The sequence below is a fragment of the Liolophura sinensis genome, chromosome 10 (assembly GCF_032854445.1).
Source record: "Liolophura sinensis isolate JHLJ2023 chromosome 10, CUHK_Ljap_v2, whole genome shotgun sequence".
NCBI lineage: Eukaryota > Metazoa > Mollusca > Polyplacophora > Chitonida > Chitonidae > Liolophura > Liolophura sinensis.
The window spans coordinates 31,016,392-31,137,434 of NC_088304.1; the positions used below are offsets into that span (position 1 = coordinate 31,016,392).

Genomic DNA, 121,043 nt, shown 5'->3' on the forward strand with positions numbered 1-121,043 from the left:
CATAATGCGGACAAAAAGAACACAATTATGCCACCTGAAATCCATGCCAGTCACCATGGCAACCTCTAAAATCTAATTAATGTATATCCATCCACCAAATATTAAACCTATATTTATTTTATTTATTTGATTGGTGTTTTAGGCCGTACTCAAGAATATTTCACGTATGCGACAGCGGCCAGCATTATGGTGGGAGGAAACACAGCCCTGGGGAAACCCACGACCATCCACAGGTTTCTGCCAGACCTTCCCACTTACGGCCGGAGAGGAAGCCATCTTTAAACCTATAGCTGCAAAATTACACAAGGTGAATGAATGAAACTTAAAAATACTTGTAGTGTTTCCATTTCATGAAATTCTATACTAAAAACATATTCCGACATTTTGAGACCATTACTTTTGTCCAGACTAATAATAATAATAATTGTAAAACTCCTGAATATTCTCAATATTAACACCCATAATAAATGGCTCACAATGTATTACAATGTAAATCTATGCCTGGCATCCATTTTCAAACATCTAAAGCTTGGACATCCTCTGAGTTTTGCGGAGTTCCATCTTGGCCACGGTTCGTCTGTGAACTTCATCTGGTCCATCAGCCAATCGTAACACTCTCGCCCAGCTGTAAAACATGGCCAGAGGGAAGTCGTGGTTCAAACCTCCGCCTCCGTACGCCTGAAAATAAAAATAATGGGTTACCGTAACAATGAATTTATCCAGACTGAAACTCGCTTCAATCACTAGAGAGAACCTTGTAGACTGTAACTGTACAATGAAGTTTACAATTACACTTGATCACGTGAGTGTTACTTGTCAGGGATCATACAGCGATGGCCATAAATGACATAAAAAACGCAGCCCATCGCTATGACAACTGGTCTTCCGGTTGACTACCTGTTCACTCTTATCCTGCTGATTATTAACTACTGTGAGACATGTCCCACCAACCTACATATACATGTACATCCCACCTGTCACCTGTCTCGTTAACTCCAACTCACCTGTATGCACCTGTCCACAACCCTCTGGGCCATGTTAGGAGCTGCCACTTTGATCATTGCAATCTCTGGAGCTGCCACCTGATAACAAAAACAAACTCAACTGTCATGAAAAGTACTGCTATAATGTTAAAACTGAACACACGGCTGCTTGAGCAGATCTACATGTATTTGCAAAGGTATGGCATGAGATTCATCAGGCGAGCCAGACTGAATATCCATGAGGTGAGTAGCTTTGAGTACCAGTAACCTGGTTTGTTCTGTCTCAATCCTGGATTACAGTATTACCTATTGCCAGCAATATCCATGAGGTGAGTAGCTTTGAGTACCAGTAACCTGGTTTGTTCTGTCTCCATCCTGGATTACAGTATTACCTTATTGCCAGCAATGTTCATGAGGTGAGTAGCTTTGAGTACCAGTAACCTGGTTTGTTCTGTCTCTATCCTGGATTACAGTATTACCTATTGCCAGCAATGTTCATGAGGTGAGTAGCTTTGAGTACCAGTAACCTGGTTTGTTCTGTCTCTATCCTGGATTACAGTATTACCTATTGCCAGCAATGTTCATGAGGTGAGCAGCTTTGAGTACCAGTAACCTGGTTTGTTCTATCTCTATCCTGAATTACAGTATTACCTATTGCCAGCAATGTTCATGAGGTGAGTAGCTTTGAGTACCAGTAACCTGGTTTGTTCTGTCTCTATCCTGGATTACAGTATTACCTATTGCCAGCAATGTTCATGAGGTGAGCAGCTTTGAGTACCAGTAACCTGGTTTGTTCTATCTCTATCCTGGATTACAGTATTACCTATTGCCAGCAATGTCCATGAGGTGAGCAGCTTTGAGTACCAGTAACCTGGTTTGTTCTATCTCTATCCTGGATTACAGTATTACCTATTGCCAGCAATATCCATGAGGTGAGCAGCTTTGAGTACCAGTAACCTGGTTTGTTCTGTCTCCATCCTGAATTACAGTATTACCTATTGCCAGCAATGTCCATGAGGTGAGCAGCTTCGAGTACCAGTAACCTGGTTTGTTCTATCTCTATCCTGGATTACAGTATTACCTATTGCCAGCAATGTCAATGAGGTGAGCAGCTTTGAGTACCAGTAACCTGTTTGTTCTATCTCTATCCTGAATTACAGTGTTACCTATTTCCAGCAATTTTCATGAGGTGAGCAGCTTTGAGTACCAGTAACCTGGTTTGTTCTGTCTCTATCCTGGATTACAGTATTACCTATTGCCAGCAATGTTCATGAGGTGAGCAGCTTTGAGTACCAGTAACCTGGTTTGTTCTGTCTCTATCCTGGATTACAGTATTACCTATTGCCAGAAATGTTCATGAGGTGAGCAGCTTTGAGTACCAGTAACCTGGTTTGTTCTATCTCTCTTCTGGATTAAAGTATTACCTATTGCCAGAAATGTTCATGAGATGAGCAGCTTTGAGTACCAGTAACCTGGTTTGTTCTATCTCTATTCTGGATTACAGTATTACCTTATTGCTAGCTATGTCCATGAGACAGGCAGCTTTGAGCACAAGTAACCTGGTTTGTTCTGTCTCCATCTTGGATTACAGTATTACCTTATTGCTAGCTATGTCCATGAGACAGGCAGCTTTGAGCACAATTCACCTGGTTTGTTCTGTCTCCATCCTGGATTACAGTATTACCTTATTGCTAGCTATGTCTATGAGACCGGCAGCTTTGAGCACAAGTACCCTGCTTTGTTCTCTCTCTGTCCTGCATTACACTTTTACCTTATTGCCAGCAATGTCCATAAGGTGAGCAGCTTTGAGCACCAGTAACCTGGTTTGTTCTATCTCTATCCTCGATTGAGCAATGTCAGCCTGTATTGTTCCCTGCTCTGCTAGAGTTTTACCAAAGGCCACTCGACTCTGGACCTGAAAAAGAAAACATATTATGTAATGCACAATTTCTTTGTTCATTTACTTGGGTTTAAATTCACTTTTAATCTGAATTTAGTTTTCTTGCAGGTGACCAGTTCTATGGTCAAGATATTTCAAGTGCTCAAGATAGAGTTTTGACTTAAAATCAAAATTCAGACCTTCAATATTTTTATAGCTTAAGGCTCAAGGTGTTCAAAATGGGAAACACTTGTCTTCTATTACCGTCATAGAACATATTCCCATTTTAAATGCCCAGGGTTCGAACCTTAGCGTTCAAATAAAATTTCACTTTATTTAAAGCTGGCTTCAAGGAATTGGCAATGTGGCATTAAACCCTAATCACTCATTCGAGGAATCGGTCATGGCCACCAATGAATGAAATGCTGAAGATTTGTTTTGAAATTAAATCCTTCATGAATATCATGCGAAATCATTGGCCAAGGGCTTACATATTCCTCGGAAACAACATAGTTCATCAGGCTAGTGGATAATAAACTTCATGTCCTATGTTAAACACATGTCTTACTCTTTCCACCATGAGATCTAGCGCCCTCTCTGCATTTCCTATCAGCCTCATACAGTGATGGATACGTCCTGGGCCCAGTCTCCCCTGGGCAATCTCAAACCCACGTCCCTCCCCCAGTAACATGTTAGAGGACGGGATGCGTACATTCTCAAACAAGACTTCTGCATGACCACCTGAAAGAGAAACCAAATGGCACTCGTAACTTAAAATACAGGTGGCTTAAGAGAAAACAGGTGTCACATGTAACTTCAAAAACAGGTGCTGAGGAGAAACCAAATGTCACCTGTAACTTGTAATACAGGTGCTGAAGAGAACCCTAATGTCACCTGTAACTTAAAAAACAGGTGCTGAGGAGAAACCAAATGTCACCTGTAACTTAAAATACAGGTGCTGAGGAGAAACCAAATGTCATTTGTAACTTAAAATACAGGTGCTGAAGAGAACTCTAATGTCACCTGTACCTTAAAATACAGGTGCTGAAGAGAAACCAAATGTCACCTGTAACTTAAAATACAGGTGCTGAAGAGAACCCTAATGTCACCTGTAACTTAAAAAACAGGTGGCTGAAGAGGAAACAGGTGTCACATGTAACTTAAAATACAGGTGCTGAGGAGAAACCAAATGTCATCTGTAGCTTAAAATACAGGTGCTGAAGAGAACCCTAATGTCACCTGTAACTTAAAATACAGGTGCTGAAGAGAAACCAAATGTCATTTGTAACTTAAAATACAGGTGCTGAGGAGAAACCAAATGTCACCTGTAACTTAAAATACAGGTGCTGAAGAGAAACCTAATGTCACCTGTAACTTAAAATACAGGTGGCTGAAGAGAATCCAAATGTCACCTGTAACTTAAAATACAGGTGCTGAAGAGAAACCAAATGTCGCCTGTAACTTAAAATACAGGTGCTGAAGAGAACCCTAATGTCACCTGCAACTTAAAATACAGGTGGCTGAAGAGAATCCAAATGTCACCTGTAACTTAAAATACAGGTGCTGAAGAGAAACCAAATGTCACCTGTAACTTAAAATACAGGTGCTGAAGAGAAACCAAATGTCACATGGTATCCACTATACATGTACCTGGCAATTGTACTCCATAGAAACTCATGTTTCCTTAATTGTAATCTTAAATGCATTCTTCCCAAAGCATTACATGAACACGCAACAAAGAAAAACCAAGGTTTGCATACAAGTAACTTGCCACAAGTTTGTTTCAAAGTAATTATACAGAGTTTCCTGATTTTTAAATGTAATACAGAATGAACTCTTTTCACAGTTATACACATACCTTTAATATACATGTACCAAGTTTCATTAAACACAGACACATGGAACACTTTTGAAGCAATACATGTCCATGAGCTAAGAGATACTAATGATATTAATCTTACCCTTGTACATATCTTTGTAAGGTGGAAAGAGAACAGTTCAAAATGTACCTGGAGGGTCTTCATAGCCAAACACACTTAGGGGCCGTATAATCTTTACACCGAGAGCATCCATAGGTACCAGCACCATGCTCTGTTGTCTGTGGATGGCCCCTCCCTTTTGGGTTTTCCCCATGAAGATACACAATTTACAGCGGGGATCAAGTGCACCTGAAGTGAATCACAAGGTTTCTTGATTAATTTTACCTAATTTAACATATTCTCACACCATACGAAAAATTGGTGGTCATATGTTGGTACACATACACCTGTACTGTCGTTTTAACTCTCGACATTCTTTCAAATATTAGACAAAAGTCGGTGGGTTTGTACAAAATATGTGATTTCCACAATAAATTCATACTACCCTTATTGCTCAACCTATCTGCATATGAAAGAGCAACTTCCAGAGCAACTTATGCATACTTTTTTATTAGATTTTGGAGGGCAAAACTAATGGATTGGCCAGTTTCAAGGCTTCACAAAAAGTGTAATTTTTTCAACAAACACAGAATGATGCCTTTAGAATATGCTTCAATAAACACTTTGTAAACATGCATGGAATTACAGTACACATGTACATAAAATACAAAAAAAGATGAAAAGAAACCAGTTTAAATTACATAATTATGGACATAAAAGAAGAAGCAAACTTCGGTACCCTATCAGCACAAAGCTCAGCTCAGTGGAAAACAAGAAGAGGTCAAAGGACGTTACACACATACAGCCAAGGGTAAAGCACAGAATGATGAGGAGAAACAAGACATGCTGTATTTCACCTTAAGTTCAGCATATTTCAAGTGACAAGACATGCTGTATTTCACCTTTAGTTCAGCATATTTCAAGTGACAAGACATACTGTATTTAACCTTAAGTTCAGCATATTTCAAGTGACAAGACATGCTGTATTTCACCTTTAGTTCAGCATATTTCAAGTGACAAGACATACTATATTTAACCTTAAGTTCAGCATATTTCAAGTGACAAGACATGCCATATTTCACCTTAAGTTCAGCATATTTCAAGTGACAAGACATGCTGTATTTCACCTTAAGTTCAGCATATTTCAAGTGACAAGACATGCCGTATTTCACCTTAAGCATATTTCAAGTGACAAGATATGCTATATTTCACCTTAAGCATATTTCAAGTGACAAGATATGCTGTATTTCACCTTAAGTTCAGCATATTTCAAGTGACAAGACATGCTGTATTTCACCTTAAGTTCAGCATATTTCAAGTGACAAGACATGCTGTATTTCACCTGAAGTTCAGCATATTTCAAGTGACAAGACATGCTGTATTTCACCTTAAGCATATTTCAAGTGACAAGATATGCTATATTTCACCTTAAGCATATTACAAGTGACAAGACATGCCGTATTTCACCTTAAGTTCAGCATATTTCAAGTGACAAGACATGCTGTATTTCACCTTAAGTTCAGCATATTTCAAGTGACAAGACATGCTGTATTTCACCTTAAGCATATTTCAAGTGACAAGATATGCTGTATTTCACCTTAAGTTCAGCATATTCCAAGTGACAAGACATGCTATATTTCACCTTAAGCATATTTCAAGTGACAAGACATGCTGTATTTCACCTTAAGCATATTTCAAGTGACAAGACATGCTGTATTTCAACTAAAGCACATTTCAAGTGACACATTTTGTTTGATTCTCATTGGTCCATCAAACACATAGAGCCACTTGAAAGTTTTTTGTGAAGATTGATTACTTTCTCATCAGAAATACTGGAGTGAAGAGCATGAAAAGTATCACTTCAGGTTAGGTCTCTATGTGCTTCTGAAGGTGCATTTTTGCATACATGTACCAAACTGAAATACACTAGAATGATCAACAAATCAGTGGGAGCTTAGAAAAACACATACTGATACATAAATCAGAGTTGAGTACACAGGACTGAGAGATACCATGCAGAGCTCAACTCAGAGTGGAGTACACAGGACTGTGAGATACCACGCGGAGCTCAACTCAGAGTGGAGAACACAGGACTGTGAGATACCATGCAGAGCTCAACTCAGAGTGGAGTACACAGAACTGAGAGATACCGTGCAGAGCTCAACTCAGAGTGAAGTACACAGGACTGTGAGATACCAAGCAGAGCTCAACTCAGAGTGGAGTACACAGAACTGAGAGATACCATGCAGAGCTCAACTCAGAGTGGAGTACACAGGACTGTGAGATACCATGCAGAGCTCAACTCAGAGTGGAGTACACAGGACTGTGAGATACCATGCAGAGCTCAACTCAGAGTGGAGTACACAGGACTGTGATATACCATGCAGAGCTCAAATCAGAGTGGAGTACACAGAACTGAGAGATACCATGCAGAGCTCAACTCAGAGTGGAGTACACAGAACTGAGAGATACCATGCAGAGCTCAACTCAGAGTGGAGCACACAGGACTGTGAGATACCATGCAGAGCTCAACTCAGAGTGGAGTACACAGGACTGAGAGACACCATGCGGAGCTCAACTCAGCGTGGAGCACAAAGAACTGAGAGATACCATGCGGAACTCAAATCAGAGTAGAGTAGACAGAACTAAGACATACCACGCTGAGCTCAACTCAGAGTACACAGGACTGAGAGATACCATGCAGAGCTCAACTCAGCGTGGAGTACACAGAACTGAGAGATACCACGCGGAGCTCAAATCAGAGTGGAGTACACAGAACTGAGAGATACCATGCGGAGCTCAACTCAGAGTACACAGGACTGAGAGATACCATGCGGAGCTCAACTCAGAGTACACAGGACTGAGAGATACCATGCAGAGCTCAACTCAGAGTGGAGTACACAGAACTGAGAGATACCATGCAGAGCTCAACTCAGCGTGGAGTACAACTCAGCATGGAGTACAAAGAACTGAGAGATACCATGCAGAGCTCAACTCAGAGTGGAGTACACAAAACTGAGAGATACCAGGCGGAGCTCAACTCAGAGTGAAGTACACAGAACTGAGAGATACCATGCGGAGCTCAACTCAGAGTGGAGTACACACAACTGAGAGATACCACGCAGAGCTCAACTCAGAGAGGAGTACACAGAACTGAGAGAAACCATGCAGAGCTCAACTCAGACAAAGCTATACCAAACCACATCTGCCCATATAAACTTTCTGACATACTTTACCATGAAGTCTCTCCAGACTAACCTGATGTCCACCACTTCCTGCCGTTAATCACGTACTCATCTCCATCACGATCTATTGAGGCCTCAATATTTGTTGCATCAGATGAAGCCACCTAGTTGAGAACAAAAAATTTAACATGCATGTAATTAGTGCCACTGAACTAAGATGTTAATCTGTCCTCATAGAAAAGCGTTTGTCAACAGTTACAGTTACACCAGAGCATATTATACAGTAACCTTTTACATTAAAAAAAAAAATGTCAATACTGTGCTTTTCAGCCCAGGACAAGGTACAAAACCTTCATGTAGAGATTAACCAATACTAGTGTGGTATAAACTTATTACTTAGGCCTCAAGAAGCCTTTGGTTCCATGTATTTTCAAAGCTATGAAACCCTTTCAACAAAATTATAGTGCTTTCAAATCGGTCAGCCGAAACCATATTATAAATTTTGACATAAATTTAAAACCTGTGGCTCTGTCATCCCGAAGCAGGATCTTATCTGTCCATCCAAGAGCGGCCGTAGCCACCTTTGTTGTTGTTCGGGTGTCCCATACCTCACCAGTACCTCCATGTTACCTGTGTCTGGGGCACTACAGTTGAACACCTGAGGAACAGGTAAATGAATGAAGAATGACAAAGAAGCCTGTAGTACAGATTGCCACTTCTTGAAAGCCACGATTTAATAAAAATCTATTTATATGTTTGATAGGTGACACTTCATACACAAGAGCAAGTTTAGATAGAGATCAGACAAAAATTTCCAACAAGAATTGACGGACGTATTTAAGCCCAGTGGGCTGAACTGGGAAAATATTCAGGAAGGCACTCATATAAAGAAACGTATGAAGGGCTTAGTTCTGCTTGGTCAGTGTCTCACCTTAGTGACTTTGTCACTCACAGAGTGTACTCCAAGCAAACTGGAGTACCAAGAAAAAATCACTACTCGGGACCAGCTGCCAAACAAGCCTCTCTACTTAAAGCTGTAACTTGAGACAAAACAAACGAAAGTTGGAGTCTTACAGGCAAATGCTGTGGTTAGGTTCTGACTGTCCATACAGTATCTCACCTCAGAGGCTATATGCGACTTCCCCATCTCCTCGCAGATAAACGCGTACTCCAAGTTCGTCAATCCCGCTCCAAACTTACTGTCCGGGTCAGTTTCGAGTGGTAGGAATAAATTCCACAGGCCTTCAGCTTTGGCCATTGCCTAAAGACAATTGATATATTGATATATTTATTTGTGTGATACGTGTAAGTGTTAAGGCCATTCTAGAAGGGTTTAAAGTTATTGATGGAGGTAACCAGTCATGCCACTTTTGACAAAAAACCAATTCTGACACTCTCAGAGAAAGCAGTATCAAACCCCAGGCACTGCTATAAAAAAGGCAAACAAAAATCCCAACAAACCTTGAGCTCCTCCATCCTGGGATGGACAGTCCATCGCTTCTTTGGGTCACGATGATACTCCTGGAGCTCCTTCTCCAGTGGAAAGACGTGCGTCTCTATGAAGTCTCGAACCCGCCTGTGAAGGTCCTGTACTCTTGGGGATAACGACTTGACACTAATAGGCATGGCAGCTGCAACAGCCAGGGAGTAAGACACTTCACATTCTGAAGAGAATGCTTTAAAGGATACATGAAAAGATGCCAAAACAAAAAGAATGAATGAATGAATGCTTAATGTTATACTTAACAATTTTTCAGTCATATGACGGGGAGGAGCCATTAGGTGCATGTACATATACTGTGTCCTCTTGTGGCAGAGCGAGTCCATCCCACAAAAATGCTGGCCCCACAGAAGTATCATGCTGAAAACCTGTTTCTTTGCTCTAACCTCTGAGTGCTAAACGAGGCAGCAATAAGTACCATTTTTTGGTATGACCTGACCTAGATTTGATTCCAGGTCTCCAAACTCTGAGACGGACGCTCTAACCATTAGGCCACCAAAGCCATCCATAAAACAAAGAGTATGGTTTTCAGCAAAATGAACAAAGATATGCTCAAAAAATGGAAAAATTTCTTTCATTTTTTGAAGCATGTTTTGTAACCTCATTATACCCTCTCTATTTTATACATATTTTCCCTAAATGGTTGGAAATATTCGAAATGTTCACACTGAGAACGAGAGACCAGTTGCTATCCTCTAACCTGGCAGAAGGTCAGCAGTTTTCCATTTGTGTTACATTCCAAGTATTTCTATATGCATTCTTTAGTCGTAAAACCCACAAATTGTTTGCACGTTGGCCTACCCTGTTAAACAGAAACCCGAAGATAAACATCAAAACTCTGACTTCTTGTTTTCCCCCACAGCCAAGTTTGGCTCGTTTGGAGATTGTCACCTCTACTCCAGGTAAGCATCGATTTCGACAAATGTTTCAGATATATGGCACAAGTAAATGCCAGAAATCATCAGTCGTTACTTACGAATGGATGGACTGGACGTGGAGAATTTCCTGGTGGTGTGCTGAGGGGGTCTCGATGAGGACACTGTAGAGTACTGGCGTGTCCCTGCAGACCCAGACTTTGGTCTTGAGCCAGCAGCCATGGTTGGCTGGATCTTGCTCTTTGATGCAATTTCCCAGCCTGTATCTGCAACCTTCTCTGCAAACTTGCCCACGATCTCTGCATTTGGGGAACTGCCCTGGCCTGTGGGAATGGGGAAAAAAAATCTGTTGTATGAAAGCAAACCATATTATACGGTATAAAAAAAACATTTTAAGGTATCACAGAAACAATATATTTGGAGTCAAATTTGAATAAATATTTTAAGATGTCACAAATAAGCCATGTCACAACCCACAAGTTTAGAAATGGTAAACTATTAGTCAAGCCATAAAACATAATCAAGGTAATAAATGTTTCCACAAAAAAATGTAGATTTTGTCATATTATTAAAGTGCACAAATTCCTGAGGATTTAACTCCAATAAAATAAGAAAACCAATATTTATTCATCTGTCTGTGGTTTAACCCAGAATTAATATAAGAATTGCGTGTCATTTTATTGTGGAAGACTGGTGGTCTTGAAAAAAGCACGCTACTGACACCGAAGACTCACAAGAAATAAGAGAGAGGTTGTCAACAAAATAGACTCGGGACTGAACCTGCACAACCGTGCTCCTGGGGGGCATTGTCCAGATTACCACTAATTAGCTAAAATCCGCAAATTACAAGTCAATACAGTTCACATTGTTCCAGAAAATTTCGAATTCCTAAATCTATGCATCCAAAGATTTCATTGGTAAAGTAAAATATGTATATTTATGTGTGAGAACACTGTACTCAATGCAATACATTCACTTCACTAATTCCTTATTGTACATGTAAGACATCATATTGCTGGCCACCCTCAAATAAGTGAAATAGTCTTTAGTACAGCATAAAACACCGATCAAAGAAATGAACAAATTTTATGCAAAATAGATGTACGCCAACCTTTAATAAGATGATTATATAGGCTTACATTATAAGAGGAATTGGGGCCTCCGTGGCTCAGTCGGTTAAAGCGCTAGCGCAGCGTAATGACCCAGGAGTCTCTCACCAATGCGGTCGCTGTGAGTTCAAGTCCAGCTCATGCTGGCTTCCTCTCCGGCCGTACGTGGGAAGGTCTGCCAGCAACCTGCGGATGGTCGTGGGTTTCCCCCGGGCTCTGCCCGGTTTCCACCCACCATAATGCTGACCGCCGTCGTATAAGTGAAATATTCTTGAGTACGGCGTAAAACACCAATCAAAAAAAAAAAAAAAAAAAAAAATATAAGAGGAATATATAGACATTTTGAATGGTAAAATGTCCCGATGTGGTGACACTGGCAAATTTGCACAGCTGACAGAGCTGGGTATAGGTCCTTCGTCATGAAATATCCCGAAGTGGTGACACTGGTAAACTTGCACAGCTGACAGAACTGGGTATAGGTCCTTCGTCATGAAATGTCCCGAAGTGGCGACACTGGCAAACTTGCACAGCTGACAGAACTGGGTATAGGTACTTCGTCAATGGACTTTGGTCATGTGCTGTGCATGTAACAGTGGATCTCTCTTATCCACATAGACTAGTTTATAAATATAAATGTGCAGTAACCCAAAGGGCAACTATACGTTTCATTTTTCTCATTTAAAAATGAATTAATATGTACCTTTCAGTGTTTCTGTCATCCTGTCACACATACAACAACAACCCCAGTTACAAAGTCTTGTCCTACGTCAGCTTATCACACTACTGTAAACCTTAGTATTACATGTGTCAAGGTAGATCCATTCTGTGAGTGGGTGTCTCACTTTGGAAATAGTAAAAGGAAACTTATTTCTGCTTCACAAACTTTTACCAGGATGGCACTAAAAATTTTGCTGCATTGTATTTTATTTTTTTTTACATTTTCACACCACTTTAATTTTTAAAAAAGAGAACTTAACAAAGAAGAGTTCATAATATACAGGTATTTCACAACCCTGACACACCAATGAACAATGGAACAGGCCTCAGGTCAACCAGACCCTCAATATTCTGACCTTCATACTGGGTGAGGTCTATCTAAGTAGGTCACCAGCCAGTCTGAAGAAGATAACTAGGTGTACATCAATATGAAACACCATGGCTCAGGTGCCAGTTGTTCAAAACTGTGTAGCTCCATGTTCAGCTTAAATTCTTGACATTCAACACCATATCTGACAGCATCTATGGTGACGTTATCTAAAAGCTATTGTCGTGTATCATCAAATATATATTTCATACAATTCCTCAAACAATAATTTTTAAATTTTTCTAAAGTACTATACTTTAGCCTGGTCTGACATTGCAAAAAAGACTTTTACAAAAAGACTGGTATTACATGTAAGTTTTTTTTATGGTTTAACTTTAATACAATTTTAAACAACTGTGCCACACACACAGACTGGAAATTAAGCTGTTCTTTTTTTATTTATTTATTTACCTGATTGGTGTTTTACACCGAACTCAAGAATATTTCACTTATACGATGGTGGCCAACACCGGGCAAAAACCCATGATCATCCCGTGTTCATGACAGACCTTCTCATGTACAGTGATCTCTTTAGTCTCTCCACAGAATTATGCATGACACACATTAACTAAGCTATATGTATTACTTTAAAGGGTATTACATATACATGTAATGTAGATATGTTAATCAAATTCGGGCTACATCAGTACTTAGCTTATTATTCACAAACGTTACACATGAACAAATGTCCTCAGAGTCAGACGGATGTTCGAAATCCTTGCATTTGAAAGTTTAATTGTAAATTCTAAATACATAAATATACCTATGCCCCTCATGTCACCAACACAAAGAAACACTGTCTGACAAAATCCAACAGAAATATACCTATGCCCCTCGTGTCACCAACACAAAGAAACACTGTCTGACAAAATCAAACAGAATATACCTATGTCCCTCATGTCACCAACACAAAGAAACACTGTCTGACACAATCCAACAGAAATATACCTACGCCCCTCATGTCACCAACACAAAGAAACACTGTCTGACAAAATCCAACAGAAATATACCTATGCCCCTCGTGTCACCAACACAAAGAAACACTGTCTGACAAAATCAAACAGAAATATACCTATGCCCCTCGTGTCAACAACACAAAGAAACACTGTCTGACAAAATCAAACAGAAATTTACCTATGCCTCTCATGTCACCAACACAAAGAAACACTGTCTGACACAATCAAACAGAAATATACCTATGCCCCTCGTGTCACCAACACAAAGAAACACTGTCTGACAAAATAAAACAGAAATATACCTACACCCCTCATGTCACCAACACAAAGAAACACTGTCTGACAAAATCAAACAGAAATATACCTATGCCCCTCGTGTCACCAACACAAAGAAACACTGTCTGACAAAATCAAACAGAAATATACCTATGCCCCTCGTGTCACCAACACAAAGAAACACTGTCTGACAAAATCAAACAGAAATATACCTATGCCCCTCATGTCACCAACACAAAGAAACACTGTCTGACAAAATCAAACAGAAATATACCTATGCCCCTCGTGTCAACAACACAAAGAAACACTGTCTGACAAAATCAAACAGAAATATACCTACGCCCCTCATGTCACCAACACAAAGAAACACTGTCTGACAAAATCAAACAGAAATATACCTATGCCCCTCTTTTCACCAACACAAAGAAACACTATCTGACAAAATCAAACAGAAATATACCTATGCCCCTCGTGTCAACAACACAAAGAAACACTGTCTGACAAAATCAAACAGAAATATACCTATGCCCCTCGTGTCACCAACACAAAGAAACACTGTCTGACACAATCAAACAGAAATATACCTACGGCCCTCATGTCACCAACACAAAGAAACACTGTCTGACAAAATCAAACAGAAATATACCTATGCCCCTCTTTTCACCAACACAAAGAAACACTGTCTGACAAAATCAAACAGAAATATACCTATGCCCCTCATGTCACCAACACAAAGAAACACTGTCTGACAAAATCAAACAGATATATGCCTATGCCCCTCGTGTCACCAACACAAAGGAACACTGTCTGACAAAATCAAACAGAAATATACCTATGCCCCTCATGTCACCAACACAAAGAAACACTGTCTGACAAAATCCAACAGAAATATACCTATGCCCCTCATGTCACCAACACAAAGGAACACTGTCTGACAAAATCAAACAAGAAATATACCTATGCCCCTCATGTCACCAACACAAAGAAACACTGTCTGACAAAATCAAACAGAAATATACCTATGCCCCTCATGTCACCAACACAAAGAAACACTGTCTGACAAAATCAAACAGAAATATACCTATGCCCCTCATGTCACCAACACAAAGAAACACTGTCTGACAAAATCAAACAGAAATATACCTACGGCCCTCATGTCACCAACACAAAGAAACACTGTCTGACAAAATCAAACAGAAATATACCTATGCCCCTCATTTCACCAACACAAAGAAACACTGTCTGACAAAATCAAACAGAAATATACCTATGCCCCTCGTTTCACCAACACAAAGAAACACTGTCTGACAAAATCAAACAGAAATATACCTATGCCCCTCATGTCACCAACACAAAGAAACACTGTCTGACAAAATCAAACAGAAATATGCCTATGCCCCTCGTGTCACCAACACAAAGGAACACTGTCTGACAAAATCAAACAGAAATATACCTATGCCCCTCATGTCACCAACACAAAGAAACACTGTCTGACAAAATCAAACAGAAATATACCTATGCCCCTCATGTCACCAACACAAAGGAACACTGTCTGACAAAATCAAACAAGAAATATACCTATGCCCCTCATGTCACCAACACAAAGAAACACTGTCTGACAAAATCAAACAGAAATATACCTATGCCCCTCATGTCACCAACACAAAGAAACACTGTCTGACAAAATCAAACAGAAATATACCTATGCCCCTCATGTCACCAACACAAAGAAACACTGTCTGACAAAATCAAACAGAAATATACCTACGGCCCTCATGTCACCAACACAAAGAAACACTGTCTGACAAAATCAAACAGAAATATACCTATGCCCCTCATTTCACCAACACAAAGAAACACTGTCTGACAAAATCAAACAGAAATATACCTATGCCCCTCGTTTCACCAACACAAAGAAACACTGTCTGACAAAATCAAACAGAAATATGCCTATGCCCCTCGTGTCACCAACACAAAGGAACACTGTCTGACAAAATCAAACAGAAATATACCTATGCCCCTCATGTCACCAACACAAAGAAACACTGTCTGACAAAATCAAACAGAAATATACCTATGCCCCTCATGTCACCAACACAAAGGAACACTGTCTGACAAAATCAAACAAGAAATATACCTATGCCCCTCATGTCACCAACACAAAGGAACACTGTCTGACAAAATCAAACAGAAATATACCTACGCCCCTCGTGTCACCAACACAAAGAAACACTGTCTGACAAAATCAAACAGAAATATACCTATGCCCCTCATGTCACCAACACAAAGGAACACTGTCTGACAAAATCAAACAGAAATATACCTATGCTCCTCGTGTCAACAACACAAAGAAACACTGTCTGACAAAATCCAACAGAAATATACCTATGCCCCTCGTGTCACCAACAGAAAGAAACACTGTCTGACAAAATCAAACAGAAATATACCTATGCCCCTCATGTCACCAACACAAAGGAACACTGTCTGACAAAATCAAACAAGAAATATACCTATGCCCCTTATGTCACCAACACAAAGGAACACTGTCTGACAAAATCAAACAGAAATATACCTAAGCCCCTCGTGTCACCAACACAAAGAAACACTGTCTGACAAAATCAAACAGAAATATACCTATGCCCCTCGTGTCACCAACACAAAGAAACACTGTCTGACAAAATCCAACAGAAATATACCTATGCCCCTCATGTCACCAACACAAAGAAACACTGTCTGACAAAATCAAACAGAAATATGCCTATGCCCCTCGTGTCATCAACAGAAAGAAACACTGTCTGACAAAATCAAACAGAAATATGCCTATGCCCCTCGTGTCACCAACAGAAAGAAACACCATCTGACAAAATCAAACAGAAATATGCCTATGCCCCTCGTGTCACCAACACAAAGAAACACTGTCTGACAAAATCAAACAGAAATATGCCTATGCCCCTCGTGTCACCAACACAAAGAAACACTGTCTGACAAAATCAAACAGAAATATACCTATGCCCCTCGTGTCACCAACGTAAAGAAACACTGTCTGACAAAATCAAACAGAAATATACCTACACCCCTCATGTCACCAACACAAAGAAACACTGTCTGACAAAATCAAACAGAAATATACCTACACCCCTCATGTCACCAACACAAAGAAACACTGTCTGACAAAATCAAACAGAAATATACCTATGCCCCTCGTGTCACCAACACAAAGAAACACTGTCTGACAAAATCCAACAGAAATATACCTAAGCCCCTCGTGTCACCAACACAAAGAAACACTGTCTGACAAAATCAAACAGAAATATACCTATGCCCCTCGTGTCACCAACACAAAGAAACACTGTCTGACAAAATCCAACAGAAATATACCTATGCCCCTCATGTCACCAACACAAAGAAACACTGTCTGACAAAATCCAACAGAAATATACCTATGCCCCTCATGTCACCAACACAAAGAAACACTGTCTGACAAAATCAAACAGAAATATGCCTATGCCCCTCGTGTCACCAACAGAAAGAAACACTGTCTGACAAAATCAAACAGAAATATGCCTATGCCCCTCGTGTCACCAACAGAAAGAAACACCATCTGACAAAATCAAACAGAAATATGCCTATGCCCCTCGTGTCACCAACACAAAGAAACACTGTCTGACAAAATCAAACAGAAATATACCTATGCCCCTCGTGTCACCAACGTAAAGAAACACTGTCTGACAAAATCAAACAGAAATATACCTACACCCCTCATGTCACCAACACAAAGAAACACTGTCTGACAAAATCAAACAGAAATATACCTACACCCCTCATGTCACCAACACAAAGAAACACTGTCTGACAAAATCAAACAGAAATATACCTATGCCCCTCGTGTCACCAACACAAAGAAACACTGACAAAATCAAACAGAAATGCACCTCGATATTTGCCAAGAGAAACATGAAGGGGTCTGAGGCATAAAGATTTTATCTATTTATTTTCTTGGGTGATTTTTACGTTGTACTCGAGAATATTTCACTTATATGATGGTGACCGCATTATAGTGGGAGGAAAGCAGGCAGAGCATTGGGGAAAACCCATGACCATCTGCAGATTGCTGACAGACCATCCCAAGTACGAACAGAGAGGAAATCCTACATGACTTGCACTTGAACTCGCAGTGAATGCATCTTGATTGGTTCCTGGTCCATTTTGCTGTGCTAGCGTGCTTAACAACTCGGCCACAGAGGTTCCTCAGGGTATAATTACTAAATTTATCAGTTTAATTAAGGGCTATGTTAATATTTAACAGACAACCATTGCCTACACGAAGATGTATAAAGACTCACCTGATATTGCTCTTTTATAAACACCTTGTAGAATAGCTGCCAGTCGGAACAAGACAAAGGCCACGTAGAAGTCCCAGTTATCCAGGGTTGATATGTTCATGCGCCGACAGTACTCAGCCACAAACTCCTCCACCTTCGGCAGACCTGGGTATTTCTTTGGATCCCAATGTGCTGAAATTAAAACAATGTATTTTCCAATATGTTGGAGAAAAAGACATATACTTGGCACTTAGGGTTTTCTTTATCTATGAAAGGAATGAAAAATGAAAAAAATGGATGTGGACGCAATCTACTAATGTACGTACATGCCCCAAAAGGGGAGTCTGGAGGCAAATAATATCCCACGCAGCAAACGGCCAGATCTGTGAGAGGGTCCCCCAGTGTTGACAGTTCCCAGTCCAGTACAGCCCGTACCTCACTACTGTCTGGGGCATATATCAAATTGTCCAGTCTGTCAATGATAAACCACTGCAGAAAATCAAAACTGACAAAAAAATGTACGTACTACAATGGCAAATACTTGACAGAGTTCATCAGTGGTATAATGGTGATCAGATTCACTCCTGGAGAAAAGCTGAAACTTGGTCGTGGGTTTCCCCCGGGTTGTCTGGTTTCCTCCCTCCGTAATGCTGGCTGCCGTCATATAAGTGAAATGTTCTTGAGTATGACACTCACCAAATAAATAAATAAATAAATAAATAAAAATTGGATATAAATTTATTACAGTGGATTGTTTACAATGACAGAGTGAAATTTATCTGTTGTGTGCAGCTTCTAAATTCCTTTCTTCAAGGGTTCATTAAAATATTGAAAAAAAAACATATTGGTTAAAACACAACAATATATGGCTTCTCATCACTACATGTACATGTAAGTTATAGCCAGTCCATTATCAGCTTATCCAAGATTCCAGCACAATTACCAGTACACTGACGTCACGGAACCACACACTGACCAAAAGGATTATGGTTTGAAATCGACCAAAATCTGACTTGGCCAGTATTGAAAAGCCTTTTAAATTGTCAGTTATCTCAAAAACATGCCATTTCAGAGGCATGAATGAATGGAATCATGGGGTTTTATGTCATACTTAACAATTTTTCAGTCATATGACGACGAGGAGTCATTAGATGAGTGTACATATATTGTGTCTTCTTGTGGCAGGGCGAGTCCATGACGTCAAAATGCTGCCACCACCAAAGTATCATGTCAAAGGCACCAGACATGACACCCCAACCAGTCACATAATACTGACATCAGTTCAACCAGTCCTGTTTCCTTGCTCTAACCTTTCAGCGCTGAGCACCAAGTTCTACTGATTTTAGAAAGGGGTTTTGAGGTTTGTTTGGAACATGGGATGATATTTTACTGGAACATTGTAAATTTCAGCCCCAAAAGTAATATTTTGTGACATTTATTTGCCTCTAAAAAGGCACATTTGTGGGCGATATAAGTGGATCATTTCGGGTATATGAAAGGTGTTGATTGTAGTCTGGTTTATCAGTGGGCTAAACCAGTGCCTGGATTTACTCATTATCATTGACTAGAAACGTAGAGCTGGTGTTTGCGATTGCAAGCAACTGGGTTCAACGCAACAAAGTGTAATGCTTATGTCAAAAAGGTTAACAACAAACTTTGTGATTGTGAGCATCTCTGACCAACTGGTTGCAAGCATGCATATAACGACGGAACTGGATAAAACTGGATGTTTTGAGTCACAGCAAAGTGGAACACATTCAACTGTTGGAGATTGTATGCCCACGCTGATCAATTTAAACCAACGTTTGATCAGATGCTTCCAGATGTCAAGAACCCAGCTGCTCCTAACCGCAAGGATGATCTTCGCTCAGCTTTATAATAAACCTTCTAAATTTAAGTTACAGCCGAATCACAGGGAGATCAACTGGATCATCTTGGGCAATATTTTAATCAAGTAAGATGAGCTCTCAAAAATTCTGCCAGACTTAAGAGACATGAAATAAGGTTTAGTTACTGTACCTGAAGTCACCATGGATGACCGACATGCTCTCATGGGTTGGAAATCTCTCCGAAATCCAATCCATCAGTTTTGACATGGACGGAATATCATGAGTCTTGCTGGCTTCATATTGTTTTGCCCAGCGCGTAAAGTTCCTCTTCACATAATCGCCTTTAAGATAAAAAAGTTATACTGGCTGATGCCATTCTAACCATACAATTTTCAGTATTAACGTTCATACATGTATTTTTAAAAAGCATCTTAACAAAATATGCCCTAATATGTACAGATCAAATTTAAGATGGCTGCTACATTGGCCAAAAGGATGCTCCTTTATATTTCAGTAAACACCATAATAGTGTAGGTATTTTAGGATTTTCATGAAAAATGTTATCCAAATGTGACTAAAATCACAGATAACTACACACACTTTTACTCCAATCATACACAGCTAAGTTGTCTACTTACTACTTCTGTTGAATGGCTTCACAAATCTAATACAGATGGCTAATTAAAACTTCTCACCTTGCTTCCCATAACTCTCTAACCCAGCTGCCTTAATGTCCACTGAGTGTATTTTGGCCAGTACTTCGCACATGGCTGACACAATTTCCGATCTCCGAGCAGCGCTGGCACCTCCCATGTCCAGGTCTGTGTAGACATTACCTGGGACATGATCCATCACGTAGAATGGGGTTCCGATCACACTGAAATTGAACGTTGCAGAAGGAGAAAAACTAGTTTAGTGCCAGTAGGTATTACAAAGAAAAGCATATAAAAAGGAAAGAAGTACATGTATAATCACTTTGTGCATAGAGAACAGGTAGAACAGCAATTGTGACATATAAAACACAAACTCACAAACACAAGTTGTATGTTTGTTTGTTAATAAACCTGAGATTGTAGCTGTTTCGTGTGTCTTGGGGTGGCCAAATGTGCCTGTGTTTGTGCCACATTTGAGAAACCGAAAACACAGTCGCATCACTCAAACTCCAAAACATCTGGCTAAAATGTTTGGGTGATGTCAGCTGAAAAAGCTGAGTTCTTGGGTTATATAAATAACCTGCTCCTCATTAGCTGGAGGCACTTATAATTTTCTCAATGTGCAAGATTTTACTTACTTTGAACTGAGATATCTTGGTTAGGCCACATCGAAAAAAAAAAAAAAATAAAAAGTTGAACTTTTTAAACTTTATGCGGGATTCTTCATCGATGCATATATAGATTTGGTCTAGACTTGCCATTTCTTTTAAAGAATTACTCTGATACCTATCATGAAAGAAAGCATAAATGGCACACTTTCTCAAAGGGAAATCACAGGGAAAGGGCAGGCACAGGGAAACCACCAGACTTATGGCTTAGCTTATCTCAGATCTTCACAAAGGCTGAGCACTTCAGGCACAGGCAAATCACCAGAATTATGGCTTAGCTCACCTTGGATCTTCACAAAGGCTGAGCACTTCAGGTACAGGCAAATCACCACAATTACGGCTTAGCTTACCTTGGATCTTCACAAAGGCTGAGCACTTCAGGTACAGGCAAATCACCACAATTACGGCTTAGCTTACCTTGGATCTTCACAAAGGCTGAGCACTTCAGGTACAGGCAAATCACCACAATTACGGCTTAGCTTACCTTGGATCTTCACAAAGGCTGAGCACTTCAGGCACAGGCAAATCACCACAATTACGGTTTAGCTTACCTTGGATCATTGCAAAGGCTGAGCACTTCAGGCACAGGCAAATCACCAGAATTATGGCTTAGCTTACCTTGGATCACTGCAAAGGCTGAGCACTTCAGGTACAGGCAAATCACCAGAATTATGGCTTAGCTTACCTTGGATCTTCACAAAGGCTGAGCACTTCAGGCACAGGCAAATCACCAGAATTATGGCTTAGCTTACCTTGGATCTTCACAAAGGCTGAGCACTTCAGGCACAGGCAAATCACCAGAATTATGGCTTAGCTTACCTCAGATCTTCACAAAGGCTGAGCACTTCAGGCACAGGCAAATCACCAGAATTATGGCTTAGCTTACCTCAGATCTTCACAAAGGCTGAGCACTTCAGGCACAGGCAAATCACCAGAATTATGGCTTAGCTTACCTTGGATCTTCACAAAGGCTGAGCACTTCAGGCACAGGCAAATCACCAGAATTATGGCTTAGCTTACCTCAGATCTTCACAAAGGCTGAGCACTTCAGGCACAGGCAAATCACCACAAGTAGGGCTTAGCTTACCTTGGATCATTGCAAAGGCTGAGCACTTCAGGCACAGGCAAATCACCAGAATTATGGCTTAGCTTACCTCAGATCTTCACAAAGGCTGAGCACTTCAGGCACAGGCAAATCACCAGAATTATGGCTTAGCTTACCTTGGATCTTCACAAAGGCTGAGCACTTCAGGCACAGGCAAATCACCACAATTACGGGCTAGCTTACCTTGGATCTTCACAAAGGCTGAGCACTTCAGGCACAGGCAAATCACCACAATTACGGCTTAGCTTACCTCGGATCTTCACAAAGGCTGAGCACCTCAGGTACAGGCACACCCTGTTCCCCTAATGCCTTCATCACCAGGAATTCCCGTTCCACAGCATGAGCTGAGGGTAACAGTTTGCCAGGCTGAAATATGGATGACACTGCATGAGCTGAGGGTAACAGCTTACTTTGAGCTGCTATATCTCGGTTGTGCAATATCACTACGAAATAAAACGTTATGCCTCTAAGACTACCTGTGATATACTTTTTCAATACATGCCCTAATTCTGTGACCTTTTTGAACATGAAAGGGCAATTTATGCACATTTTAAATTTGATTTTTGGACACAAAACTACAATAGCTGGGTTGGCCAATTACAGGGCGTCACAAAAACTATAATTTTATCAGTCTACACAGAATAATGCCTTAAAAATATGCCTGAATAAACACACTGCAAACATGCGAAAAGACTGAAGGATTACAGTATATACATTTGGTCTAGTGTTGTCTTTTCCTTTAAACTAAAATACTTATAGTGTTATTTAAATGTCATGTTTGTGGATGGAGAAAATAAAATCGCTGTGAGGAGGGTGGGAAACCAATTCCATTCATACCTGTGCAGTAACATAACACGTCCTATCGTTACGCTCAAATAAGCCACCTCATGACTGGTCAATAGCTTTCTCTTATTTTGTAAGGTCATTTCATGTGTTTATATGATTGGGATTTACCTTAATTCCTAATTTGCATATAAAAAGAACACCTTTCAGTGCAATTTATGCACATTTGTAATTCGATTATGGAGACAAAACTACATTGGTTGAGTTGGCCAGTTTCAGGGCTTCACAAAAAGTATAATTTTATCAGCCAACACAGAAAAATGGCTTCAGAATTTGCTTAAATTAACACTTTGTAAATATGCGAAAAAGTTGAAGAATTACATTAATGCTGTACTCAGGAATATTTCATTTCTACAGCTGTGGTCTTCTCTACGCGTGGATGTAACAGAATTTTCCAAACCACACCACAGGCCTTAGGCAAGTAAATGAAGAACTTTCCCACAAGCAGACAAGTGGCCCACAAATTCTTACCAGCAGAGCAAAGCATAGTGCTCGATAGAAATGACCTCCAATGACCTTCATTTACAATGCAAGAGCCTGAAGGGCAGCACAACTGCTGCCAATGGCTTATTGCCATAGCAACTGAGAGGCAAACATCTCATCAACCACAAGTCAACCACCCTGATCACCCGGCTACAACCCACACTTGAATTTTCATATTAGAACAGGACGATAAATTGATAGTGTATATCTGTGTTAAGATCCTTTATGTCTTCCACCTGACCATTTAATTTACTCTATCACAAAATAGATAGCCATAGGTTTATAGCCTCAAAATAAGCTGAGTATACTAAGCCTATTTAAAATGGAAACAGTACAAACTGTAGATCTTCAACCTTTTCAAACACTAAAGCACTTTTAATCAGTGGAATTTATGCTTACAATTATTTATGAAAATGACACTAAAATGATACATTTTGTGTCACGAAAGATGCAACCTTCACAAAACTCTGCAAATTAGTTCTCTACACAACAGAATAATGCCTTCAGAATACTTTTGAATTAACACCTTGCAAACCTGGGAAAAGGTCGAAGATTTGCAGTACATCTAGTCACTCTGCTAGATTATTTTTTTTATCAGATAATCTTCTTGTGACAAATCAGGTGACACTTTTAATACATGTAAGTCATTTCAAGCCACAAAGAGAAACGTACAGGTTTTTTCCTCAGCACCAGATTTCTGCCCCCATACTGAACCAGATAGGTAGGGTTAGATTGTCCGTGTTTGTACGCTCTTAGCTGCACTGGTTCTGTAACAGAAAAAGGGGGTCATCAAAATTAACAGAATGTGCAACAAACCAGTAATACGAGGAATAAGTTAAATATTTCTGTTTTAAAATGTTCAGTTTCAACATGTATCATGCTCCTTTTAGCCTACTTGTATGGCACTTATATTTCATGTTATATTCAAGATTAAATATCAGAGTGGGGCTTTTGATGTTGAGTGAGTGAGCACTGACTGAGGTTTCATGTCACTTTTTAACAATATATCACAAAACTTTGATTGAATGAATGAATGATTGAATGCTTGGTGTTTAACATCATACGTGCTGCCATCACTGAAGTATCATGCCCATGACACTACACATGACACCCGATCCAGTCACATTATACCGACACCAGGCCAGTCCTGTTTCCTTGCTCTAACCTTTCGGTGCTGAACACCAAGCAAGGCAACAGTAAGTACCATTTTTGAAGTCTTTTGTATGACCCAGTCCAGGGTTGATCCCGGGTCTCCCAACTTCAAGACAGGCGTCCTACCATCAGGCCACCGAAGCAGTCCATTTCAGAAGAGTTTAATAGATTAACTTTGAGATATATAATATGTTTTTTCAATGTGATATGATGGTAGCCTAGCTTACAGTGTGTGGAAGTGGGCTCCAGCCTCTCTCTGCTAAGCACCAAGCAAGGCAGCATCAAGTGCAATTTTTAAAGCCTTTTTTATAATTCAACCCGGGTTTAATCCTGGGTCTTCAGACTTTGAATCACATGACAAAACTTTGAAGATTTGATTTGATTTGATTGGTGTTTTACGCCGTACTCAAGAATATTTCACTTATACGACGACGACCAGCATTATGGTGGGAGGAAAACAGGCAGAGCCTGGGAGAAACCCACGACCATCCGCACGTTGCTGGCAGGCCTTCCCACGTACGGCCGGAGAGGACGCCAGCATGAGCTGAACTCACAGCGACCGCATTGGTGAGAGACTCCTAGGTCATTACGCTGCGCTAGCGCGCTAACTGACTGAGTCATGGAGGCCCTCTAAAACTTTGAAGAACACCAGTGCTAATGGATGTATATTCAAGTACATGTACAGGGGTATATGGTGCTGCCTCACTGGAAAGCTATGCAGGGTGCATGAAAAAAGTGCATTAGGACTTAAGCCCGGTACCAATTTTCATCACAACTAAAGTATCATTTAGTTTGTATTAGGAAGAGACTGGTATTACGATTTAAACATTGCTTAATAAGTGGAGCTCCAGGTGCAAAATGCTTGCCACGATTGCCAAGGTTTAAGAATGGTCCAGTAAAATTACAGTACCTTTAGAGTATATCCCCAGTGTGTTGTTCAGATAGGAGGTGAGGTTTTCCTCTGGGATTTTCAACCTCTTTGGGACCTCCTCTGTACCTGTCAACACATTCGTAGTCTGGAGGGGAATCCCCAAAAATTCCCCCATCTCAGCCACCGCCTGGTCAGGACTAGACACCTGCAGAGTTGTCATAAAATTGGAAGTGAACTTTTGTTAATATTCATTTCAATGGAATATTCTACTTAGGCGTATACATATCTTATCCATAGAAAAAAGCACACATGTTTGTACGATCTCTCCAGAATACTGGGCAAGTTTGGTACAAATCCATCCCACGGCATTTTTATTTTATAAACACACCCACTTCTGGCAGTTTTAACACAAGAGGGACTATATGTACGATTTAGCAGGCCTTTGGTTCACATATGTGTTTTGATTTCATAATTTGCCATGCCATTAAAAAAAAAAACACACCTAACCACCAATAAAAAAACGCAAAACACCACTTCACAGTAGATTATACAAAATCAAAATCACCAATGATATTGATATGAATACACACAACACTGCGCTAAAATCTTCTTATATCCATTTTAAATATTTTTTTTTACATTGTAGCACATTTAAAAACATATATTCTCAATAAAGGGAGGCTGGTTAAACCCATGGGATTCGTAGCACTACATCGTACATATACTGACTTTGATAGTGTGGAGCCCTAGGTTTCGAGCAGGTTTCAGATTAACCCCAAGGTCATCCAGGAAAAGAGCCTGCTCGGGAGTGACCTTGAGACGCTCCAGACACAGCTCATAAATGCGAGGGTCCGGCTTCCTCATTCCTACCAGACAGGACTCCACAATCTGGAAGAGAAAAAGGGAAGTGAGGCTGAGGGTTTGGGTGGAGAGAAAACAGATAAGATCAGATCATCTCTGAACCTGTTGCATTCACTAGTGTTAAAAAGGATTCGTAATTGTGACCAGTTAGCTAGTGAAAGAGGTACGCAAGTCCAGGGGCTGGTTTCATGAACAACGCTTAGCTAAGTTAGCCCTTGAACTACATGACAATGTATATTGTAGAGATATGAAGTCTAATCAGATATTAAAGAGCTACTTAATACTATAAAAAAAAGGTCCACCTCATGAAACAGGGGTTAGGCTCAGCAGAATTTTAGGTAATGTACATTTATTCAGGTGTGACGGAGGATTCATGCTTATTTTTATGTTGTATATTTCAATCAAACCAATCACTCCTTTGTTTCACTTCTTTGTGGCTAGATTTTAATGCTAAACGCAAAAGCTATTTCTTCTGGTTATGCTCATTCATATTTCGGTCTGATATTATGTTTTCCGAAATTATTGCTTTCGTTTGATGAATTGGAGACTCAAGTGAGCTAATAACTTGTGACAGAGGTTAAGGGTCCAGTTGAGTGAAGTCCGATCACCTTCTAATAACCAGTGCTTCTACCTGCCAACCTCCTTAAATGTGCGTACTCAGCCTGGGACTTCGTAGATAATCAAAGGAATTCTATGACCATAGTGAAACTGATTGAGTAGTTAGGGTTTTGTGGGGAGGTAACCTGTGAGGATGGGGATGCAGACCGGGGGAGAAAAATGCAGATAATTTTTTTTTGTTCGTTCACGGTTTCTTTACTTCTGGTAGTTAATTTTTTAACTGGTGTTTTCTGTAATTTTCGTTAATCATTGACACTTTTTTGTTTAATCTCATGATCCTTGATGAACTTGGTCAGGGGCAGTTATTTACACAGCTGTTCAGTTACACAAACATGACCCTGGGTTTTAACCTAATAAATCCTATATCCACTGTCAACCATTCCGTCTTGATTCTGTGTACCTTTAAAGGATTAGTGAGCAGATTTAACAAATGGTCCTAATTATGAATATTGCAGCCTGTGTATAAAACACTATACTATTGGAAAGCCTTTGGAAAAACACAATAATGACTTTAAATACACTAAAACAATAGATTTACTGCCCTAGTGGGTTTTCAGCCGGCAACCTGGTGCCTCAGCTATGACAATGCAGCTGACCACCCACAAAGCTCATTTGGAACTTTGTCTGGTTTTATTTCTTTTCTATGACGTATAGTTTTCTTGTAAATTGCAATTTAAAAAATTGGAAAAATCTGCTTTTGCTACATTATTGTATGTCCCCTGACCATAAACTATTGCTCCTATGAAGCTGAAAGCTAGCCACTCACAAGACCTTACTTTGAGCTGAACATGGCACCGTTTGAGTTGTAAATTACAGTGGTCCAAAGCTGACAAAACAGTTGATTCCGCACATGTACTTTGTATAGCTTATAAGGCGCATATTATCTTTCTTATGCAAAGGAAAAATGTTTGCAGTTTTCTGCTACAATTACCGGTATTTGTTCAGCTAAGCATGGCAAACATTGCAATATGTGATGACATATTGGAAGCCCTAAAACTGCAGGCAGTTCGTCTGAAATTCAAACAGCATCCAATGAAATGCAGTTGGCAGACAGATTGTTATTTTGGAGGCCCTGAATATCCAGAGCTTTAAAATGAATGTGCCTAACATGTGGGTTTTAGATTCATCACACTCATGTCACATGGATTTCCAAATCTCACCACATCAAAAAGATCCCTGTCCACAGGTATGTTTGTTTCGTCCTGCATCTTCCAGTTGTTCGTCAGCAGTGCTGTTTTGTAGCCATGGCTTCGGATCTTTTCAATGGCTTGCACCATTTCTTGGTAAGGCTTAAAGAACCTGGCAGCATCAGGGCCGTCTGGGAGGAGCACAGACATGTTGACTTGCCGGCCCACCTGTCAATCAAAGAGATGAGTGACAGCAATCAGTTGAGAGATTGACAACAGGGAGAACACATTAGCTTTGTTTGCTTGGTGTCATTTAAACGCACTGTCACCTTGTATCAGGCTGGTTCCTTGCTTAAAAAGTGACAGTGCTGCCTCAATGAAACACCAAGCCAAGGACACCAGATATGCCTTCCAATGATACCATTGATGCCAACACTTAAGTTTTTCTGAGAAGAAATTAATCAAATGTCACAAAAAAATCTTAGGTGAAAATTAAGGTGGATGAATTAATCAGAACCAAGCAAGATGTGTCACGGGAAAAATGCTAAACTTTTGGCAAAAGACGCTACTTAATTTTTGTTTTTATCATTTACACTGTATTCCAGAATATGCCTATTTATAAGTCCACCAGTGATTTCATATTCTACGTAACAGCATAGCTGGAGTGGTCAATATGTTTGATATTTCTAGCTCTTCAGAAGGATAACCTCTGCAAAAACCAATATGTGAATATACAATGTGAAATATATTTAATAGATTTCATTCATAGACAATGTGAAATATCATGGAAGTAGTTAAAGTGTAACACACGGTCATTTATATATCTGATATTAGTAATTCTGATGGGAAAGAATTACATTTCTCTCCCAGTTTTTATTTTGAAAAAGTAAAGATATGAATATCTTGTTCATTAGATGAACTAAACATGTGAAAAAAGGAAACTAAATATTCCCGGTACAGTTACATGTATACTGGCTAAAAAGAGCAGACCAGGTGTCCCAAAAATTACAAGAATTAAGGTATTTACATATTCAAAAGTCCTGCAAAAATGATGACCTAGGTTCAATTTGAGATGGTTTTTATTTTGAGCTCTTAACGGCAAGTCAATGATCAAACATTTTGACCCCTGAATTGTGTAAACACACATATGATACTAAACTCCCACCTTATTAGAACACTCTTTGCTAAACTTCTCCCCAAACTGATGCAGGTTGTATTCTCCACACTCCAACTTCGACCAGCTGCCATCAGCTCCACCTTCACGAATCACATCAAGAATTGTCCCCCTTGGCAATCCATGTTGTTCTTCATAAACTATGGATAACATTTCAGTAGGAGTCAGTTTTAATTATTCAGGAAAGATCACAAAATCACCAAGTAAGCATTGCTCTTCACATTTATATACAAGTATATATACAGATATACATAAATGATTAGCTTCTTAAGGTGTAAAATAAATCTTGACACTTTTAGGAACCACTATTCCCATACATATTCTGTGGAAATTTTATTTACTTATTTATTTCCATATTGTCTAACATCATTCTCGCACAGTGATTGGCTTGCAGCTTTATGGGTGTAGGAGGCATTGCCTGGTTTTCAATATGGTAATGACAACATCAAAATTTTTTATAAATGTTTTTACATGTTTAAAACCAGTTAAGAAGAACGAAAACAGTTAAAAAATTGAAAACCACCATGTTTTCAAAACAGTTTACCTAGAAAGCTGTACATGTATATATCTTCCTATTTATGTTTTGATAATAATTAGAATTTACATTTAATGATATAGGCCAATGGCCCTTAGGTATGGCCAGCGATGTTGTCAAATAAATCACATACATGTATAGAGTTGACCGTGTAGAATCTTTGTGGCACATGGTCAAAGTCTACACAGTCAACCAGGATATATTTGATGCCATATTGAGAATCACATCCAACACACACTGGAGCACCGCTTCCATTGAGAATAAAATTGTGTGTTAACCGAGAATGCCCAAAAGTGCCAAGAAAAGTGGGCTGGAAATCACAGGAGCACAAATAACAACAAATTATCAAACTTCTCGATTTACAATATGTACTGTACCTTTGAAAAGTGGGCCAGGAGAAGGAACGACCACTCCACCCATGTCAAATATCACAGCTTTGATGTCATTCCTGCCCTCTGCTGCTGCCGCACTAGAGCAAGGGGAGATAATCTGGCCTCTTAAATGGTCTCTAAGTACACTAAGGCGCATTATTCTGGATCCAGCCCGAAGCATTGTCTACTACAACAAACAAGAGTCATCAATACTAGTGTACAACACTTTTCTTTGAGAAGAATATTCACTAGAGTTATGACTTTGACAAGTTGCCTAATATTTATTTATATATTTGCCATTTATTTATTTCACTGCTGTTTCACACTATACTCTAGAATATTTCGCTTACATGATGGTGGCAAGCATTATGAGGAAACAGAGCGGAAACAGTGGGGAACCCAAGACCATCCACATGTTAAATTTATCTAATAAAATTTACAAAAAAATAGCTCTTCAATTTATATTGTCTAATTAAATGCATTTGTAGTAAAACTTTGGTACTATGAAAGTAGTGTAGCATGAACAATAAATCTTGATTCTATATTTATCATACATGGCCAGAGCTTCTTCTGCTATTTTACAAAAAAGGATCCAGGTGAAGCTAATGACAATCTATGTGACAAGATATGATTTACTTATTTGATTGATTGTTTTTCTATGCCATACTCAAAAGTATTTTACTTCTACTACAACGGCCAGCATTATGGTGGGAATAGAAAAGATAGGAAGATTGACAAGAGGAAGTCATGTTTGCTGATGCGAGGAGGAAATGTTACAACATGGATCTGACTAACTTGACATGCTCCAGGAAATTGAAGTGTTTTTTGGGGGGCTGCAATTTTTCTTCACCTAGCAAACAAAAGGGCCTCTGACTAGAAGTTGAGCAGCCATGAAGATGGGATGTCCAAATATTACTGAACGTACTAGGCAGTTTTTCTAGTCTGAACTAACCTCAAGTTACTCAGGTTGCACGTAAAATTTAATCCGCTGGAAATACATAAGAAATTACAGGTACACGGACAAACTCTCATCTATGTTCAAATTTTATCTTTGAACAGCAATAACTTGCAAAGTAATTCACGTAATGCAACTATAGTGTATCTCCCATACCGGTATGTGAAAAGAGTATCCCATGTACAATGACTCTCTCATATGTATACATGTATCTCCACTACCATTGCCCTTGTCATGGCATGTTTACTAGATTAGTACATATGTTGTTGTTGTAATGTTGGACAGAGACAGGTCAAAGTCCGGAAAACTTGCAAACCAAATTCGATGCCTACAAAAAGGGTTGTCGGGGAAATAGTCAGCAGACGTTGCAGGGCGCTTCCACTCGTGTGTCGTCAGCTGTCATTCAAATCAAGTGCATTGTGAACGAGTTTAACTCTCAGATACACTTCTACCAGCCGCAAAATCACTCAAGCATGCAAATTATCTGCCCTTTGTAAACGGACGATTATCTCTCCCTGAATTTAAGCAACGTGGATCAGGGGGGACAACTGTTTCGCTTTCACAGTTGGGCGTACGTTGTCATTTGTTTTCACTCAGGCCGATTTCACGCTTAGCCAGGCTAGTTCCACGTGAGTGCATAAAGCAGGGTTGAAATAATATTTGCGTCGAAGTCTTGACGATATAAACGTAATGTTATTTTATAGCTTAGGCGCACGTTAAGCTGCCCAAATGTTAGTGACAAGATCGTTTGTTCATGACATTGTAATGTCATATAATTTACTCCTGTTTTTTTTAAATCGGCCCTGTTTTCCAGGTGGCTGTACGTGTAGGCCTACTATGTTATGTGCTTATAATTACCATGGCTGCCACTGTTGTGTGTAAAATATTGCTGCAGTTTGTCATGATTGCACAAAGATGTCAATTTTGTTGATGTAGGACTTCTTTGACAATGATGGTTTGACTGTATATGTGGTTATAAGCAACATGGAAAGGAGTTCTCATACAAGGACAGCGGTTTTAAAGGAAATTTCATTTATGAGGCATATTTTAGATCTCTTAATAAACACTCTGTGCTTGCATGTTTTCTGTGAATGGGTGCAAATTTTGGGAAATTGATGAAGTTACTGTACTGGAAATACAGCACCATCTTACCACCTCCACTCTGCCGATGACTTCCCACCACCCAGGTGTTTTCACAGCTATAACCTGTGACATCAGGACCACAGCCTACCTAACAACTGGTGTCACAGAAAATCTGTATATATTTTATATGTTAGTACACATTCTAAACTTCATAATGAGAACAAAAAAAAACAACAACAAACAATTGCTTGATGTATCTTTTAACCTGTGTTTACTTGAAAAATACAAAATAAATGAAGAAATAATTACTTACCAAAATCTCATGCCAGGAGAGTGGCTTATTAACTTGGTGTTTCTAGCTTACTGTCCATAGGAATATTTCTGCTGTATATTCACTGTCACATGTATGTGAACATGGGTGGAGAATGTGAGGCAGAACCTGCATTCACAGGGCAGTGTTGTTCCAATGTGGTAAATTTATACCTGGTATTAAATTTACTGTAAGGGGCCTCTGTGGCTCAGTTGGTTAGCACGCTAGCGCAGCGTAATGACCCAGGAGTCTCTCACCAATGGGGCTGCTGTGAGTTCAAGTCCAGCTCATGCCGTATGTAGGAAGGTCTTCCAGCAACCTGCGGATGGTTGTGGGTTCCCCCGGGCTCTGCCCGGTTTTCATCCACCATAATGAAGTGAAGTATTCTTGAGTACGGTGTAAAACACCAATCAAATAAATAAATCAAATAAATAAATTTAGTGTAGACTGAAACCCCATCATTTTTCATCATCAGAAAGAACAGGAGTACTCCAAATTAGGAGGTTTAAGTAGCAAAAGGCTCCCATCTTCATATTAAAAAAACTAGAAAATAGAAAAAAAAAAGTATTCTACTACTCACTGTTGATTGTATTTTGGAATCTTGTCTCCCTGTTGGTTTGCATGATGGAAAACTGCAACTGCTGTTTGATTCTAACATTAGATATCATCTTTGAAGTGTCATTTATCACAGTAAACTTTATATGCCATTTTAATTCTTTTTTTTATTTGTTTTCTTTGTTCAGTTTATTTTGCTGTCACCATGCCGTACTTTGCTGTCTACCTTAGCACAGAGGAGCAGTTACGCCTCAACAAAGTAGCCAATGAAATCGTGGCTCCTGGGCGAGGTCTCTTGGCAGCTGATGAAAAAGCAGGTAAATTCAAAATGTACATCTTTGTTGTTTTTCTAGGGAAGTGGTCTAAACTTTGTTTAACATCCTTTAATATGCTGGCCTATTGTTGTTTCGGGAGTAAGGACAGGTGAATTTCCACTCCTTCATTGTTGCCGTGGTCTTGTCAGCAATTAATGATAAACAGCACTCACATTTGTTAATAAAAGTGCCATTTATGCACATTTTTCTCTCTGTGGTTGAAACAGTTTCGGAATTGATGTCACTGATGAACATTTTAGCTCCCCCCGATTTGGACAATGCCCCCATACATTTGTTTTAACATCTAGATATCATCTATGGCATCATGGCTCAGAGGCTACCTAATTTCCAGATGGCCTAACCTTTTTTTTTCTTTTCAGATTGCTTGTCTTCTACCAATATACTATGCTCTGCGCTGTATAGTGTGAATGTTACATGTGGGATAGTTTGTGATTTATTTACTTTAGGCATTCCGGTTGAAAAAATCTTTATTACAACTCAGTGAAGCGTGACCAAGTGTATTGGTTTTGTCACTTGTGTGCACAATCCCATGAATATACTACCCAACCCTACCCCACCCCTGCCTCCCCAGGCCCGACTCTCAGCCGTGTCCAATTACCAAAAATCAAAACCAAGGAATCATGGGATACACTTTGCAAAAGTAATGTTTAGCAGTAATCGGCTGAACTATACATGAAATAAGTGTAGGATGAAATAAAAAAAATGGAATTTAAACTTGCCTTTCGTAACTGTAAAATAAAATTAAATCTAAACTTGCTTTTCATAACAGTATAATACATTTTTTTGCAGAAAGAAACAACATTTATTCTACCCTTCAGAGCTAGATTTTTTTGGTGATGAGTTTATATTTAGTGTTGAAGACTTTAGTTTTTATGTGCAGTCAGTATTGAAACAAAATCTTGTTGACTGCTGCTTTCAGAATCCATGGGACGCCGTTTTGCACCTATAGGAGTTGAGAACACGGAAGACAATCGGCGGCGTTATCGTGACATGTTATTTTCAGTGGATGGAGAAGTTTCAAAGTACATAGGCGGTATTATCCTTACCCATGAGGCATTTTACCAGAAGAACTCAGCGGGTGTCCCATTTCACAAGGTCATTAAGGACAAAGGGATCAAAGTTGGAGTCACACCAGATAAAGGAATGGTCCCTTTGGCTGGATTTGACGGGGAAACAACAACACAAGGTATGTGTGTTTCTTAGAAAGGACTGCAAACTATGAAACATAGTTTTCCACAACTTCATTTTTTGATTTTATCTTATATATTGATTCTTAATAATCTGCTTGACATATTTTGAAAGCACAAAATTTCTGCTTCTGTATACTTTATCCAGGAAACAAGTTTAAATTTAAAGGAGTGAGTTTACCATTTATTTTTTTGATTGTTGCTTAATGCCATACTCAAAAACTTTCACATATATGGTGGCAGTCAGTTTTATGGTGGGAGGAAACCAGAGTGTCTGGCATAAACCACTGGCCTTTGGTAATTTACTGACAAACTTTTGTATGTGACTTACAGATGTACACAACATGATTGGGAAAGACATGTTGTGCTCAATGATTGTTAGACTGCGCGAACTGCCCACGAGCACTTATTGTTACCTACTTGGGGGGCCTCAGTTAGCCATGTTAGCAGGCCAGTGCGGCGCAATGACCCAGGAGCCCTGTCAGTGGCACTGTGTGCAGAGTTCTGTCAGTGGCACTGTGTGATAAAGGTATTATCCATATTTGAGGCCTGGATGGTTTATCTGAGAGTCTGGAACAGTACCGTAAGGATGAGGCAGAGTTCTATCACTGTGTGATAAAGGTTTTATCCATATTTGAAGCCTGGATGGTTTATCTGAGGGTCTGGCACAGTACCTGAATGATGGGGCTGTGTTCTGTCATTGGCACTGTGTGATAAAGGTATTATCCATATTTGAGGCCTGGATGGTTTATCTGAGCGTCTGGCTCATAACCGGAAGGATGGGGCAGAGTTCTGTCATTGGCTTTGTGTGTTAAGGTATTATTCCTATTTGAGGCCTGTATGGTTTATCTGAGGGTCTGGCTCAGTACCGGAAGGATGGGGCTGTGTTCTGTCAGTGGCACTGTGTGATAAAGGTATTATCCATATTAGAGGCCTGGATGGTTTATCTGCAGGTCTGGCTCAGTACCAGAAGGATGGGGCAGAGTTCTGTAAGTGGTACTGTGTGATAAAGGTATTATCCATATTTCAGGCCTGGTTGGTTTGTCTGAGGGTCTGGCTCAGTAACAGAAGGATGGGGCAGAGTTCTGTCAGTGGTACTGTGTGATAAAGGTATTATCCTTATTTGAGGCCTGGATGGTTTATCTGAGAGTCTAGCTCAGTACTGGAAGGATGGGGCAGAGTTCTGTCAGTAGCACTGTGTAATAAAGGTATTATCCATATTTGAGGCCTGGATGATTTATCTGAGGGTCTGGGACAGTATCGGATGGAAGGGTCAGAGCTCTGTCATTGGCTTTGTATGTTAAGGTATTATTCCTATTTGAGGCCTGGATGGTTTATCTGAGGGTCTGGCTCAGTACCGGAAGGATGGGGCTGTGTTCTGTCAGTGGCACTGTGTGATAAAGGTATTATCCATATTAGAGGCCTGGATGGTTTATCTGCAGGTCTGGCTCAGTACCAGAAAGATGGGGCAGAGTTCTGTAAGTGGTACTGTGTGATAAAGGTATTATCCATATTTCAGGCTTGGATGGTTTATCTGAGCTTCTGGCTCAGTACTGGAAGGATGGTGCAGAGTTCTGTCATTGGTACTGTGTGATAAAGGTATTATCCTTATTTGAGGCCGGGATGGTTTATCTGAGCGTCTAGCTCTGTAACAGAAGGATGGGGCAGAGTTCTGTAAGTGGCACTGTGTGATAAAGGTATTATCCTTATTTGAGGCCTGGATGGTTTATCTGAGCGTCTAGCTCTGTAACAGAAGGATGGGGCAGAGTTCTGTAAGTGGTACTGTGTGATAAAGGTATTATTCTTATTTAAGGCCTGGATGGTTTATCTGAGCGTCTAGCTCTGTACTGGAAGGATGGTGCAGAGTTCTGCAAGTGGTACTGTGTGATAAAGGTATTATCCATATTTGAGGCCTGGATGGTTTATCTGAGCTTCTGGCTCAGTACTGGAAGGATGGTGCAGAGTTCTGTAAGTGGTACTGTGTGATAAAGGTATTATCCTTATTTGAGGCCTGGATGGTTTATCTGAGGGTCTGGCTCAGTACCTGAAGGATGGGGCAGAGTTCTGTCATTGGCACTGTGTGATCAAGGTATTATCCTTATTTGAGGCCTGGATGGTTTATCTGAGCTTCTAGCTCAGTATTGGAAGGATGGGGCAGAGCTCTGTAAGTGGCATTGTGTGATAAAGGTATTATCCTTATTTGAGGCCTGGATGGTTTATCTGAGCTTCTAGCTCAGTACTGGAAGGACGATGCAGAGTTCTGTAAGTGGCACTGTGTGATAAAGGTATTATCCTAATTTGAGGCCTGGATGGTTTATCTGAGCTTCTGGCTCAGTACTGGAAGGATGGTGCAGAGTTCTGTAAGTGGTACTGTGTGATAAAGGTATTGTCCTTTTTTGAGGCCTGGATGGTTTATCTGAGCTTCTGGCTCAGTACTGGAAGGATGGTGCAGAGTTCTGTCATTGGTACTGTGTGATAAAGGTATTATCCTTATTTGAGGCCTGGATGGTTTATCTGAGCATCTGGCTCTGTAACAGAAGAATGGGGCAGAGTTCTGTAATTGGTACTGTGTGATCAAGGTATTATCCATATTTCAGGCTTGGATGGTTTATCTGAGCTTCTGGCTCAGTACTGGAAGGATGGTGCAGAGTTCTGTCATTGGTACTGTGTGATAAAGGTATTATCCTTTTTTGAGGCCTGGATGGTTTATCTGAGCGTCTAGCTCTGTAACAGAAGGATGGGGCAGAGTCCTGTAAGTGGCACTGTGTGATAAAGGTATTATCCTTATTTGAGGCCTGGATGGTTTATCTGAGCGTCTAGCTCTGTAACAGAAGGATGGGGCAGAGTTCTGTAAGTGGCACTGTGTGATCAAGGTATTATCCTTATTTGAGGCCTGGATGGTTTATCTGAGCGTCTAGCTCTGTAACAGAAGGATGGGGCAGAGTTCTGTAAGTGGTACTGTGTGATGAAGGTATTATTCTTATTTAAGGCCTGGATGGTTTATCTGAGCGTCTAGCTCTGTAACAGAAGGATGGGGCAGAGTTCTGTAAGTGGTACTGTGTGATGAAGGTATTATTCTTATTTAAGGCCTGGATGGTTTATCTGAGCGTCTAGCTCTGTACTGGAAGGATGGTGCAGAGTTCTGCAAGTGGTACTGTGTGATAAAGGTATTATCCATATTTGAGACCTGGATGGTTTATCTGAGCTTCTGGCTCAGTACTGGAAGGATGGTGCAGAGTTCTGTAAGTGGTACTGTGTGATAAAGGTATTATCCTTATTTGAGGCCTGGATGGTTTATCTGAGGGTCTGGCTCAGTACCTGAAGGATGGGGCAGAGTTCTGTCATTGGCACTGTGTGATCAAGGTATTATCCTTTTTTGAGGCCTTAATGGTTTATCTGAGCTTCTAGCTCAGCACTGGAAGGATGGTGCAGAGTTCTGTAAGTGGTACTGTGTGATAAAGGTATTGTCCTTATTTGAGGCCTGGATGGTTTATCTGAGCTTCTGGCTCAGTACTGGAAGGATGGTGCAGAGTTCTGTAAGTGGTACTGTGTGATAAAGGTATTATCCTTATTTGAGGCCTGGATGGTTTATCTGAGGGTCTAGCTCAGTACTGGAAGGATGGTGCAGAGTTCTGTAAGTGGTACTGTGTGATAAAGGTATTATCCTTATTTGAGGCCTGGATGGTTTATCTGAGGGTCTAGCTCAGTACTGGAAGGATGGCGCAGACTTCTGTAAGTGGTACTGTGGCATAAAGATATTATCCATCTTTCAGGCCTGGATGGTTTATCTGAGCTTCTGGCTCAGTACCTGAAGGATGTGGCAGAGTTTTGTCAGTGGCACTGTGTGATAAAAGTATTATCCTTATTTGAGGCCTGGATGGTTTATCTGAGCTTCTGGCTCAGTACTGGAAGGATGGGGCAGAGTTCTGTAAGTGGTAAAGTGTGATAAAGGTATTATCCTTATTTGAGGCCTGGATGGTTTATCTGAGCTTCTGGCTCAGTACTGGAAGGATGGTGCAGAGTTCTGTAAGTGGTACTGTGGCGTAAAGATATTATCCATCTTTCAGGCCTGGATGGTTTATCTGAGGGTCTGGAACAGTACCAGAAGGATGTGGCAGAGTTCTGTAAGTGGTACTGTGTGATAAAGGTATTATCCATATTTGAGGCCTGGATGGTTTATCAGAGCTTCTAGCTCAGTATTGGAAGGATGGGGCAGAGTTCTGTAAGTGGTACTGTGTGATAAAGGTATTATCCATATTTGAGTCCTGGATGGTTTATCTGAGGGTCTGGCTCAGTAACAGAAGGATGGTGCAGAGTTCTGTAAGTGCTACTGTGTGATAAAGGTATTATCCATATTTGAGGAGCGGATGGTTTATCTGAGGGTCTGGCTCAGTAACAGAAGGATGGTGCAGAGTTGTGTAAGTGGTACTGTGTGATAAAGGTATTATCATTATTTGAGGCCTGGATGGTTTATCTGAGCTTCTGGCTCAGTACTGGAAGGATGGCGCAGAGTTCTGCAAGTGGTACTGTGTGATAAAGGTATTATCCTTATTTGAGGCCTGGATGGTTTATCAGAGCTTCTAGCTCAGTATTGGAAGGATGGGGCAGAGTTCTGTAAGTGGTACTGTGTGATAAAGGTATTATCCATATTTGAGGCCTGGATGGTTTATCTGAGGGCCTGGAACAGTACCAGAAGGATGGGGCAGAGTTCTGTAAGTGGTACTGTGTGATAAAGGTATTATCCATATTTGAGTCCTGGATGGTTTATCTGAGGGTTTGGCTCAGTAACAGAAGGATGGGGCAGAGTTCTGCAAGTGGTACTGTGTGATATAGGTATTATCCATATTTAAGGCCTGGATGGTTTATCTGAGAGTCTAGCTCAGTACTGGAAGGATGGTGCAGAGTTCTGTAAGTGGTACTGTGTGATAAAGGTATTATCCTTATTTGAGGCCTGGATGGTTTATCTGAGGGTCCTGGCTCAGTAATAGAAGGATGGGGCTGTGTTCTGTCAGTGGTACTGTGTGATAAAGGTATTATCCTTATTTGAGGCCTGGATGGTTTATCTGAGAGTCTGGCTCAGTACCAGAAGGATGGGGCAGAGTTCTGTAAGTTGTACTGTGTGATAAAGGTATTATCCATATTTGAGTCCTGGATGGTTTATCTGAGGGTCTGGCTCAGTACTGGAAGGATGGTGCAGAGTTCTGTAAGTGGTACTGTGTGATAAAGGTATTATCCTTATTTGAGGCCTGGATGGTTTATCTGAGGGTCTAGCTCAGTACTGGAAGGATGGCGCAGACTTCTGTAAGTGGTACTGTGGCATAAAGATATTATCCATCTTTCAGGCCTGGATGGTTTATCTGAGCTTCTGGCTCAGTACCTGAAGGATGTGGCAGAGTTTTGTCAGTGGCACTGTGTGATAAAAGTATTATCCTTATTTGAGGCCTGGATGGTTTATCTGAGCTTCTGGCTCAGTACTGGAAGGATGGGGCAGAGTTCTGTAAGTGGTAAAGTGTGATAAAGGTATTATCCTTATTTGAGGCCTGGATGGTTTATCTGAGCTTCTGGCTCAGTACTGGAAGGATGGTGCAGAGTTCTGTAAGTGGTACTGTGGCGTAAAGATATTATCCATCTTTCAGGCCTGGATGGTTTATCTGAGGGTCTGGAACAGTACCAGAAGGATGGGGCAGAGTTCTGTAAGTGGTACTGTGTGATAAAGGTATTATCCATATTTGAGGCCTGGATGGTTTATCAGAGCTTCTAGCTCAGTATTGGAAGGATGGGGCAGAGTTCTGTAAGTGGTACTGTGTGATAAAGGTATTATCCATATTTGAGTCCTGGATGGTTTATCTGAGGGTCTGGCTCAGTAACAGAAGGATGGTGCAGAGTTCTGTAAGTGCTACTGTGTGATAAAGGTATTATCCATATTTGAGGAGCGGATGGTTTATCTGAGGGTCTGGCTCAGTAACAGAAGGATGGGGCAGAGTTCTGTAAGTGGCACTGTGTGATAAAGGTATTATCCATATTTGAGGCCTGGATGGTTTATGTGAGCTTCTAGCTCAGTACTGGAAGGATGGGGCAGAGTTGTGTAAGTGGTACTGTGTGATAAAGGTATTATCATTATTTGAGGCCTGGATGGTTTATCTGAGCTTCTGGCTCAGTACTGGAAGGATGGCGCAGAGTTCTGCAAGTGGTACTGTGTGATAAAGGTATTATCCTTATTTGAGGCCTGGATGGTTTATCAGAGCTTCTAGCTCAGTATTGGAAGGATGGGGCAGAGTTCTGTAAGTGGTACTGTGTGATAAAGGTATTATCCATATTTGAGGCCTGGATGGTTTATCTGAGGGCCTGGAACAGTACCAGAAGGATGGGGCAGAGTTCTGTAAGTGGTACTGTGTGATAAAGGTATTATCCATATTTGAGTCCTGAATGGTTTATCTGAGGGTCTGGCTCAGTAACAGAAGGATGGGGCAGAGTTCTGCAAGTGGTACTGTGTGATATAGGTATTATCCATATTTGAGGCCTGGATGGTTTATCTGAGAGTCTAGCTCAGTACTGGAAGGATGGTGCAGAGTTCTGTAAGTGGTACTGTGTGATAAAGGTATTATCCTTATTTGAGGCCTGGATGGTTTATCTGAGGGTCTGGCTCAGTAATAGAAGGATGGGGCTGTGTTCTGTCAGTGGTACTGTGTGATAAAGGTATTATCCTTATTTGAGGCATGGATGGTTTATCTGAGAGTCTGGCTCAGTACCAGAAGGATGGGGCAGAGTTCTGTAAGTTGTACTGTGTGATAAAGGTATTATCCATATTTGAGTCCTGGATGGTTTATCTGAGGGTCTGGCTCAGTAACAGAAGGATGGGGCAGAGTTCTGTAAGTGGCACTGTGTGATAAAGGTATTATCCATATTTCAGGCCTGGATGGTTTGTCTGAGCGCCTGGCACAGTACCGTAAGGATGGGGCAGAGTTCTGTAAGTGGTACTGTGGCATAAAGATGGGTCCTAACACACCTACTGAGAAGGCCATCTGGGAAAATGCTAATGTTACAGCCAGATATGCCTCAATATGTCAGCAGGTAGGTGAATGTGTTCGACTACAAGGAATATAGTACATCAATTTATCACATTTACGCATGGTAAAATTTCATGCTTGATTTAAGTTGCTCGTTTCGTCTTAATCTGAGAATTCTGTTTTGAGGTTTGTTTGGAAGGTAGGATGATATAGCACTGGAAAAAATATAAGTTTCAGGATGAAATATGACCTTTTATGACACTGTGTTGCTCACTTTTGGTTTAAAATCTGTTATCTAAATGCACTTTTGGTGTAAAATTTTGCATTATTTCCAACATGTATTATGACTATATGTGTATGCACGGTGTTGGTTTATTTGCTTGATTTATTGATTTATTTGATTGGTGTTTTACTCCATGCTCAAGAATATTTCACTAATACGATGGCAGCCAGCATTATAGTGGGAGGAAACTGGGCACAGCCCAGGGGAAACCCACGACCATTCGCATGTTGCTGGCAGACCTTCCCACGCACGGCCGGAGAGGAAGCCAACATGAGCTGGACTTGAACTCAAAGCGACCGCATTGGTGAGCGGCTCCTGGGTTTTATTTGCTTGAGATGGGTACTGTTTGTAAAAGTACACTTTCAGAAAAACACATAAAATGAAGGCCTTAAAATGGCACTTTGTTGACAACTTGGATGTCTTTGAAATTAATCAGGCTTCACAAGAAACTCTTAAACGGACACAGAATTGATTCTGATTGGCTGGTGTGAGAGATAGGGATGTCCAAGCTATGCCTCCCCTCAGCTGCATTTTAGGTATAGTAGATTTGTTCATGCATGACCAAGGTTGCAGGGTTTACCCCAAAAAGCTGTGTCTCTACTGTCAGCCAATCAGTGTCGAGTCTGTATCCCTGTAAGTGACCTGAAAGGTGTCTGAATCAGAGTGAAGCAAAATATTTCACTTGAGGAATGCTAAATTTCAGGTGAAATACAGTAATTGCGGGAGTAGAGAGTCAGTAGGAAGCTGTCTATCTGAGCTTCTGGCTCAGTACTGGAAGCGTGGGTAGTCCTTTACCGTACAGTAGAGTTTATATACTCCAGGTTTATCACTGGGAGATGCTCCATGCAGGATAGGTGTACTGGGGACATGGGATCATTAAATAATGGAAATTTTCCTGGAAAATCGACCAATTTCACTCTATTATCTTCTACACCTGATGGGGACAATATCCTGTCAATATAATTATAGAATACCCCACACAGTATAGGGCTACTGACCAGTAGGATTGTTGTATGTTGTAGCCAGAATGGCAGGATTCTGTACACAGGCATGGCAGGATTTGATATATCCCACACAGTATAGGGCTACTAACCAGTAGAGTTGTTGTACGTTGTAGCCAGAATGGCAGGATTATGTATGCAGGCATGGCAGGATTTGATATATCCCACACAGTATAGGGCTACTAACCAGTAGAGTTGTTGTACGTTGTAGCCAGAATGGCAGGATTCTGTATGCAGGCATGGCAGGATTTGATATATCCCACACAGTATAGGGCTACTAACCAGTAGGATTGTTGTATGTTGTAGCCAGAATGGCAGGATTCTGTACACAGACATGGCAGGATTTGATATATCCCACACAGTATAGGGCTATTCACCAGTAGAATTGTTGTACGTTGTAGCCAGAATGGCAGGATTATGTATGCAGGCATGGCAGGATTTGATATATCCCACACAGTACAGGGCTACTAACCAGTAGGATTGTTGTACGTTGTAGCCAGAAAGGCAGGATTCTGTACACAGGCATGGCAGGATTTGATATACCCCACACAGTATAGGGCTACTAACCAGTAGGATTGTTGTACATTGTAGCCAGAATGGCAGGATTCTGTATGCAGGCATGGCAGGATTTGATATATCCCACACAGTATAGGGCTACTAACCAGTAGAATTGTTGTACGTTGTAGCCAGAATGGCAGGATTCTGTATGCAGGCATGGCAGGATTTGATATATCCCACACAGTACAGGGCTACTAACCAGTAGGATTGTTGTATGTTGTAGCGAGAATGGCAGGATTCTGTACACAGGCATGGCAGGATTTGATATATCCCACACAGTATAGGGCTATTCACCAGTAGGATTGTTGTACGTTGTAGCCAGAATGGCAGGATTCTGTATGCAGGCATGGCAGGATTTGATATATCCCACACAGTATAGGGCTATTCACCAGTAGAGTTGTTGTACGTTGTAGCCAGAATGGCAGGATTCTGTATGCAGGCATGGCAGGATTTGATATATCCCACACAGTATAGGGCTACTAACCAGTAGGATTGTTGTATGTTGTAACCAGAATGGCAGGATTCTGTACACAGGCATGGCAGGATTTGATATACCCCACACAATATAGGGCTACTGGCAGGATTTGAAATTCTGTAGGACTGTAGTGTCTTGGCAGGATTGATCAGAAAACAAATGATGGTAAGATTGTTTGCAACCATCAGCAAAGCTAGTCAGTAACTGAATACATGGCCTTGTTTTGATCATTCAGCGCCATCGGCAAATGAAACAGTTATTAAATATGTGTACTTTTTGTCTGTATTAGAACGGCCTTGTTCCTATTGTGGAGCCAGCAGTGGACTGTAATGGTGATCATGACCTGGAGACGGCCAGGCTGTTACAGAGCAGGTCAGACTGTTTTCCAATATTTTACTGACATGAAGTAATGATAATAAATGAATAATAGATGAATTGAACATAACTTAAAATGATCACTGTGATCGATCATATGAAACCCAATGATGTAACACGTCATGATAGCAAATGGTTAATGCTGCCTCACTGAACTGCCATGCAAAAGACATGGCACTTCAGCTAATGTCAGTAAAAGGATAAGTGTGATTTGAATCAAATTGTTCTATTTTTATTAACACATATCACAGATTTTCCATATTTTAAAGTCCTTTAACAAAATTGAGTTTGAAAACATCTGTGTCAATCCATGTTTTTCTATTCCTGGCATATGAATGAGTTTTTGATTGATTCATGGTGTCTGTGCTCACATTTATTTCACATTTATTTATATCAGGCACGTGGTGAAATATGTGTCGAGGTGTATTTGCTATGGTTTTCCGGGCTGTGCCCGTTTCCTCCTACCACAATGCTGGCCGCTGTCATATAAGTGAAATATTCTTGAGTACTGCGTCAAACACCAATCAAATAAATAAATAAATATATTAACTTTTGGACACATTGAAGTTACATTAGCTTTGTATAAGGGTAACACTGGTATTAGGATTCAAGATTCTAATGTTCTATCTTCTGTGTCTGACACAGGTCATGGCAACATTTTACAAAACTCTGAAGGACCACCATGTGTTTGTGGAGGGGACACTGCTGAAGCCCAGTATGGTGGTACCTGGGCTCTCCTGCCCTAAGAGTTACACCCCAGAGGATATCGGCAAGGCCACGGTCACGGCGTTTAGTCGCAGTGCTCCTGTGGCTGTACCAGGTGGGTAGTTCAGGTGGCTTCTGAATGGGGTATGTGACCATTAAGGTTGAGTGTTTGAAGGTAGATCCCTGATGCCTTAGTTGTGGCTGTAAAGAGCTACTTCATGTGTGAATACCTCTGTAAGAGCTGCTTCTTGTGTGAATACCTCTGTAAGAGCTGCTTCACGTGTGAGTACCTCTGTAAGAGCTACTTCGCGTGTGAGTACCTCTGTAAGAGCTACTTCGCGTGTGAGTACCTCTGTAAGAGCTGCTTCACGTGTGAATACCTCTGTAAGAGCTGCTTCACGTGTGAATACCTCTGTAAGAGCTGCTTCACGTGTGAGTACCTCTGTAAGAGCTACTTCGCGTGTGAGTACCTCTGTAAGAGCTGCTTCACGTGTGAATACCTCTGTAAGAGCTGCTTCACGTGTGAATACCTCTGTAAGAGCTGCTTCACGTGTGAATACCTCTGTAAGAGCTGCTTCATGTGTGAGTACCTCTGTAAGAGCTGCTTCTCGTGTGAATACCTCTGTAAGAGCTGCTTCACGTGTGAGTACCTCTGTAAGAGCTGCTTCACGTGTGAATACCTCTGTAAGAGCTACTTCACATGTGAGTACCTCTGTAAGAGCTACTTCACGTGTGAATACCTCTGTTATCTTGAAAGGAAGATGAAATACTAAAGATTGCGGTAGTCTGAGTAGCTTTAGTGTTTAAAATTGCATATTAAAACCAGTTTTGTATGTTTCAGAGAATAATACGTAAACAGTAATTTTTCTCTTAAGTATTCCTGTTTTCGTGAAGTGGTTAGCACGCCAGCAGGGCACAATGACCCAGGAGCTTTCCACCAATGTGGCCACTATAAGCTCAAGTCCATCTCATGCTGGCTTCCTTTCCGGCAGTATGTTGGAAGGTCTGCTAGCAACCAGTGGATGGTCTTAGGTTCCCCCCGGGCTAATATCCATCTAGAACAACAAATTTCTCTTCCACAGGAATTGCCTTTCTCTCTGGTGGACTTTCAGAGTCCATCTGCACTGTTTACCTAAACGCCATCAACAAGATACCCGGCAAACGACCTTGGCCTTTGACCTTTTGCTTTGGGCGTGCCCTTCAGGGGAGTGTTCTCACCCAGTGGCATGGTCAGGATGACAACAGACAACCTGCTCAGGCACAGTTCCTGAAGCTGGCAAAGGTGGGTGCTTTCTGCAACTGCTAATCACCAAGCCAGAATCCTACAAAACATAACTGTCTTTTCAAGTCTTTAGTGACTGGGGTCTCCGTGGCTGAGGAGGTTAGCACTCCAGAAACCACCAAGTCCAGTTCATGCTGGCTTCCTCTGCGGCCTTATGTGGGAAGGTCTGCCAGCAATCCTGCAGATCGTTGTAGGTTTCCCCCGGTTTCTGCCCAGTTTCCTCTCACCATAATGCTGGCCACCATCGTTAAATTGAAATATTCTTGAGTACAGCATAAAACACCAATTAAATTAATGAATCAAGTTGTAGTTATAGTTAAATTTTGGCTTGGTGCGACTGTCATGCCTTTGACCAATCAAGTTGCACATTCAAAGCCAGCTCTTGGAGTTTCAGCTGAACCAAATAAACAAACGGGTTTGTTATGTACATCTGTCAGTGGTTGACCCTGGGCATTTCCTCCAAACATTATTAGCTTCACTGCCATCATATAAATGAAAAAAATTTGAGCATGGTGTTAATACCAGTAAGTGAATTAATCAGCAGTTGTTGTTGTCGTTTCCTTGAATTGGTATCATGTTCATGGTTCCTGAAAGTTACGTCCAAGTTTTTGATTTCCTAAACTTATAAGAAACGTTGTAAACATATCAAAAATTCTTCCTCTTCTTCCTTGATCTTACATGTAGCTGTGGTATAAATCAGTCTGGCCGTATTCACGAAAATGTAACAGATGAAGTGACCAGACCTTTATTTCTTCAGGGTGATTGGTCAGGGTGTATTTTTTTTGTGTGTCTATTATCAGTATTTCATTAAACTGGTTGAAATTGGTGTTTCAAAATTGTTGAAGAGAATTGAGGAAAATGTTATGTTCACTTTGATTTAAACACAATTTGATAATGTGGATCGATATTCTGGGGTCAGTTGTTCAAAAGGGCATTAATTTGAAATTAATAAGCCAGGCTTACATCTTAATACCAGTCCTGTCATAATTTATGAAGTTGATGCTGAACTGGAGTTCTGATATACTGTAACATTTTAAACAACTACACCAGGGAGCTGGACCTATAATCTAATATTCCAGACACCATTGACCAGAAGGCTCATGTTATGAATGATGAGAGCAATGACTCTTTTGCACAATGGCGCCCAAAGTCAATACAGCAAAGAGGCAATGTCAGTAAATATTTGGACAAATTTCACATGATATCGCAAAGCATTATTCCTGGTATGCCAAATTTAATATTTCCATGCAGCTCATTTCTGCAAATAGTTTAGCAAAACTTTCAACTGTTTCTTGTATTTGACCTTTACTTTTGTCCATGACTAGGTAACTCATTTTGGCTAATTCTGAGAGTTTTATTAATCTGAGAATGGTGTTTTGAGGTTGATTTGTAAAGCAGGATAATATTGTACTGGCGAAATGTTTGTTTCATTGCCAAAATAAATATTTTACGACTTTTGTTTGCATTTTGTGAGGGCAAATTCATTATCTGTTTCTCCTAAACTCAAAACTGTTATTAGTTTCTTCAAATAGTTTATGATTAATCCAACTGTTTGTTGTTTATTTTATTTGTTTATTCTCAGGCAAACAGTGAAGCCTCTCTGGGAAAGTTTGAAGGTGATCAGTGATGCGCCAGTCATTACGATTACTTGTAAGAGAATAAAATAGCCAAATATGTGCAAAGTTTATATACAATCTATTAAATTGTGCGCCCAACAATCTGTGATATTCAGCGTGTCGATTGGAATATGTGATACAGGTGATCTGAAACTGGTGATACAATGTATATTTGCTGTTTCATATATTGGGTGACATATGACCAGTCACTGTTATTTTTCATTGAAGTGTCTCACCCTGGTTTTTGGAACCATATGTATGCATGAAGCAAGTGGCAACAAAGGTCTTCAGTTTTTTTTTGTTTTTTAAATTGGTTAATAACTGATGTAATTTCAGTATTACATGAAGATAAAGTTAAAACTTCATAACATTCCATTTTACTCCAAATTGCAAGGTTTGTAATTATGAAATATCAATGAAGAAATTTGGCTTTGCCAAATTGTCAGCTGTGTTTATGCATATTTTTTTTTTTAAATTATGGCTCTATGGTATCAGGGCTAATACTGAAGGTGACTGCACATTTACATACTTGTATACACTAGACTGAGCATTTAATGTAAAACCCATAAAACTGAAGGCCGTGCTGTCAATGAAAACTATGTTGCTTTACTTTACCAAAGGTGGCCTCCGTGGCTCAGTTGGCTAGCGCTCCAGCACAGCTTAATGACTCAGGAGCACCTCACCAATGCGGTCGTTGTGAGTTCAAGTCCAGCTCATGCTGGCTTCCTCTCCGGCCGTACGTGGGATGGTCATGAGTTTCCCCAGGGCTCTGCCAGGTTTCCTCCCACTATAATGCTGGCCGCCGTCGTATAAGTGAAATATTCTTGAGTACGGTATAAAACACCGATGAATTAGATAAATCAAATTAATCTACTAAAATTACATCAAAGAAATCATCCTTCGAACTGCAATTTTCAGATGCATATTGTCATGTCAATAAACAACTCAAAAGACATGGCTCAGGTTTGTACCCAAAATATTCTTTGAGAAAATATAACGTATCTTGCGTTAAAAAATTTCTACTAAATACTCTGAGGCTGTCGTTAACAGAGAAACTCACAGAATCAACACACATGCGAATGTCACGCTATTATCCAGTCAACTTAGAAATAGTCGGATGTGTGATCTTGCAGTTACTCCATGCTCAACTAGAACTTACTTGGTTCCTTAGGTTTGGATAACTCTTCAGTGACCCTACACCACATTGCTGTATGAGAGGTCACCTAATTCATAGAAATATATATAGGTAAGAAAAGAATTGAATTAAAGGATTTGGATAATCCTGTCAAAATTTATAGGTGCAACTATATAGTTTGTTGCCATTGTTTAAAAAGGGAAGGATATAATGATTCTGTAGTGCACATAGAATAACGACATAATGGACGATAATATTTTGGATAATATTTATTTGAATCAAATAAATTTATCATGAGAAATCTTAGTTGTTTTTGCCTTCCTTCTGTTTATACGTGCGTAATATATCAACGCTATTGACATGAGTTCAATTGAAGTGGAAAACCTTACAGTGAAGAGTTTACATTTCTGACTTAAATAAAAAAAACAGACATCTTGAATGAGACGCACTCCGCCATTAGGCCGTGGGGCGGTGAGGTCACGAGCTTGAATCCAGATCGTGCTGGCAAGGCTGCAGTTGGCGGTTTTTAGATAGCTGGCAGTATGCGGTGTATTTCTTCACCATAAGACTCAACCTGATCTTCCACTGAAGTATTCTTGTGTATGGATTGGCACCAAGGGAAAGGGCCATGGTCATGTAGATATTTTGTGCTTGCCTTTCAGCTGAAAGGACTTACAAGGTGCGTGTTCAAATTAAGGTATGTACAGGAAATTTGTACATTCCCCCACAACTCTTACTGTTAATGAGGCCTTGTGTGGTTTAACGTTCCTTGAAGGCCACCTGTTTTAGAGGAATATGGAGTAGATATCTCCAGTACACACGTGTGAACGTTCGTCAGCAACTTGACATTTTTGTGAGTACAACGTGAAAGAACAAACACATATTATGAATACCTCTCGAGTGAGCAATCCTGTAGAAAAAGACAAATATCAGTCGCAAGTTTTATACAGAAATATTTATTTATGTATTTGATTGGTGTTTTACGCCGTTCTCTAAAATATTTCACTTATCCGATGGCGGCCAACATTATGGTAGGAGGAAACCCACGACCATCCGCAGGGTGCTGATAGAACTTCCCACGTACGGCCGGAGAGGAAGCCAGCATGGGCTGGATATGAACTCACGGCGACTGCATTAGTGGGAGGCTCCTGGGTCATTGGGTATACAGAAATAAAACAAGAGCCCAAGACAAGTGTACATGTACCATGTATATATTACACAACTGTGATATCAAATGGCGTTCTTCAGAAAAGAGATTTAAGTTTATAATAGTAAGATGTGAGTGGTCTACTCCTGATGCAATATCAGTTTCACAATGGCACTTCATGTTTGAATAGGGACTTGTTTTCATGTCATCTTTGAACAACGTTTATTTTTACTTTCGTATAAAACACAGTAATACGTACTAAAAAGTTCTTACAAAACTGATGATTTTTGCGACAAAGTTCGATAATTTCCTTTCGGCGTACAACCTTTTATGTACATGGTAACTTTTTATGTCATTTGCAGAAATTTGTAGGCCACGTGTTAATTGATCTGTCCTTGACGTCCTGATGGTGACATCTGACCGTGCTGTCAACGAATTAAAACCTTCGACATATCAGCTGATCGTCATAAATTGTGGCTCAGTTGGCAGTAATGACCATGATACACGATGTTCAGCAATACAAAGGCGCTTAAGACTAACAGGGTGCGGAAGTAGCCTACGATGAAGTCCTGATTGACCATCTGGTTCCTGTCCAGTATTTGCAACATAGGCCTCTGTGTCATGTACAGGGATTACCTGTGTAAAGAAAAGTTAAAAAATGTTAATGAGTTCGGCATCATCCCTAGAGCACACATTAATATAAATTTTGTGGAAAATTCCATAGTGAGTGATCAGTACCATACCTGAATTAAACAAAATCTGCCCACAAAGACTTAACAGAATTTAAATAGTGATAAATCATTGAATATCACAGACAGTAGGCTTGTCACGTACTTGCCGCAGGCTGGCGTAAAAACACCAATTAAATAAATAAAAAATACTAATACCCAGCATATTTCACTGATGTGAACGACGATCAGTTCCATGTGTACATTCAGATACACGGCTTCATTAGCCAAGGTCTCTAATGGTCATATAAACTTGAACGAATTCCAACGCCGTGCGCGGACTCATACTTTTGCTGTGAGTAGAAAATTCATTACTTACCACATTTCATTCAGATTTTCCCCAAGGCTTCAACTGGTTCGAGGTCAAACCACACTAACTGTTTGAGCAGACGATGGGAAGTCAGCACGAGCGTGATGACGTAATTTGACAGGGCTCGTCTACGCGTGATCAGCCCGGCTGTGTCCATCTCGTCTCCAATACACCGGAGAGAAGAACCAATCTGTACCAGAGATAACCTATCCAAAGCCATGTGGACTGTCTGGCTCGAAACTTGAAACGTTGTCACGGAAAAATGAATGGGTCGATTTTAAGCCCTGGCTCGTCGTTTGTCGTTTTGATGCAATGAAATTTCAGTGACTGGAAAGCCTGAAACCACCTTGTCCAAATTTGCCAAGATATATTCCGTTGGTCTGATTATCTTTGTAACCAACGTCCACCAGCCGATTCCCCGTGCCTGAGCCACTTACTTGTAGAATTGTCCAGTGTTTACCTTATGCTTACAGGTGTTCAGGAACGATTTTAGCATTGCTTCCTTGAGATCTTGTCCAACCTGCTGATTCTTAATTTCCAACGCCAAGAGTTTCGGCTTAAAATCCATATATCATGTCATCCCTGGTGGCTTTAAAGGCATGTCTGTTCTCTTCTGTGCTGCAGTTCTGTCAGTTCCATCTGGTCACATACCCGCACAACAACATCCAATACAGATTGGCATTCCTCTTAACATGCAGTGCCGTAGCTATCTGTCTTGGAATCAGTCAAGAATGACCTGTTGTATGTCGTAGATCCAGGATACCGCTACCAGCCTTGACAATGTACCGAAGCCTTGACAATATACCGAAGCCGTCCTGGAAACTGTTTCATAGATTGTCTGCCCTTGAGCTTTTATACACGATCCATCTTCGTTGCTCACGATATTTCCCATACCCTTCTTTGCACTCGCTTTATACCTACGTGATGTCCAGCCCTGCCTTACCCACCTCTGACCCGGCTGACCGGAAACTCAGCGTTAATTGCATCTCCTGACCAACCGGCTCTTCACCGTGACTGGTGACCCGGTCATTCAGCGATAAATATGGAATGGTAACCTATAAGGGGAAAACGGTGCTGACATAACCCTATGTAATATGACAGTAGGTCTTAGCACTACTGACCCAGTGCCCGATGCGATACTAAACACCGTTCTGTTTGTTTCCAGCAAACAGTAGATATGACCGAAATGACCTGTACAGGGCAGGAGGGGGAGGGGGGATATCTCGAAGAGAAATTTGAGTTCACAATGCTATAAATCCGTACCTTTATGCGTGTAGTGTGTGTGTGGTGTATATTTTGTAGTTTTTAAAAAAGCCAATTGGAGTTTTTGCCTTGTTTGGAAGATATTCAGAAACGTAGGAAAAGGTATAATTGTGAGTTTCCGTAAAACGATTATGGCTTCCAACAATCAATGGATTCCAGCTTCTTGACAAAATTGCTGCCACAGTCCGGATCAGTGTCTCAGGTTTCCCTGGCTATTGTCAAAAGGTACGCGAAATCGTTTTTCAGCAAGGATGAGTTAGGAAAATTTGAATTTGAAGTAATGCATCAATGAAAACCTAAACTTGTTGACAGAAAGTCCTAAGTGTTCAATATATCTAATCCAGACAACAAATACCTTGTTTCAAAAAACAAAAAAAGAAACATCGGCAGGAAAAACTGAGAACAGATGCAGATTGCACTTAGATTGCACTTAATCGCACTAGACAAACACACTCCAGGTATAATTAATACTTTTGGTTAATTTGATTACAGGCCCACCATTTACGTTATTTTTTGGACCATACGTGGGAAGATATGCAGCAACCTGCGGATTGTCGTGAGTTTCCCCCAGGCTCCACCCGGGTTTCCCCCCACTGCAATGCTGGCCGCCATCGTATAGGTGAAATATTCTTGAGTACGGAGTAAAACAACAGTCGAATAAATAAACAAATGTTTGGGGACACCGCAATATGGTAGTTTACACCGGATATAACATGGCGGTGTCTGCGGAAAAGTAAAACTTCTGACAGGAAACTCACAAAAAATAACAACATGGAGGCATAGTCGTTTCCAGAGATGACCGTGCGATATACGTGAAATAATCGCCAGAAACATATTTCAATTGAGGAAAAATTCTTGAAATTTGATGGAATGATGGATTCTGTTGTGAGCCTAATAGAATGTTCACTGGTTCATCCAACAAAACCAGCAAAGCGGAAAATCCCGCGGCTAATTGTCATTCGATCGCAGCAATGACGAAGTGATTACGTAACATCTGACGTAACTGATCGATTTTCGCATCGTGCGAAAATCCTGTGTTTGACCGTTTCACCGACGCTGTGGTCTTCAGAAGCAAATAGTTCCCTCAGAAAGTTCTCGTCAATAACGGTAAATATTTGAGAATGCTAATTTCGGCATGGAATAAATCGATTTTTACCTATAAGGTCGAGTCTTTGTGATCAAGAACAACTGAACAATGCGTAGAACCTCAAAGTGACTCTGCCCATTAGACTGAGTAAACGCGGGCTGAGTTTGGCTGTATTCAGATTGAAACAAAAGCGGAAAGTGCCATCAATGGCGGTTTACTGTTTCATACAACTAATGGTACCATTATGAAATGGCATTAGTCTGTTAACCATTGTTCCGTCTAAATAAAAGCACGGAGTATTAAAATACCGTGATAATGGGATATATGTGCGTGGTACACTAAGAATGACCTGTTACATGTACTCTCAAATACTAATCTGTTAAATTTAACAGCAAGTCTCTTCTTTGAGCGATGCAAGATTGTGTGTTATTCCAGCAGATAATTCTGTTAAATATAGCACAAAGATTGCATTAGACCAACAGGATATTCTGTTGAAATGACACAGTATTATGTTATAATAACATTATACATTCTAACATCACTGAGACAACATTTTCTGCTAAAACTAACAAATGATTTTTTTCGAGTGTACACATGTACCCCCACCTATAGACGATGCCGTTCTTCAATCTTCTCTTATGTACATGCTATCGCATGGGTACTTTTGACGAAAATATTAGCTAAAACTTCTCATAACTCAACAAAATGCTTCCAGTCAAACTTGTGTTTTTCCTATTGGCTGAGTGATATAGTGCAATTTCGTAGATCTAATTAATCCGTTCCTGATTACAGATTAACGGATGGCATGTAAGAAAAGTAATAATTCGTGACCTGGAACGGATTAATCCGTTAGATCTACGAAAATGCAATCCGTCATCACTCGGGGAACGGTTTTTAACGGAAGATTTTTTTGAGGTCTCCTGTTTAATTTATTGCACCAAGTCATTTCATTTGTTGGTAAATATGCTTGTCTCTTTATGTCAACCTCAAGACCTTTAAACCGAATATTGTATATATAACCGAATATATTAACGGAATATTGTACACATTGTCGTTTTAGCTGTGATAATGATGAGTTATAAGATCAGTTCATGAAACCACACACTGAATGCGTGGATTAGCGTCATGAACCTCGAAAACTGGGGGTGGGGGGGGGGGGGGGGGGGGGGGGTGGGGGGGGCTCCGAGGCTCAGTCGGTTAGCGCGCTAGCGCAGCGTAGTGACCCAGAAGCCTCTCATCAGTGCGGTTGCTGCGAGTTCAAGTCCAGCTCATACTGGATTCCTCTCCGGCTGTATGTGGGAAGGTCTACCAGCAACCTGCGGATGGCCGTGGGATTCCCCCCGGGCTCTGCCCGCTTTCCACCCACCATAATACTGGCTGCCGTCCCTATAAGTGAAATATTCTTGAGTACGGCGTGAAACACCCAATCAGATAAATAAATACATAAATTGAAACTGGGATCTCGTACACTCATGCATGAGAAGCAGGAATCGTAGTATGACGGATTACCAGTGTGGGCCTATTATCCATATCTGCTATGCTTCCTAATGATACTACGCACGCTGACCATCATATGTCATGTCATAAAAATAGACATTCGTGTACCTACCGCCCACCAAAACGGACGTTCCAGGTCAATACTCGTAAGGCCAACTATAACTAAGAAAGTATATAAAGTACGGAATTAAGACGAATTCATACCAAGAAAGGCAGTCAAGAGATTTTAATGATGTTAGAATTGCCAAAGGAAATTACTAGGTTACATTTCTGAATGAAACCAGTATTCAAATCGTGACGAAATAACAAGCAGGTGATCTTCATCGTACACAAGAGTTTCTACTCTGGACAAAGTTCTCTGTCCAGAAAAATTGACATCTCACCATCCGTTTCGCAAACACGCAAGTATTCACTATGGTGTGAAGACAAAACCAAATGCTTTGATCCAAGTTGAAATTGGTCATTAATCTATCGTAATGCTTTATCACAAAGTTGTCAACGCAGCCTAGAATGCAGAAAAGAGTGCACAAAAGAATCCCCATTAAAATAGTATTGAAAGTATTAGAGACTATATTTGGCAATTTAAAAAGCAAAAAAGATTTGAATATTAATTGGATTAACGTCACTTTGGCAGTATTTCAGCCATTACCATTGCTACATGTATGTTATGTCATGGATTGTAACGGATTTCTGCTTAATCCAGGCGCTCTGACCGATAATCTGGTTAATATATTGATAACCAAAATGCAAGGTTTGCACTCACGTGGATTAAACATTGAAGCAATATCTGAAACCGTGTGGGTAGACAGTTTCTGCAAAATATTTTTTCTGTGGTGAGGTACTAACAGAGAGGTAATGTTACAAGGTTGGTTTTTTGTACATGCGTCGTGAGGGTCAATGGTCATGCAGTTGAGAAGATACTGAATAAAACAATCCTCTGTAGTCTGGTGGTTCTATTGGTTAGCGCAACAAAATGACCAACAAACATAACCCTCACCGGTGCTGTCTTCTCCTGTTATACGTGAGGAAGCTCTGCTAGCAACCTGCGGAAGACCGTGAGTTTCCCCCTTAGTCCGCTTTCCTCCTACCATAATGATGGCCGGCGTCATATGAGTGAAATATCCTAGAGTGCGACGTAAAACACCAATCAGATAAATAAATATAAAACATCTGAGACTTTGGATACCATGCCTTTCTATTGTCAAGTTAATAGATTCTATGCAAGAGGAGTGTGTCACAGCTTGATGTCTGGAAGTTTATCAGGACTTTTATTTTAATATTATATGTAATTAAATATGAAAGGATTAGTGTCAGGATTTAGCTACAGGTTCTAATTTTAGGATTACAACCTGTTTAAACAGTATCGTATCGCAGTGAAATTGAGCTGTATTCCTCTTGTAGCTTTCAGGTGTAAAATGACAAGAGCAGATAACGCTGTTTTTGGTGGGTACAAAATCCTTCCTTTTGCAGTAAACCCACACCTTCCTGTAGGGCCAAATCGACTGAAAACATGAAAAAACTGCCTCTAGGGTTTCATCGACTACTGTTTTTTACAACTGTATGCAGAACAGCGAACCATTTCGTGCAGAAATGCGATATGTTTGTTGAACTATATTTGGAACCTGCAGGTTCTGTCAAGTTTTCTCCCACCATAATGCTTGCCGCCGTCGTACAAGTGAAATGTTTTTGGATATCGCGTAAAATAGAATAAATAAATAAATAAATAAATATAAATTTGTAAGAGTACGTTATAGGGATTGATACTAAGTAAGACTTTAAGCCCCAAGCATGCATACACACAAGAGTAATAAAGTAAACACTATGTTCCTCTACTGACGTGGTTATTATCGCTCTGTAGGTCCCAGTTGATGTGATTTTTGGTCGGAAAGTGGGTGGGGGGGGGGGGAGGGGGGTCGGTAGAATTTCACTTATTTGACTCCAGTGACTCCTATTACGAAGATGTCGCAATGTACGGATGGTGGACATATAGAGAAGAGATACATGGACCATATTGATTGCGCGTGATGTACACTCAACAAAATTAATCTGTTACATTTAACAGAGAGTCAGTTGTCTGTGCGATGCTAGTAAGTATTCTGTTATTGTAACTGATTGTTCTGTTAAATATAACACACATACTCTATTTGTTTAACATAAAGACTCTATTAGACTAACATGACATTATGTTAAAATATGACAGAATATTATGTTATAATAACAGAATACATTCTAGCATCAACTCAGACGACAGACTTTCTGTTAAAATTAACAGATTAATTTTTAGGGTGTATTCTTGGGGGCTGCATAGTAAGACGGTCAAATTTGTAACTGCAGGCTATTGTACACGGCATATTTCACATTGATTCCCAAGGTCATCCCAAGTGTGGATATATCAATGTCGGCATCGGTAAACCGTATGTTACCAGTTATCCAGGCGTTTAAAACTTTTAAGTCAAACAAGTCAAACCAACATCCATCATGTTTTGAAATTGAACATCCGCTAGGTTTCAGCAAGTACGTACTGTGCTTGTCTTCTTTAAGGCGAGGGTGCTCTAGTTATTGGATTTCGTTGTCAAAATTTTATTCATTTATTTGTTTATTTATTTGGCGGCCAGCATAATGGTGAGAGGAAACGTGGCTGCGCTTTCGTGCTAATCCCCTCAGCCACGGTGGCCTCAGAGTGAAATATATGTGGGATATCGCGTGTGCAAGTGAGATAATTAAGTGGTAAGAGCTACAATTTACACCTGTTTTCCGGTGTAGGCATTATTCTGAAAGGGCTTATCGGACTCGCCCTGACTCACCCTGACACAAGAAGGCACAGAATATGTACACATACCTATACGAATCCTCGTGGTCATATGATGAAAAACTCCGCATGATCTGATTGGTCGATTCAAATGTGAACGTAACAAATGCTAGTATACATGTGTACGTTTTAGGACAGTGGTTTAACGCTGTATATGTAAGAATAGTTCACAAAGTTTTATGACGATGTACACTTTTTACGAGAACATTAACTAACAAATTATGTGACAATCCATGCAGTGTTCCAAACTGGAAAGGCAAGGTGAAAGGGGTTGGAATATTACAGCGAGAGCTAGAAACAAAGGCGAAGCGGTCAGATCCATAAGTGTGTATTAGGTAAGTGTCAGAGTGCATGCAAATAGCCGAGGGTTCGATATCAGTAACAATGTCCATTATTAAGCTGAAAACAGTGGACTTCAAAGGTACTTGTGATATGGACAGTGTTAGGGTGGGGGACACGGATTGAGTTGGAGTTCAAGTGATCGAGTGAGGGAGGGGAGTAAGTTATCACGAGAAGGGTACGGTTTTAGATGAAGGGCAGAAGACAGCGTGCACCTTAATCCAGGCCCTAAGTAGCCAAGTCAACTAAAACAGCACTTCATTTCACGCAAGACTGTAACGCAGTAAAGACACTTGTCTATACTGCTGTTAAAGATTTCAAGGAATTCTATCTCAGGTATGATTGTTTTTGTTCTTTATTCGAGTTTTACAATGTTTTTGTTTGATTTGTGCAGAAAATGGCGAAGTTTAAAGTCACAAACCAGCGATCAGTAGTAATTGCCAGGAAATTTCAATCTGAAGTAGAATCCTGTGTCATTTGTGTCAAAAATGTATGAAATATAATATTTATTTCATTGCATGATAACTATTTTGAACCAATACAGGACTATGTTGGCAAACTTCGGTCACGACGGTAAACAACTGAAATTTTCTGATGAACTTTCCAGCGTATTGCACGTAATAATACTTATGGATTTCAGCGACAAGACTGTGCAAAACATCACTTATCGTCACCAAAGTGCTGCAACGAGACGACTGTATTATTGCAAGTGTTAAGAAACTAAAATCTGAAACACTGGCTTGCGTGTCCCACAGCAGTCTTAGCAAGCCTGTGATCAATGTTTTTAACATTCACAACTGTAGAAATGGAGCAAAAAAAGAGCTAATTCATGAACCCTTGCTCTTTGTAAGAATTAAGAACAAAATTGCACACTTTCCAAACACAATATTATTTGTGTGTAGCAGGAAACGTGAAGGACATTAAGTTCCGCCTTTTAACATAGATATGTTGTCACACAAGCTAGACACTTAATACATGTGCAATGCTACAAATATTGATGATTTTCTCCTTTGCGCTGTTCCGTTTCTGTATAGAACACTTGAAAACTTTAACTGCTCTTATTAAGAGGGAGCTTGTGGTGCAATGGACAACACGCATGAACACGTATGAGGAATTTACATATTCGAATCCTGGCAAGTTCGTATTATTTTTCCTGCATTTCGGCCATCGGATATTCGCTTTGTGTGAATGTTTTATTTAATCCTATTTACTGCATGCCTACCCAGCCAAAATCACATGTTGATGTGGATTTATAGTTGAGATATTTTCGTATACATTCTTTCTTTATGTACTTGTTTGATGGATGTTTAACACTTCACTAAAGAACAGCAAATTTTATTAGTGTACTAAACCGAAGCAAACAGAAAAAACTCTCAAATCAGGAAAGTTACTGCTGAATTCTTCAACGTCCGAAATATATTTGTTGGCTTAATATTCCTTGTGTCTAGTAGAAAATGTGCAGGACATTATGTTCCGACTTTTAACCTATATATGTTGTCACACTCGCTCAACATTTAATATATGTGTAATGCTACAAACATCAAAGGTTTTTCTCCTTTGCGCTGTTCCATTTCTTTATCGAACACTTGAAAACTTTAGCGGCTTAATCGTTGTGGGCTTGTGGCGCAATGGATAACGCGCCTGACTACGGATCAGGAGATTCCAGGTTCGAATCCTGGCAAGCTCGTAGATTTTTTTGTCACATTTCAGCCATCGGATATTCGCTTTCTTTGAGTGTTGTATTTTTTTCCATTTACGGCATGCGTACACAGACAAAATCACATCTTGATGTGGACTTATAGTTGAGATATTTTCGTAAACTTCATTCTCTATATATTTGTTTGTTGGATGTTTAATACTTCGCTAAAAAACAGCAAATTTTATTAGTGTACTAAACCGGAGCACATATAAAAAAACTCCCACATCAGGAAACTTACTGCTCAGTACTTCAACAGCCCAAATATAATTTTGGAAAGCAAGTGGTATTTAGCTATCTTCATACAAGACCACACAAGGGAGCACTGCACACCACTGTCTAATATTTATTAAATACCATTACACCCATGGGAACAGGTAAATGCAGAAAATTCTTTGTCCTAATATTTGATATAACCATGGTGTGACCTAAAAATTTAGTACTTTAAAAATAATTTACATTGAACCCTTAAATTTTCGTTAAATTTGTCTTGTGTTAGTAGCAATTAAAAATTTGATTGATTGATAATTACCATGCTTTCTTTGCGTGACCTTCTGTCAGTCTGACGAGCGTATCTTGTGGCACACGATAAGATGACTCGTGCTTCTTTGTTGGTTAAATATTTCTTGTGTGTAGTAGGCAATGTGCAGGACATTATGTTCCGACTGTTAACCTATATATGTTGTCACACCCGCTCAACACTTAAAATATATGTAATGCTACGAATAATGATGGCTTTTCTCTTTGGCGCTGTTCCATTTCTTTATCGAACACTTGAAAACGTTAGCCGCTTGTATCCGTTGTGGGCTTGTGGCGCAATGGATAACGCTCCTGACTACGGATCAGGAGATTCCAGGTTCGAATCCTGGCAAGCTCGTAAGCTTTTGTCACATTTCGGCCATCGCATATTCGCTTTCTTTGAATGTTGCATTTCGTCCATCTACTGCATGTGCACACAGCCAAAGTCACATGTTCATGTGGATTTATAGTTGAGATATTTATGTATAACTTCATTTTTTATATATTTGTTTGATGAATGTTTAACACTTCACTAAAGAACAGCAAATTTTGTTAGTGCACTAAACCGGGGAGAGTGTGCTAGACGCCGAAGTGAACGGACGTGTCGGTTATTCTCTGCTGTTTACACATTTGTGCAACAACAACGCTTGTTTTTGAGACTGATTTTTTGGTGAACTGGGAGCCCACAGAGCTTGAGTTTGGCCAGTGGTTACTGTTTGGTGAAGGGCGTGTGCCCCGTTGGATCAGGTATGTCCAAGCCCGTGTCGTTTTCGCCTGTAAACAGGCCAAGCAGAACTTTGTCTGTGTCAATCTCTACACGAAGCAGCCCGGCATTTTCTACGGCTGTCCAGAGGGACTTTATTCCTTTTCTGTCAAGTGTGTTAAATATCAAGACAGAGCTAATAAGTTTTCAGAAGAATTATTTAAAGAAACACTTCTATCTCCGCGTGTCTACAGTGGCTGGGCATAATGCCCTAGTGAGTGTTTCGTCGCTTTGGGTGCTCCGGGAGTTGAATAATTGAACAGACTTCTGATAGTTCGAACAAGTCAGCTGTTTTACTGAAGATAACATCGGAACGCTACAGCAGGGTCCTGCAACGTCGGACCAGGGGAGTATGTAAAACTATACTTATTGGAAACGGACTTACGTTAGGCCAATTACGTGACATCCCCCTTTTCAACATGAAATAAGTAAAAGAACAACTGTGAAAGAAATTACAGTTCTTTGAAACACGACGACTTAAACCAATGTTCTGGATGTTCAACAGTCTCTGAATTGAAGATGTGGAAGAACCTCTGAAAAGAAACATTTAACAACATGATATAGTGAGTGAAAATTGAAATTAACTCTTCACGGGACTGTCCAGGGCATACACAACCGGTAGCAAAGTCACTGATACGATAAAGTCAAAAATACAACTTCTCACTGAGATATATAGTCCTGAAAACCTGCTGGCTTTCGCACCACTCGTCCATACGAAGTACGCGTGCTTGGAGTTTCTGGGTTTACTTCCTGACGCGGTGGACTGGTTGTCCTGGTATCCACGGGGCGATCTTCCTTTTCTGGTACTTAGGCTGGAGTATATATCTCGGGCATTCTTACCTCTGGGCAGTCTTCCTTTGTCGTTCTTAGATCACGGCTTTTTCTTCTGAACCGTCTTCCATCTTCAGTGTGAATTCTGTAGGAGCGTATGTCTACTTGTTTGTCAACAACTGCTTTCTGCCACTGTTTGTCTCTGTTGTGGGGCTTAAGTCTTACCACATCTCCAGGTTGCAGATCAGCGAGATCACGAGCGGAACGATTGTAGTATCGAGCTTGTTTCAGCTTTCTACTTGCCAGTTTATCGGTGACTCTGTCAACAGTTTTCGGCTTGAGAAGTTCGTTGGTTGCTGGTAGAAGAGTCCTTGTTCTTCGTCCAAACAATCTCTGTACTGATGAGCTACCAATTCCTTCTGCTGGTATGTTTCTCCATTCTAGCAAAGCAAGGAAGGGATCTGTTTTGGCACGTAGAGATTTGGCCATGAGCTGCTTCACGGTTTTAACTGCGCTTTCCACTTTTTGATTGACCATTTCCATTCAACCATTTGATTGCGGATAACGTGGCGAAGAAGTAATATGTTCAAACTCATACTTGTCGGCAAACTTCTTAAACTCGGTCGAATTATAGGGAGGGCCATTATCTGACATGAGCTGGACAGGAATTCCATGACGGGCAAACTGTGATTTCATCGTTTTTATCACTGTAGTAGCCGTTTTGTCATGTAGTCGATCAATCTCGAAGTAGTCAGAGTAATAGTCTGCCAGTATCATATAATCCTTGCCATCAAACTCAAATAGGTCACAACCCACTTTTTCCCATGGGCGACTGGGAATCTCATGGCTGATGAGAGTCTCTTTCGGCTGGTTGTTCTGTAAGGCATTGCACGTGTCACACTTAACAAATCGGTAATGTCCTTTATCATGTTCGGCCAGTATACTAGCTCTCTGGCTCGTCGAATGCATGACTGAAGACCAATGTGCGATGAGTGGAGTCGGTGCAAGATTTCTGGCCTGACACTAACAGGAACGATAACTCTCTCACCTTTAAACACTATTCCATTCTGAACGGAGAGTTCATCTCTGAATGGGAAGTATTGCTGTACTGTAAAGGGAGCATCTTCCTTTCTGTCTGGCCATCCATCCTGTATCACTCTCTTCAGTGTTGACATGGTTGGAGCCGATGACGTGGCTATTTGGATCAACTCTATCCGCTGGTCAGAGATAGCAAGATACTCAACCATATTGATGGATTCTGTCTCGATAGCTGTTGGACACCTGTCGTCAATTAGCATGACATCTCCATGTTCATTTGTAGCTGTCTTGGAATATGGTAAGTATGCGCGACTGAGTGCGTCGGCAAGATACATCTCTGTTCCTTTCTTGTAGGTCACTTCATAATCAAACTTCTGCAGCCTCAATAGCATGCGTTGTAGTCTCTTCGGGGCGCTGTGTAGGCTTTTGCGGACGATTGATTCCAGTGGTTTATGGTCGGATTCAATCCTGACTTTCCTTCCATAGACGTATTGTTCTAACCGTTCCATTCCAAAGACAATGGCGAGCATTTCTCGCTCAATCTGTGCATAATTCTTCTCTGCAGAAGACAAGGAACGCGATGCATAGGTCACCGGCTGGCCATTTTGCATGAGACATGCTCCCAGTCCATCTTGGGAAGCATCGCATTGAAGTACTGTTTCAGCTTTGTCGTCAAAATATCTCAAAACAGGAGGACTTGACAAGATATCCTTCACTTCCTGAAGACATTTTCCATGGACTTCTTCATCCCAGAGAAAGTGATTCTCATTTTTGAGAAGTTCTCTTAAAGGGGCAGTTGTCGATGATAGTTTTGGGGCAAATTTCTGGAGGAAGTTGACCATGCCTAACAGACGTTGTACACTTTTCTTATCCGTCGGGGCTGGCATATCCTTGATTGCCGTCACTTTAGATCCAGAAGAAGACAAGATGTGTCCAAGGTATGGAACCTCCCGGCACTTGAGTTGAAACTTACTCTGATTCAGTTTAATGTTCTTCTCACGACATCTGTCAATGAAGGCAATCACCTTTCTGTCGTGATCCTCGTCAGCTTCTTAGTCAGTGTCTCCAACACCAAAAACTAGAACATCATCGTGTACTACTTTCACACCATCTAGACCTTCCAGTGCTTCGTTGAGTCTACGCTGGAATTCTTCCGGTGCGGTAGAAATACCAAATGGCATACGGAGCCAGCGGTACCGTCCCCAAGGAGTTTCAAAAGTGGTCAGGTGGCTGCTCTCTTCATCGAGCTCAACGTGCCAGAATCCATTCTTCGCGTCAGCGTGGCTAAAGCATTTAGCATTGGCAAGATCAGGAAGGAGATCATCGATCGTGGGGGTTGGGTAATGGTTTCGTTTCAGAGCAGAGTTCAGAGGTTTTGGATCGATACACAGACGAAGTCGTCCATCGGGTTTAGAAACCACAACCATTGCTGAAATCCAGTCAGTAGGCACGGTGACTGGCTTAATTATACCTTTCTTGGTCAGAGTCTCTAACTCTTCTTTCAGTTTAGGCTGAAGAGCAACAGGAACTTTGCGACATGGCAACTTAACAGGTTGCACTTTGTCCTCGACTTCAAGATGTAGCAGTCCTTCCAGTTTTCCTTCTCCTTGAAAAACATCTCTATAGGAAGACTTGATTTCATTCATGGTAACACCAGGCTGTTTCCTTGACTTCACATCATCACTGTGCTGATGCGACAGCAGCATAATATTCTCAGTCTCTACGGTTATAAGATTCATCTGTTGAACCGCTCTGGCTCCCAACAGAGGTCTGTAGTCACCCTTCACGATGACAAATTCAACGCTGTATTTCCTCCCATTCTTAGGATTTTTCATTGAAATGCGGCGTTTCCCGACAGGTATAGTTTCTGTTCCATTGAACATAACAAGGGTTGTTGTGGATTTTTCCACTTTCTTCAGTTGTCTGTCATTGTAGATTTCAGCGTAGAGATTCTCAGGGAGAATATTGACCGTACCTCCACAGTCCAACTGGAAAACAATAGTTTTGCGATTTAGAATCATACGGGCAAAGATACGTTTTGGAAATCCTTTGCCATTGGTGTCAGTCTGTTTTCCTTTTGAACTTACGGATAGCACATATTCCTCTTCCCCATCTGATGATTCCTCATCAGTGTCCACTTGATGAACTTTATGCTGTCTCTGTTTGCCTTTACTTGGACATTTGGACGAAAAGTGATTGGGTTTATCACAGTGGGAGCAAACTTTACCCCAGGCAGGGCATTTTTCCTTAACAAAAGGATGACGTTTGCCACAGAATTTACATTCCAGCTCTGAATGGTTCTTCTGTTTCCCTTTATGTTGCTTCTGCGTTTTCTGTCTGTGTTGGGTTTTGTTCTTATGTTTGTCCCTTACCTGCTGAACTTCGTCAACAGAAGCCATAGATTTCATTTGCTGAGAAGCCGATTCATGTGCTCTGCACACATCAATGCAAGATTTTAAAGTCAGTCTCGCATCCTGCAACAACCTCTTTCGAGTATTGTTGTCACGAATTCCAACCACAATTCTGTCTCTTATTAAGCTATCTTCCAGCTGTCCATAATTGCACGTCTTTGCAAGTGTACGAAGCACTGCAACATACGAGTCAACAGCCTCTGATGTCTCCTGGTCTCGGCGATTAAAGCAGTATCTCTCGTAAGTTTCATTGGTCTCTCCGACACAAAATGTTTCAAACTTCTGCAGTACAATGTCTATATCCTGTTTATCCTCTTCCTGTGTGAAGGTTAAACCATCAAGAATATCCAATGCATCCACGCCTATACAAGTCAGTAGGGTAGCAGTCCTGTATTTACTTTCCAAATCACAAAGTCTAGTTGCGATTTCATAATTGTCCCACATCCGTCTGAATTTTTTCCAATTCGTCGCCAAGTTTCCTTTCAGATCCAGTTTGGTTGGCAGTGGAATGTTTGTAGGGACATGTACAACATTAGGAGCTTGTATATTGTTAGCTTGTTCTTCCGCCATTTTCCAGGAATTACAATAACACAAGTCAGTGTGTCACATACTGGGCTTCCGTAGAAAATGCAGCACATCTATATAGAGCACAAGTGTCATGCAGCTTCACCAGAGTAAACTCGATTGTCCTATACGCGACATCGTAGAAATCCAGCTTACAGTGCAAAGGCCAAAAGTCCGTAACGGGCTTCCATACTTTTTTGCTCCAGCGTTGGGGAGAACAGTCAATCACACTAAAAATCAAGCTAATGTTCACAGAGTTCACTGTTATTTCCGTTCGCAATGTTCAGAATCGATTATTTTCACAGTGTCCATTCACAAAAATCACAAGTTTTGGCAGATAATGCGAATCTCAGTTCAGAAAGTCACTCACTGTCTGTAAACAACACTCCCGCGCGAGTCGAGCCACTTGTACGATCAGCGCACAGAGAAGATACGCCAATGTCCGTTGGTACAGAGTTTCAAATTTACCACACGACTGGACGGGAATCTTATCCCAGTTCTGACACCATGTTTCGTCGCTTTGGGTGCTCCGGGAGTTGAATAACTGAACAGACTTCTGATAGTTCGAACAAGTCAACTGTTTTACTGAAGATAACATCGGAACGCTACAGCAGGGTCCTGCAACGTCGGACCAGGGGAGTATGTAAAACTATACTTATTGGAAACGGACTTACGTTAGGCCAATTACGTGACAGTGAGTAAATCCAATGTTGTTATAAATGGAACGACGTGGTCCATTATGCCCGCGTCGTCAGTTTACCTGAATCTGACGGCCCACTGGGCACCGGATGAAATGTCAGATGACACTATCGAGGCAGCTTTGAAACCCTATGGTGAATGCCTGGGTGTGACGAAACCCAGATTTTCAGACCCGGAGCTCTCACATGTTCGGACAGGTATTCGGATTTACAGATTTAGGTGTCACAAAGTTCGTTATGTACCAAATTGTATTAATTTCGGTGGTGACATTGTTATGTTTACCTACCCCGGGCAAACCTATGAATGTCGGGAGTGTGGCCAAAAATCACACAAGGCGGCAGAGTGTAGGGCACTGTGGTGTTCTAACTGCAACGGTTTTCTCCCCCCCCATGAGAATCCTCATACAGAGAAGGACTGTACAAATCCATGCCGAATGTGTGACTCAGGGTTTCATACGGTCAGTGACTGTTGTACGAGAGCAATGTCGTACGCGGGGCGAGTTAAGGGAAACCTACCGACTATGCGCCAGTATAATAAGGAAGACGCCGTAAAACAAGATGACATTGATGTTGACGTCAGCGACGATGAAGACCCATTCAACGCACCTGCTATGGAACTGGTTCAAGACAGCGAGGAGAACGAAGACGAAATCGACGGGAATGGTGACGACAGCGCCGATGAAGACGTCAGCGACGACAGCGAGTCTGATAAGGAGATGGACGTCCGGGAGAATACTGAAGAAGTGGATGTTGGTGATAATGAAACGTCATCAGCTATCCCGAGGGTGAAGAATGTGGTCGTGGCTGACGTGCACGCTCCCGACGTGCGTTCACCAGTCCCAGTCGAGTAAAAGCGAGCTAAGTTGGACAATGGCAGTACAGCCGAAGAGGCAGCGTCATCTATGCCGCCCAGTTCCCATCCTACTGATTATGATGGTGTTGATGCCGATCAGTCGTCAGACTGTATGACGCCGACTCCATCTCAGCAGGGGGACACCATGCTTCTGGAATACAGGAAAAGAAAATCGCTTGCTTCTCGTGCGAGGCAGCGAATGAAAAGAGACAAATGAGTTGTAGCGTAATTAGGACTCTCTTATTTGACCACAATGGGTATGTACGCTCTACCTTTACTTATTTGTATAATGAGCTTAAATAATATTCGTTTTGGGACTTTAAACATTAATGGTTTACGGGATCCGTCTAAACAAGAACATGTCAAGTAATTTGTTTTCGATAAAGAAATTGATGTACTATTCTTACAGGAAACACACTTCGAAAACTATAATGACACTAAATATTTGCAAATCCCGGGCGATGCACGGTGGGCGTATGGGTCAAATCGAAGTTGTGGAGTGGGAATAATTATTAGGTATACGGTAGACTGCTTTATACGGAAAATACAGAGGTGCCCTAACGGTCGCTACATAAGCCTTAGGGTTGAGCTCAACAACACTGCTTTAAACCTTGTTTGTGTATATGTCCCTAATAATCCAAAGGAAAGAAAAGAGTTTATTTCTAATCTAGATGTGATGCAGGGCAGTGAATTGGTTATTATGGGTGGGGATTTTAATTGTGTCGAGAGCATTGAATTAGATAGAGCTGGCTGTGCCACTAATGGAAGGAATGATGGAGTGGACGAAATTAATAATTTGAAAAGAGATTTTGGTATTTGTGATATTTTTAGGAAACTGCATCCGAATAAGAATTGTTACACGTGGTCTAGGCGCCAGTGTGCCAGTAGATTGGATAGATTTTATATCCCTAACGCTGTGTTTAAGTATGTAACCCAGTGTGATGCTGTACATGTGTCTTTTTCTGATCATTCGTGTTTGTTTTTTGATATCTCTTTTGAAGATGTCATTTCATGGGGGCCGTTCTACTGGAAGTGTAATACTTCTGTGTTAAATGACACGGAGCTTGTTGATGATATTAAATCCGTCTTCCATGATATTTTCTCTGTCTGTACAACTGGTCATGCAGATCTAATAGACAGATGGGAGACATTTAAAAGGGAATGTAAAGACAGGATTCGGAGTTACTGTAAGGAGAAATCTATGAACAAAAATCGTGATTTGTTGGAACTTGAACAAGAATTAAATGCGTTAAAATCTAGTCCAATCATTAACTATGAGCGTATTGACAATGTGAAAAAGACTCTAAATGCCCTTTATAAGTCGAATCATGCGGGAGCGGTTATCCGTGCTAAAGCTGTTCATTTTGATCAATGGAGAAAAACCAACCAAATATTTCATTAGACAAGAAGTTGGTAGGGGCAGAAAGAAGATGATCAAAAGTATTACTTGTCACAGTGATTCTTCAATATCCCATGAATCTCAGGTCGTATTATATGAAATTGTATACTGAACAAGATACTGACTCCTCCATTCAAGATGAGTTCTTGTCATCGCTTCCGATGTTAAATGACGATTGTAAAACTGCCTGCGAAGGCCTTTTGACTGAACAGGAGTTGTTTTTTGCAGTAAAAAATATGTCTAAAAACCGTTCGCCGGGATGCGACGGTTTGCCAGCAGAGTTTTATGTACAATTTTGGCCCCTGTTTTCGGGTGTGTTTACGGATGTAGTTAATTACTGTTTTAACTTGGGTAGATTAAGTAATTCACAGCGTTCTGGGTTAATCACACTATTATGTAAGGACCCCGACAATGCCGAAAGCATAAAAAACTGGAGGCCAATTAGCTTACTAAATGTAGATTATAAGATTGTTTCTAAAGCTTTGTGCAATCGGTTAAAAAATGTGATCGATACAATTGTACTTCAGAATCAGACATGTGGAATACCAGGCCGAAGTATTTTTGACAACCTTCACTTATTACGAAATACATATGATTATGTTGAACAAAAAGATGTAAAAGGATGCTTTCTTAACTTAGACCAGGAGAAAGCCTTTGACAGAGTAGACTGGTCATTTTTGTTCAAATGTTTAGAGAAATTTAACTTCGGACCCGACTTTTGTAAGTGGGTGCAATTATTATATACTGACATTACAAGTAGTGTTATTGTGAACGGGCACATAACAGAAGAATTTAAACTGAGTCGAGGTGTCCGACAGGGTTGTTCTTTGTCACCATTATTGTATGTTTTGTCCTTAGAGCCCTTTATAGCGGCCATTAGAAACAATGACGAAATTAATGGTGTACGGTTACCCGGCACAAATAAGGAAACAAAAGTGTCGGCATTTGCAGATGATACGACTGCAATTTTATCTGAAGAGAGTTCTGTTCCGCATGTAATTAAAATAGCAGAAAGTTATGGAAAAGCCCCAGGAGCAAAACTCAACTTGTTGAAAAGCACGGTTCTTCCCATTGGTAACTGGGACGAAACTAACGTGCACAGTGGTGGGCTTAACATCACTACAAACTCAAAGATTTGTGGGGTATTTTTTGGACCAGATCAATCAGAACTCAATTCTGAGCGTGTTTTAAGTAAGGTAAAGAAACATGTTTCAGCATGGAATGGAAGATATTTGACCCTACGTGGGAGGTCTGTCTTAATTAATACAGTTGCTTTAGCTGTCTTATGGTTTTCTGCACAGTGTACTCTGTTGCCACCTAAATGTGTCAATGTTCCCAAACTGTGTTCAGATTTTTGTGGGATAACAAGCCCGAAAGTTTGACTTGAGTTGTCGTACATAATAAAATAAGGAATGGAGGTCTAAACGTACATAATATAGAATGTAAAATAAAAGCACTTGTTACTCGGCATGTTTTAAAATTAATTCATGGAACAACAGCGGAATGGAAATACTTTGCCATCTATTGGTTGGGTTTACCCTTAAGGCATGTTTGTCGTGAATTCTGTCGTTCCAATGTCCCACATTCTGAAAACATTTCACCTTTTTATAGACTGGCTTTGAGCGCCTGGAGAGAATTTACCACAGGTGTACAGCAACCTGTAACATTGTGTTCAAGCAGGTATATTTATGAATATTTTGTAACAAAAATAGTACATTGTCCAAGAGCAATGGTGTCTATGCCGCATTTGGACTGGGTTAGAATATGGAAAACTGTTTTTCATCAATTCTTAGATCACAATTTGGTCAACTTCAGTTACAAGTTGGTTCATGACATTTTGCCCGTTAAGGAAAAACTTCTTAGGAGAAATGTAGCCACCGATGACTTGTGTGTTTTTTGCTCCCTGTCTGAAACTCGGCAACATCTGTTTGTACAATGTAAGATCGTTCAGGATGTGTTTAATGACTTTAACCGGATATTTGTTTTGTTTCCGAACTACTTACCAAATATGGACTCCAAAACATTAATTTACAAGGTATTCAATTCCACCTTTACCCAGGAAGTTAGAGCGGTGATGGTGTATGTCATATGTGTTCTTCAGTTTAGTATTTGGTGTGCACGCAACGACATAATATTTCAGAAAAAAACAGGGATTCTGTTGCTATTGTTAAGGAAGCCAAAAGAATAATTAAAACCCGTATTCATGTTGACTTTTTTCGACTAGACAGGCCATCTTTCGAGAAAATCTGGTGTATAAACAAAGTCTTCTGTACATTACGGAATGATAAATTAGTTTATTTATTGAAATGAGCAGCTAATGTGCAATTGTTCTATTCACAAAGCAGTCATCTTTTCTGTGATATTTTATTTTATTTAAGACTGCCTTGTGATTTCAAAAGTTTGTGATAGCCGGGTATTGTTAAATCTTGTGTATTTGATGACAATCTGGGAATAAATTCAACAATTTTCAAAAAAAAAAATACACAGTCAAAATCACATGTTCATATGGTTTTATATTTGAGATATTTTTGCATATTTTCATTGTTTATACATTTGTTTGATGGATGTTGAACACTTCACTAAAGAACAGCAAATTTTATTAGTGCACTAAACCAGACCACACATAAGAAACTACCACATAATTAGAGCTACTGTTAAAATTCTTCAACGCAATAAATATATTTTGTGAAAGCAAGTGGTATTTAGCTATCTTCATGCAAGACCACACTAGGGAGCACTGCACACCACTGTCTAATATTTATTAAATACCATTACACCCATGGGAACAGGTAAATGCAGAAATATCTTTGTCCTAATATTTGATATAACCATGGTGTGACCTAAAAATTTAGTACTTTAAAAATAATTTACATTGAACCCTTAAATTTTCGTTAAATTTGTCTTGTGTTAGTAGCAATTAAAAATTTGTTTGATTGATAATTACCATGCTTTCTTTGCATGACCTTCTGTCAGTCTGACGAGCGTATCTTGTGGCACACGATAAGATGACTCGTGCTTCTTTGTTGGCTAAATATTTCTTGTGTGTAGTAGGCAATGTGCAGGACATTATGTTCCGACTGTTAACCTATATATGTTGTCACACCCGCTCAACACTTAAAATATATGTAATGCTACGAGTAATGACGTTTTTCTCCTTTGCACTGTTCCATTTTTTTATCGAACACTTGAAACGTTGGCTTCCTCAATCTGTTGTGGGCTTGTGGCGCAATGGATAACGCGCCTGACTACGGATCAGGAGATTCCAGGTTCGAATCCTGGCAAGCTCGTAAATTTTTGTCACATTTCGTCCATCGGATATTTGCTTTCCTTGGACATTGTATTTCTTCCATCTGCTGCATGCTTACACAGTCAAAATCACATGTTCATATGGTTTTATATTTGAGATATTTTTGCATATTTTCATTGTTTATACATTTGTTTGATGGATGTTGAACACTTCACTAAAGAACAGCAAATTTTATTAGTGCACTAAACCAGACCACACATAAGAAACTATCACATAATTAGAGCTACTGTTAAAATTCTTCAACGCAATAAATATATTTTGTGAAAGCAAGTGGTATTTAGCTATCTTCATGCAAGACCACACAAGGGAGCACTGCACACCACTGTCTAATATTTATTAAATACCATTTCACCCATGAGAACAGGTAAATGCAGAAATATCTTTGTCCTAATATTTGATATAACCATGGTGTGACCTAAAAATTTAGTACTTTAAAAATAATTTACATTGAACCCTTAAATTTTCGTTAAATTTGTCTTGTGTTAGTAGCAATTAAAAATTAGTTTGATTGATAATTACCATGCTTTCTTTACATGACCTTCTGTCAGTCTGACGAGCGTATCTTGTGGCACACGATAAGATGACTCGTGCTTCTTTGTTGGCTAAATATTTCTTGTGTGTAGTAGGCAATGTGTAGGACATTATGTTCCGACTGTTAACCTATATATGTTGTCACACCCGCTCAACACTTAAAATATATGTAATGCTACGAGTAATGACGTTTTTCTCCTTTGCACTGTTCCATTTTTTATCGAACACTTGAAACGTTGGCTTCCTCAATCTGTTGTGGGCTTGTGGCGCAATGGATAACGCGCCTGACTACGGATCAGGAGATTCCAGGTTCGAATCCTGGCAAGCTCGTAAGTTTTTGTCACATTTCGTCCATCGGATATTTGCTTTCCTTGGACATTGTATTTCTTCCATCTGCTCATGCTTACACAGTCAAAATCACATGTTCATATGGTTTTATATTTGAGATATTTTTGCATATTTTCATTGTTTATACATTTGTTTGATGGATGTTGAACACTTCACTAAAGAACAGCAAATTTTATTAGTGCACTAAACCAGACCACACATAAGAAACTACCACATAATTAGAGCTACTGTTAAAATTCTTCAACGCAATAAATATATTTTGTGAAAGCAAGTGGTATTTAGCTATCTTCATGCAAGACCACACAAGGGAGCACTGCACACCACTGTCTAATATTTATTAAATACCATTACATCCATGGGAACAGGTAAATGCAGAAAATTCTTTGTCCTAATATTTGATATAACCATGGTGTGACCTAAAAATTTAGTACTTTAAAAATAATTTACATTGAACCCTTAAATTTTCGTTAAATTTGTCTTGTGTTAGTAGCAATTAAAAATTTGTTTGATTGATAATTACCATGCTTTCTTTGCGTGACCTTCTGTCAGTCTGACGAGCGTATCTTGTGGCACACGATAAGATGATTCGTGCTTCTTTGTTGGTTAAATATTTCTTGTGTGTAGTAGGCAATGTGCAGGACACTATGTTCCGACTGTTAACCTATATATGTTGTCACACCCGCTCAACACTTAAAATATATGTAATGCTACGAGTAATGACGTTTTTCTCCTTTGCACTGTTCCATTTTTTTATCGAACACTTGAAAACGTTAGCCCCTTGTATCCGTTGTGGGCTTGTGGCGCAATGGATAACGCGCCTGACTACGGATCAGGAGATTCCAGGTTCGAATCCTGGCAAGCTCGAAAATTTTTGTCACATTTCGTCCATCGGATATTTGCTTTCCTTGGACATTGTATTTCTTCCATCTGCTGCATGCTTACACAGTCAAAATCACATGTTCATATGGTTTTATATTTGAGATATTTTTGCATATTTTCATTGTTTATACATTTGTTTGATGGATGTTGAACACTTCACTAAAGAACAGCAAATTTTATTAGTGCACTAAACCAGACCACACATAAGAAACTACCACATAATTAGAGCTACTGTTAAAATTCTTCAACGCAAAAAATATATTTTGTGAAAGCAAGTGGTATTTAGCTATCTTCATGCAAGACCACACAAGGGAGCACTGCACACCACTGTCTAATATTTATTAAATACCATTACATCCATGGGAACAGGTAAATGCAGAAAATTCTTTGTCCTAATATTTGATATAACCATGGTGTGACCTAAAAATTTAGTACTTTAAAAATAATTTACATTGAACCCTTAAATTTTCGTTAAATTTGTCTTGTGTTAGTAGCAATTAAAAATTTGTTTGATTGATAATTACCAGGCTTTCTTTGCGTGACCTTCTGTCAGTCTGAAGAGGGTATCTTGTGGCACACGATAAGATGATTCCTGCTTCTCTGTTGGCTAAATATTTCTTGTGTGTAGTAGGCAATGTGCAGGACATTATGTTCCGACCGTTAACCTATATATGTTGTCACACCCGCTCAACACTTAAAATATATGTAATGCTACGAGTAATGACGTTTTTCTCCTTTGCACTGTTCCATTTTTTTATCGAACACTTGAAAACGTTAGCCGCTTGTATCCGTTGTGGGCTTGTGGCGCAATGGATAACGCGCCTGACTACGGATCAGGAGATTCCAGGTTCGAATCCTGGCAAGCTCGTAAATTTTTGTCACATTTCGTCCATCGGATATTTGCTTTCCTTGGACATTGTATTTCGTCCATCTGCTGCATGCCTACACAGTCAAAATCACATGTTCATATGGTTTTATATTTGAGATATTTTTGCATATTTTCATTGTTTATACATTTGTTTGATGGATGTTGAACACTTCACTAAAGAACAGCAAATTTTATTAGTGCACTAAACCAGACCACACATAAGAAACTACCACATAATTAGAGCTACTGTTAAAATTCTTCAACGCAATAAATATATTTTGTGAAAGCAAGTAGTATTTAGCTATCTTCATGCAAGACCACACAAGGGAGCACTGCACACCACTGTCTAATATTTATTAAATACCATTACACCCATGGGAACAGGTAAATGCAGAAAATTCTTTGTCCTAATATTTGATATAACCATGGTGTGACCTAAAAATTTAGTACTTTAAAAATAATTTACATTGAACCCTTAAATTTTCGTTAAATTTGTCTTGTGTTAGTAGCAATTAAAAATTTGTTTGATTAATAATTACCATGCTTTCTTTGCGTGACCTTCTGTCAGTCTGACGAGCGTATCTTGTGGCACACGATAAGATGACTCGTGCTTCTTTGTTGGCCCAATATTACCTGTGTGTAGTAGGCAATGTGCAGGACATTATGTTCCGACTGTTAACCTATATATGTTGTCACACCTGTTCAACACTTAAAATATGTGTAATGCTACGAGTAATGACGTTTTTCTCCTTTGCACTGTTCCATTTTTTATCGAACACTTGAAAACGTTGGTTTCCTCAATCCGTTGGGGGCTTGTGGCGCAATGGATAACGCGCCTGACTACGGATCAGGAGATTCCAGGTTCGAATCCTGGCAAGCTCGTAAATTTTTGTCACATTTCGTCCATCGGATATTTGCTTTCCTTGGACATTGTATTTCTTCCATCTGCTGCATGCTTACACAGTCAAAATCACATGTTCATATGGTTTTATATTTGAGATATTTTTGCATATTTTCATTGTTTATACATTTGTTTGATGGATGTTGAACACTTCACTAAAGAACAGCAAATTTTATTAGTGCACTAAACCAGACCACACATAAGAAACTACCACATAATTAGAGCTACTGTTAAAATTCTTCAACGCAATAAATATATTTTGTGAAAGCAAGCGGTATTTAGCTATCTTCATGCAAGACCACACAAGGGAACACTGCACACCACTGTCTAATATTTATTAAATACCATTACACCCATGGGAACAGGTAAATGCAGAAAATTCTTTGTCCTAATATTTGATATAACCATGGTGTGACCTAAAAATTTAGTACTTTAAAAATAATTTCGTTGAACCCTTAAATTTTCGTTAAATTTGTCTTGTGTTAGTAGCAATTAAAAATTTGTTTGATTAATAATTACCATGCTTTCTTTGCGTGACCTTCTGTCAGTCTGACGAGCGTATCTTGTGGCACACGATAAGATGACTCGTGCTTCTTTGTTGGCTAAATATTTCTTGTGTGTAGTAGGCAATGTGCAGGACAATATGTTCCGATTGTTAACCTATATATGTTGTCACACCCGCTCAACACTTAAAATATATGTAATGCTACGAGTAATGACGTTTTTCTCCTTTGCACTGTTCCATTTTTTTATCGAACATTTCAAAACGTTAGTCGCATGTATCCGTCGTGGGCTTGTGGCGCAATGGATAACGCGCCTGACTACGGATCAGGAGATTCCAGGTTCGAATCCTGGCAAGCTCGTAAATTTTTGTCACATTTCCTCCATCGGATATTTGCTTTCCTTGGACATTGTATTTCTTCCATCTGCTCATGCTTACACAGTCAAAATCACATGTTCATATGGATTTATATTTGAGATATTTTTGCATATTTTCATTGTTTATACATTTGTTTGATGGATGTTGAACACTTCACTAAAGAACAGCAAATTTTATTAGTGCACTAAACCAGACCACACATAAGAAACTATCACATAATTAGAGCTACTGTTAAAATTCTTCAACGCAATAAATATATTTTGTGAAAGCAAGTGGTATTTAGCTATCTTCATGCAAGACCACACAAGGGAGCACTGCACACCACTGTCTAATATTTATTAAATACCATTACACCCATGGGAACAGGTAAATGCAGAAAATTCTTTGTCCTAATATTTGATATAACCATGGTGTGACCTAAAAATTTAGTACTTTAAAAATAATTTACATTGAACCCTTAAATTTTCGTTAAATTTGTCTTGTGTTAGTAGCAATTAAAAATTTGTTTGATTGATAATTACCATGCTTTCTTTGCGTGACCTTCTGTCAGTCTGACGAGCGTATCTTGTGGCACACGATAAGATGACTCGTGCTTCTTTGTTGGCTAAATATTTCTTGTGTGTAGTAGGCAATGTGCAGGACATTATGTTCCGACTGTTAACCTATATATGTTGTCACACCCGCTCAACACTTAAAATATATGTAATGCTACGAGTAATGACGTTTTTCTCCTTTGCACTGTTCCATTTTTTATCGAACACTTGAAAACGTTGGCTTCCTCAATCCGTTGTGGGCTTGTGGCGCAATGGATAACGCGCCTGACTACGGATCAGGAGATTCCAGGTTCGAATCCTGGCAAGCTCGTAAATTTTTGTCACATTTCGTCCATCGGATATTTGCTTTCCTTGGACATTGTATTTCTTCCATCTGCTCATGCTTACACAGTCAAAATCACATGTTCATATGGATTTATATTTGAGATATTTTTGCATATTTTCATTGTTTATACATTTGTTTGATGGATGTTGAGCACTTCACTAAAGAACAGCAAATTTTATTAGTGCACTAAACCAGGCCACACATAAGAAACTACCACATAATTAGAGCTACTGTTAAAATTCTTCAACGCAATAAATATATTTTGTGAAAGCAAGTGGTATTTAGCTATCTTCATGCAAGACCACACAAGGGAGCACTGCACACCACTGTCTTATATTTATTAAATACCATTACACCCATGGGAACAGGTAAATACAGAAAATTCCTTGCCCTAATATTTGATATAACCATGGTGTGACCTAAAAATTTAGTACTTTAAAAATAATTTACATTGAACCCTTAAATTTTCATTGAATTTGTTTTGTGGTGGTAGCATTTTAAAAATTTGATTAATTGATAATTACCATGCTTTCTATTTTTGATCTTCTGTCAGTCTGACGAGCGTATCTTGTGGCACACGATAAGATGACTCGTGCTTCTTTGTTGGCTAAATATTTCTTGTGTGTAGTAGGCAATGTGCAGGACATTATGTTCCGACTGTTAACCTATATATGTTGTCACACCCGCTCAACACTTAAAATATATGTAATGCTACGAGTAATGACGTTTTTCTCCTTTGCACTGTTCCATTTTTTTATCGAACACTTGAAAACGTTGGCTTCCTCAATCCGTTGTGGGCTTGTGGCGCAATGGATAACGCGCCTGACTACGGATCAGGAGATTCCAGGTTCGAATCCTGGCAAGCTCGTAAATTTTTGTCACATTTCGTCCATCGGATATTTGCTTTCCTTGGACATTGTATTTCTTCCATCTGCTCATGCTTACACAGTCAAAATCACATGTTCATAAGGATTTATATTTGAGATATTTTTGCATATTTTCATTGTTTATACATTTGTTTCATGGATGTTGAGCACTTCACTAAAGAACAGCAAATTTTATTAGTGCACTAAACCAGACCACACATAAGAAACTATCACATAATTAGAGCTACTGTTAAAATTCTTCAACGCAATAAATATATTTTGTGAAAGCAAGTGGTATTTAGCTATCTTCATGCAAGACCACACAAGGGAGCACTGCACACCACTGTCTAATATTTATTAAATACCATTACACCCATGGGAACAGGTAAATGCAGAAAATTCTTTGTCCTAATATTTGATATAACCATGGTGTGACCTAAAAATTTAGTACTTTAAAAATAATTTACATTGAACCCTTAAATTTTCGATAAATTTGTCTTGTGTTAGTAGCAATTAAAAATTTGTTTGATTGATAATTACCATGCTTTCTTTGCGTGACCTTCTGTCAGTCTGACGAGCGTATCTTGTGGCACACGATAAGATGACTCGTGCTTCTTTGTTGGCTAAATATTTCTTGTGTGTAGTAGGCAATGTGCAGGACATTATGTTCCGACTGTTAACCTATATATGTTGTCACACCCGCTCAACACTTAAAATATATGTAATGCTACGAGTAATGACGTTTTTCTCCTTTGCACTGTTCCATTTTTTATCGAACACTTGAAAACGTTGGCTTCCTCAATCCGTTGTGGGCTTGTGGCGCAATGGATAACGCGCCTGACTACGGATCAGGAGATTCCAGGTTCGAATCCTGGCAAGCTCGTAAATTTTTGTCACATTTCGTCCATCGGATATTTGCTTTCCTTGGACATTGTATTTCTTCCATCTGCTCATGCTTACACAGTCAAAATCACATGTTCATATGGATTTATATTTGAGATATTTTTGGATATTTTCATTGTTTATACATTTGTTTGATGGATGTTGAACACTTCACTAAAGAACAGCAAATTTTATTAGTGCACTAAACCAGGCCACACATAAGAAACTACCACATAATTAGAGCTACTGTTAAAATTCTTCAACGCAATAAATATATTTTGTGAAAGCAAGTGGTATTTAGCTATCTTCATGCAAGACCACACAAGGGAGCACTGCACACCACTGTCTTATATTTATTAAATACCATTACACCCATGGGAACAGGTAAATACAGAAAATTCCTTGCCCTAATATTTGATATAACCATGGTGTGACCTAAAAATTTAGTACTTTAAAAATAATTTACATTGAACCCTTAAATTTTCATTGAATTTGTTTTGTGGTGGTAGCATTTTAAAAATTTGATTAATTGATAATTACCATGCTTTCTATTTTTGATCTTCTGTCAGTCTGACGAGCGTATCTTGTGGCACACGATAAGATGACGCGTGCTTCTTTGTTGGCTAAATATTTCTTGTGTGTAGTAGGCAATGTGCAGGACATTATGTTCCGACTGTTAACCTATATATGTTGTCACACCCGCTCAACACTTAAAATATATGTAATGCTACGAGTAATGACGTTTTTCTCCTTTGCACTGTTCCATTTTTTTATCGAACACTTGAAAACGTTGGCTTCCTCAATCCGTTCTGGGCTTGTGGCGCAATGGATAACGCGCCTGACTACGGATCAGGAGATTCCAGGTTCGAATCCTGGCAAGCTCGTAAATTTTTGTCACATTTCGTCCATCGGATATTTGCTTTCCTTGGACATTGTATTTCTTCCATCTGCTCATGCTTACACAGTCAAAATCACATGTTCATAAGGATTTATATTTGAGATATTTTTGCATATTTTCATTGTTTATACATTTGTTTGATGGATGTTGAACACTTCACTAAAGAACAGCAAATTTTATTAGTGCACTAAACCAGACCACACATAAGAAACTACCACATAATTAGAGCTACTGTTAAAATTCTTCAACGCAATAAATATATTTTGTGAAAGCAAGTGGTATTTAGCTATCTTCATGCAAGACCACACAAGGGAGCACTGCACACCACTGTCTAATATTTATTAAATACCATTACATCCATGGGAACAGGTAAATGCAGAAAATTCTTTGTCCTAATATTTGATATAACCATGGTGTGACCTAAAAATTTAGTACTTTAAAAATAATTTACATTGAACCCTTAAATTTTCGTTAAATTTGTCTTGTGTTAGTAGCAATTAAAAATTTGTTTGATTGATAATTACCATGCTTTCTTTGCGTGACCTTCTGTCAGTCTGACGAGCGTATCTTGTGGCACACGATAAGATGATTCGTGCTTCTTTGTTGGTTAAATATTTCTTGTGTGTAGTAGGCAATGTGCAGGACACTATGTTCCGACTGTTAACCTATATATGTTGTCACACCCGCTCAACACTTAAAATATATGTAATGCTACGAGTAATGACGTTTTTCTCCTTTGCACTGTTCCATTTTTTTATCGAACACTTGAAAACGTTAGCCCCTTGTATCCGTTGTGGGCTTGTGGCGCAATGGATAACGCGCCTGACTACGGATCAGGAGATTCCAGGTTCGAATCCTGGCAAGCTCGAAAATTTTTGTCACATTTCGTCCATCGGATATTTGCTTTCCTTGGACATTGTATTTCTTCCATCTGCTGCATGCTTACACAGTCAAAATCACATGTTCATATGGTTTTATATTTGAGATATTTTTGCATATTTTCATTGTTTATACATTTGTTTGATGGATGTTGAACACTTCACTAAAGAACAGCAAATTTTATTAGTGCACTAAACCAGACCACACATAAGAAACTACCACATAATTAGAGCTACTGTTAAAATTCTTCAACGCAAAAAATATATTTTGTGAAAGCAAGTGGTATTTAGCTATCTTCATGCAAGACCACACAAGGGAGCACTGCACACCACTGTCTAATATTTATTAAATACCATTACATCCATGGGAACAGGTAAATGCAGAAAATTCTTTGTCCTAATATTTGATATAACCATGGTGTGACCTAAAAATTTAGTACTTTAAAAATAATTTACATTGAACCCTTAAATTTTCGTTAAATTTGTCTTGTGTTAGTAGCAATTAAAAATTTGTTTGATTGATAATTACCAGGCTTTCTTTGCGTGACCTTCTGTCAGTCTGAAGAGGGTATCTTGTGGCACACGATAAGATGATTCCTGCTTCTCTGTTGGCTAAATATTTCTTGTGTGTAGTAGGCAATGTGCAGGACATTATGTTCCGACCGTTAACCTATATATGTTGTCACACCCGCTCAACACTTAAAATATATGTAATGCTACGAGTAATGACGTTTTTTCTCCTTTGCACTGTTCCATTTTTTTATCGAACACTTGAAAACGTTAGCCGCTTGTATCCGTTGTGGGCTTGTGGCGCAATGGATAACGCGCCTGACTACGGATCAGGAGATTACAGGTTCGAATCCTGGCAAGCTCGTAAATTTTTGTCACATTTCGTCCATCGGATATTTGCTTTCCTTGGACATTGTATTTCGTCCATCTGCTGCATGCCTACACAGTCAAAATCACATGTTCATATGGTTTTATATTTGAGATATTTTTGCATATTTTCATTGTTTATACATTTGTTTGATGGATGTTGAACACTTCACTAAAGAACAGCAAATTTTATTAGTGCACTAAACCAGACCACACATAAGAAACTACCACATAATTAGAGCTACTGTTAAAATTCTTCAACGCAATAAATATATTTTGTGAAAGCAAGTAGTATTTAGCTATCTTCATGCAAGACCACACAAGGGAGCACTGCACACCACTGTCTAATATTTATTAAATACCATTACACCCATGGGAACAGGTAAATGCAGAAAATTCTTTGTCCTAATATTTGATATAACCATGGTGTGACCTAAAAATTTAGTACTTTAAAAATAATTTACATTGAACCCTTAAATTTTCGTTAAATTTGTCTTGTGTTAGTAGCAATTAAAAATTTGTTTGATTAATAATTACCATGCTTTCTTTGCGTGACCTTCTGTCAGTCTGACGAGCGTATCTTGTGGCACACGATAAGATGACTCGTGCTTCTTTGTTGGCCCAATATTACCTGTGTGTAGTAGGCAATGTGCAGGACATTATGTTCCGACTGTTAACCTATATATGTTGTCACACCTGTTCAACACTTAAAATATGTGTAATGCTACGAGTAATGACGTTTTTCTCCTTTGCACTGTTCCATTTTTTATCGAACACTTGAAAACGTTGGTTTCCTCAATCCGTTGGGGGCTTGTGGCGCAATGGATAACGCGCCTGACTACGGATCAGGAGATTCCAGGTTCGAATCCTGGCAAGCTCGTAAATTTTTGTCACATTTCGTCCATCGGATATTTGCTTTCCTTGGACATTGTATTTCTTCCATCTGCTGCATGCTTACACAGTCAAAATCACATGTTCATATGGTTTTATATTTGAGATATTTTTGCATATTTTCATTGTTTATACATTTGTTTGATGGATGTTGAACACTTCACTAAAGAACAGCAAATTTTATTAGTGCACTAAACCAGACCACACATAAGAAACTACCACATAATTAGAGCTACTGTTAAAATTCTTCAACGCAATAAATATATTTTGTGAAAGCAAGCGGTATTTAGCTATCTTCATGCAAGACCACACAAGGGAACACTGCACACCACTGTCTAATATTTATTAAATACCATTACACCCATGGGAACAGGTAAATGCAGAAAATTCTTTGTCCTAATATTTGATATAACCATGGTGTGACCTAAAAATTTAGTACTTTAAAAATAATTTCGTTGAACCCTTAAATTTTCGTTAAATTTGTCTTGTGTTAGTAGCAATTAAAAATTTGTTTGATTAATAATTACCATGCTTTCTTTGCGTGACCTTCTGTCAGTCTGACGAGCGTATCTTGTGGCACACGATAAGATGACTCGTGCTTCTTTGTTGGCTAAATATTTCTTGTGTGTAGTAGGCAATGTGCAGGACAATATGTTCCGATTGTTAACCTATATATGTTGTCACACCCGCTCAACACTTAAAATATATGTAATGCTACGAGTAATGACGTTTTTCTCCTTTGCACTGTTCCATTTTTTTATCGAACATTTCAAAACGTTAGTCGCATGTATCCGTTGTGGGCTTGTGGCGCAATGGATAACGCGCCTGACTACGGATCAGGAGATTCCAGGTTCGAATCCTGGCAAGCTCGTAAATTTTTGTCACATTTCGTCCATCGGATATTTGTTTTCCTTGGACATTGTATTTCTTCCATCTGCTGCATGCTTACACAGTCAAAATCACATGTTCATATGGTTTTATATTTGAGATATTTTTGCATATTTTCATTGTTTATACATTTGTTTCATGGATGTTGAACACTTCACCAAAGAACAGCAAATTTTATTAGTGCACTAAACCAGACCACACATAAGAAACTACCACATAATTACAGCTACTGTTAAAATTCTTCAACGCAATAAATATATTTTGTGAAAGCAAGCGGTATTTAGCTATCTCCATGCAAGACCACACTAGGGAGCACTGCACACCACTGTCTAATATTTATTAAATACCATTACACCCATGGGAACAGGTAAATGCAGAAAACTCTTTGTCCTAATATTTGATATAACCATGGTGTGACCTAAAAATTTAGTACTTTAAAAGTACAATCAACCGATAAATTTTTGTTAAATTTGTCTTTTGTTAGTAGCATTTTAAAAATTTGTTTGATTGAGAATTACCATGCTATGTTTGCGTGACCTTCTGTCAGTCTGACGAGCGTATCTTGTGGCACACGATAAGATGACTCGTGCTTCTTTGTTGGCTAAATATTTCTTGTGTGTAGTAGGCAATTTGCAGGACATTATGTTCCGACTGTTAACCTATATATGTTGTCACACCCGCTCAACACTTAAAATATATGTAATGCTACGAGTAATGACGTTTTTCTCCTTTGCACTGTTCCATTTTCTTATCGAACACTTGAAAACGTTGGCTTCCTCAATCCGTTGGGGGCTTGTGGCGCAATGGATAACGCGCCTGACTACGGATCAGGAGATTCCAGGTTCGAATCCTGGCAAGCTCGTAAATTTTTGTCACATTTCGTCCATCGGATATTTGCTTTCCTTGGACATTGTATTTCTTCCATCTGCTCATGCTTACACAGTCAAAATCACATGTTCATATGGTTTTATATTTGAGATATTTTTGCATATTTTCATTGTTTATACATTTGTTTGATGGATGTTGAACACTTCACTAAAGAACAGCAAATTTTATTAGTGCACTAAACCAGACCACACATAAGAAACTACCACATAATTAGAGCTACTGTTAAAATTCTTCAACGCAATAAATATATTTTGTGAAAGCAAGTGGTATTTAGCTATCTTCATGCAAGACCACACAAGGGAGCACTGCACACCACTGTCTAATATTTATTAAAAACCATTACACCCATGGGAACAGGTAAATGCAGAAAACTCTTTGTCCTAATATTTGATATAACCATGGTGTGACCTAAAAATTTAGTACTTTAAAAATAATTTACATTGAACCCTTAAATTTTCGTTAAATTTGTCTTGTGTTAGTAGCAATTAAAAATTTGTTTGATTGATAATTACCATGCTTTCTTTGCGTGACCTTCTGTCAGTCTGACGAGCGTATCTTGTGGCACACGATAAGATGACTCGTGCTTCTTTGTTGGCTAAATATTTCTTGTGTGTAGTAGGCAATGTGCAGGACATTATGTTCCGACTGTTAACCTATATATGTTGTCACACCCGCTCAACACTTAAAATATATGTAATGCTACGAGTAATGACGTTTTTCTCCTTTGCACTGTTCCATTTTTTTATCGAACACTTGAAAACGTTGGCTTCCTCAATCCGTTGGGGGCTTGTGGCGCAATGGATAACGCGCCTGACTACGGATCAGGAGATTCCAGGTTCGAATCCTGGCAAGCTCGTAAATTTTTGTCACATTTCGTCCATCGGATATTTGCTTTCCTTGGACATTGTATTTCTTCCATCTGCTGCATGCTTACACAGTCAAAATCACATGTTCATATGGTTTTATATTTGAGATATTTTTGCATATTTTCATTGTTTATACATTTGTTTGATGGATGTTGAACACTTCACTAAAGAACAGCAAATTTTATTAGTGCACTAAACCAGACAACACATAAGAAACTACCACATAATTAGAGCTACTGTTAAAATTCTTCAACGCAATAAATATATTTTGTGAAAGCAAGCGGTATTTAGCTATCTTCATGCAAGACCACACAAGGGAACACTGCACACCACTGTCTAATATTTATTAAATACCATTACACCCATGGGAACAGGTAAATGCAGAAAACTCTTTGTCCTAATATTTGATATAACCATGGTGTGACCTAAAAATTTATGTCTTTAAAAATAATTTACATTGAACCCTTAAATTTTCGTTAAATTTGTCTTGTGTTAGTAGCAATTAAAAATTTGTTTGATTGATAATTACCATGCTTTCTGTGCGTGACCTTCTGTCAGTCTGACGAGCGTATCTTGTGGCACACGATAAGATGACTCGTGCTTCTTTGTTGGCCCAATATTACCTGTGTGTAGTAGGCAATGTGCAGGACATTATGTTCCGACTGTTAACCTATATATGTTGTCACACCCGCTCAACACTTAAAATATATGTAATGCTACGAGTAATGACGTTTTTCTCCTTTGCACTGTTCCATTTTTTTATCGAACACTTGAAAACGTTGGCTTCCTCAATCCGTTGGAGGCTTGTGGCGCAATGGATAACGCGCCTGACTACGGATCAGGAGATTCCAGGTTCGAATCCTGGCATGCTCGTAAATTTTTGTCACATTTCGTCCATCGGATATTTGCTTTCCTTGGACATTGTATTTCTTCCATCTGCTCATGCTTACACAGTCAAAATCACATGTTCATATGGATTTATATTTGAGATATTTTTGCATATTTTCATTGTTTATACATTTGTTTGATGGATGTTGAACACTTCACTAAAGAACAGCAAATTTTATTAGTGCACTAAACCAGACCACACATAAGAAACTACCACATAATTAGAGCTACTGTTAAAATTCTTCAACGCAATAAATATATTTTGTGAAAGCAAGTGGTATTTAGCTATCTTCATGCAAGACCACACAAGGGAACACTGCACACCACTGTCTAATATTTATTAAATACCATTACACCTATGGGAACAGGAAAATGCAGAAAACTCTTTGTCCTAATATTTGATATAACCATGGTGTGACCTAAAAATTTAGTACTTTAAAAATAATTTACATTGAACCCTTAAATTTTCGTTAAATTTGTCTTGTGTTAGTAGCAATTAAAAATTTGTTTGATTGATAATTACCATGTTTTCTGTGCGTGACCTTCTGTCAGTCTGACAAGCGTATCTTGTGGCACACGATAAGATGACTCGTGCTTCTTTGTTGGCCCAATATTACCTGTGTGTAGTAGGCAATGTGCAGGACATTATGTTCCGACTGTTAACCTATATATGTTGTCACACCCGCTCAACACTTAAAATATATGTAATGCTACGAGTAATGACGTTTTTCTCCTTTGAACTGTTCCATTTTTTATCGAACACTTGAAAACGTTGGCTTCCTCAATCCGTTGTGGGCTTGTGGCGCAATGGATAACGCGCCTGACTACGGATCAGGAGATTCCAGGTTCGAATCCTGGCAAGCTCGTAAATTTTTGTCACATTTCGTCCATCGGATATTTGCTTTCCTTGGACATTGTATTTCTTCCATCTGCTGCATGCTTACACAGTCAAAATCACATGTTCATATGGTTTTATATTTGAGATATTTTTTGCATATTTTCATTGTTTATACATTTGTTTGATGGATGTTGAACACTTCACTAAAGAACAGCAAATTTTATTAGTGCACTAAACCAGACCACACATAAGAAACTACCACATAATTAGAGCTACTGTTAAAATTCTTCAACGCAATAAATATATTTTGTGAAAGCAAGTGGTATTTAGCTATCTTCATGCAAGACCACACAAGGGAGCACTGCACACCACTGTCTAATATTTATTAAATACCATTACACCCATGGGAACAGGTAAATGCAGAAAATTCTTTGTCCTAATATTTGATATAACCATGGCGTGACCTAAAAATTTAGTACTTTAAAAATAATTTACATTGAACCCTTAAATTTTCGTTAAATTTGTCTTGTGTTAGTAGCAATTAAAAATTTGTTTGATTGATAATTACCATGCTTTCTGTGCGTGACCTTCTGTCAGTCTGACGAGCGTATCTTGTGGCACACGATAAGATGACTCGTGCTTCTTTGTTGGCTAAATATTTCTTGTGTGTAGTAGGCAATGTGCAGGACATTATGTTCCGACTGTTAACCTATATATGTTGTCACACCCGCTCAACACTTAAAATATATGTAATGCTACGAGTAATGACGTTTTTCTCCTTTGCACTGTTCCATTTTTTATCGAACACTTGAAAACGTTGGCTTCCTCAATCCGTTCTGGGCTTGTGGCGCAATGGATAACGCGCCTGACTACGGATCAGGAGATTCCAGGTTCGAATCCTGGCAAGCTCGTAAATTTTTGTCACATTTCGTCCATCGGATATTTGCTTTCCTTGGACATTGTATTTCTTCCATCTGCTCATGCTTACACAGTCAAAATCACATGTTCATATGGATTTATATTTGACATATTTTTGCATATTTTCATTGTTTATACATTTGTTTGATGGATGTTGAACACTTCACTAAAGAACAGCAAATTTTATTAGTGCACTAAACCAGGCCACACATAAGAAACTATCACATAATTAGAGCTACTGTTAAAATTCTTCAACGCAATAAATATATTTTGTGAAAGCAAGTGGTATTTAGCTATCTTCATGCAAGACCACACAAGGGAGCACTGCACACCACTGTCTAATATTTATTAAATACCATTACACCCATGGGAACAGGTAAATGCAGAAAATTCTTTGTCCTAATATTTGATATAACCATGGTGTGACCTAAAAATTTAGTACTTTAAAAATAATTTACATTGAACCCTTAAATTTTCGTTAAATTTGTCTTGTGTTAGTAGCAATTAAAAATTTGTTTGATTGATAATTACCATGCTTTCTTTGCGTGACCTTCTGTCAGTCTGACGAGCGTATCTTGTGGCACACGATAAGATGACTCGTGCTTCTTTGTTGGCTAAATATTTCTTGTGTGTAGTAGGCAATGTGCAGGACATTATGTTCCGACTGTTAACCTATATATGTTGTCACACCCGCTCAACACTTAAAATATATGTAATGTTACGAGTAATGACGTTTTTCTCCTTTGCACTGTTCCATTTTTTTATCGAACACTTGAAAACGTTAGCCGCTTGTATCCGTCGTGGGCTTGTGGCGCAATGGATAACGCGCCTGACTACGGATCAGGAGATTCCAGGTTCGAATCCTGGCAAGCTCGTAAATTTTTGTCACATTTCGTCCATCGGATATTTGCTTTCCTTGGACATTGTATTTCTTCCATCTGCTCATGCTTACACAGTCAAAATCACATGTTCATATGGATTTATATTTGAGATATTTTTGCATATTTTCATTGTTTATACATTTGTTTGATGGATGTTGAACACTTCACTAAAGAACAGCAAATTTTATTAGTGCACTAAACCAGACCACACATAAGAAACTATCACATAATTAGAGCTACTGTTAAAATTCTTCAACGCAATAAATATATTTTGTGAAAGCAAGTGGTATTTAGCTATCTTCATGCAAGACCACACAAGGGAGCACTGCACACCACTGTCTAATATTTATTAAATACCATTACACCCATGGGAACAGGTAAATGCAGAAAATTCTTTGTCCTAATATTTGATATAACCATGGTGTGACCTAAAAATTTAGTACTTTAAAAATAATTTACATTGAACCCTTAAATTTTCGTTAAATTTGTCTTGTGTTAGTAGCAATTAAAAATTTGTTTGATTGATAATTACCATGCTTTCTTTGCGTGACCTTCTGTCAGTCTGACGAGCGTATCTTGTGGCACACGATAAGATGACTCGTGCTTCTTTGTTGGCTAAATATTTCTTGTGTGTAGTAGGCAATGTGCAGGACATTATGTTCCGACTGTTAACCTATATATGTTGTCACACCCGCTCAACACTTAAAATATATGTAATGCTACGAGTAATGACGTTTTTCTCCTTTACACTGTTCCATTTTTTATCGAACACTTGAAAACGTTGGCTTCCTCAATCCGTTGTGGGCTTGTGGCGCAATGGATAACGCGCCTGACTACGGATCAGGAGATTCCAGGTTCGAATCCTGGCAAGCTCGTAAATTTTTGTCACATTTCGTCCATCGGATATTTGCTTTCCTTGGACATTGTATTTCTTCCATCTGCTCATGCTTACACAGTCAAAATCACATGTTCATATGGATTTATATTTGAGATATTTTTGCATATTTTCATTGTTTATACATTTGTTTGATGGATGTTGAGCACTTCACTAAAGAACAGCAAATTTTATTAGTGCACTAAACCAGACCACACATAAGAAACTACCACATAATTAGAGCTACTGTTAAAATTCTTCAACGCAATAAATATATTTTGTGAAAGCAAGTGGTATTTAGCTATCTTCATGCAAGACCACACAAGGGAGCACTGCACACCACTGTCTTATATTTATTAAATACCATTACACCCATGGGAACAGGTAAATACAGAAAATTCCTTGCCCTAATATTTGATATAACCATGGTGTGACCTAAAAATTTAGTACTTTAAAAATAATTTACATTGAACCCTTAAATTTTCATTGAATTTGTTTTGTGGTGGTAGCATTTTAAAAATTTGATTAATTGATAATTACCATGCTTTCTATTTTTGATCTTCTGTCAGTCTGACGAGCGTATCTTGTGGCACACGATAAGATGACGCGTGCTTCTTTGTTGGCTAAATATTTCTTGTGTGTAGTAGGCAATGTGCAGGACATTATGTTCCGACTGTTAACCTATATATGTTGTCACACCCGCTCAACACTTAAAATATATGTAATGCTACGAGTAATGACGTTTTTCTCCTTTGCACTGTTCCATTTTTTTATCGAACACTTGAAAACGTTGGCTTCCTCAATCCGTTGTGGGCTTGTGGCGCAATGGATAACGCGCCTGACTACGGATCAGGAGATTCCAGGTTCGAATCCTGGCAAGCTCGTAAATTTTTGTCACATTTCGTCCATCGGATATTTGCTTTCCTTGGACATTGTATTTCTTCCATCTGCTCATGCTTACACAGTCAAAATCACATGTTCATAAGGATTTATATTTGAGATATTTTTGCATATTTTCATTGTTTATACATTTGTTTCATGGATGTTGAGCACTTCACTAAAGAACAGCAAATTTTATTAGTGCACTAAACCAGACCACACATAAGAAACTATCACATAATTAGAGCTACTGTTAAAATTCTTCAACGCAATAAATATATTTTGTGAAAGCAAGTGGTATTTAGCTATCTTCATGCAAGACCACACAAGGGAGCACTGCACACCACTGTCTAATATTTATTAAATACCATTACACCCATGGGAACAGGTAAATGCAGAAAATTCTTTGTCCTAATATTTGATATAACCATGGTGTGACCTAAAAATTTAGTACTTTAAAAATAATTTACATTGAACCCTTAAATTTTCGTTAAATTTGTCTTGTGTTAGTAGCAATTAAAAATTTGTTTGATTGATAATTACCATGCTTTCTTTGCGTGACCTTCTGTCAGTCTGACGAGCGTATCTTGTGGCACACGATAAGATGACTCGTGCTTCTTTGTTGGCTAAATATTTCTTGTGTGTAGTAGGCAATGTGCAGGACATTATGTTCCGACTGTTAACCTATATATGTTGTCACACCCGCTCAACACTTAAAATATTTGTAATGTTACGAGTAATGACGTTTTTCTCCTTTGCACTGTTCCATTTTTTTATCGAACACTTGAAAAACGTTAGCCGCTTGTATCCGTCGTGGGCTTGTGGCGCAATGGATAACGCGCCTGACTACGGATCAGGAGATTCCAGGTTCGAATCCTGGCAAGCTCGTAAATTTTTGTCACATTTCGTCCATCGGATATTTGCTTTCCTTGGACATTGTATTTCTTCCATCTGCTGCATGCTTACACAGTCAAAATCACATGTTCATATGGTTTTATATTTGAGATATTTTTGCATATTTTCATTGTTTATACATTTGTTTTGATGGATGTTGAAGACTTCACTAAAGAACAGCAAATTTATTAGCGCACTAAACCAGACCACACATAAGAAACTACCACTTAATTATAGCTACTGTTAAAATTCTTCAACGTAATGAATATATTTTGTGAAAGCAAGTGGTATTTAGCTATCTTCATGCAAGACCACACAAGGGAACACTGCACACCAACTGTCTAATATTTATTAAATACCATTTACACCCATGGGAACAGGTAAATGCAGAAAATTCTTTGTCCTAATATTTGATATAACCATGGTGTGACCTAAAAATTTAGTACTTTAAAAATAATTTACATTGAACCCTTAAATTTTCGTTAATTTGTCTTGTGTTAGTAGCAATTAAAAATTTGTTTGATTGATAATTACCATGCTTTCTTTGCGTGACCTTCTGTCAGTCTGACGAGCGTATCTTGTGGCACACGATAAGATGACTCGTGCTTCTTTGTTGGCCCAATATTACCTGTGTGTAGTAGGCAATGTGCAGGACATTATGTTCCGACTGTTAACCTATATATGTTGTCACATCCCGCTCAACACTTAAAAATATAAAGCTACGAGTAATGACGTTTTTCTCCTTTACACTGTTCCATTTTTTTATCGAACACTTGAAAACGTTAGCCCGCTTTATCCGTTGTGGGCTTGTGGCGAACGCTTGAAAACGTTTGCCGCTTTTATCCGCTAGGGGCTTGTGGCACAATGGATAACGCACCTGACTACGGATCAGGAGATTCCAGGTTCGAATCCTGGCAAGCTCGTAAATTTTTGTCACATTTCGTCCATCGGATATTCGCTTTCTTTGAATATTGTATTTTTTTCCATTTACTGCATGAGTACACAACCAAAAAACCGCATGTTGATGTGGATTTATAGTTGAGATATTTTCGTATTTTTTCATTCTTTTTATCTTTGTTTGATGGATGTTTAACACTTCACTAAAGAACAGCAAATTTTATTAGTGTACTAAACCCGAGCACACATAAAAAACTTCCACATCATGAGAGTGAATGCTAAATTCTTCGAAGTAATCAATATATTTTGTGAAAGGAAGTGGTATTTAGCTAGCTTTATTGCAAGGCCACACAAGGGAGCACTGCACACCACTGTCTAATATTTATAAAATACCATTACAACCATGGGAACAGGTAAATGCAGAAAATTCTTTTACCCTAATATTTGGTATAACCATCGTTTGATCTAAATATTTAGTCCAATAATTATAGTTAACAGTTAAGTTTTCATTGAATTTGTCTTGTGTTCGTAGCATTTTAAAAATTTGTTTGATTGATAATTACCATGCTTTCTATTTTTGATCTTCCTTCAGTCTGGCTAGCGTATCCTGTGGCACACGATAAGATGACTCGTCCTTCTTTGTTGGCTTAATATTCTTTGTGTGTAGTAGACAATGTGCAGGACAGCAGGACATTATGTTCCAACCGTTAATCTATATATGTTGTCACACTTGCTCAACACTTAAAATATGTATAATGCTACGAGAAATGATAATGGTAATGGTATTTATTAAATACCATTACACCCATGGGAACAGGTGAATGCAGAAAATTCTTTGTCCTAATATTTGATATAACCATGGTGTGACCTAAATATTTAGTCTTTTAATAATACAATCAACCGATAATTTTTTGTTAAATTTGTCTTGTGTTAGTAGCATTTAAAAATTTGTTTGATTGATAGTTACCGTGTCTTCTGTGCGTGAATTTCTGTTCGGCACACGATAAGATGACTCGTCCTTCTTTGTTGGCCTAATACTACCTGTGTGTAGTAGAAATAGTGCAGGACATTATGTTCCGACTGTTAACCTATATATGTTGTCACACCCGACTGACAGTTTGTATATGTGTAATGCTACAAAGTGAAGGTTATCTCCTTTGCGCTGTTCCATTTCTTTATCGAACATTTGAAAACGTTAGCCGCTTTTATCATTTGCGGGCTTGTGGCGCAATGGATAACGCGCCTGACTACGGATCAGGAGATTCCAGGTTTCGAATCTGGCAAGCTCGTAGATTTTTTGTCACATTTCGTCATCGGATATTCGCTTTCTTTAAATAATGTATTTTTTCCATTTACTGCATGAGTACACAACCAAAACCACATGTTGATGTGGATTTATAGTTGAGATATTTTCGTATAATTTCATTCTTTATATATTCATTTTATGGGATATTTAAGTTCTCACTCAAGAACAGCAAATTTTATTAGTGTACTAAACCGGAGCACACATAAACAATCCCACATAATGAGATAGACTACTAAATTCTTTAAAGTCCTCAGTATAATTTGTGAAAGCAAGTAGTATTTAGCTAGCTTCATACAAGACCACACAAGGGAGCACTGCACACCACTGTCTAATATTTATTAAATACCATTACACCCATGGGAACAGGTAAATGCAGAAAATTCTTTGCCATAAATTTTTCGAATAACCATCGTGTGACCTAAATATTTAGTCCAATCAACCGTTAAGTTTTCATTGAGTTTGTCTTGTGTTGGTAGCTTTTTAAAAATTTGTTTAATTGCTAATTACCATGCTTTCTATTGGCCTTCTGTCAGTCTGGCTAACGTATCTTGTGGCACACGATAAGATGACTCGTCCTTCTTTGTTGCCTTAATATTCCTTGTGTGTAGAAGGCAATGTGCAGCACAATATGTTCCGACTGTTAACTTATATATGTTGTCACACTCGCTCAACACGTAAAAATATATATCCTTCTACGAGTAATAATGGTTTTTCTCCTCTGCGCTGTTCTATTTCTTTATAGAACACTTGAAAACGTTAGCCGTTTGTATCCGTTGGAGGCATGTGGCGCCATGGATAACGCGCCTGACTACGGATAAAGAGATTCCAAGTTCGAATCCTGGCAACTCGTAGATTTTTGTCACATTTCTTCCATCGGATATTCGCTTTCTTTGCATAATGTATTTTTTTTCATTTTCTCCATGCGCACACAGCCAAAATCACATGTTCATGTGGATTTATAGTTGAGATATCTATGTATAACTTCATTTTTTATATATTTGCTGAATGGATCTTTAAGTCTTCACTAAAAAACAGCAAAAGAACGGAGAACACATAAAAAAACTCCTACATCAGGAAAGTTACTGCTGAATTCTTCAACGAGTAATGAAGATTTTTCTCCTTTGCGCTGTTCCATTTCTTTATTGAACACTTGAAAACTTTTACCCCTTGTATCCGTTGGGGGCTTCTGGCGCAATGGATAACGCGCTTAACTACGGATTAGGAGATTCCAGGTTCGAATCCTAGCAACCTTGTAGATTTTTGTTACATTTCACACATCGCATATTCGCTTTCTTTGCATGTTATATTTTTTCCATTTACTCCATTCGCACACAGCCAAAATCACATGTTCATGTGGATTTATAGTTGAGATATTTCTTTATAACTTCATTTTTATATATTTGTTTGATGGATGTTTAACACTTCACTAAATAACAGCAAATTTTATTAGTGTACTAAACCGGAGCACACATAAAAAACTCACACATCATAAGAATTCTTCAAATCCTCAGTATAACGTGTAAAAGCGAGTAGTATGTACGTATCTTCATGGAAGACCACACAAGGGAGCACTGCACACCACTGTCTAATATTTATTAAATACCATTACACCCATGGGAACAGGTGAATGCAGAAAACTCTTTGCCCTAAATTTTCGTATAACCATCGTGTGACCTAAATATTTAGTCCAATAATTATATAATCAACTGTTTGTTTTCATTGAGTTTTTCTTCTGTTGGTAGCTTTTAAAAATTTGTTTGATTGATAATAACCATGCTTTCTATTTTTGATCCTCTCTCAGTATGGCTAACGTATCTTGTGGCACACGATAAGATGACTCCTCCCTCCTTGTTGGTTTAATATTCCTTGTGTGTAGAAGGCAATGTACAGGACATTATTTTCCGACTGTTAACCTATATATGTTGTCACACTCGCTCTACACTTAAAGTATGTATAATGCTACCAGAAATGATGGTTTTTCTCCTTTCCACTGTTCCATTTCCTTACAGAACAATTGAAAACGTTAGCCGCTTGTACCCATTGGGGCTTGTGGCGCAATGGATAACGCGCCTGACTACGGATAAGGAGATTCCAGGTTCGAATCCTGGCAAGCTCGTATATTTTTGTCACATGTCAGCCATGGCATATTTGCTTTCTTTGAATATTGTAGTTTTTCCATCTTCTCCATTAGCACACAGCCAAGATCACATGTTCATGTGGATTTATAGTTGAGATATTTCTTTATAACTTCATGTTTTATATATTTGTTTGATGGATGTTTAACACTTTACTAAAGAACAGCAAATTTTACTAGTGTACTAAACCGGAGCACACATGAAAAAACTCCCACATCAGGAAAGGTACTGCTAAATTCTTGAAAGTCCTCAATATATTTTGTGAAAGCAAGTGGTATTTAGCTATCTTCATGCAAGACCACACAAGATAACACTGCACACCACTGTCTAATATTTATTAAATACCATTACACCCATGGGAACAGGTGATTGCAGAAAATTCTTTGTCCTAATATTTGATATAACCATGGTGTGACCTAAATATTTAGTCCTTTTATAATACAATGAAACGATAAATTTTTGTTAAATTTGTCTTGTGTGTTAGTAGCATTTTAAAAATTTGTTTGATTGATAATTACCATGCTTTCTATGCGTGATCTTCTGTCAGTCTGACGAGCGTATCTTGTGGCACACGATAAGATGACTAGTCCTTCTTTGTTGGCTGAATATTCCTTGTATATAGTAGGCAATGTGCAGGACATTATGTTCCGACTGTTAACTTATATATGTTGTCACACTCGCTCAACACTTAAAATATGTATAATGCTACGAGTAATGATGGTTTTTCTCCTCTGCGCTGTTCCATTTCTCTACCAAACATTTGAAAACGTTGGTCGCTTCCATCTGTCGGGGGCTTGTGGCGCAATGGATAACGCGCCTGACTACGCATCAGGAGATTCCAGGTTCGAATCCTGGCAAGCTCGTAAATTTTTGTCACATTTCGTCCATCGGATATTTGCTTTCGTTGAATATTTTATTTTTTTCTATTTACTGCATGAGTACACAATTAAACACCACATGTTGATGTGGATTTATAGTTGAGATATTTTCGTATTATTTCATTCTTTATATATTTGTTTGATGGATGTTTAACATTTGACTGAAGAACAGCAAATTTTATTAGTGTACTAAACCAGAGCACACATAATAAACACCCATAGCATGAGAGTGACTGCTGAGTTCTTGAAATCCGAAATATATTTTGTGCAAGAAAATAGTATTTAGCTATCTTCATGCAAGACCACACAAGGGAACACTGCACACCACTAAATATTTAGTCCAATAATTATACAATCAACCGTTAAGTTTTCATTGAATTTGTTTTGTTGTGGTAGCATTTTAAAAATTTGATTAATTGATAATTACCATGCTTTCTATTTTTGATCTTCTGTCAGTCTGGCTAGCGTATCTTGTGGCACACGATAAGGTGACAGGTTCTTCTTTGTTGGCTGAATATTCCTTGTGTGTAGAAGGCAATGTGCAGGACATTATGTTCCGACTGTTAACCTATAAATGTTGTCACACTCGCTCTACACTTAAAATATGTATAATGCTATGAGTAATAATAGTTTTTTTCCATTTCCTCCGTGGCTCAGACGGTTAGCGCGCCAGCACAACATAATGACCCAGGAGCCTCTCACCAATGCGGTCGCTGTGAGTTCAAGTCCAGCTCATGCTGGCTTCCTCTCCGGCCGTAAGTGGGAAGGTCCTCCAGCAACCTGCTTATGGTCGTGGGTTTCCCACGGGCTGTGACGGTTTCCAACCACCATAATGCTGGCCGTCGTCTTATAAGTGAAATATTCTTGAGAACGGCGTAAAACACCAATAAAATAAATAAATAAAGAAATCCTTTGCGCTGGTGCATTTCTTTATCGAACACTTAAAAACTTTAGCCGCTTTTATCCGATAAGGGCCTGTGGGTCAGGAGGTTCCAGGTTCGAATCTTGGCAAGCTCGTAAGTTTTTGTCACATTTCGTCCATCGGATATTCGCTTTCTTTGAATATTGTATTTTTTCCATTTACTACATGAGTACACAAACAAAAACCACATGTTGATGTGGATTTATAGTTGAGATATTTTCATATAATTTCATTCTTTATATATTTATTTTATGGATGTCTCAGTTTTCACTAAAGAACAGCAAATTTTATTAGTGTACTAAACCGGAGAACACATAAAAAATCCAACATCATGAGATTGACTACTAAATTCTTCAAAGTCCGAAATATATTTTGTGAAAGCAAGTAGTATTAAGCTACCTTCATACAGACCACTCAACGGAGCACTGCACACCACTGTCTAATATTTATTAATTCCCATTACACCCATGGGAACAGGTGAATGCAGAAAATTCTTTGTCATAATATTTGGTATAACCATCGTGTGACCTAAATATTTAGGCCTTTAAAAATACAATCATCCGATAAATTTTTATTAAATTTGTCTTGTCTTACTAGCATTCTAAAAATTTGTTTCATTAATAATTACCATGCTTTCTTTACGTGAACTTCTGTCAGTCTGGCAAGCGTATCTTTCGGCAGGAAAAGATGACTCGTCCTTTTTTGTTGGCCTAACATGTGGATTTATAGTTCAGATTTTTATGTATAAGTTCATTTTTTTATATATTTCTTTGATGAATGTTTAACACTTCACTAAAAAACAGCAATTTTTTTTAGTGTACTAAAGCGGAGCACACATAAAATACTCCCAAATCATGGGATTGACTGCTAAATTCTTCAATGTCCGAAATATATTTTGTGAAAGCAAGTAGTACTTAGCTAGCTTGATGCAAGACCACACAAGGGAGCACTGCACACCACTGTCTAATATTTATTAAAAATCATTACACCCATGGGAACAGGTAAATGCAGAAAATTGTTTGTCCTAATATTTGGTATAACCATGGTGTGACCTAAAAATTTAGTCCTTTTATACTACAATCAACCGAAAATTTTCTGTTAAATTTGTCTTCTGTGTTAGTAGCATTTTAAAAATTTGTTTGATTGATAATTACCATGCTTTCTATGCGTTAGCTTCTGTCAGTCTGGCAAGCGTATCTTGTGGCACACAATAAGATGACTAGTCCTTCTTTGTTTTCCCAATATTACTTGGGTGTAGTAGGAAGCGTTCAGGACATTATGTTCCGAATGTTAACCTATATATGATGTTACACCCGATTGAAAGTTTGTATATGTGTAATGCTACAAAATGAAGGTTTTCTCCTTTGCGCTGTTCCATTTCTTTATCGAACACTTGAAAACTTTTGTCGCTTGTATCCGTTGTGGGCTTGTGGCGCAATGGATAACGCGCCCGACTACGGATCAGTAGATTCCAGTTTCGAATCCTGGCAAACTCGTAAGTTTTTGTTACATTTCGTCATCGGATATTCGCTTTTTTTGAATATTGCATATTTTCCATTTACTGCATGAGTACACATTTATAGTTGAGATATTTATGTATAACTTCATTTTTTCAACACTTGTTTGATGGATTTTTAACACTTTACTAAAGAACAGCAAATTTTATTAGTGTACTAAAGCGGAGCACACATAAAAATGCTGCCACGTCAGGAAAGTTACTGCTGAATTCCTCAAAGTCCTCAATATATTTTGTAAAAGCAAGTAGTACTTAGCTAGCTTGATGCAAGGCCACACAAGGGAGCACTGCACACCACTGTCTAATATTTTTTACATACCATTACACCCATGGGAACAGGTGAATGCAGACAATTCTTTGTCCTAATATTTGGTATGACCATGGTGTGACTTAAATGTTTAGTCCTTTTATAATACAATCAACCAAAAATTTTCTGTTAAATTTGTCTTGTGTGTTAGTAGCATTTTAAAAATTTGTTTGATTGATAATTACCATGCTTTCTATGTGCGAGCTTCTGTCAGTCTGGCAAGCGTATCTTTCGGCACACAATAAGATGACTCGTCCTTCTTTGTTGGCCTAACATGTGGATTTATATTTGAGATATTTTTGTATAATTTTATTCTTTACATATTTGTTTGATGGATGTTTAGCACTTTACTAAAGAACAGCAAATTTTATTAGTGCACTAAACCGGACCACACATATAAAAACTCCCACATCAGGAAAGGTACTGCTGAATTCTTCAACGTCCTAAATAGATTTTTGGAAAGCAAATGGTATTTAGCTAGCTTCATCCAGGATTACACAAGGGAGCACTGCACACCACTATCTAATATTTATTAAATACCATTACACCCATGGAAACAGGTGAATGCAGAAAATTCTTTGCCCTAAATTTTCCTATAACCATTGTGTGACCTAAATAATTAGTCCAATAATTATACAATCAACTGTTTGTTTTTATTGAATTTGTCTTGCGTTGGTAGCATTTAAAAATTTGTTTGATTGATAATTACCATGCTTTCTATTTTTGACCTTCTGTCAGTCTGGCTAGCGTATCTTGTGGCACACGATAAGATGACTCCCCCCTCTTTGTTGGCTTAATATTCCTTGTGTGTAGTATGCAATGTGCAGGAAATTATGTTCCGACTGTTAACTTATACATGTTTTCACACTCGCTCAACACATCGGATATTCGCTTTCTTTGCATATTATATTTTTTCCATTTACTCCATTCGCACACATCCAAAATCACATTTTCATGTGGATTTATAGTCGAGATATTTATAAACAACTTCATTTCTTATAAATTTGTTTTATGGATGTTTAAGTCTTCACTAAAGACCACCAAATTTTATTAGTGTACTAAACCGGAGCACACATAAATAAAACTCCCACATCAGACAAGGTACTGCTGAATTCTTCAAAGTCCGAAATATAGTTTGTGAAAGCAAGTAGTATTAACCCAGCTTTATGCAAGACCACACAAGGGAGCACTGCACACCACTGTCTAATATTTATTAAATGCCATTGCACCCATGGGAACAGGTAAATGCAGACAATTCTTTGTCCTAATATTTGGTATAACCATCGTGTGACCTAAATATTTAGTCCTTTAATAATACAATCAACCGATAAATTTTTGTTAAATTTGTCTTTTGTTAGTAGCATTTTAAAAATTTGTTTGATTGATAATTACCATGCTTTCTATGCATTAGCTTCTGTCAGTCTGGCAAGCGTATCATTCGGCACACGATAAGATGACTCGTGCTTCTTTGTTGGCCTAATATTACCTGTGTGTAGTAGGAAACGTGCAGGACATTATGTTCCGAATGTTAACCTATATATGTTGTTACACCCGATTGAAAGTTTGTATATGTGTAATGCTACAAAATGAAGGTTTTCTCCTTTGCGCTGTTCCATTTCTTTATCGAACACTTGAAAACTTTTGTCGCTTGTATCCTTTGTGGGCTTGTGGCGCAATGGATAACGCGCCTGACTACGGATCAGGAGATTCCAGGTTCGAATCCTGGCAAGCTCGTAAGTTTTTGTCACATTTCGTCCATCGGATATTAGCTTTCTTTGAATATTGTATTTTTTCCATTAACTGCATGAGTACACAACCAAAAACCACATGTTAATGTGGATTTATAGTTGAGATGTTTATGTATAACATCATTTTTTATACACTTGTTTGATGGATGTTTAACACTTTACTAAAGAACAGCAAATTTTATTAGTGTACTAAAGCGGAGCACACATTAAATTGCTCCCACATCAGGAAAGTTACTGCTGAATTCCTCAAAGTCCTCAATATATTTTGTTAAAGGAAGTAGTACTTAGCTAGCTTGATGCAAGACCACACAAGATAACACTGCACACCACTGTCTAATATTTATTAAAAACCATTACACCCATGGGAACAGGTAAATGCAGAAAATTGTTTGTCCTAATATTTGGTATAACCATCGTGTGACCTAAAAATTTAGTCCTTTTATACTACAATCAACCGAAAATTTTCTGTTAAATTTGTCTTCTGTGTTAGTAGCATTTTAAAAATTTGTTTGATTGATAATTACCATGCTTTCTATGTGTGAGCTTCTGTCAGTCTGGCAAGCGTATCTTTCGGCAAACGATAAGATGACTCGTCCTTCTTTGTTGGCCTAACATGTGGATTTATATTTGAGATATTTTGGTATAATTTCATTTTTTATATATTTGTTTGATGGATGTTTAACACTTCACTAAAGAACAGCAAATTTTATTAGTGTACTAAACCAGACCACACATAAAAAACTCCCACATCAGGAAAGTTACTGCAGAATTCTTCAAAATCCGAAATATATTTTGTGAAGGCAAGTAGTATTTAGCTATCTTCATGCAAGACCACACAAGGGAGCACTGCACACCACTGTCTAATATTTATTAAATACCATTACACCCATGGGAACAGGTGATTGCAGAAAATTCTTTGCCCTAAATTTTCGTATAACCATCGTGTGACCTAAATATTTAGTCCAATAATTATACAATCAACCCTTAAGTTTTTATTCAATTTGTCTTGTGTTAGTTGCATTTTAAAATTTGTTTGATTGATAATTACCATGCTTTCTATGCGTGACTTTCTGTCAGTCTGGCAAGCGTATCTTGTGGCACACAATAAGATGACTAGTCCTTCTTTGTTGGCTGAATATTCCTTGTATATAGTAGGCAATGTGCAGGACATTATGTTCCGACTGTTAACTTATATATGTTGTCACACCCGCTCAACACTTAAAATATGTATAATGCTACGAGTAATGATGGTTTTTCTCCCTTGCGCTGTTCCATTTCTTTATCGAATGCTTGAAAACGTTAGCCGGTTATATCCGTTGGGGGATTGTGGTTAATGGATAATGCGCCTGACTACGGATGAGGAGATTCCAGGTTCGATTCCTGGAAAGCTTCTAAAAAATTTTGTCACGTTTCGGCCCTCGCATATTCGGTTTCTTTTCATATTGTATTTTTTCCATTTACTGCATGCATACACCGCCAAAATCAAATGTTCATGTGGATTTATAGTTGAGATATTTATGTATAACTTCATTTTTTATATATTCCACATGAGCACACATAAAAAAACTCCCACATCAGGAAAGGTACTGCTGAATTCTTCAAAGTCCGAAATATATTTTGTGAAAGCAAGTAGTATTTAGCTAGCTTGATGCAAGACCACACAAGGGAGCACTGCACACCACTGTCTACTATTTATTAAATAACATTACACCCATGGGAACAGGTGAATGCAGAAATCCTTTTGTTTCTTAAAATGGGATATAACAAGAGTCAGCCTTGGCATGTAATAACTGACCCATGGGTATCGTCGGATGACGCTCTAACAAAATGTGAACTGAATAAGAGTCATTGGTCCTTTGGCGCCCTTAGGAAAACATTCCCACTATGAAAGCTTTTCAGTAGTGGCCTTGATCCTGTATGTCTTACATAAACGTCATTTTCTGATAGTTCATGAGTTTGATCATTTAACAACTGATCGTGTGACATCCCGATCGCGAGTCTTCCGGTCTACCACACACTGCGCCAAACACAACTTTGAAGGAATTCTGTCTAACATCGGCAAAATTGCGCACATTACAGCTCTGGTCGCTAGCGTGCACTCCTTCCGGATCAGATTTTACACAGCGAGTTCCAGCAAGCATTTTTTCCGATCCAACACGCTCACAAGGCCGAGGCTGTACCCTAAATATTCTCCACCCACGGGACTGGTGACTTTAAATATCCGTGGGGCTAAGTTTCAGACGATAGTAGCCACATTAAAAGCCATCCCGAACACGAGGCTATCAGCACTTGCTTAAGATCGTTAGCTTTCCGTAAAGGTATATGGCGATGCTGCTGTCATGGAATTTTTCTTCGACCACAATCCGTTTTTGTTCCAATACATTCTTGGGTTTTATCGCACTGGGGAGCTCCACCTCCCTCACCCCAAACTGAGGTTTGAGAGAGGCTTGCATTTCCATTTGCTGCTAGAAGCCGTACATGGACGCACATGATAGTAGTAAAACGTCGAAACGGCTGCATCGTGAGTACCGAGAGCAAAGAGGGGAGTAATTGAGCAGCCAGACCTGAAAAGGCGCCACATCCGTCTGCCTTGCTCACCGGAAGCTCACCGGACGCCAAAAACTGTGGGTATTTTTAGAAGACATCGATTCATTCATAGGGGCCAAGGTAAAACAGTTTTACAGCAGTTCTACAATGTTCAGGTAATAGTGTTAATGGCATTAAATTCCAGTAGACAATACTGCGAAAGTCCTATAATGTATTGGACCTACAGTCTTTGTTCATTACTCAATTTGCTTGGGGCGGGAGGGGGGCTGGCGTAGCGTAATGAGCTAGGAGCCTTTCACCAGTGCAGTCGCTGTGAGTTCAAGTCCAGTTTATGCTGGCTTCCTCTACGGCCATAAGTGGCCTTCCAGCAACTTGCGGATGGTCGTGGGTTTCCCCCCAGGGCACTGCCCGGTTTCCTCCCACCATAATGCTGGCCGCCGTCGCATAAGTGAAATATTCTTGAGTACGGCGTAAAACACCAATGAAATAAATTAATAAATCATTTTGCTTGATTCTGAGGTTCATTCATGGTAGAAAGGTGTTCTAATGTTTGCTTGTATTTGTTTATTTATTTATTTGATTGGTGTTTTACGCCGTACTCAAGAATATTTCACTGATACGACACCGGCGAACATCAGCCTATGGTTGGAGGCAATCGGGGGCGAGGGGTGGTGGGTGGTGGAGGGGTTGGGGGATTGGTGTTGTGTGTAAGGTAGGATGATATCCAACTAGGACAATACCAGTTTCAGCAGCAATAGCAATATCTTATTTCTTTACCTCTGAATTTTGTGAACATTTTCTTAAGGACAGATGCATTATTTACTCCGTGAAAACAAACCAGAAGGTTTTCATTCATTGCAATCATATTATATGGGTTAGTGTTGGGTAAATTTCTCTCAGTGTCATTTGCAGTGTAAAGAACGATAAAACCGGACAAATGCTAAGGCAAAGATAAACAAAATCAAAGAATACATTTGTATATTCTCTTCATTTGCGGTGTCATATTGCCCTTTTGATCATCAAAGGCAAAGTACAAATTAGAGGAATTTACCGTTAAATGGCGTTGGGCTATTGGGAGATAGAGTTTGGTTCTCAAAGGAAAGTTTCACGGAGCAACATTTAACAGCCTTATTGAAAAGCGTTATATTTATTTATTTATTTATTGATTTATTTGATTGGTGTTTTACGCCGTACTCAAGAATATTTCACTTATACGACGGCGGTCAGCATTATGGTGGGTGGAAACGGGGCAGAGCCCGAGAGAAACCCACGACCATCCACAGGTTGCTGACAGACCTTGCCACGTACGACCGGAGAGGAAGCCGGCATGAGCTGGACTTGAACTCACACCGACCGCATTGGTGAGAGGTTCCTGGGTCATTACGCTGCGCTAGCGCGCTAACCAACTGAGCCACGGAGGCCCCTGAAAAGCTTTATAATACTCAGGTGTAAGGAGCACATTTGAGAAAAGATAAATATCTTTTTACTGAAATAATTAAGATAGAGCTGTCCAGATTATTGTGTAGAGTATGCTGTCGTATGGCTGCTTGACAAATTGCTGATTGATGAGCATACAGAGTTCATATGCTCGAGGTAAAGTTGAGAAAAGATATTTCAGTATGCTGCACCCGAAGCCAACACAATATGTGGCATAAATGTATTGACTGCACGGTTTCTACATTTCAGCTATAATGGTGTGACCTACAGGCTTGAGTAAGTAGACTAGTCTGGCGGATTTCAATATTTTGTCCTGATATACGGGGGCTTAGAACATAATGCTACTGTCTCAAATGAATCATTTCTCTAATAACTCAGAAAACGTTCTGAGATTTGTTACAGAAATGAGCAGAATACTATATTCCGGAATTCCGGAGTTCTCCTTTAATCTGATATATTTTTGTTCTTTCTCCGTACAGGTATACTGCATCTTAACCAGCCTACTGATATTACTCAACATCTATACGTACATGTTTGGAACATTGGCGGTTCTGAGGGAGAAGGCTCCATTTTACAACTGGGTTTACGCCACGAACAGCACGGCCTTAGCGTCGGGCTCGACGAAAGACGCGCGAGAGCAAGTGGAACGCCAAACTTCACCGTCTCCTCACAACCCAACCTCACTTCATCCTCTTCTACTTCGACATCTTCTGCTTCGTGTTCTTCACGCTGGAGTACTCCACCATGCTAATTTGTAGCCCGGACAAGCTCAAGTTCGCGCGATCTTTTCCCGCTGAATGTGACGTTCTATATATCTGTTGCCTTTGAGGTTGATGCTGATCCTGTATTACCTCGATCGTAGTTTCCAAAGCAACAACCCGGACATAATCATCGGCATCATTATCTTGCAAGGCCTTCTGGCTTTCCGGGTTCTCCGGATTGTCATTACCGTGGTTTTGTCGTGCCAGTTTTGTCTCTTCGCGCAAGAGCTCTTACTTCTGTGAGTCCTGATGGTTTTAGCCCTGCTCTTCTTCGACAACGCAATTTTCTTCGCAGAACTTCTTTAACACGACACCTTTGAAACGGTGTTCACTGGATTTTGGTGGAGCCTGGTTACCATAACAACCATTGGTTACGTGTATCCTAAGTCCATATCGGGTACTTGGTGGCGAGCTTATGTGCAATTGTTGGTATGCTCCTTGTTAGCATTCCAATCCCGGTGATGGCAAACAACTTCAACACAAACTACGCCTTCAAGAACAAGAAAACTCTAGGTGGAAAAATGTACTGGCATGGTCAGCCCAAAAACAACAATGAGAAAGATGAAGATCGGAAATTAAGTGCACATATGCCTTTGACAGTGATTTGAAGGTCAAATTTGTGGACGACAGTAGGCGCTCACTTTGTATCACTTCCTTGGTCCGACCTTTTCTTCTTTTATTTTCCTCCCTACGACCAGTTTTCATCCAACAATTTCTGTACTCACTTCCTTCATAAATCATAGCTACATCAATGGTCATTGTTACCATTACCGGATGGAATAAATGCAAGGGAACATATACACTGTTGACCATAAAGTTGGAATAAATTAATTCGACGACTGAATTCGGAGTTATTCTAATTGTACGCGGTATTGAATGCTTGATTATGGCGTAGATATCAGCATAACACCAAATGTTGGTCTTTTCTACACATATCAGCCTATTGTAATCTTTAATGGATCGATTATAGGCTGTAGAACGGCGTAAAAACAAAAACTGGCATTTCAAGACGAAAGGATTGAAGGCTTTACTGCAATGTCTCCATATCACAAACATAAACGTATTTGTTCCCTTCGTATTATAAGTTACAGACAATACAGTTTGTAAGAGAAACAGTCATTAATATCTCGAAAGACCACCCCTGACACGAATCAATGCGTCAAGACGTCGTTGCATGCTGTCGACCAGATTGTTAATGAATTCAATGGGCAGAACGTTCCACTCATTGATCAGAGCCTGTGCCAGTTCTTGAGGATTTTCAGCAATTTTGTCACGTGCGTTGATGGCTCGCCCTAACTTGTCCCAGGCATGTTCTATTGCGTTCATATCAGGGGAACACGATGGCCAAGGTAACTGCTCCACCCCTTGTGCCCGAAGAAATTCTCGTGTTGCAGCGGCCCTGTGTGGTGTAGCGTTGTCGTCTTGCAAACGAAAATTGTCTCCATAAACCCATCGTGGGTATGGAAGGCAATGGTTTTCAAGGATATCAATGTACACGACGGCGTTGACGTTTTCGTCGGGCACCACCAACGGCGTTTTTCCACCATAGTGAATACCGGCCCAAACCATTACTCAACCGCCACCCCCTTGATTGTTTTCCTGCACACAGTAATCTCGAAGGCTTTCTCCTCGCAAACGACGAACCCTTTGCCTTCCGTCCACAGGTTTCAGGAAGAAGCGACTCTCATCCGTGAAGAACACATGTCGCCAATGCCCTAACTCCAATTGTCTGTGCTCCCTAGCCCAGCGAAGCCTTTGGACTCTATGTTGGGCGGTTAGGCGGGGACATCTGGTCATACGTCTTGCTCGATAACCATGCTGAAGTAATCTGCGATTCACCGTTGTTCGGGAAACATTGATTCCGTAATGCCTCCGCCACAAACGGCGAAGATGGTTTGCAGACATTTTTCGGTTTGTGCGAGAGAGATTGAGCAGTCGGCGGTCATCCCGTCTCGTAGTCAGTCGTGGTCGTCCTGGAGTTTGACGTGGCCGCAAATGACCCACGTCTCGATGACGTCTGATGATTTTGCTGACTGTACTTTGCGATATGCCTGCAAAATCGGCAACATCGGACTGTTTGTAGCCTTCTTGATGGAGGGCAATCACTCTCCGGCGTATTGGCATTGGAGTAGCACGAGGCATAGCCGGAATCCCCGCTACACTACTTTTTGTTCCATGCGAAACCGAGAACTCCGTTATGCGCGAGGTAATTTGACCTCTCTCTGAATGAAGATCACTGGAGAAGCACCAGGCACAGAGCTTTTCATCACTACCATCAGAGCCTCTTATGTAATTCTCATATTAGCATAGAATAAAACATTTTTGTACACGTAGTAGAGAGAGATTATGCATCAATTCGTGTCGGCTTATATTATTTTTGAGGCGAAAAATAATATTAAACTTCTGGGATTGTGGCTAAAATATTTTATTCCAACTTTATGGTCAACAGTGTATTTTATTACAGTTTTATTATATATATATATAAAATCGCGACAGTCCAAATTTCGAGATAAGAAAGTCGATATTTCGAGAAAAAGACACGATTTCCTTATCTTAAAGTTTCGACAACTCCCCTCTCCCTCCGCCATTTTTTCGCCCTGAGATTATTTAAGCTCCCATGGTATATTGCCGTCAACAACATGAGCAGATATTTATGAGTCACTTGCATTCCTGTACTGGCTTTGAGGGCAGTTTTACCTTATGTTTTAATACAACACAATATAGAAACTCTGTCTTTGTAAAAAAAAAAAAAGAGGATTCTGTACTAGTGAAATAAGTTTTTGTTACTCTTTATTTAATGTGATGACACAGAGTGTGAGCAATTCTCCACCAGTGACATCTAATACACTGTAATTAACATCACGGCTTTGCCTGATGATCTGTGGATGGTCGTGTGTGTCCTCCGGGCTCTGTCCGGTTTCCTCCAACATAACAATGGCCGCCGTAGTATAAATAAAAGTATTTTGGAGTACGGAACCAATGAAACAGGTTAGCTATCACTTACTGCACCGGGACACCGGTTTCTTGGTACACAACGGTTAAGTCTTTTGTACACTAGATAGTTATAAAATTTACCTTCATGAAATATGAAAAATAGCAAAGGTGGGTGAAAGGAAATGAAGCGCTTGACGCTGTAAGCCTAAACAAGATACCGGCAGTTACAAACGGCCAACTCAAGATCAATAGTCAACGACAACAGGGGCCTCCGAGGCTCAGTTGGTTATTGCGCTAGCTCAGCGTAACGACCCAGGAGTCTCTCACCAATGCGGTCGCTGTGAGTTCATGTCCAGCTCATGCTGGCTTCCTCTCCGGCCGTACGTGGGAAGGTCTTCTAGCAACCTCCGGGTGGTCGTGAGTTTCCCTCGGGCTCTGCCCCGTTTCTACCCACCATAATGCTGGCCGCCGTCGTATAAGTGAAATATTCTTGATGTGGTGTAAAATACCAATCAAATAAATAAATAAATAAATCAACGACAACAGCATGCCTCAGTATCAGATTTGCACGAAATTAAAACCCTACAAACTTAACTTACTACTTTGTTGAGCACCAAAGAGTTGTGTCGTGTGTATGAAAATGTTTGCAACTGATGTACATCAAGATTATGACTAGATCTAGTCCATTCTATTTGCCACATTGAACTTTAGTTTTGGAGCCAAATGTTTCGATAAATGAGCAATTATTAATTCTGATATTTTTGAAAAAAAAAGAAAGCTCGTCATCTTATAGCACACTAGTGGACTGTGTTATGTTTTCTGTTCATAGAAATCACATATTTCTTCATGTTTTCTAGAACGATATTTAGTTAAATGTGTGATTCGGCTCCAATCGTGTCACATACAATGATATCAGTGCGCTTCTCATTTACATACTTGTCAAAACAAACAGACGTACTCTTCTCTATCAAACCCCTAAATCTCTTCAAAATAAATTATGGGATAAACAGGATATGCGATTCGTGACCCATTAAATCCAATTTATTACACTCTTGATGTAATTTGCCTTTGTTCTTCTCCAGAGGCTCGGTAAAAATGGAAATTACACCACTCGTTTAATAAAGCTGATATATTGGGTCACTCATTGGAGATCCTCTATAAATAAATGGTGAACAAAGTAATTTATATACAGTAACAGGACTGAGATTTATGTCGGCTACTCGACATTATGCCTTTGAGATTCTGTGATAGTACAATTGCATAACGGATTCAAAAGTTCCATGTCGTAAAAAATTAATTAGACCTGAGAGACACTTTAAGATGTAGATGCATGACAAAAGAACAAATTTCTTTTAAATAAGAATTTAACTGTATATATTAGCCTGAACGATCGCCCATTGTGTTAACTTTGATGTTTTCCTGAAGAAGCCACCAGGTCAGCATGGTCCAATACCATCCACCGTGACAATGCAAAAGAAATGTTACCTCTGGGGTCTCATTGCATTGTTTTAATGTTACTGTATCGTAAAAATGATGACAACACAGATTTTGAGTAGAGAAACGGGCATTTTCTGCTCTTTATTAAAAACAAAAACTCACAATGAAACCCGAACTGATTGATAAGAGACCGTATTTCATCACTTACATCTGATCATTTACCAACTCTATCACGGTCGTCGCTTCTCTGATTTTACTCTCTGTGCTGTAAGTCTTATTATATCAATGTGGATTCATCGATTAGTTGTGGTCTAACGAATCTATTTAGCTTTTGCAAGAAAATGAAAGTGGAAGCAATTTTTGGCTAAGCTGATACCTAGAATCAGTATATATGTAGTGTGTGAATAACACATTCACACACACATGATTGGTGTTGAGCTTGGGAAAGAGAAACATTAAACTCCATCAACCATCTGGCGTTTCACCAGCTCTTCAATCTTTATATTCACTGTTGTGGCTTATGCTCACGACATTCCAGATTACACTATATATATCCACGTGAAGTATGCCCGGGGATAAATCTCTGCACAGCTCATCTGCACTGTCATACATCTGAGGTGTTAAACTATGTATTTACCCCGCCCCGCAGGGCACTGATTACAACTCAATAGGCGGTATAGATTGTTACCCTGAGTAAAACCTCACTCTCATTAGAAAGCGAATCTGTAAATAACCTGACGTTCTAATCTTTACAATTACAGGCAGCCCAAAACATCCGCCATTGGTTATATTTATGGAGTAAACAGAGAGAAAAAACGAGAAAACCTGTTGAGTATGTACAACGAAATACTATATTTCACGTTTTATTACCGGTAATGATGTAGGCGTTCCAGCATACTAGAACCATACCCATCCGCCATGCAAGTACGACAACTGTTGGAGGCCTACATGTCGACAAAATATTTGACATGTTTGCCGGCTACTTTACAGAAACATGTATCAAGGGTTTGCTGTGTGCAACCACACGGGTCCAGAACCAAAACTTCAAACCATTCGGAAGTACGGCACAAGAAATAATCGCCCATGATTGCCAACCAAAACGTCCATAAAACCATATCAGACCATAAAAACCATATCAGATAGCAAAGACTATTATTTCATTATTATTATCTACCGATCTGCAAAGAAATGTACCTATGTCCAATTGTTTGGTACATATGTAAATTTGTTGTACATATATACAATTCCTTTGTAAACACATGAATGTACAATTAAAATTATTCATATGTGCAAACATTCAATTATTTAAATACATATACACAAATGATGTCCACATATGTGAAAGAAGTAAAGCACATGTTTACAAATAAAACGAAAGTTTCTGGCACAAAAGTAAGAAAGACTATTGAGCATTTACATGAACAGAATAAAACCCGAGCTGAGCTAAATACTTAAGAGAGCATTTCACCGGTAACCTGTGATCATTTGCCAGCTATCACACTGTCGTCGATGCTCTGGTCTTATTCTGTATGTTCAACACATATGTACTCTTACAATTCTTTTGCATATATCTATAAGTATAGAGAAGAGAAATCAAAACGGTTTCTGCTATGTAACAGGACTCTCTTGTGGGCGTGGTTAACTGTCCACTGGCCACCCATCAGTCATTCATTACCAAACGTTTTTACTCTCCACGTCGACAGTTTGGTGACCTATTCACGAGGCGTTGTTCGCTTACACAAAGGCGTGATCAATTTTTATGGATGGCGGAAAGCGGACTATCACATAGTGAGAGGTTGTCGCGTGACGTGAGACGGTTTTGGTAGCGAGTATGACTAATTTTGTAGCTAATTGAATTTACGCAACTTACAATAAACAGAAAGCAGTGATAAGAGATAATCCTATATAAGCTCTGATCTAGCGGAGATTTCAGTTCCGAGTTATTTAAGTGTATACACATTTATACTTTTATTTTGTGTGTTTTTTCGTTTTGTTTTTTTTTTTGGTTCTTTTTTTTTATTATTTATTTTTTTTGTCGATAAAAATAATCACATGTAAAATATACAGTTCCGAATAACAAAACAAAAATGCACAACAAACAATACAAAAGAAGAAAAGCACATAGCTCTTGTTACCGATGATAGCAATATCCACAGCTTGTATCTCGGACTCATAAATACAACAACGACGCAAAAGCACTATCCCCGATTTCAGATTTCTTTTTCTGAAGTATGAGATGTACTTACATTCATCTGATTCATCTTAAACAATGCAATACTGCATTTGGAGACAAAAATATACCTTTACCACGGGGTAATTATTATTCAGTGAACATATAGTTCAGTTTACTTTAGATGGAATATAACAAGATACTAGCGCAGCTTAACTTAGTGCAAACGTACGGTAGCTGAGCAACAAGTTTTCTAAGCGAGGAAATGACCTTAATAAACACGATCATGCATCATGGATGTCACGAACGATCAGCCTTGAACTGCCACCAAGGAAAGCCAAATAAAGAGAATGATACTGAATTGGAACATCTGTAAATGGGTGTGGGCAGAATTTACGGCAAGCGGAATTGTTGTGTTGTTTCCGTTGCAGGTCATTTCCGCACAAGGGGAATCTGTCTGAATTTCTTCAGTCCTGAGACTAGCTTTTGGTTGAGAGCCAAGAACATGAACATCTTGACAACAACTGACGTGCACGAGGTTGTCAACGTCCGACTCGAAATTCATGGAAAGCACCAGTTGATCAATGGCCGGGATGTTTCCAACGAGTATGTCGTCTTCTATCACAAGGGTGATTTTCGTTTCTTTTAGGTCCTCAAGTTCGTATTTTTTCGGGATCTCAAGACGTACAGTGTGATTGTATTGCTTTAGTTTTGCTTTGATAAATGCAATGATTGGCGACTGTACCCACCTTGAGTTTAAATCAATTATAGCCTGTCTATCCAAGGAAGAGATGTTAGCGGCAAGGGTATACGAGACGACAGCAAAGAAAGCTTGGGAATATCCACGTATCCGGGTTACTTCTGGCACACATCCTGCTTCTGGACAAGCCTTACGCTTCTGTCAAGTAAGCAAAGATTTGAAGTCCGACTAGTAGCGTTACAGCCTTAACATGACTATAAAGTATATAGTTATAGTTATATAACTATAACTGAAATGTTCTTATTAATGATCTGTCAAAATAAGTGTAGAACTAAAGCTTACTGTCAACTAAATTGCTAAATAACTGCAACATGAGATAAAACCTTTAGTGCCATGATGTTTAAAAGGCTTTCTACAGTACAATGACAAAAAAGATGGACAAAGTAGGTCTATACAAACACATCTGGACCAGCAACAAAGGTCTACTTACTTGATCTAATCTCATGTTCAGCAGAAGTGACATTGGGTATTGGCGTCGACGAACTATTTGTGATGGATTTAGATCCTCGATTGACAGCCCCGTGGCACACTGAAAGCAGTGGACGTTCCTGTACATGGAGCCCTTGATCAGAACAGGGTTATAGTAGGCGCTACACATCTTGGACAAGGTCTCTGTAGTAAACTCAGAATTACATTTGTCCACAGCAAAGGAGCAGTGGGAAGGCTCAAAGCCCGTTTGCGGGGACAGAACAAACTGTTGACCACGAAGATAAAGCAGACGACCTGCGCTGTTGTTCAGTTTCTCGAAAGTATTTGCATAGAAAAAATAATACGGCATGGCTGACTGAAAAGTGACTTCCCACAAAGAGTATTCCGACAGACCGTTGCATTGGAGACAATATATGTTTCTGTATGAAAGGAGCGTGTTCGTTGAATAGCAGGGGATATAAGTCTTGAGATCGTTCGCAGCTGGATTTTCGCACAGATCACGCACAGCCTTATCTGTCCAGTTATCAGAACATTGGTTGATGAGGCGACTTGGCGAAGACAGAGTCCATTTTTCGTTAATGTCCGAGTAACACGAGTACCTCTGTGTGTCAGATTCTATGACAGTTTCAATGAAATCATTGTCGAAGCAGCAATTGTCAACAACAGTACAGGAGGCAGAACATCCGCAGAGTCTCTCTCCCTTTTCCGAGCAGTTTGTGACGAATTTTTCGTAAGAACCGACAGCACCACTCGACCTTAGTTCCTGCATAATTAAAACATCGTTGACGACGCCGTGCGTTGTATAAAGTGAGAAATTCTGATCTTGTTCTGTTACAGTGTTGGAGGGAGTTGACTTTGGAATTCCAGCAGATAAAGCCAGAGTATCGTATTGGATGTTCTGAGACATAGTCGACATTTGCCAAACCTTTCCTTGCGCTTCTGTGGCCACCACTGGGTTCTGTTGTTCATTGGCAGTGGTTTCCCCTGTTTCCCGTGTGTGTTTCTCGCCCTTCTGCACACTGACTGGTGAGCTGGCCGTTTTTGTGTCCTGAATGGTCTGGAAGGCCGACAAACTTGCAACAGAAGTTGCAAAACCCTCGCCTGCTTCCAACACTGGTGAAACTGTTGTCTCTGCATAAACGCTATCGTTTTTCCACTCGTGAACGTCTGTAGCCCTGCCAGCGACCAGCGTTCCGCTTGCCTCGCTTTTATGACAGCAAGAGAAAGACAGGTTGACAGCGAAGGCCACCCAGAATCTGAAGATGAGACGCATCCTGAGGCTGCCGTAAACTATCAGTGGTTTGGGTGAAAAGCGTATTTTATCACCGTGGAGATCCTCCATAACTTAGTCGCTACGTTGTTAAGAAGTGGGTGAACATTGGTGGTTGGAATATTAATTAACACTTTACGCAAGGGCTTATCTCTAATGAGGACATGCTTATTGAAAGCTGGACTTGTTGTTCTAATGGGAAAATAGTGCTGTAAAAGGTGCTCATTGGCTTGATAGACAAGATAAGTCACGAGGTGTGTTGGGTACTTTGGCGGAAGGCTGACTTTTAAGCATCTATATCTTAAGAGTTATCTGGTCAACAGGTCACAATGTGTTTCCTGTAAAGAGGCTATCCCGTCTATGTTCCCAAATGTCTGTGGAGTGCCTCAGGGAAAGTCTGGCATCAACCTGCGGATGGTCGTGGGTTTCCCCAGGCACTGCCTGGTTTCCTCCCAACATAATGCTGGCCGCCGTCGTATAAGTGAAACATTCTTGAGTACAGCGTAAAACACCAGTGAAATAAACAAATAAATAAAGTCCGTAGACCATTTACAAGAACTAACCTCTCCCTCTACTCCATCCATTCGAAAGGTCCTCGAGAATGGAACAAAATTCTCTAGAATCTCAAAACTATCAACTATTTCTCTTTATTTAAAAATAAATTAATGGATCATCTCATGAGTATTATGGAATGAGATCTCTAGTAACAAACTGACTTATATCGCATCACCATCAGACATCCTTGTATCTTGTCATATCGGTACATACGTTTGATTTATTTATTTATTTATTTGATTGGTGTTTTACACCGTACACAAAAATATTTCACGTATACGACAGTGGCCAGCATTATGGTAGGAGGAATCCAGGCCGAGCTCAGGGGAAACCCACGACCATCTGCAGGTTGATGCCACACCTACGCACGTACGGCTGGAGAGGAAGTCAGCACTCAACATTGTGCCTTACAGATTCTGTCATAGTTTTATTGCACAATGGAGTCAACAGTTCCCTGCAGTTATAAATTAATTAGATTTGCGAGGCGTTTCACCAGTTCTTCAATCTTTGTATTCATTACGTGGTTGGTTTATGCTCACGACTTAAGAGATGACATATCTACATTCCCGTGAGGCATACCCGGGGTATAAGTCTCTGCACAGCTGATCACTTGTCATCTGCTCTGAGGGTTCGTCAGCGACCCACTAGGTGACCGGCCTAAGCTCCAATTGACTGGACAGAGTTCTGTCACATATTTGAGGTGTTTAACTTTATGTATTTGCCTCCCGTAGAACACTGATTACAACTCACTAGGCAGTGAAATGAAAAACCGTGGGCAGAAGTTCGCTTTCATATACGTTGATTCTGAGGACCGATATCATATGTACCAAATGCACTTCACAAAAATGAAACCCGCGGAAACAAACAATCAACTTATATTAATATTTCCGATTAGTCTGTTATTCATGTCTTTGTGCATTTATTTTATTTATTTATTTATTGTTTTACCTGTTTGTCTACTTTCATATTTACGCATTTATGTGTGTTTGTATGGAGTGTATGGATGCAGATGTCAATGAGAATGTATCTATTTGGTCTTTGTACATGTTAAAGAGAGGACCTGGTACGGTCAAGCGAAGAGTCGGACCGAGAGAGGTGCGACAAGAAAGTGTGAATTTCCAAATCCCAGTAAAATTCTGAAAATTTCCAATTCAGAAGTACAAAACTTGGTCGAAGCGCCCATAACAGTTATATGACCATAAAAGAGATGGTTGCTTGGTAATAACCCGCCAAAAATGCTCTCTCGATCAAAAACTTGAATTTTTCATGCAAACGGGGTACTACAGTTTTAATTTACAGTATGAAGATCAAGGTTAACCAGAAACATATCTTTAATGAAACGTTCATGTATGTGTTTCTAGGTGCTGTCAAAGTTTCGTTTTAGTTAACGTTTGTCTTCATATGTAAAATATAAACTTTATAATGTGATCTGATTTGTCATATTTTGGCAAGTTTAAAATTCGTATTTCTGCCAAAGTCATTTTAGGCATCCTTCATAGTAGGCCGTACAGTGAACTGACGCAGTCACTGCAGACAACAGGTTGCATCTCTAGGAGGAGTTCGAAACTTTTTGGTTCTTCTTTTTTCTTTCTTAGGGCACATACATTAAAATAAGTGTTATTGTGAATTACAGTGGATAATTATGAACGTATGGTATTATCTAACGCATGATAACTATAGCGAAGTCATACGTGAATCCTGGTTGAGAGCACATGTGGTCCTCTGGCTGTCACATAAACATGAAAAATGGACCATCAACGAACTAAGCAAATCAAAATATTTTGACTTCATTTGTTTATTATTTCCACACATAGGTACGGTGAGAAGATTCATTGATGGCACTGCCATATTCGTTACCTATAGGGGACTTTCGAATTCGAAATCTTTGATCATGTGACCTACCATTGATAAAGGCAGAAAAGGTCCAACTGTATCATGTGACCTGTCAAAACGTCAGGCAACCATTTTGGATCACGTTTCCTAATATAAACACTCCAAGTAAAATTGCTGTCTGACAACTGGTACTGATCCGATGAGATAACAGAGGTTGTCCCTTATAATGCACAAAACTGCTGATATCGAATGAACTGGACTGGTTTACTTCCCCTGTTCATAGCTTCCTCAGTTGTAGCCCGACAGTCGGCGCCGTTTGAGGAAGCGCCATCTGCACATCAGGGGAAGACAACTATGAAGCAGAACTGTGTGCAAAGAAGAGGGAAAGCTTACTATGTCGGGGTTTCAGGACACTTCGATTTACCCACAAATAGTCTTGTTGATTGCCATAACTAACGCCGTGTTTCTGGTCTCGGGTTTTGCTTCTTCCTGTTGGCAATTTTTACAATCAAATGAAACTTATGTAAGTTATGGGCTGTGGTTCCGGTGTACGGAATCCACAAATAGAACGCTAGATTGTCTGATTTACGGCAACATCGATGGACAAGGGTCAAGCTATTCAGGTATTAGTTAACAGTTAGTTGATTGAAAAGTACAAGTGTTGTAATGGCCGAGCAATTTGAAGTTAGCATAGACGTTCTTGTTAAAGTTTTTTAAAAAGTTACCAGTAAAGTTTTACATCAGAAACGTACATGGGTTAAACATTGTAGCCTAGGCGTCACTCTTAGCTTGATATCCATTTCACAAAACAGAATTGTTAAAATAGGCCTCATAGTTTCCCATAAATATTTAAGAATATACAAAATTAAATAAGGATATAGAAAGAAAGTTATATGTTGTAAGAAGTGACATCGTGTACCGTATCTTTCATTTTTAATTGGATCGTTTTTGTGTTTATTATTGTCTTTTATCTTATCTTTTTTTTTTCTTTTTTTTTTTTGTACAGGCTTATTTATTTCATTGTTGCTGAAAGTAATTTCACTAAACTACTAGTACTACTGCAGCAAAATTCATAATGCACTCGTGGAAGGAACACACCACTTTGACAACTTCATTAGTTCGTTTTCGGGTATACGTTTTGGTGTGTTTCTTTTTTTTTACAGACAATCTCAGGACTTCCCGTGCACTGGAATCAACAGGCTACATTTGCTTATGCCTGTGTTGCGCATTCAATTTTGTCTATATCTGCTCAACCACATTCAAGCACAAAGCCTTTGCCATTTTCTTGACCATCCTTTCCTACACTACAGGTGAGTTGACTTGAAAAAGACATATTATCTAGCATTGGCATGTCTGAGAAACTGCCTTTTTTTAAAGGTATTGAACTTCTTAGATGCAACACCTCAGCTCTTCAGTTTTATGTATATATGTGCTCAGCTGGTGGATGGAGAGAAATTAGGCAGATAACTATAGCTGTTCAACGGTACAGAAATTTAGTAGGGACCCACTGTTCATTAAAAAGGCCTGTTTTTAGTAAAAAAAAAATGTTTTGCAGTCTTTCAAGGTATTGTTATTTGGCTTCCATACACTCCTAATATATAGGCAACACAAGAGAAACCCACCTCATTGTTCTTTATGGTTTCATTTTGGATTAAACTGAATCTCCCCAATGTCTGCAGCTTTCACTCTGTAATTCACCAACCATCAGCATATATAAAGTGGGAGTAATACACAGTTCACAATGTTTGTTTACCCTTGAATTGGAATGTGGTGATGTCAAAGCCACTCTGGTTCATTCATTTCACTGGTATGGCTGTCATAGAATCCTACTGGTGCAGGGCATTTTAATGAAGTTGGAGGTTCAAATCCAACTGCCACCTGTTTAGCCACACTTAAAGTCAAAATGTTTGTGCTCAAGCTGTTCCTGCATGTACGGTTGTTTCAGCGCACTGTGCACAACTTCTTCAAGCCCAAAATATTGTATAGCTTATATAGGGTTAATGGAAGAGGTAGGGTTTTAAGGGAATTAGCATTGAGAGAAATACAAAAGAAGGAAATTCCATGAAAAGCCCAATAGGAGTGAAATAGCAATAATCATGACAGTGTGGTATTAAGGACTGTTTAAAGAAGCACTAAGGACTGTTTAAAATTCCTTGTCTGTTTTTGTTTCAGTTGGAACGATGTTTGCTGGCATTGTCCTGTACGGGACCAGGCTGGTGTTACCTAACTTTACCTTAGGCTGGTCTTTCGCCCTAACAGCCCTGGCCTCAATCTTCTGCATTCCAACTGCTGTCCTCCAGACCATGGAAATATTTCACAAATATGCAAGTTAGGAATTTAATTCTGAGCTTAAATTTTCAGTTTTGACAAAATTTCAAAATTGGGATTGAACACATTTGTACTGAAAGGCATGACTTAACAAAGATTTAGGTAAGAACCTGTGCCAAAGCCTATTTTATTTCAGGGGGTTGTCTTCCTGGTAATAACTCATGTGAAAAGAAAGCCATGGAAATTCAGTCAACTCAGTCAGATAGTCAGTTGTTAAAGAAGAAAATTATTATTCATTGACCTGTTGATCGGTGCTATTTATATGAACTAGTTTATATTTGGTGATATAACACAGAAGTTATTGCTCATGTTTACTGTTGTTAAAAAACGTTTTTGTTCAGATTATGTTAAGTTGAATAAAGTTCCCCGAATAATCATACTAATATGCATATCTTTAATTGAAAAATGATTTGTAAACAGGTACACAGTTTTTCTGTTGAGCATTTAAGGAAATACTATTTTTGGTCAGAACTCAGTGGTGTCTCCTGATAGCACCACTACTAAGCCTTTATATGCTGTTATGGTGCTGCCTCAATGATGCTTCTGAAACTATAGTGGTCAGAACTCAGTGATGTCTCTTTGTAGCACCTAAGTGTTCTTATTTTATTGTGCTGCCTCAATGACACTCCTGAAGTTATGTTGGTCAAAACTTGTTAGTGTTTCTTGGAGCACCACTTTCATGTGTTTAAATGCTGTTAAGGTGCTGCCTCAGTGAAACTACAGAGTTAATGTAATTGTCTGGCCATTGTCAAGTGGTTACTTGAACAACAAGTTTGTAGGTTTCCCACCTCTCACTGTTCATGGAACCTTTGTGATAATAAGTAGTTGACACGGCTTGTTTGCAAGGCCTAATGTTAGTTGAAGACTTCCACCTGTCTTCCACTTATCTTCCACCAATATGATGTACATATTTGTGCCTCAAACATCAGAAAGATTGTCAGTAACTTGCCAAAGGTCAGGGGTTACGTTGGGGAATTACGGTTTCCTCCACCCATAAAACTAACCCATTGTATAAGTAAGTGTGAAGTTAAGCATCAGTCCA

The 121,043-nt window shown here is 39.3% G+C and overlaps 3 protein-coding genes, 1 long non-coding RNA gene and 30 other non-coding genes across 34 annotated transcripts; 32 read left to right on the plus strand and 2 right to left on the minus strand.

Annotated features, from left to right (window-relative positions):
- Window positions 1-206: 206 nt before the first annotated feature.
- On the minus strand, window positions 207-30,560 carry LOC135476262 (acyl-CoA dehydrogenase family member 10-like). The gene is made up of 21 exons (XM_064756235.1): window positions 30,386-30,560; window positions 29,465-29,613; window positions 28,333-28,527; window positions 26,423-26,581; window positions 25,733-25,898; window positions 24,343-24,437; window positions 22,595-22,710; window positions 20,614-20,795; window positions 20,109-20,259; window positions 18,416-18,561; window positions 18,111-18,281; window positions 10,444-10,665; window positions 9,428-9,597; window positions 9,087-9,227; window positions 8,487-8,624; window positions 8,040-8,130; window positions 4,872-5,030; window positions 3,431-3,603; window positions 2,755-2,898; window positions 1,005-1,082; window positions 207-678 (listed from the first exon to the last, which is right to left on the minus strand). The coding sequence occupies exons 1-21, from the start codon at window positions 30,558-30,560 to the stop codon at window positions 523-525; spliced, it is 3,177 nt and encodes a 1,058-aa protein (XP_064612305.1). The 3' UTR covers window positions 207-522.
- A 1,344-nt stretch (window positions 30,561-31,904) lies between these two features.
- On the plus strand, window positions 31,905-49,485 carry LOC135476136 (fructose-bisphosphate aldolase C-like). Its single transcript, XM_064756050.1, is given in 9 exon segments — window positions 31,905-31,963; window positions 33,471-33,599; window positions 34,537-34,803; window positions 41,715-41,875; window positions 44,418-44,475; window positions 44,478-44,500; window positions 45,149-45,323; window positions 46,291-46,490; window positions 48,073-49,485. Coding segments are annotated over 8 exon segments (1,041 nt in total). The 5' UTR covers window positions 31,905-31,963; window positions 33,471-33,487; the 3' UTR covers window positions 48,118-49,485.
- A 10,550-nt stretch (window positions 49,486-60,035) lies between these two features.
- Window positions 60,036-60,108, plus strand: Trnar-acg (transfer RNA arginine (anticodon ACG)). Its single transcript has one exon. It is a non-coding gene; the product is annotated as a tRNA-Arg (tRNA).
- An 813-nt stretch (window positions 60,109-60,921) lies between these two features.
- Trnar-acg (transfer RNA arginine (anticodon ACG)) lies at window positions 60,922-60,994 on the plus strand. Its single transcript has one exon. It is a non-coding gene; the product is annotated as a tRNA-Arg (tRNA).
- Window positions 60,995-64,260: 3,266 nt separating this feature from the next.
- On the minus strand, window positions 64,261-66,189 carry LOC135477105 (uncharacterized protein K02A2.6-like). Its single transcript, XM_064757259.1, has one exon. It carries the CDS (start codon window positions 66,187-66,189, stop codon window positions 64,261-64,263), a length of 1,929 nt encoding a protein of 642 aa, XP_064613329.1.
- Window positions 66,190-72,347: 6,158 nt separating this feature from the next.
- On the plus strand, window positions 72,348-72,420 carry Trnar-acg (transfer RNA arginine (anticodon ACG)). The gene has a single exon. It is a non-coding gene; the product is annotated as a tRNA-Arg (tRNA).
- An 808-nt stretch (window positions 72,421-73,228) lies between these two features.
- Trnar-acg (transfer RNA arginine (anticodon ACG)) lies at window positions 73,229-73,301 on the plus strand. The gene has a single exon. It is a non-coding gene; the product is annotated as a tRNA-Arg (tRNA).
- An 809-nt stretch (window positions 73,302-74,110) lies between these two features.
- On the plus strand, window positions 74,111-74,183 carry Trnar-acg (transfer RNA arginine (anticodon ACG)). Its single transcript has one exon. It is a non-coding gene; the product is annotated as a tRNA-Arg (tRNA).
- Window positions 74,184-74,993: 810 nt separating this feature from the next.
- Trnar-acg (transfer RNA arginine (anticodon ACG)) lies at window positions 74,994-75,066 on the plus strand. Its single transcript has one exon. It is a non-coding gene; the product is annotated as a tRNA-Arg (tRNA).
- An 809-nt stretch (window positions 75,067-75,875) lies between these two features.
- Window positions 75,876-75,948, plus strand: Trnar-acg (transfer RNA arginine (anticodon ACG)). Its single transcript has one exon. It is a non-coding gene; the product is annotated as a tRNA-Arg (tRNA).
- An 809-nt stretch (window positions 75,949-76,757) lies between these two features.
- On the plus strand, window positions 76,758-76,830 carry Trnar-acg (transfer RNA arginine (anticodon ACG)). The gene has a single exon. It is a non-coding gene; the product is annotated as a tRNA-Arg (tRNA).
- An 808-nt stretch (window positions 76,831-77,638) lies between these two features.
- Trnar-acg (transfer RNA arginine (anticodon ACG)) lies at window positions 77,639-77,711 on the plus strand. The gene has a single exon. It is a non-coding gene; the product is annotated as a tRNA-Arg (tRNA).
- An 810-nt stretch (window positions 77,712-78,521) lies between these two features.
- On the plus strand, window positions 78,522-78,594 carry Trnar-acg (transfer RNA arginine (anticodon ACG)). The gene has a single exon. It is a non-coding gene; the product is annotated as a tRNA-Arg (tRNA).
- Window positions 78,595-79,402: 808 nt separating this feature from the next.
- Window positions 79,403-79,475, plus strand: Trnar-acg (transfer RNA arginine (anticodon ACG)). The gene has a single exon. It is a non-coding gene; the product is annotated as a tRNA-Arg (tRNA).
- An 810-nt stretch (window positions 79,476-80,285) lies between these two features.
- On the plus strand, window positions 80,286-80,358 carry Trnar-acg (transfer RNA arginine (anticodon ACG)). The gene has a single exon. It is a non-coding gene; the product is annotated as a tRNA-Arg (tRNA).
- An 809-nt stretch (window positions 80,359-81,167) lies between these two features.
- On the plus strand, window positions 81,168-81,240 carry Trnar-acg (transfer RNA arginine (anticodon ACG)). The gene has a single exon. It is a non-coding gene; the product is annotated as a tRNA-Arg (tRNA).
- Window positions 81,241-82,051: 811 nt separating this feature from the next.
- Window positions 82,052-82,124, plus strand: Trnar-acg (transfer RNA arginine (anticodon ACG)). The gene has a single exon. It is a non-coding gene; the product is annotated as a tRNA-Arg (tRNA).
- Window positions 82,125-82,933: 809 nt separating this feature from the next.
- Window positions 82,934-83,006, plus strand: Trnar-acg (transfer RNA arginine (anticodon ACG)). Its single transcript has one exon. It is a non-coding gene; the product is annotated as a tRNA-Arg (tRNA).
- An 809-nt stretch (window positions 83,007-83,815) lies between these two features.
- Trnar-acg (transfer RNA arginine (anticodon ACG)) lies at window positions 83,816-83,888 on the plus strand. The gene has a single exon. It is a non-coding gene; the product is annotated as a tRNA-Arg (tRNA).
- An 806-nt stretch (window positions 83,889-84,694) lies between these two features.
- Trnar-acg (transfer RNA arginine (anticodon ACG)) lies at window positions 84,695-84,767 on the plus strand. The gene has a single exon. It is a non-coding gene; the product is annotated as a tRNA-Arg (tRNA).
- An 809-nt stretch (window positions 84,768-85,576) lies between these two features.
- Trnar-acg (transfer RNA arginine (anticodon ACG)) lies at window positions 85,577-85,649 on the plus strand. Its single transcript has one exon. It is a non-coding gene; the product is annotated as a tRNA-Arg (tRNA).
- An 810-nt stretch (window positions 85,650-86,459) lies between these two features.
- Window positions 86,460-86,532, plus strand: Trnar-acg (transfer RNA arginine (anticodon ACG)). Its single transcript has one exon. It is a non-coding gene; the product is annotated as a tRNA-Arg (tRNA).
- An 808-nt stretch (window positions 86,533-87,340) lies between these two features.
- On the plus strand, window positions 87,341-87,413 carry Trnar-acg (transfer RNA arginine (anticodon ACG)). The gene has a single exon. It is a non-coding gene; the product is annotated as a tRNA-Arg (tRNA).
- An 810-nt stretch (window positions 87,414-88,223) lies between these two features.
- Window positions 88,224-88,296, plus strand: Trnar-acg (transfer RNA arginine (anticodon ACG)). Its single transcript has one exon. It is a non-coding gene; the product is annotated as a tRNA-Arg (tRNA).
- Window positions 88,297-89,105: 809 nt separating this feature from the next.
- Window positions 89,106-89,178, plus strand: Trnar-acg (transfer RNA arginine (anticodon ACG)). The gene has a single exon. It is a non-coding gene; the product is annotated as a tRNA-Arg (tRNA).
- An 808-nt stretch (window positions 89,179-89,986) lies between these two features.
- Window positions 89,987-90,059, plus strand: Trnar-acg (transfer RNA arginine (anticodon ACG)). Its single transcript has one exon. It is a non-coding gene; the product is annotated as a tRNA-Arg (tRNA).
- Window positions 90,060-90,869: 810 nt separating this feature from the next.
- Window positions 90,870-90,942, plus strand: Trnar-acg (transfer RNA arginine (anticodon ACG)). Its single transcript has one exon. It is a non-coding gene; the product is annotated as a tRNA-Arg (tRNA).
- Window positions 90,943-91,752: 810 nt separating this feature from the next.
- Window positions 91,753-91,825, plus strand: Trnar-acg (transfer RNA arginine (anticodon ACG)). The gene has a single exon. It is a non-coding gene; the product is annotated as a tRNA-Arg (tRNA).
- Window positions 91,826-92,681: 856 nt separating this feature from the next.
- On the plus strand, window positions 92,682-92,754 carry Trnar-acg (transfer RNA arginine (anticodon ACG)). The gene has a single exon. It is a non-coding gene; the product is annotated as a tRNA-Arg (tRNA).
- A 1,190-nt stretch (window positions 92,755-93,944) lies between these two features.
- Trnar-acg (transfer RNA arginine (anticodon ACG)) lies at window positions 93,945-94,017 on the plus strand. The gene has a single exon. It is a non-coding gene; the product is annotated as a tRNA-Arg (tRNA).
- A 2,060-nt stretch (window positions 94,018-96,077) lies between these two features.
- Trnar-acg (transfer RNA arginine (anticodon ACG)) lies at window positions 96,078-96,150 on the plus strand. Its single transcript has one exon. It is a non-coding gene; the product is annotated as a tRNA-Arg (tRNA).
- An 809-nt stretch (window positions 96,151-96,959) lies between these two features.
- Trnar-acg (transfer RNA arginine (anticodon ACG)) lies at window positions 96,960-97,032 on the plus strand. The gene has a single exon. It is a non-coding gene; the product is annotated as a tRNA-Arg (tRNA).
- Window positions 97,033-101,453: 4,421 nt separating this feature from the next.
- On the plus strand, window positions 101,454-101,526 carry Trnar-acg (transfer RNA arginine (anticodon ACG)). The gene has a single exon. It is a non-coding gene; the product is annotated as a tRNA-Arg (tRNA).
- Window positions 101,527-118,015: 16,489 nt separating this feature from the next.
- LOC135477211 (uncharacterized) lies at window positions 118,016-120,375 on the plus strand. The gene is made up of 3 exons (XR_010445150.1): window positions 118,016-118,296; window positions 118,837-118,983; window positions 119,846-120,375. It is a non-coding gene; the product is annotated as an uncharacterized LOC135477211 (long non-coding RNA).
- The last annotated feature ends 668 nt before the right edge of the window (window positions 120,376-121,043 follow it).

Excerpts from the sequence above, each read along its gene's own strand:
- LOC135476262 (XM_064756235.1), bottom strand. The coding sequence starts at position 30,560 with ATGCTTCGGGCTGGATCCAGAATAATGCGCCTTAGTGTACTTAGAGAC. Across the intron at positions 29,614-30,385 it reads TCCTGGCCCACTTTTCAAAG|TTTATGAAGAACAACATGGA; the intron begins GTACAGTACATA and ends TGTTATCCATAG. Across the intron at positions 9,228-9,427 it reads CCAGGATGGAGGAGCTCAAG|GCAATGGCCAAAGCTGAAGG; the intron begins GTTTGTTGGGAT and ends AATTGTCTTTAG.
- LOC135477105 (XM_064757259.1), bottom strand. The coding sequence starts at position 66,189 with ATGGCGGAAGAACAAGCTAACAATATACAAGCTCCTAATGTTGTACAT.